General features: G+C 50.3%; 5 protein-coding genes across 17 annotated transcripts; 2 read left to right on the plus strand and 3 right to left on the minus strand.

Moving 5' to 3' along the window:
* Positions 1–9,182: 9,182 nt before the first annotated feature.
* RASL10A (RAS like family 10 member A) lies at positions 9,183–12,064 on the plus strand. Its single transcript, XM_081123550.1, has 3 exons — positions 9,183–10,008; positions 11,034–11,158; positions 11,437–12,064. The coding sequence occupies exons 1-3, from the start codon at positions 9,790–9,792 to the stop codon at positions 11,702–11,704; spliced, it is 612 nt and encodes a 203-aa protein (XP_080979676.1). The 5' UTR covers positions 9,183–9,789; the 3' UTR covers positions 11,705–12,064.
* A 167-nt stretch (positions 12,065–12,231) lies between these two features.
* Positions 12,232–18,018, minus strand: GAS2L1 (growth arrest specific 2 like 1). 3 transcript variants are annotated; one of them, XM_081122971.1, is made up of 6 exons: positions 17,539–18,018; positions 15,966–16,614; positions 14,556–14,663; positions 14,364–14,460; positions 14,105–14,276; positions 12,232–13,558 (listed from the first exon to the last, which is right to left on the minus strand). In XM_081122971.1, the coding sequence occupies exons 2-6, from the start codon at positions 16,593–16,595 to the stop codon at positions 12,523–12,525; spliced, it is 2,043 nt and encodes a 680-aa protein (XP_080979097.1). In that variant the 5' UTR covers positions 16,596–16,614; positions 17,539–18,018; the 3' UTR covers positions 12,232–12,522. The 3 variants fall into 3 exon arrangements, with proteins under 3 accessions (XP_080979097.1, XP_080979096.1, XP_080979095.1); XM_081122970.1 differs by having other exon boundaries at positions 14,105–14,460; positions 17,539–17,684; XM_081122969.1 differs by lacking the exon at positions 17,539–18,018 and having other exon boundaries at positions 14,105–14,460; positions 15,966–16,633.
* Positions 18,019–24,629: 6,611 nt separating this feature from the next.
* On the minus strand, positions 24,630–50,254 carry EWSR1 (EWS RNA binding protein 1). Of its 2 annotated transcripts, none has more exons than XM_081123552.1 (17): positions 50,098–50,254; positions 46,376–46,412; positions 46,193–46,244; positions 44,807–44,930; positions 39,975–40,161; positions 37,608–37,775; positions 35,747–35,958; positions 34,602–34,782; positions 31,789–31,823; positions 31,229–31,261; positions 30,828–30,946; positions 27,864–27,993; positions 27,136–27,258; positions 26,303–26,465; positions 25,769–25,866; positions 25,194–25,446; positions 24,630–25,033 (listed from the first exon to the last, which is right to left on the minus strand). In XM_081123552.1, the coding sequence occupies exons 1-17, from the start codon at positions 50,108–50,110 to the stop codon at positions 24,994–24,996; spliced, it is 1,968 nt and encodes a 655-aa protein (XP_080979678.1). In that variant the 5' UTR covers positions 50,111–50,254; the 3' UTR covers positions 24,630–24,993. The 2 variants fall into 2 exon arrangements, with proteins under 2 accessions (XP_080979678.1, XP_080979677.1); XM_081123551.1 differs by having other exon boundaries at positions 31,789–31,826.
* On the plus strand, positions 50,228–56,085 carry RHBDD3 (rhomboid domain containing 3). Of its 2 annotated transcripts, none has more exons than XM_081123554.1 (7): positions 50,228–50,356; positions 50,873–51,016; positions 52,931–53,120; positions 53,798–54,181; positions 55,139–55,298; positions 55,388–55,675; positions 55,761–56,085. In XM_081123554.1, the coding sequence occupies exons 3-7, from the start codon at positions 52,973–52,975 to the stop codon at positions 55,936–55,938; spliced, it is 1,158 nt and encodes a 385-aa protein (XP_080979680.1). In that variant the 5' UTR covers positions 50,228–50,356; positions 50,873–51,016; positions 52,931–52,972; the 3' UTR covers positions 55,939–56,085. The 2 variants fall into 2 exon arrangements, with proteins under 2 accessions (XP_080979680.1, XP_080979679.1); XM_081123553.1 differs by lacking the exon at positions 50,228–50,356 and adding an exon at positions 50,435–50,707.
* A 1,066-nt stretch (positions 56,086–57,151) lies between these two features.
* On the minus strand, positions 57,152–91,149 carry EMID1 (EMI domain containing 1). Of its 9 annotated transcripts, XR_013997855.1 has the most exons (18): positions 90,951–91,149; positions 85,177–85,290; positions 84,582–84,685; positions 77,031–77,159; positions 76,796–76,879; positions 75,668–75,729; positions 73,871–73,991; positions 73,572–73,622; positions 73,413–73,502; positions 72,452–72,598; positions 71,400–71,489; positions 71,068–71,120; positions 70,562–70,624; positions 70,412–70,456; positions 67,206–67,250; positions 62,349–62,433; positions 61,344–61,434; positions 57,152–57,947 (listed from the first exon to the last, which is right to left on the minus strand). XR_013997855.1 is itself a non-coding variant. In XM_081123659.1 (17 exons), exons 1-17 carry the CDS (start codon positions 91,049–91,051, stop codon positions 57,823–57,825), a joined length of 1,515 nt encoding a protein of 504 aa, XP_080979785.1. In that variant the 5' UTR covers positions 91,052–91,149; the 3' UTR covers positions 57,152–57,822. The 9 variants fall into 9 exon arrangements, 7 of the variants coding, with proteins under 7 accessions (XP_080979785.1, XP_080979786.1, XP_080979788.1 ...); XR_013997854.1 differs by lacking the exon at positions 77,031–77,159; XM_081123659.1 differs by lacking the exon at positions 62,349–62,433.
* Between the last annotated feature and the right edge of the window lie 19,812 nt (positions 91,150–110,961).

The raw sequence follows: 110,961 nt of genomic DNA on the forward strand, positions 1-110,961 counted from the left end.
GCCAAGAGGGCTGACATCCGTTTTGGTTTTCCTCAGCTTCCCACCACCAGGGCAGCTCCTGGGAGCCGCTTCAGGAGACAGCTCTGGCAGGCAGGCTGCACACCAGGCCTGTCTGGGCATGCTGTTCCCCACCTTGCAACTACAGCTGGCTGAGTGTAGGTACTAAGCTGCCACCAAGGACTCCCCATGTGGCCTTAGCCCTGGCATTGTCCTGGCTTTCAAGGGAGGGCATCCAGACCCTGGGCAGGGCTTTGACAGCAGAGCTGCCCATAGGTTCTCAGTACCTCGTGGCTGGTCGGCCTTCAGCCTGCTTCTGAGGGAACAGCAGCCTGGGTGCCCTTGCCTGTTTCAGCCTCAGCTACTCCCTGCACCCTGCCCTCCTCTGCCCCACCTCTGACCCCTGGATATTGCCATGCTGTCCTCCCTAGGCCCTTGATTGCACAACCCTAGCTCCCACTGCACCTGAAAGTCTCCAGGCTCAGAAGGCCCTGCACAAGCAGCTGTAGTCCCCTCTGGCTGTGGACTAGAGCAGGGTTTTGAGCCCTGGAGGGGAGAAAGAGAGACTCATCCTGGCCTGCTGTGTGGCCTGCTGCCCCTGATGCATTGGGGACCCCAATTTCCACTCAAACACCCTGTGAGTTCACTGCTGGCTCAGCCATCCAGGGACCTCACAGAGCTTTCTGTTCTCACCCCTCCTACACTGAGGTCAGAAGAGTTGAAGTGTAGGATAGCTGTCCTCAGTGGGGAATGATAGGTGACTTGAGACCCAGGACTAAGCACATGGGGTGAGGAGGAAAGTTGATGAGAAAAGCTGGCCTGGTTGGACAGAAGACCTTGGACTTTACTGGACATCTTGGATTTGCCCTCCTAATTCAAGCTGTGGCCAAGCCTAGGGCAGTTGTGAGCAGGACCTTGCCATGATCTTGCCCTCTCCCACCCACACAGCACCTGGCATGATTGGACCCAGCAGTCTTTATATACAAAGGGAGAAACTGAGGCAGATAGCATTCTCACTCCCAGTTTCCCAGGTCTGGGCTTTACCACATCACTACATCAGGAAAACATGCACCCAGGGCCATCATCATAGGCTCAGGGAATATACAACCTGTGCCTTCAGCTTCCTGTCCCTCCCTCCGTCACCTCAGTGAGAACCCATCACTGGCCTCCCTCCTCTCGTGGCACTCGCTGGTCCTGATATACTGAGCCTCCCCACTTTCAGGCCCTGGCACCTCTCAGGGACCTTGGCATCCTGCAGAAGATTCTCCAGCATCTTGCGCCTTCCCAGGCAGTTGGGGAATTCAACAGCCCCTGTGTGCCAACCACTTACTAAGGCCTGTGGCGTGACCTCCCTCATTTTACATTTTTTAATTTTTCACTAGTGGTTTGCTGTTTTTGTTATTTTATGGAGTGATCCTGGACCATGGTAAGATCAGCCACACAGAGGATTGAGGTCTCCCTCCCACTCTCCCCTAGTTCTTAGTCTCCCCCCCCCCCCGAAGTAAATTTCACTGCTAGATTTTGGGTTTCTCCCAGGAATTTTCTGTGCATAGATGTAAGCAAATCCATGGAGATACTTACTGAACAAGCAGTCACACTCTAGACACTACCAGCACTGCTTTTCTTACCTATCTGTACAAATGGACCCACTTCAGTATTCCTTGTGTGGACGGGCTGCCATTAGCCAGTGCCAGCTGATGGCATTCAGGCTGTTTCCATCTGCTGCCAGTCCAAGCAGCGGTGCAGTGAATATCTTCCCACATTCATCCTTGTTCGAGTGCACCCATGTCGCTGTAGGATCTAGCCCTGGAATTGCTGGACCAGGGGGTGTAAGCATTTCACATATTTTAGTTCTCATTTTGAAAAGGTAATGCATTCACATGGTTCAAAACCTTAAAAGATAGTGAAAATTTCTCATTTCCCCCCAAAGAAACCAATGTTACCTTCCAAAGAGACTCAGTGATATCTCATATGGTTTTTCCCCTTTTAATTCACAAATGGTAGCATGGAATACACCCCATTCTGCACCTTGTATCTTGGAGACGTTTCCATTATCAGTCCATCACAGAGTCCTAATGCCTTTTTATAACAGCTCCATGGTTTTCCAGTGAATGGAGGTACCATCATGAGCCAGTGCCCCCGAGGTGTCCATTAAGTTGTGTCTACACTGTTGCTAGTGATACTGCAAAAACTATTCACTTTCATACTTCAATAAGTTCCTGAGATGCATATTGCTGGGTCAGAGATAGTCTCATTTGTAATTTTGATACCTAAAAATTCTCCCACTTACATTCCCACCAGCCAGGAATGAGATGCCTGTTCCCCTGTGGCCTCACAAACTCAGCGTATTGATATGTGCCAAACTGACAGTGAAAAATTGTACCTTACTGTGTTTTAAGCATACCTCTGTTCACGTATTTTAAATTATTACTTTAGAGAGAGAAAGGAGAGAGAGAGAAACATGGATTTGTCGTTCCACTTATTTATGCATTCATTGGTTGATTCTTTTATGTGCCCTAGCTGGGGATCGAACCTGCAATACTTGGTATATTGGGACGATGTTCTAACCAACTGAGCTACCCGGCCAGGGCTTGTTCATGTGTTTTTGAACCATTTATATATTTTTTTTTGTGAGCTGTTTCCATATTTTTTCTCATTTTTTTCTCTCTTTTTTAAAGAATATGTTTTTGATTTTTTTAGAGAAAGGAAGGGAGGGGGGAGAGAGAGAAACAGCTATGAGAGAGAAATATCGATTGGCTGCCTCCTGCACACCTGCTAGTGAGGATCAAGCCTGCAACCCGGGCATGTGCCTTGACCGGGAATCAAATCAGCAACCTCTCCACGCATGGGACAGCGCTCAACCAACCGAGTCACACCTGCCAGGCTTGCTCCTTTTTCTATGATTGTCCTTTTCTTCCTGCTTTGTCATTATTTCTCCCTATTTTGTTACTGTTTTTTACTTTTGCTGAAATTGTTTCTCTATGTAGCCCTCTTTTAATTTCTTCTTTCTAGTACTTACCTGATCTTCGTTTTTGCATTTTGATACTATTCCATGTGGGCTTTATGTTAGGGACAAGGGAGGGATCCAACTTCCTCTTTTCCCAGATGGTTACCCAGTTGTCTTCACACCATTTACTGAATAATTCATCTTTCCCCCACAGATTTGAAATGTCATCTTATCATATACTAAATTTCCACATATATATGAGTGCTTTTGTGGATTCTGCTCTGTACCAGAGAATCTGCCTATCCATGGGCCGCTGCATTTTTATCTTTATATTTTCATAATTGATGTTATCCTCTTATTTGCCCTCTTTGTTCCATTTGAACTTTAGAACTAGTTTGTCTTTTTGGTTGTCATTAATCCTCACCCAAGGATATTTTTTCCATTGATTTTTTTAGAAAGGGGAAAGTAGAAGGGAGGGAGGGAGGGGAAGAGAAAGAAAAAAAGAGAGAAGAGGGGAAAGAGAGAAACATCAGTGTGAGAGAGACACATTGACTGGTTGCCCCTGCATGCCCCCGACCAGGGCCGGGGATCGAACCTGCAACCCTGTTTGTCTTTTAAAATTTGATGGTATTATTTTTATTTGGATCACATCAAATGTTTATATTAACTGATAGAGAATTGACATACTTATAATGATGTCAATAATAACTTTATATCTAAACACGGGAGTAGATGCCTTTCCATTGGTTCATGCTTTCTTTGATGTCTCTTTATAAGTTTTATTCATTGAAAGTTCCTGCGTGCATATTTATTCTTTTAAAAAATGTTTTTATTGATTTCAGAGAGAGGAAGGGAGAGGGAGAGATAGAAACATCAATGTTGAGAGTCATTGATCAGCTGCCTCCTGCACACCCCCTACTGGGGATTGAGCCCGCAACCTGGGCATGTGCCCTGACTGGGAACTGAACCGTGACTTCCTGGTTCATAGTTCGGCAAGGCTGCATATTTATTCTTTAAAAAAAATTTTATTGCCCAGCCGGCGTGGCTCAGCAGTTGAACATCAACCTATCCCATTTCAATTCAATTTCTGGTCAGGGTACATGGCCAGGTTGTGAGCTCAATCCCCAGTAGGGGATGTGTAGAAGGCAGCCAATCAGTGACTCTCATCATTGATGTTTCTATCTCTCTCCCTCTCCCTTCCTCTCTCTGAAATCAATAAAGACATATTAAAATATTTTTTTATTAAAGTGTAGTTGGCATACAATATTATCTTAGTTTCAGGTGTATAACATAGTGATTCAGCATTTATCTGATACCTTACGATGTGATCAGCACACTAAGCCTAGTAACCACAAAGTTATCACAATATTATTGACTATACTGATTTATTCTTGCATAGACTCGAGTGTTGTCTATTTTTTGCTTCTTTTTATAAATGGACCCTTTTTCATTCTTTTCCATATATAAAATATTTGTGACCTAAATCTATATTTATAAATATATAATATATAAATATAGGAATAATATATATTTTGAATGTAAAATAACGCAAATTATATAATACATAATTTCTGAACAAAACTATCGATTTTCTTCATATTTCACTAGTTTTCCCACTCACGTTCTCATCTGTTCCTGGATCCCACATTCCATGTGGTTGTCATGTCTCCTGAGTGTCCTCTGGTCTGACAGTTTCTCAGACTTGCTTTGTTTGTTTTAAATATGTTTTTATTGATTTTTTTTTTTTTTTTTTTAGAGAGGAAGAGAGAGGGAGAGAGAGACATCCATGTGAGAGAGAAACATTGATCGTTTGCCTCCCGTACGCCCCTTGACTGGGGATCGAACCTGCAACCTGGGGATGTGCCCTGACCCGGAATCAAACTGGCAACCTTTCTGTGCATGGGCTGATGGTCAACCAACTGAGCCGCACCAGCCAGGGCGACTTTCTTCATTTTTCATGACCTTAATAATGTTGAGGAGTACTGGTCAGGTATTTTGTAGACTAACCCTCCATTAGGTTTGTCTGATGTTTTTCTCAGGGTGAGACTGGGTTTATGAGTTTTTAAGACCAAAGTGGTGCCCTTCTCATCATATCACCTTAGGGGTACATGCCATCAACATGATTTGTCACTGTCACGTTAGCCTGGATCATTTGGCTAAGGTGGTGGTTGCAGCTTCCTCTACTGTGAAGTTACTTTCTCCCCCCCCCACCTCCCCCCCCACCCCCACCCCCCGTCTGTACTCTGCTCGTTGGAAGCAAGTCACTAAGTGCAGCCTACACTCAGGAAAGCGCGGGGGCAGGGAGTAGCATAAATTATTTGGAATTCCTTTGAAGGGAAGATTTGTTTCTTCTCCCATACTTGTTTATCAAATCATTTATATTAGTTTAGAGTCATAAATATGTATTTTGTAATTTGGGTTTAATCCAAAACCACATTATTTTGTTGCTTAAATTGTTCTAGCTTGGCCCTAGCCGGTTTGGCTCAATGGTTAGAGTGCTGACCCATGGACTGAAGGGTCCCGGGTTCGATTCCAACCTAGGGCATGTACCTCAGTTGAAGGCTCCATCCCAGCCCTGGTTGGGGTGCGTGCGGGAGGCAACCAATTGATGTATCTCTCTCACATCAATGTTTCTCTCTCTCTTCCCCTTCCACTCTCTCTCTGAAAAGTGATGGAAAAAAATATCCTCAGGTGAGGATTAAAAAAACAGAAACTGTTCCAGCTTCGGCCATCGGGAGCCCTTTCAGGTAGTCTCTGTTCCTTTAACATGCCACCATCCTTTTGTTCCTTCTGCAACTTCCTTACTTTCTGGCACTATGAGATGCTCCAGGCTCATCTTGCATTTGTACTGCCCCAAACCTAGAATCAGCCACTTGTCCAAGGAGTCTGGCTCATTTATTAGTGAGTGGAATTAGAAATCAAGGTCTGGGTAGCAGGTCTTGTTGCTCCTGGAATGGCACTTCCAGGCCCTCTCAGCTGACAGGCCAGGCAATGTCTGAGTGTATCCTTACCCAAGCATACAGACTTACACTTCCACTACGTTCTGTGACTAGTAATCAGTTGCATATAAATATAAAATTGTTTTATATGTACAAATTTTGCCCCAGCCTTACTAAGTTGTCTTGTTTTTCTCTTTGTATTACCTCGTTTCATCCCACAACAACTCTATGAAGTTAAGACCATTGTTATCCCCTTTATAGAGAAGAAATCTAAGGCTCAGAGAGTTTAAGTAACTTGCACAGATGATAACACCCTGGGAGGAGCTTTCAAACTTGGGAGGTCTCACCTCAGAGGCCTGGAAGCCCTGTCTGTACTGCTTCCTTGTGTCCTGATGGCTGTAAGACCCTGCTGGCCTTCACGAGGCTGACCAGCTATACTCAATGGGCAGCAGCAGCATTATGATGGTGACCAAGGACCCACTATGTGCCACACATCTGTGTAGTAAGGGTACCACCCCCCCCATTCAGGGCCCAGGGAGGTAAGTTACTGCTGGGACAAGTGGCATGGAGCTGTCATTCATGGTCAGGAGAGACCATAATTAATGGTTAGTGAAGTGGCCCAGATGGCTGTGAAGTGGCCTAATCCTCTGAGGCCCAGAGGATTCCAGAGCAAATGCCCCTGGGAGCTGGATGCAGTCAGGGAAGGGCTAGAATTAGGCCAGTTAGGAAGAAGCTGTGTGGCAAAGGCCAGGCAGTGAAGTGGGGGTGGCTGCCTTTGGGTGATTGTCAGCAATGAACTAGGGGATGCAGAATTCCCCACCTGGTGCCTGCCCTGGCTAGGCCCTGTCAACCGCCTCCCAGCCCACCCTACTTTCTGTGGCTAATCCTCCAGGGCTCAGCTTAGGTGTGTCATCAGGCCCTTCCTGAACCCCCCCCCTCAGCCAGGTTGGTGCATTCCCTGGGTCCCATCAGCCCCCTAGGCCTGAACCAGCCCAGTGCTCCTGTTTCTATCTGTGTGTGCCTGGCTGCATGTCTGTCTCCCTCACAAGCCACAGACGGAAGACCGTGTGCCCAGCACCAGGTCTCGAGTGCTGAAGGAGCACATGCACAGGTGCTTGGTGGGTGCTCCCTGGAACACCCTTCCCGCATGGGGTGGTGCCACAGCAGATAGCAGCCTGGCTGCCTCTCCTTAGGGAAGGCGGGAGCAGACCAATGAGAGAAATTTTGAAATGTACATCCCAGGCAGACAGGCAGTCCAAGGTCTCTGGTTTGCTAGTCTTTGGGAAGCCTGTAACCAGCTGTTCACTCCTGTCACAGCTCAGCTCAGCCCCCACGGCGAGACGAGCTTCCTCAAAGTCCCTCCTGACAAGACCACAGATGACCTGCTTCTGAAGCCCCCCTAGCTCCTGGGCCCAGACAAAATTGGGCTTCTCAGAAAATCAGGCTCAGTGGCCCAAGGTCCTGGGTTCCAGTGCCTGTGCTGCCACTTTCCTGCTGGACAATGTTGGGCAAATCATTGCACCCCTCTGAGCCTCAATGAGCACGCAGCTGTGGGTCAGGGCTTTGCACATCACAGGTCCTTCATAAATAGGAACTGCTGATGTAAGAGTTTCCTAGGGAATATGTCACCCCTGCAGAGTCTATAGGACTTCACGGGAACTTTAGGACATTTCCTTGGTTCAGAGTGTCCTCCATCATTCCAAAACCATGAACTGAGAAACTATACTGGGACCTACAGATGCTGCCCCTTTTTCCCCAGCCCTGTTGATGGTTCCTGAAGAAGTCCTGAGCCCTGCCCAAGAAAGCACTCGGTCGGAAAGTGAAGTAACACAGGTTTTCCAGGACTCCCAGAGCTGACTCCCAAGGGTAGGCAGGAGCAAGAAGAAAGGGTGATCCAAGCAGGGGAGCGGGCCCCACTGAGGGCCTTAAGGAAGACCAGCCCTATGTCCACTCCACACCCTGCTGAGTGCCAAAAGGGAAGGGGGACTTAATTTACTCCCCGCCTTGTTCCCCAAAGGAAATGAGATGGTTCACAAAACCCAGAAGCCTGAAAAGTTAGAGTGAGAGGAAAAATTGGGTGAAGGGGAAAATCGTCACAAGAAAGGAACATGAAGCCAGGAGTCCCCATTCACTGAACTTGAAGACCTGGGACAACTGCCCAAGGCAGCCACAAGTCTGGCTCTGAGCTCCCTAGTGGCTGAGGAGAAGAGTGAAAACAGACCCAGGTCCCTCATCCAACATGGGTCCAACATGGGAGGAGGAAAACACACCCATGCTCCGAAGAAACAGCCTCTGGTTTCGATCATCTGCTCCCCGGAGGGTGTAACCCTCCAAAGGACAGGGTTTAGCTCCTCCTCCTTCCTCCACTTTTCCCAACCTGAGGTGTGCACATTTGTATTCATAAAGCTCCTGGATCCCATGTGTTCTAGAACCTTCTCTCCTAAGGTAGGACTCCCCCCCCCCCCCCCTTTTTAAAATTCATCTCAGCATCCTGGCAAGCAGTAAGTGAAACCCTTGGTCAGCGCAGAAACAGAAAAGCCTGTGCTTTTCACAGAGTCCCTGGGCATCTGGTCAGAGATGTGGGAGCCCCCTCTGTAGGGAGGAGGCAGGCAGAGGTAGAGGAGAGGAGAGCTGGGCAAACCCAGCCTTTCCAAGCCTGAAGGGGAAGGAACTTCTCACCAGCTCCAGGCAGGGAGGATTTGGGCTTTGAGGGAGCTACAGGTGGAGATTCAGGCAGAAAACTTGGCCTTACCAGTGTCGGGAGGTGGTGGCAACCAATTTCTGAATCTTTCAGCCTTGCTTGGACAGGGATTTGGGGCTGAGCTGCTGTGACCTGGTGTGTGCTGGCTCAGCACCCTCTGTTCTGCCCTCCCTGATGATTGCCATTTGACATATTGTTTAGCACTGACCATTTACTCAGGTGGGCAGAAGAAGGTGGGAGGGCTCCTCAGAGGAAACCACAAGGCTGGTCAGGGGTCACCCACTGCCCTCCCAACTTTGGAGAGTCTTCTCAAAAGGAGATACCATGTTGAGGCTGTAGATTCAGGGAGCACTTACGTAATAGCTTAGGAAAGAGCCCGGCCCGTAGTAGGTTCTCAAGAATGATGTCCACTTTTGATGGATGCGAAGCCGCGAGCCAGCGCAGTGCGGTGACTCGCCCAAGGTCATACAGCTGGGGCGGGATCCGACCCAGGGCGGCCTGAGTCCAGCGGGCCGGGGTTTGTCTGGAGCCGGCTTCGGGGCGCGGTGTGTGGAGGAGCGGACGCGGATGTGGGCGGGAAGGGCTTCTATTTTGGGGCGGGTGAAAGGAGTGCGGCGCACGGAGGGGGCTGGGTCCCTCCCCGGGTTCGCTGCGCCCCAGTCACCTTCCCGCGACCCTTCCCGGGAGGGGCGTCCGGGGCGAGTAGGGGGAGGTGGGAGGGGCGGCGGGCGGTTACCTCATCAGCTCGCTCGCGCCGCCGGCTGGGGCGGCGACTCCGGGCGCCGGAGCGAGAGAAGGACAGAGGGACCCAGGCGCGAGAGGCAGCACGGTGCCCCGCGCCCGGCTCGGCGGCGGGACCCTCGCGGCCGGGAGGCCGGACCTCGGCGCTCCGCGCTGCCGGCGGCGCATCCAGTCGCTCCGCGGGGCGGAGGCGGTGTCTGCCTGCGGCGCGTCGGGTCTGTTCTCTCGGAGCTTCGGCGCTCGCCGGAGCTGCTCGTGCGTCCGCCGTCCGCCTGCTCGGCTGTCTGTCTGCCCTCCCGCCGCCCGCGCGGTCCTCCGACCTGGGCTCCCCCGGCCCCGTGTGCTCCGCGGGGCGATGAGGAGCGCGGTGGGGCCGGGACGCACCGGGCAGGGCGCGCGGGGCGCACAAAGCGGTGCCAGCCCATGAGGCTTCGCAGAGCGGGGCGCGGCAGCGCGCGCCGGCCATGGGGGGCAGCCTGCGGGTGGCCGTACTGGGAGCCCCAGGCGTGGGCAAGACGGCCATCATCCGCCAGTTCCTGTTTGGTGACTACCCAGAGCGCCACCAGCCCACGGACGGGCCGCGACTCTACCGGCCCGCTGTGCTGCTCGACGGCGCGGTCTACGACCTGAGCATCCGCGACGGTGACGGAGCTGCACCGGGTCAGAACCCCGGAGGTCTAGAGGTAGTGGCTGGAGGGGGAAAGAGGAGTGTGACGGTGTGTGGGGGGGAGGCGGGGAGGTGGTGGTGTCGGTGCACACGAGTGTGTCCGCGTGGACAGACCCAGGGTGCCCAACTGTGTCCCTGGGTTGAAGGATGAATGCGTGTCCTGTCGTTTGTGTGTCTCACCCCTTCTCTTTGGCCTGGAGGCGCCCAAGACCAGGCCCGAGGCCGGGCGATGTTGCAAAGTGGCTTTTTCTCGCCAGCGTAAGTGCCTCCATGTTTGCCTGCCTTGCTGGTGAGTGATCAGTGCGTGGTGGAGCATAGTCGTGCCTCCGCGGAGGCTGAGCTCTGTGTGTTTGGGGCCTTGAACAGAGCCGCAGTGGGAGAGTTGGGGCCAGACACGGGTGTACTTTGGGTGGGGGGGGGTGTGTGTCATTCTCTGCTCCCTCATTTCTGTGACCTGCAACAAAGACTCGTGTAGTAATTTGTGAAAAGTCCAGGACAGACTTTGAATCCTTGGAGCTGGGTGCCTCGGAGGGGTGAGGTGGCAAGAGCAGGCAGGATTAAGCAGGGTTTCCAGGTGTGGCATTTGGGCTGAACCTATAGGAGGAGTGAAATTTTGCCTAAAAGAAATGGCAGAAGCATTCCAGGTGGAAATAAGAGCACGTGTTTAGGCCCCGAGGCCTAAACTTTTACAGCTGCCCCCAACAAGCCAGGTGCTTTGGATTAGTCTTAGGGGCAATAGAAACGAGGCAGGGCGTGGGAGGGGAGGGGCCTGACACGAGTTAAAAGCTGCAAGAACGGGAAGAAAGTATCCCGTAGGCAGAGAGGAGACGTAGAATTAAGGTGGGGCTGGTGGCTAACCAGCTTCTGGCACGGTTTGGAAGTTTTTACCCTGGTGGCCATGAGGACAGTCGGGCCCAGGGAATTTGGGGGACAGGGCTCGCCGAGGAGGAACTATGGGTTTAGTGTCAGGACCCCTGCAGAAGGTCAGGGCGCAGGAGAGTGGGAAACGGGCTTGGGCAAACCCTGGCCTCCCGCCCCCAGGAGTGGCCGGAGCCTAAGGACTGGAGCTTGCAAGACACGGACGCCTTCGTGCTGGTCTACGACATCTGCAGCCCAGACAGCTTCGACTACGTGAAGGCTCTGCGGCAGCGAATTGCGGAGACCAGGTGAGGACGCGGCGGGAGGGGGAGGGGGAGGGGGAGGAGGCGAGCTTTTGCCAGTCTGGCCTGGCCTTTGCCCGAAGGGAGGGGGTGCGCTCTTTGGCCGTCTTCGTCGTCGGGTCTCTGGCCTGCTGGGCCAAGCCTTTGTCCTTGGAAGGGTCTTTGGCCCATACGAGTCTAGTGTTTGCTGGGGGACTCTGGCCACAGGAGAGGATGCTCCTGAGTGTATATCCCCAGCGTGGGGGTCCCTGGCACCGCCGCCCTCATTACTATCTGGCCCCCAGGCCGGCAGGCGCACCCGAGGCGCCCATCCTCGTGGTAGGCAACAAGCGGGACCGGCAACGGCTGCGCTTTGGGCCTCGGCGGGCACTAGCCACCCTAGTGCGCAGGGGCTGGCGCTGCGGCTACCTCGAGTGCTCAGCTAAGTACAATTGGCACGTGCTGCGTCTCTTCCGAGAACTGCTACATTGCGCTCTGGTGCGCGCGCGGCCTGCTCACCCAGCCCTGCGCCTGCAGGGGGCGTTGCATCCCGCTCGCTGCAGCCTCATGTGACTAAATTGGACCGGGCGGCTGATAAGGGAACAAGACAGTTTAACTGGAACCGGGGACCTGGATTGGACAAGCTTGCCCAACTCCTTTCGGATTGGACAGGACAGTCTCATCCCTGATTGGATGAGGAAAGCTCCCACCCAGCTCCTGGGCGACAGGCCTCTCTTTGAATCTCATTGGACCCAGACAGGCCCCAAGGCCCATGGACAAAATCCTTTCTGGGTCATCACGGAGTCACGATCCCGTTGGATGGAAGGGACTTGACCATGAATCTGATTGGAAGCTCTCACACTGCTCTTGGAGCCTCATTGGACAAAGACTTAAGTCACACCTTTCAGGAGCTAATAAAAGGGGAACAATTCAAGCGCACCTGGCATTTCTGGGATGGGAAGGGTAGTCTTATATCTATAAACTGGAGTTGCCAGGCTTTGCCCCTGAGTTAGCTCCAGAATCCCAACATGTAATGAGAGCTCCCAAAAGGGAGTGATGTCCCCAAGAATGAGTCCCCAAGAAGCAGACACAAGTGGCTGGAACAAAACTTTACTGTCAGGCTCTGCAGGGCCACAGGTCCTCAGGAAGGGTCCTTATTGGCCTGGCGCAGGATCCTCTAAGGCATTCAATAATATTAGTAATTAAATAGCAATGCTCATCCCCCAACTGGAATGTACAACAGAGGTTCCCATTGTGCCATGTAAGGGGTCTGGTCCCATGAGGTCTGGTACCCGAGAGGTGCAGGAGTGGGGGGTGTTCCCTGATGCGGAGGGGTTAAGGCCACAAAGGAAAAGGAGAAATGGGGGTCTGGAGGCAGCTGGGCTGGTCCATCACATCCAGGAATCTGGCTCCGCCCTTGGGCTGACTGAGTGCAGGGCATGCCAGGCTCCAGGCACTGTGGGTTCAGATGAGCGGCGGGGGCCCCTAGGTGTCGGAATTCGTGAGGGTTTTCGGTCTGGCTGTGTGTCCATCCGGCCCCGTGCCCAGGTCCTCGGGGGCTCAGGGCCTGCCAGGTGACTCCCAGATGCATCTGGCTGCCCTACCACACCAGGGCAGGGGCTGCCTTCATCGGAAGAGCTGGACAGAGCTAGACCTCGGCACCCGGGCAGCCCATTGGCCATCCGGCCAGAGTCTCCTGGTTGGCCACACTTGCCACCCAGTACACTGAGGGATGAAGAGGAGGAGCTGGAGGAACAGTAGGCTGAGTCAGGAGCTGGAGGGTCTGGGGCCCGAGCCAGGTCAGGGGCTGGTCCAGTGGGGGTTCCACCAGCAGTAGCCTCAAGGGCTCGGGCGTTGGCCAGGAACTCCTCTTCCAGGCGCTGGAACAATTGCTGCTCATGCTGTGGATCAAGCTGCAGGGGGGTGCGGAAGACACTGGCAGGTGTGGTGCCCAACTCTGGACTGGGGCTGGAGACCTGGGGAGGCCGGGGGGCTGCAGGGCTACAGGCACGGGGAGTATGTGGGCTGCTCCTGCCAGAGCCCCCACTGACCCTACCCCGTGGCACCCAAGAGTGTTGCCCGTCTCGGTCCCTACGCACAAGCAACACAGCCTGCTGCTCACGGCTCTGGCTCCGGGCCCGCCGGGCAGGGCTGGGGGTTGACAGCTGGGCTCCCCTACCTCCTGGGGCCTCCCGGGACCGCCCCCGATCTAGCTGGTCTCGGGACTGGCTTCGAGGGGCAGGGGGCCGTCTAGTAGAGGCTGGGGTGCCTGTGGTCAGCCGCCTGCTGGGCCGCTCCCTCTGGGGGCCAGTGCCTGAGTCATCACTTCGGGCACCAAGGGGGCCGCTCTGGGCTGAGGAGGCTGAAGAGTCGCTGTCCCCAGAGTATCGTCGAGATCGGGGATGAGGGGGCAGTTGATCCCGGGCCCTGGGGCAGGGGAACAAGAGAGATGGGGCATCATGGAAAGAGGATTGGCATGCAGAAAGGGCAGGGAGAGGAAGGAAGCAGCAGATTAGTGGTTGGTAGGGGGTGGGGAAGACACCTGTGGTGCTGTGGGGGGTTTTGGTGGGAGTTGTCAAGAGCTTGTGTCGGTCCTGGGGACTTCCAGGGAGAAGTGAGAGGCTCTGCAGCAGCTTCCTGTAGCCAGGGCCCCTACCCCCACCCCTACCCCAAGGCAGCGGAAGAAGCTAGGCCTCCGAGACCCTAAGCTCCAGCCCTCCTGTTTCCTGGGCAGGCCAGAGGGAAGCAGGGTTGGTTGAACTGGCTGCCACCCAGCCACGGCCCGCCCCAGCTGTGTTGTTAGTTTGGTTGGGTTGCCATGGAGATGGGAAGCTAGGCCTGCCCCCACCCACGGGAACTATTCCCAGGGTGTGAGTCACTCCAGAGCACAGGCTCCTTCATCATCCAGGCCAGGGCTCAGGCCCCCACCCCCACCTTCTAGACCTCTCACCTCCATGTCCTCCTGCCTCTCACCTGAGCGGGGTCTCAGGACCCTCTTTTGAGCTTCGTAAGCTAATGGGTGTCACCTCTGGCCGGGAGCCTCGACGCTCACCCCCTGGGGCTGGGCTGCCAGGTCGGGGGCTGGGGGTGGGTGACACCCTCTGAGGGGAGAATGTTCCCGTCTTCAGCTGGGGTGGGCGGTGAGCTACAGGGAGAGTAAACAGGTAGCATATGAGGGGTGGAGCCACAGAGATGAGCCCCCTGTCTGCCTGTCCTTGCAGAGGGCACTGACCTGTGGAAGAACAGCGGCAAGGGTCATGCTTGTCCAGGTAGTGCTCCAGGGTGTCCCAGCCACCACCCACACGAACCATCACGTGGCTCCTCAGCACCTGTGGAAGCCCCCAGAGGGCAGGTCACAGCCCGTCCCATGGGCCTCAAAGCCCATCCCATGGGCTGCGGCCTTCCGGTAGCCCCTCACTCTTACCCGCACAAAGATGAGCAGGCTGGAGTCTCCCACGCGATACTTCCCCTCCGAGACCTTGATCATGGGAAATTGGTCTGGGCAGGTGCAGTGGCCCAGGATCTCCCTCACCTGAGGCCAGAGAGGAAAGGCTGGAGGTCAGAGGTTAAGTCCCTCCTGGAGCCTGATGTCAGCCACTCCAGGGTCAGGAGGAAGTAAGTCCTTCTGGGGAACAGGAGCATGGACTGTGTTGCCCTGGACTTAGTACAGCCTCTACACTTGACCTTTCACCAGCTCTCCTTCCCCTTCGGCTATTAGGGGCCAAGGAGATAACCAGATGGTGGGGCTGTGGTCAGGCCAGAACCTTGGGCCCCAATGAGGCACATCTCCAAAGCCCCACAGCCTGGGGGAGTCCTGGAGCCATCCTCACTCCCCCTTTACCCACTTTACAGACTTGAAGACTGAGGCCCAGAGAAAGGCTAGGTCCTGGGAGGAGGCAGGTCATAGGACTTAAGTGCTGGGGACTCATACCACACTAAGGCAGGGGTGCCACAGACACACCAACATGCATATACAGGCCACCCACCCAGTGAGTGTACATCTGCCCACATATCCCTCCAGGCTTGGAGCTGCCAGGCTGGCTATGTGGGTGGCACCGCCTGCCTCCCTGCCCACTGCATAGCTGGAGGAAATGAGCAGGTGGAGCCTCGGGTGACCCTGGCCCAGGACGGGTGGGGTGGCAGCCTCTGCCCACGCCATCCGGCTATTGCCCTCCAGGAGTGGCACATCATAGCCCCAACCCCTTGATAAGAAGGAAACTTTTGGCCTGGCTGTGGGGGCGTCAGGGACACCCAGGGCCTGGGAGGAGGAGGGCGCTGGGGGCATGGTCTGGCACCTCCTATGCTCAAAGTAGAACTAATTCTGCAACTCCCAGCAGCAGCTCTGGGCTTGGTTTCCCAGATAAATGATGTGCACAGAGCCTTGAGGAGTGGAAGGGGCCTGTGGAGCCCCTGGGGGCTTATCTAGGCATCACTGAGTACCTACTGTGTGCCAGGCACCTTGTCCAGGGCCAAGTGTCACAGGCACACACTTAACCTTGAGCAACATGCATGCAACTGCCTAGCACTCGAGTGAGGGCACACAGGAGGGGCTCAAATCATGTGGCCCCTGGATGAAGGAATACACAGCACTTATCTGGTGAATGGGGCTCAGGTTTTATCCCAGGCCAGCTGGGTCTTGTGACCCCATCAACACCTCTCCCTCTGTAGGCCTGCTCATCTCCTTGGGGCCAGGTATACACTTGGTGCTCAACATATGCACCCTTTCCATGGGATAGGCTGTCCTACAGAGGTTCAGGGACCAGTTGTGGGCACTGACTCTGCTGTCTGGTCCCTGGTACAGTGCAGGGTAAGAGCATAGCAGGACCAGACTCACCAGCTCGTCAAGGTTGCGTAGGTCCATGGGCGTCATGCGGGGCCCGCGGGTGGGAACCCCTGGTACAGCAGCAGTTCCGGTTGTGTCCTCAGCAGCGGGGGCATTGGGGGCCGAGGGTGCAGCGCGCAGCTCCTGCTCAATCTCCTGTTCAAACTGCACAAGGCGAGGGGCGAGCAAGCCGAGGCGTGCCCCACGCCGCGCCACCTCCAGTAGGCAGAGCACCACGCTTTTCTCGTTCTTCCGAAGCACCAAGTCCTCAGTTTCAAACATGAGCACTTCGGGCACACCCAGTTCCATTCGGCACCAGCCGATGAAGGTGGCCACGTTGTCTCGGGCCATGAAGGAGCCGGGCACCACGCTGTGAGCCTGGAAGGCCACACCTCGGGCAGGACGGGCAGCAGCCAAAGTGCGGGCAGCCTCAGTGACAGCGTTGGCATGTTGGCACAGAGTGGTGCCTGTGGCCAGCCCCATCAGGAAGCCATCACCACCACCGGGCAGACCTAGGCCGTACAAGGCATTGAGCCACTCGGCCAGGTCCTCCTTCATGGCTTCCACATAGGCCTCACTCGAGCGGAACGGCCTCACACTCTTGGCTGCCGAGCCTGCAATGCTTGCCACTGGGTCTGCCATGCCCAGGCCAGCAGAGTCACTGTGGGCAGGGACACAGATCAGGATTGCTGTGAGGATCCAGCAAGCACTCAATATACATTAGGTCACTGACCACCTGTATCACCTGTCATTTCAGGCCAAATGCCTGAGTTTGAGCCCTGTGAGAAATTTCTCTGTACCTCAGTTTCCTCATCAGTGAAATGGGCAAAATACTACCTTCTTCCTTGGACCTAATAAATTATTTAGTGTCCATAAGTGTTTGCTGTTTGGCTATTTGGGGAAGAGTGGATTGGGGGACCTGGCTGAGTCTTCCCTCCCAGGCAGGGAAGCACCCGTCCTTACCGCCCTATGTGATAGGGTTAGAACTGAGCCCTACAAATGAAGCCCACAGCCTCAGACTCATACTGGGCAGGAGAAGAACCCAGGTCCTGACTCAGGGGTTAGCTCCATTGCTCAGGGGTGCTTTGGCCACCACCACCTGCTCTGGGAAGGTCCTGGGTCCTCCCTCAGCCCCTTTCCCTACGGACTGTGTTGTTATTACAAGGACATAGTAACAGTAACCGAACTGACCGTTGGCCGGCCATGGCTGAGAGGGCCATAAGAATTATCTCCACTTTACAGATAAGGAAACTGAGGCACAGAGAGGGTAACAACTCCATCAAGGTTGCAGACCAGTGGGTGTTGGAGCCCAGGCCCAGGGCACCTAGGTGCTTATCCCAAGCGTGACCGGGCAGCCCGCTGGCCCCGGCAAGGCCCCGCCTCTGAGGAGCCTCTCTAGCGCCCAGGCCGGTGGCTCAGGCCGGGACTCCGAATGGCCTCCTCCAGTCCGACCTGTCCTTCCGGACTTCGGCCCAGAGAGGGTGCGGGGCTGCCCAAGGTCACACAGCTCGGGGGAACTGAGGCTGCCCAGTTCCCCATCAATGCGCGGCGGAGGGCAGGGGTTGCTGGGGGTCCCCGCGCTCACCTGGCTCATCCCGCGGCCTCGGGAAGCATCGCCCCGGCAGGGTCCGGAGCCGGACCGGCCGGGCCGCCGCAAAGAGGCGCCGCCCGAGCCACCGCGATCCGGCCCGGCTGCTGCGCCGCTGTGGCCCGTCTCCGCCCCGCCTCCCTGGAATTCGGATCCGCCGAGGGGGCGGGTGGGGCTGCGCGCTCTTAAAGGAGCCGCGCAGTTCCCGTCCTGGCCGGGAGGCTGGAGGAGGAGCTGGAGTCTCCTGACTCTGGGCGGGCCTGGCCCTCCCGCCCTGGCAGAGGCGTCACCAGGGCCCCCAGGCGATCCTACCACCCCAGATGTCCCATCCTCACGCAGGCTAGTCCCCACAGTCCTTTCCACCCTCCTTGGTCTCCTGGGAAGGGGTTTGGGTGCTCCTAATTGCACCCCTCCCCCTTTCTGGTCTCCCTGGAGAAGGCAGCAGGGCCTGTTCCTGAGATGAACTCCGGAAGCGATAGAGGCTGGGGGACTGCAAAGTCACCTCCGGCTGGAATGACCTCCCTCTGTCAGATAAATGATGCCACCCCACCCAGGATTTCGAGCTTTCTATTCGCAGTGGCAGCCTGAGAAAGTGGGAGGATGGCCCCCATTGTGCCCACTCAGTGCCCTGTTCTACATTGAATGTTCGTTTTTAACCCTGAGTTTAGGGGAACCTGTTTCTTGGATTGGGACACTGAGGCTCAGAGGGTGGGGGGCGAAGGCCTGCGGATCTGACCCTGTGATTCCAGCCCTGCAGGCAGGGGAGAGGCCAGTCCCAGCCACTTCCGTCCACTTCTGTTTGCCTCGATGAGGCAGAGTATTAAGGCGAGGAGGAGGGTATGAAGTAGCCTGATCAGCCTAGCTCAGGAGGGTTAACTCCCCCCCCCCCCCCCAGTCTCTTTTCAAACTGCAGAGGAGGGGCCTGGCTTCCATCTTCGGGAAATCCTGCCCCCTGCTGCTGCTGCTGGCTGGGCGGGGACACCAGGCCTGGCTGGCTGAGCAGCAGCCTGGCTAGCCAGGCCGGGCCAGCTTGGGGGTTAGGGGGTGGGGGAAAGCACTGTCAACAATAGCCAAGACTTAGAGCTTTAATAAAGCTCTTACTGTGTGCCAGACCAGCTCTGTGCCCTTGACCTGAAGTCACCTCTATGAGGGATACTTTTATGCCCAAACTAGAGTTCAGTCAGGAGAGCAGTTGGAGCTGGGGGTTTGAACATTATTATTAGGGGAATACCCTCATTCTAGGATCAGGGGCAGTTTTTGAGTACCTACTGTGTGCCAGACTTCCTGGTGCCAGGCTGCTCACATGCATCATCTCATCAAGTTCTCATGACTTTCCAAAAAATGGGCTCTCATCCCAATGCCCTGGATACCTAGGTGGTGCAGGTCCCACTCTACCCTCTACCCCCCTCCCCCCACCACAGAATGAGAAAGGCTCATGCTAGTTATAGTAATGGCTGACACTTGTGTCACCTGCTGTGTTCTGAGTCTCTTAGTACTGGAGCAAAAAGCAGGGAACAAAACAGAGCTAATTCTCAGGCTGCTGGGGAGAAGAAAGAGGTGGAGCCAAGTGAAGGGGAACAGGAGTCCAGAGTGGATTGGGGGTCGGTGGGATGGGCCTGCAATTTTGAATCGGTGATCAGTTAAGGAGGTAAGGAAGGGAGCTTTGTGGATATGTGGACAGAGGGCTCTTCAGGAAGAGGGGATAGTAAGTGCAAAGTCCCCGAGGTGGGCATGCACCTGGTGTGTTCAAGAAAAAATGAGCCCCGCCAGCATGGCTCAGTGGTTGAGCATCGACCTAGGAACCAAGCAGTCTTGGTTCGATTCCCGGTCAGGGCACATGCCCGGGTTGCGGGCTCCATCCCCAGTGGGGGGCCTGCAGGAGGCAGCTGATCAACGACTTTCTCTCATCATTGATGTTCCTATGTCTTTCTCCCTCTCCCTTCCTCTCTCTCTGAAATTAATAAAAACATATTTAAAAAAATAAAAAGAAAAAACAAAAAGGCCTGTGAGGCTGGAGTGAAGGGAGGTGTAGGGAGGGATGAAGATAGAAAAATTGGAGGCAGACCAAGTAGATTCTGTGGGCCATGCCTCTTTGGAGGGACCTGGGAGCCATGGAGGGGTTTAGAGCAAGGGAGGGGTGTGACCTGACTTTGGTCTTAACAGGTTCCCTGTGGCTGCCGTGGTGGGCAGGGCAGGAGCTCCAGGGCAGGCTTGGATTCTGGCTGTATTTTGAGGGGAGAGCTGAAAGAATGTGCTGATAGACTGAGCAGGAATGTGAGGGAAGAGTCAAGAATACCTCCGAGGTTTGGGATTGCTAATACCTGAGGAAGACAGGACTGCTGGAGATGGGGCAGGGAACACAGGTTTCAGGGGGAAAATCAGGGTGTGGATACTAAGTAATTTAATCCTCAATAATCCTATGAGATATGTTTTTATATGTTCTCATTTCACAATTTAAGGAACCTGAGGCCTAGAGGGGACAAGGGGTGTGTGTGGTCAGCAGCTGTGCAGGCATTTGACTCCTGCGTGTATTTGCCTCGATGCTCTGCAGGGCTCGGGACATAGGTTCACTACTCTGAGGAGGAGGGGACAAAGCGGGGATTTGCTTCTCCCTATCTCCAGTCCCCTGAGTTGTGGCCTGAGATCACAGAGGCCTACTCCAGACTATAGACTTCAACATTCCGATTCTAGAGCATGTAGCAGGTGTGATGCTGACTGGTGTGGCCAGACTCCTGGCCCAGGTTCTTGACTTTGACCTCTTCTGTTGTGTAGCAACCTCGCCTGTTCTTTGCAGGACCAAGGAAAGCCACAGAAACTGCTGGGGGGACAAGAGGTTTAGGCTAAGGTTGTCCTGAGCTCGTCCCAACATATCCCAGAGGCCACCTTGGTGTACTGAATGCTGTGGCTCCAACGCAGGCTTGGTCTGGTGCTTGGCCAATGGGCACATGGCCAAATTTTTTGCTCCCCACTGCTGGATACTAGGGAGCAGCCTGCTCAGCCTTGGTTGCAGCCGGAGGTCAGATGGTGGCCATGCAATGTTCAAGCAAAGCCTTCGCTAACAGGCCCCGGACCTGGTGCTGGGCAGCTGGGGTGCTGGGCAGTTCTGGTGCTGGTTTGGCCCCCTCGAAGCTCCCCAGGCTAGACTGAGCTTGTGAGCACAGCCCAGGACTTATGAGTAACCCAGAGGGGGCTTCAGGCTGCTCTGTCCAGAAGTGGGTCCAACCATGACAACTGTTTCTGCCCTGGCTGTGGGACAAATGACCCCAAGGTTCCCTGAGCTGCCTCTTGTGCCCTCCATTAGAAGCAAAACCAGAAAGCCCTAGAGGACCTGTTTTCCAACCTGCCTCGTCACACTGTTACTGGAAAGGGGACCTGGCCCTGAACGGGTCTGCCTAGGGCCCGCTGGTAGTGTGTGGGTTCTTGACTTCATGCAGGAAAAATTTTAATGAGTCCAGGTGAATTTTAGAGGACGTTTATTAAAGCTGGAGACAGTGAAACAAGAAAGGGCTGGGGAAATGAGCCTAGGCTGGTCTGCTTTGGCTCACTAAGAAGTCAGAGAAAAGGGGGCCTTATGGACAGGTTCAGGGGGTTTGTCTGGGACAAACTGCTGCTGCCCATTGCCGCCCTGGTTGCAAGCCTTGTAGCGTCCCTCAGAGTTTAGGAGATGCCCTCCTATGGGGGAAGAAGGGGGGTGGAGGCTTGGGAATACTCCTGGGAAGCAGAGTGTGCACTGGGTCCTTTGTCTAGAGGGGTTTTAAAGGCTGGGAGTTTAGGGGAGGCCTTATGGGGAGCGTCAGTAGAATATTCATCAGTTTTATGCTGATGCACCAAAATGAGATTTATTCTCTTAACTTCATCTATCCTTGGGTGTGGTTGGAAAATGGCACTAGTTGCATTTCTGTTATCTCTCCCTGAGTTGGGTGATTTAAGTTATTTACCCTCTGGTTGGGGAGGAGAAATGCAAACCATTTACTCTTTTTTTTTTTTTTTAATATATCTTTATTGATTTCATAGAGAGGAAAGGAGAGGGGGAGAGAGAGATAGAAACATCAATGATGAGAGTCATTGATCGGCTGCCTCCTGCACGCCCCCGACTGGGGATCGAGCCCGCCACCCGGGCATGTGCCCTGACTGGGAGTCGAACCATGATTGCCTGGATCCTGGGTCGATGCTCAACCACTGAGCCACGCCCGGCTGGGCAACCATTTACTCTTGTGTCCTTGGTTTAGGGAAGATGGGATTTTCTAGATGGCTGTAAACTACTATCTGTTCCTGGCTTGCTGGCCTGTCTTAACACTGTTCACTGCTTGATCACCCAGTACCTGGCAGCTCTGTAAAGAGGGGGACAGGATTGGGACATCTTGAGAGCCAACTGTCACCCAGTGTCCTGGTGTCTGGGGGCTTGGCTCCCAGTTGCATTGGCCTCTGGCCCTGGTCACTGCTCTGTCCTTGGCCCCACAGCTGCTGCAGCTGCAGCCCTGGGGCCCCAAGTTCCTTCCGTGGAGCAGGTGAGCCACTTCCTTCGGGCCTCGGGCCTTTGTTCATGTGTGGAGCATAGATTAGTCACCCCACTGACTCCATAACCTTTGCGCAGGCCCTCTGGGTGTGGCTTAGTGGGACTGTGAGGCTGTGTTGGAAATTTTTATTTTCTGTGTGACTGACCGGGAGCTAAGAGCTTGGAGCTGGTTGTGGAAACTAGGCAAAACTTTTCCTCTGATCCCTCTCTCTCACCTCTCCTGCTTTCTCCCGCCCCTGCCCATTGCCCCCATCCTGGTCCCCAGGCACCAACCAGCTTTATATGGCCCTTTGAGACACAACTTGAGTGCTACCTGAGGGCAACTGAGGCCAGTGCAGTCCAGACGTTTCTTTTGGCTGAGAGAAACTGGCCTGGTTGACATAAACACTCTCCACCCTAGGCCTCGGCACCTAGGACATAAACACCTCTCTTACAGGGCCATTCATTTAGTGCTAGTGACAAACCCCTCTCTAGGCAGGGACATGAGGCTACTCCTGGGACAGCCTCAAGTTCTAGGTGGGGGACAGGCAATGCCTGTCACATGCCATCCAGGAAGGGCTGCTTGTCATCTCAGCACTGGCTGCAGGCCAAGAGGTGGCTGATCCATACCCATTGCTGCCAGAGCACCCAGCCTTTCAGAAACAAGAAGCCCATGTGGGGAGGCAAGAGGGTGAGAGAGCAGGCTCTGGAGGGAGACTGCCCTCAACTCTCACTCTGGCCCCTCGATGGCAAGCCAGCCCCATTCTGAACAGCGTACTTCCTTTCTCCAAGGGTTATTAGGAATTAAATGTGCTGAGGCGGTGCTTGCACGATGCAGGGGTTAAGTTTGGGCACTTTTAACCCCTGCCACAGCTGAGGTGGGAGCATCCTTGGGTTCTTGAAGGAACAGCACTGGCCCATGTGGCTAGACTGGAGTGGGCAAGGCAGAGTGGGGCAGCTGTCACAGGGGCCTGTGGGGCCCTGTGGGTCAAGGGTGGTGGGAGCCCCCAGGTTTCAACAATCACGGTGTCTTGTGGTGTTGAGAAGTCACTCTGGCCTCTATGGGGAAAGGGCTAGAGGGGAGAGAAGCAGGGAACCCAGCGAGAGGTGTGCAGCCTGGACTGTGCTGGGTGTGGGTGATTGGTGCTGTACTGTATTTTGAAGAGGACCTGATGGGTTGGGAGGGGCCTGGGGTGGTTTCGAGAGAAAAGGAATCAAGGACTCTTGAGGTTCCGAGCAAGGGGACAAGTGCTTATTTGCTGTGATGGGGTGGAGGGAGGGTGGAGGGAGGAGCGGAGCAGGATCCAGCCCTGCTTCAAGCCCAGCAGATAACCAGGAGCTAGCACTTGGGAGAAGGGTGCACCGTTAGTAGATGGTGGGAAGTCAGCCAGGCAGTGGGGGGGGGGGTGAAAGGAGCCTTAACACCAGCTTGGGGCCCCTCCTATGTTTGGAGGTCGGAAGAGGGGAGGCAGCAAGTGACGGGAGAACTGAGAAGGAACAAGCATTTGATTTGGCAACGCGTATGTGCAGGAGGGCTGGGGAAAGTGCACAGGACGGCGCCTGCCCACCTGAGCACAGGCGAGCAGTGCAAACCCAGTGGGCAGCAGCGAGTGGTGCGCCAGCCCCTCAGATGCTTCCCAAAGCCCTGCTCCCAATGGGGCAGGGATGGAAGGGAAGTAACTTGTTCCAAATTCTTGTTCCTTCCCCTGGCTAAAGGTGACACTCTCCCCTTGAACCTTTGGACACGAGTTGGTGTTTTTTCGACTCGATGTTAAGGCCTGCTAGTTTCTTGAACATGTGTCTAGTGATCGTCTTTATTAGACTTGGGAAAAACTTTTCCCAGGCAGGCATGCCAGGGCCTCAGTCTTGAATGATGAACTAACACATGCACAGGTGGTAAGGCTTCAATCTACTGGCCAGGACTTGCGTCAGGTCAAGACTGATCAAAAAGGCCATGAAGGAGGGTCTGGGGCTCTTCTCATCTTGTGCCCGATTTTAGAAACATGCCCATTGGAAAAAGCCGACATTTGACCCTGCACAAGGCAACTAGGGACTAGATCTTAAATGTGGCCTTTTAGTATCAGGCTGTTTACCAAATTTGAAAACTCCAACCCTGTAACATTAAGGAAGCACCAGTATCACGGAGCAGGAAGAGTGAGAATGACCCCTTCTTGACCTTTCCCTAGGTCTCCTGCAGTGCGCAGAGCCCGACTCACTGCCCATTAAGCTACACCACTGCCTGGGAGTGGCACCCGGAGGCCCCTGTGAAGTGAAAGGGCTTGGGAAGGCTTCAAGCCACAGCCACAGGTCGTCCAACACAGCAGCCCTCACTGCAAACGGCAAACCTGGGTGGTGACATTCCCTCAAGGTAAGGTCCAGGGTCAAAATGACCCAACAACCCCCCTCCCCCGTTCCTGGCTAGCAGTACTGTGACCAACATGCGGTCTCGCTTTTTCATGTCAGGACCATTGCAGATTTTCCCTTACATGACACTTTAGTGAGCCGTTTGTCTGGATGGCACCCCACTCCCTGGTGGGACAGGGGCCTGCTCCAAGTAGACACGTAGCAACTGCAGAACAGAGGCCGAGAAGGATGACTGTTTATAAACATTTGGAATTTTATTTAAAAAAAAAAAAAAAAAAGAAATCACAACCATGAACATTGTTACAGTTAGTTCGAGGCCCTCTTGGTTCTCCACAATGATACTGAGCATGCTCACAAGGGGTTCCCGTTTAGTCTAGTTAAACAGCCATCTTTAAAAGGAAAAGAAAAACTCGGCACACTACCATTGAACTTGTTTTAATGTTTCTTCACAAATGGTGAAAAATACTAAGTACAGACAAGGAATAATCATAATGTTGTGGCCAACATTATAAATATGGAATTATAAATTTAAAACATTTTCTGGTTTAAAAAATAAATCTGGTAGCCAACGCAGCTCTGTGGGGTCTCTGCATCTAGTAGGGCCGGTCTCTGCGTTCTTGACGGTGTTCGCCTCTGCAAAGAAAAAAAAGGGGTGTGTGTGCATGATGGGTTAAAATGGGGAAGGAAAGGAAGCCCTTCCACAGACCTGAGTCCTGGGGGAAGCTTCCCGCCTGCTCAGAGCCAGGCTGCACCTCGGCCCAGTAGCCCACAGCCAGTTTTCACCATCACATACTTATCCATCTTTCCAGGTCCTCCACGTCCACCTCTTCTTCCTCCCATCTGTTCCATCAAAGGTCCAGGAGGACCCCCAGGGCCACCTCGCCGTCCTCCACCAAAACCGCCTCGGTCCATGCCCCGGCCGCCCCGGAAGCCACCTCTGTCTCCGCCACGGCCACCTCTGAACATTCCACCAGGACCACCACGGTCCATGAGGCCGCCTCTTCCTCCTCGCATGCCACCAGGTCCACCTCTTCCACGGTCACCGCCTAAGGTAAGGGAAAGTACAGGAGAGAACAGATCAGCTGCAAGACAGAATGGGTGGATGCAAAGTTCTGTGAACACGCCTCAGAGGGTGCCTGGGATCTGCTCTCCTCCCAGAGCAGAAACAAAGTAGATCCTTTATTTGATCTGAACATCTGGGTTGGTCACCATTTAGAAGTGATGAACTTAAAGGGCCCCAGGGGTGCACTTACTGAAACCACTGACCTGGTTCTTAGCAGTGGGAAGCTGTAGTTTACCAAGCCCACCAAGTTAATAAAAGGTTTAGTACCAAGAAGCTGAGGGGATGCTCCCCAAACCTGTACCTACCCGGGGGTGGAAAGGGTGGCGGGAGGAAGCCTTCAGGCTTCGGGGCCTTACACTGGTTGCATTCTGTTCTCCAGGCGAAGTTCTGGTTTCCACACCCCCTATTATCAACAGAAATCACCAATTAATTGAACTAAGGAAGTTGAACGAGCAAAGGTGACATGTAAGCAGGCACACACTGCACTCCACTACCACAAACAATGGGTCCTGGGTCAAACACCAGTAAGAGGATGTGACCACAGAAAATGGCTTTAGATCTATAACCTCAGGCAGCACTGCACCCATAGGACCAGCGTTGGGTCCAGCAAAATGTCTGTACATCCACATACATGTGGACCCTAGAGTCCAGTGGAACTGACCTTCTTTAGAAGGTTCTGAAGCAGCTGGTAAATGACCGATTAGCCACCCTCCCTCAACAGGTCAGTGAGAATGATCATGCTCCTTTAGACACAGAACCCATTCCTCCTCTTCAGAATGGGAGTGGGGCAAGGTGTAGGTAGAGTGACTTCACTACCATTTGCCAAGAGAAGTACATACGGATTGGGGCACTGCCAGTCTCCAGCTCGGTGTTGGACGTTTCCTCCTCCGGAGGGGTTCCCTCGGGAACCCCGGGGCCCTCTTGGGGGAAAGCCTCCTCTGTCTCCTCCACGGCCTCCCATGCGACCCATGGGGCCCCCAGGACCTCCTGGGCCCCCAGGACCTGCAATAAGAAAGAGCAATCACTTCTTTATAGCACCAGATTTGGTACAGGGAAATGCATCACTAAGAGAATTCAAGGAGACGACAGCTGTCATTGCCCCACACTTTTCCACAAGCCCAAGGACCTAACTGCACTTTGCATGTATACAGCTGCCCCATGAACAACACGGATATGAACTGTGTGGTTGGGAATCCATGACAGTGCAGTCAGTATAACCCCTGCGTTGTTCAAGGGTCGACTGTACAGTATTTCAGTTAACTCTCAACAGTTGTAGGAGGGCAGGCAAGTTTTCATAGAGATGAGACCAAAGCAGCACAAATGGCAACAGCCCCAAGGTTGACACTCAGGCAGGCCAGGTAGTGTTCAAGGGGGAGTCCAGCCTCTGACCAACCAAGCCATGCTCTCTGCTTCCTTTCACTCCCATAAACTTTTTTTTAAGAAAGGAAATAAGCGAGTGAGAGAGAGATACATTGATGGGTTGCCTCCCACACATGCCCCAAAAAGGGATCAAACCCTCGACTTTTCAGTGTACAGGACGACAGACACTCCAACTGAGCTACACCGGCAAGGGCACTCCCATCTATTTTTACTGTCAGCATTCAGTAGTCTAATTTGATTCTACACGCCTTTTTAGTATTTCTAAATAACAAAGGTACTAAACTTTGAATACCTCCACGGAGCGGCGGCGGCATCCCCCTGCCCTCTCGGGGTGGCATCCCCCCACGCATGCTGTTCATTGGAGGCTTCTTCCGAGCAAGGGAAACTTTAAGTTTGCTCCCTTGAAAATCTTTTCCTGGAACAAGATAACAGAACATCAAATTACTTCCAACCTCCAACTCTTCCTTCCTTGGGGGACTAGGCAAGGCTATACCACCCCTTTTCACCTACACCACCCATCCCTGCTGCACCAGTGTGCCCCTGCCCACAATCTTCTCTAAGAGCTTACTGGAAGGGCCACAAAAAGCCTTTAAAACATACTTAAAAACCTTTCTACCCTAAGGAGGAAAGTAAGCTGGGGGGAAATGGAGTATACACTGCACCCTTATCTAGTGCAGAGTGAAAAGCAGGGACAGAAGAACATGAAGTGGCCGAAAGAGGAGTCTGACAGTTTCAAGTTGGTTTTGTCTGAAGTGAAATTCCTTCCAGGATCAATATCAAGGCCATATATAAATTCAAATGTATAGTAGCTAAAATGTTTGTGGGGCTTTCTGTACCTTCTGATATCTGTGTTTAGAGAACCACTTCATAGAATGTCTTAACAGTCAGAGTTAAATATGTTAGCAAACCCTCTTTACCTGTAAGCTGACACATGCAACATCTGCTACTAGGCCTTCCATGTGCCCTGCAACAGGCAGCTAAGAATGCCAGTGAGCACACCCTTGATGCTAGAGCACCTACCATCAAACCAGTCCACGGCAGCCTTGGCAGTCGGCGGGTCTTCGTAGGACACTGTAGCATCGCCTTTGGGCTTTCCTGTTTCCTTGTCCAAGTAGATATGGATCATGGGTTGTCCAGTTCTCTTGTTCATCTAGGCATAAAATAGCATAGATAGGCTGTGATCAGAATATACTAGGCTTTTTGGAAAAAAGACCACATGAAATTCAGAGAAGTCCTTCAAGCTGTTAAAAGCAACAATTTTTCACAGACACACAATCGGTAAGATGTTAATTTATCTGAGTAGTGGAATTATGGGTGACTTATTTCCTACATTGCTACAACAACTATATGCTTAAACGATTATTTTCCCTTAGAGACTCAAAAATCCCAAAGTGTGTAAGCAAATAGTATGGGCCCCATTCCTTCCCTAGCATCCATCCCAACATTTTCTACCCCCACACTATAGCCACCTAGTGAGAGCAGCCACCTCTTGGGAGGTGGTCTGGCATTGATACCACCACATAAGACATGACTCACACAAAGTTAAAAATAACCTTCAAATCATTAAGTACAGTATACAGGGCTGTGAGTGCGCTAAAAGTATTCTTAATTAAGTGCAACGCAGCTAGTTTTCCCTCCAGAGCTAGAACAGATCACTAGTTTTTCAGCTGAACACCAGATGCAGTTGGCTTGAATTCAGGACCCTCGTCGTTCAAGAATATGGCTTCATGTGTGTATTGCATCAAATGTGAACATGACCCGAGTCTAATCTATGCACTTGTTTATATACCTAATGATGTGTCAGAGTCTGAGTACCGGGCTTTAAAAAAAGGGGGTGGTACTTACATATATGTAACTTGACACCTATGTTTTAATAAGGGACATATAAAGACTGAGAGTGGTATGAATGATGGGATATACATTTCAAAAACTTCTTTATAAAAATATAAATAAATGGAGACAATGTTCATGAGAAAAAAAGACCATTCAGTATTATAAAAATGTCAATTCTCAAACTGTCTTACAGATTCAGTAAACACCCATCTGGGGTTTTTAAGGACCTTCATAAACTGATTCCAAAATGTATATAGGAGTAAACAGCAAAACAGAAGAATTTGCCTTACTAGATATCAAGATTTAGCATGAAGACATAGTAATTAACTGTGCTACTGACACAGGATCATACAAATTAACCAAAAGTATGTAAGACAGCTAAGAAATAGATCCAGGTATGGGTGGAACTTTCTATTCAGCATTCAAACAATATAAAGAACTATAATATAAATCAACAAATGACAACCCAATGAAAAATGAGTATAAGATATGCATTTCATAGAAGACGGTGTGCAGATATAATTAGAAATCAGGGAAAAAGCAAATTGAAAAACCACATTTCCATTTTCTTTTACCATGTCAGCAAAAGTTGAAAGACAGGATTTCTAGTAGTGGTGGGATGTGGAGAATGTATCAGTAATACTGTCGGGAGTCTAGGTGGTTGGCCATACCATCATCTTGTGAAGTTCAACATGACAAGATACCTTAAGCAATTTTATGCCTGGGTATAGCTGATCATCATTCGTGGGTTTAGTATCTACAAACCTGCCTACTCGCAAAAATTAGAATTTATAAACTCCAAAATCAATACTACTGGCACTTCTGTGGTTATTTACAGAGATGCACAGAGTGGCAAAAATTTTAAGTTGCCTGATACACATGCTCACTCAGCTGAAGTCACACAAGACAATATTCTATCTTCTCATTCTTGTTCTCTCTACAGATGACCAGAAGATGGAGACTACAGGGGATAGGCAGGCAGTGCAAGAAGCTCCAACTGAGCCCAGCTGGGTAAATCTGAATACCAACTAAGGCAATCAACGATGCTCAATCTCCTTTTCTCTTTGTAAAATAGAGACTCTACTGGGATGAATTGTTTTTAGGATTTGATTATAACTTAAGTGAGATATGTGTTCATTAACTCAGTATTCATAGCAACTTTTAGAACTTAACCGTGAATGGCAAAGAACTATATACACACTAGAGAAACTAGTGCACTGTGCAGCAGGAGATGTATATAAGAATGCTCACTGCAGCATGGCTCACATACTAAAAACCTAGGATCAACCCAACTGTTTTTAAGAGAACGTAAGCTATCAATAACTTGGGATATATTTATAAATGAAATACAGGATTCCCAAACTTTTGAGCTTCTGACCTAGGGACCCTACCTTCCTATCTCAAAATCCATTCTTTAGTCTTCCCCATCTAACAACCCAGCACTATTCCAGTAGCTTGGACCAAAACTTTCTAGTCATGCATTCTTCCTTGAGTTTGCCAGGCAAAGCCCTGCCTTGCTATTCCTTCCATTATTCTGAAATGCCTTCTTCACTTCCACTCTGAGCTTTATGGATGGCTCCATTCTTTTTAAAAGAAATCTCTGCCCTTCTTGCTATATTATTTTCCTCTATAACACTCATCATCTAACATACTATATTCCTTTTTAACTACGTTCCCTGCTATATGTAAACTCCAAGGATTCTTTTCTGGTTGTTCCTGGTATATTCTCAGAATATACTGAGTTATCAATATGCTTAAACCATGTTTAACATTTATTTTTAAAAAATGGCTTTTGCCCTGGCCGATGTGGCTCAGTTGGTTGGGTGTCATCCCGTGCACCAAGGGGTTGCAGGTTTGATTCCCAGTCAGGAAACATGCCCAGGTTGAGGGCTCAATCCCCTGTGGGGGGTGTGGAGGAGGTAGCCGTTTGATGTTGCACTCTCACATTGATGTTTCTCCCTCCCTCTAAAAATAAATATGTATATATGTAAAATGTATAAAACTTTCTTTTTGACATGTTGTGTAAACCATAATACATCCAGAAAAAAAAGTCAGCCAATTTCTGAAACTACTTTTAACAGCAATTCAGTCTCTTTAAAATGCTCTGTGGTTGGAGAACCTGCCAGATTGCATGGTTATGCTTTTACTTACCTTAACAACTCCACACTGCTTAAAGAAGTCTGCCAGATCATCTAGAGTAACATTGTCATTTAACCCTTGCACATAAATTGCACTGTTGTCAGAGTCTTCATCTGGATCAACAGGTGGGCCTTCCAGAAAAAAGAAGGCATAAGGGAGTTACTGTCATGTATGTATAGCGGGGCTTATTAACCAATTGGTCCCTACTGCCTACTACTATTCATCACAAAACTAAGAGAACTACCAATCATACTAACAAAAAACCATGGAATTTCTGGTTTACTTTGTTTAAAAACTGCCCTTGACAGCAAGAATATCACATTAATCTATCAGGCTGCTGAACTCTAACACACACTTACTTGTGTGCTATTCATGTGCAAAACACAATGTAAAAGACAAGAATTCAAAATTACCTAGATCAAGATCCGGTCCTTCGTCCATGGGTCCTGCCAACCAGGAAAGATCATATAAAATATTATTAGTGCACGTCTTGCAAGCTACAAACCTTACAAACACACATAACTATCTACTACACCACCATTTGATGGGGCTTCATTAAATTCAAAATGACCCGCACTGCTAAAATGGAGCAGTGCCCCTTTAACATTTGTGAAAGGTTTGCTAGGGTTTGTTTTTTTGCTGGTTTGCTTTTAAACCATTAACCAAATACACTCTCAATGCTTATGTGCCGAATTGTTAAATATAAGTCAAAAATTTTCCTCCAAATAAACCAAATTTAAAAAATGTATTCTCCCCCATATTACAGAAGCAGTTGATCAATACTTCAAGTTACCCTTCGTTTTGTAACCATAGGTTAACCTTATTACCCCTAAGACAATGCCGGCAGTACCCATTAGTCTCTTTTGTATAGATCATTTTTAAACCGCTTATGAAACTAATAAAAAATTATAGTTTTCTAAAAACTGACTGTATTTTTTTTAAACACTATCCATGGTAATACTCAAAAACTTACCACCAGGCTTATTGAAGCCACCTCGCTCTCCAGCGCTGCTGGGGGGATAAACGAAGAAATGAAGGCCTTTCCCTTTAAAAGCCAGTACCGCTCTGAGCCTTGGGGGGGCTCGTGGGGAAGAAGGGCACTGGCTAAACATCTCCAAACAACGCATCTCTCTCATCTTGTCACTATGCCTTTCTTCAGGGCAGCTCGCTCAAATTTCCTTTACATACAACCTTGCTTGTCTGATTGCACACCAGTGTGGCTGGTTCCTTTCATTTCGGGGGCTGGTATTAATAGTGCAATACTTGGCAAATGAGAGGGAAAAATAGATCCCAAACACCCACCCCACCAGCTGAGAAACAGAGAGAGCTTGGTGTAGAGAGAACAGCGAGCTGGGCACTGCTGCGATGGACCTTTTCATGTTCGTAAAGGTGCACCCTCAACCTCTCCCAAGGGAGAGCCAAGTGAGCCCCAGGCTTCCTAACAAGTAACAGTATAATAGAGCAGGAGACAACTACATTAAATGACTACAACACACACCAGAGGACGCATCCAGCCAATCTTCAGCATAAAGCCATACATTTCAGGGCACTAATGAATTTACAATAGCTGTGAAAAGAAGATTTACAACCAATTCCAAGGCTAAATGGACTGGGGGTGCAACTTTACAGACATATCAGTTGAGAATAACAATGGCAGTATAAGTTACTGCCTTACATACTTTAAAGGGGAAGGAAATATAAATTGGGCCTTTTTTTTTCTTCTTCTTTAAATTAAATAAAGGCAGCTCCTCAGTGGTAGGCCCTGAGCTTTTTCTAACCAGTATTGCACCTTTAATACCTCGATATACAATTTCAAGCTGTTGCATGCAGCTTTGTCTCCTCTTTAAATTACACACCATAAAATGTTCTCCCTCTTTAAACACAAAAGTTTACACTTTAATGTTACACAATTCTAGAGTAGTATTATACCTCCTCTGGTTTATTACCAAACAACAAGTATGCAGTTACCAAAGTTACAGAAGGATTCCATTTATACAATGAAAACATTTTGTTAAAAATATTCTATGTATATTTTTCCTCTCCATATGGACACCGTGTCTAGTCCCACTTTTCATTATGCTGCCGGCTGAGTACTGAGTACGGGTACTTTTTAAGTATTGAAGTGTATACAAGGCTCTCACTTTGTAACCTGTAGCATATAAATGCGACAAAGCATGTTAAAAAGTTTCCACGTTTAACAGCCAATGAAAATATCAAAATACTGAGGCAATGAAAAAGGGCACGTTAACAACATTGAGTGCCTTACCTGCAGAAGACACTGAAAACCATCACCACACCACAATAAAAAAGAGGGGAGGGGGGAATGCAACTATCCTGTCCCCAAAGGATCCAACTGACTGCTTCACAGTCTGTTGAAAAACCTACGGGGAAAGCCATGATTTTTTCTATGGCTCCAGGACAGACTTCTCATCCAGAAAGAGTGGACCCCTCTACTAGCAATGTCTAGCAAAATTAGAATTATTATTTCTGAAATATTAAAATGAATAAATTTGAAATTGTTTTTGCGATTGAAATATACTAAGACTTCTGGGTGATTGGAGACGTGATGATAGTAATTTCAAGTGTCTATGTCTATTTTAAAACATCCATAAAGAAGTGAAACCTTTATAATGGAACGACATTCTCCAAATCAGAAGATTGATTTTACTTTATACCAAATTATTCAGAAAACTTTGCATGTTGTAAAATGATTGTTTCTTCCAATAAAGATTTCACCAAAGATTTTTAAGTTATGCAGAATACGCAAAACAGTATTTTCAATCAGTATCTTTCAACAGTAAACAGATTTAATACAAAAATTAGATAAATTTTGAAAAAACACTCTAATTTTGAAGCCCACTTCTGTGAAAAAGAAATCCTATTCAATTTTTACTTGAACCAATAGTGGCATCAAATCCAATTTATACTTAATGTAACATTCTGCATAACTTTTTTACTAATTTATATCGGGACAGAACACACACACAACTAAGCCTTCTGGATTATGTTAACCACCAACATTATACCTCACCTTCATCAAGTACAGATACCAGAAAGGAAAGAGGGGATGGGAGAAGGGAGGGGAAGGGCAGGCACAGGTAGCAGGGTTATGTTATTGATCTAAACAAAGTTTTCTAAACCAGATTGTGCCATCAATCAAAATGGTCAAACCGATTTAGACTTCTCAAAATCTCCAATAAGGAGTAATCCTATAATTAATTATATACATTACTCTGCAAAAAGCTACTGGATTTTTCTGTGTACCAGGTGCACCTCAGGCTGTAGTTCAAGGGTTATGGGACCAAGATCTTCAGCATTATGTTCAACAGTTCCGAGTACAAACAGGAAGTTGGGGACAAACATTGTGGAAAACAGCTGCATTCCTTTTCTGCAGTATATATACACCAGGTATTTCAAGACAACCATTCAGAGACAATTAGTTAAAAACCTAAATTGTTAGAAGGGTTGTGTGTGTTCCATCCCAAGTCTATTACCCATAGAGGCTTTTGACCTCTGGAAACCATGAAGGGAACTGAAAGCTCTAATTTCAAAACCATTCTTTGTTCTCCCCAACCCAACCAAGTAGACTGGCAGGGAAAAAAAGCAAACTGCCACTTAATATATGCCATAAGATGACATTTCCATGTTTTAGAAGATGACTTGTGCTCAACAGATTGTCCATGGAAATGTAGAAATAAATTTCTTATGTCTTTCAGTCCCTTCTTTCCACTGAAAATCCTATGGATGAAACAAAATTAGGTAAAAGGAGAAAAGGTTTGCTCTTACCCCATTCCACCGCGTCCTCCTCCCCGCCCACCTCTGCTCATGCCTCCACGATCAAATCCCCCTCTTCCCCTGCCCCGGTTATCAGGGCCACTCATGCTCCGGTTCTCTCCTGGTCCGGAAAATCCTCCAGACTCCTGCCCATAAACACCCATGCTACTGGGGTGGTCCTGTCGGAATGAACCTGAGGAAAGAGTCACATCTGTAAGCCATGGACCAGCATTTACAACCACTGCCTGTTGTACTCTCTCCTGGAATGAGAGAATTCTCAACTGCAAGGCACTAACCAAGGCCTCTTTACACTTGATAACGCACCCCTAATCATAGGCTCTTTTAAGTTCAACAAAAACTGCTGGTTCATCAAGGCTGAAGTAACCTTATACAGTCAGCCTAGAATAAGCCACTTCCAAACAACCAAAAGCCCCCTGGCCAAAAGTTTGTAGGGTTCTGGATTCTAAGATGTCTCCAAAAGCTGCTTTTAAAAACTACACTCAATAAACAAAAATAGAGCCAGGTCTCTTAGGGTTTTAGCACGTTGCTAAGGGTTGGGCTTCATCAAGCAGCACCATTCATTTCATAGTCATAACAAGACATGCCCATGAATGGAATTAAAAAAAACCAAAAACCCCAACCAAACAACAATAATAATCCATGTAGAGATTAAAGTGTAAGGACAGTTTGAGTTTTTGATTACTTCTCCACATGAATAAAACTACTGTGGGAGAAGATCTTTTTTCTTTATGGATATAAACAAGACAAAATCAAAACACAGATAGCATTTACTTGACTATCAAAATTGCAGTAGTCTTCAATAACTACCTGCTCGCTGTCATTGAGTTGGGGTGGACAGGCCATAAGGAATGATGGCATAACTTCCCCAAAAAGGGCAGGGATGAGTGCAAACCATTTTTTCTAGTCAGTTATGAAATCTCTTACCTCTCTTTTTATTTTTTTTGGTAAGGTATACTAATAACAATTAAATTGAAGAAAAGCACTGAAGTCTTTATTGGGATATCCTAACTATCAGCCAGGATGTTATGCCTAAAGATGCATCCTGGAGTCCAAAAGTAAATGATGATAAAAAACATCTCCCCATGTTCAAAAACTCCAAACACAATCACTCTTGTTTTTCTCTCTTAGCAACTCACTCTGCTGCCCGTAGCTGCTGCTCTGTTGGCTATATTGACTTGGAGCCTGGCTGTAGGATCCAGTTTGGGGGGGGTAACTAGTGGGAGGCTGCTGCCCATAGCTGCTTTGTTGACCATAGCTACTCTGCTGTCCATAGCTGCTCGGCTGCCCATAGGTGTTCTGCTGAGAGTAACTGCTCTGATCATAACTAGTCGGCTGTGTAGAGGAATAGCTGAAAGAAAAAAAAAAAAGCTTTTTAGGAAGGAGAGGCTTATTTCTTCAAGCCCCCTAAACACAAAAGACATTCATAGCTTGCACCATAGAAACCCTTAAAAATGCAGTTACTTTCTACATACCAACAGTTTAAATTTAAAATAAGCAACTATTTTTATATTCAGAATAAAACTTTAAACAAGAGGGAGGAGATAATTTTTTAAAAACCCATCTGTACAACGTGCAACCCTCAGAGAGCCTCCCCTTTGACCCTCTAACCCATTAAAATAATTTATTCTCAACTAAATTTAAGGCAAATTTGGGAGTATTAATGGAAGAATATACACTCAGCAAAGGGTGCCCTAGTGAAAAAGGCACCGAGAAAAAGGAAGCAGAGTCAAGCGCAGCATTCATTCTAAGTCTGTCTTGAATGATGAGAGTGATTTTTCTGAAGGTACCAGGATGGTTGGTGTGTGTATGTACACATAAAAACAGCAATTTTCTCTTGAAGATTTATCTAAGTTTCAAATTGCTTTGCTCTATATATGTGTGTGTATATATATGTATATATATGTATTTTCAAGCTTTCAGACATGCCAATCATCTAGGAAATCTAGGCATTCATAAAAATGGATAAAGAAACTTCAGAATCAAGGCACTGTATGAAATATGAATGTTAGATTGATACTCATCTTTTTGATATGAAAGGGAATCTAACCAAAGATACATTCTTAAACAGAAATAAAGCTTTAAAGAACTGGTATTAAACTCCTGATGAACCGTGATAACGAAAAACAAAACAAAAGCATTTTTTAAAGTACAATTAAACTAAACCTTTATCACCATATCCTTCACCACAGCTATATGGATTTCAGAGCCTCTCTTCACCAAGTGTACCTATTCAACTCCCTAGATTAACTGCTCTCAGCATAACAGGTACAGGTGGGATCTGTGGAAGTCCTGCCCACTGTTATCCAAGCTGTAGGGACACTTACCCCGTCAACTGTATTTGCTCCTAAACATGTTTATGCCTGCCGCACTGTAATGTGTAAACCAATGAAATGAGTGTAAAAAAGGAGAGCTGTTTCTTCTAGCAAAACTAAGTTAACACTTTAGCCCACAATTCAGGAAATTCGTTTGAAAATTTGTTTCAAATTGTGAGAGAAACAACTTGCAGTTCTTCCTACACTTTAAAGAAACTAAACCTGGACATTGTAGATGCTGGCGTGGTTAACATAAGACAAAGAATGCACAATAAACCCGTAATCAAAATAAAAGGCCTCAGCTCAACCATTAAAAGACTAGTGCATGAATGGACCTCTGTGTTAAATATCAAATGCTAAAAGGTGAAGTTTTTTTAAAAATAATGCCCTGCACTTTATCTGCTTTCAAATACTTCTGTTTCTCAGCCATCTGAATTAATAGAGAGCAAACTTAAAAGAATCTAGAGCAGTAAAAATAGTTTGTACTTAGAAGAGTTACTGACTGCCAAGCACTGCTATAGGAAGCCAGGACTAAGGTTTTAAGGTTAACAATATGTGGTCAGGCTTATCACTGAGAGTCAAGATAACATATATCACCCGAGGAAGCAGAAGCAAGCTAGTCCATGGCCTGAAAAAAACTGTTGTTATTCTTCAAGCTCACCCAACACGAGAAGAAGAAACTGACCTGGTAGGAGGATAAGATGGTGGTGCCGTGACTGGCTGCATGGGGTAGCTCCCAGGTACCTGGGGATAACTGTAGTTACTCTGTCCATATCCCAGGCTGGGCTGGTTGTAACCTCCTGTGCTGGACTGAGGCTGACTAGTCTCAGCGGGTTTGTTACCATCCTGTGGTCTAAAAGAAATAAAAAAGTGAGAATTTTCATCCTTAACCACAAAACTCTTGGGTAAGAGCTCTAAATTTAAGAGCAACATGCAATGTTAGGAGAGAGTTTGGAAATAAGTTCAATTGTAAAGCAAACTACATCAAACCCAGTGTTGGCCCAACTATATTTGCTGGAAGAGAACACTAAGGAAGGGGATGAATTAATCGCATCCATAAAACTACATGCTCCTTTAGTTCCATATAAACAGCTATAAAAGGTAATTATAAGATTTTGTGTTGCCAATTTAACTGATCTGAGAGAGGAGGTAGTTTGTCAGGAAAGAAAATGCTATTTCTTAAAAAGGTCTAATGAAGACAAACAAGAAACTTGTAACAACGATGCAAGTTTTAGGTCAGAGTAATATTTATATAAGTCCATTGCATTTATAGATCTGGACTACCTGTAGATTTATGTTTCTCACTTATTAAGAACAGACTTGAAAAAACATTGAACTTGGACTGCCATAACTTGCCTCAAAACCTCTCTATGGAAATACCATAGTAGGACAAACACCCCTCCGGCCCTCCTGCTCAGATGAACTGGGAAACAGCCTTGGTAAGTGAGGAAAACCAATTCCAATCCCAAGGAAAAAACCACAGTGGTTTCTATTACCTCTTTGCCCTAACATTTTGCAATAGGGCTGTAGCAAAGTGAGCTTGAGCTATTTTAAGCAAAGCCCCAAGAATCGATAGGCAGACCAGAGAGGATGGGGAAGTACTGGTTTCTCCAAAGAGCTAAAATGGGTCACAAACTCCCCCTCTTCTTTCCAGTGAAAAAGGGAATAGTTGTCATTGATCACAAGACAGACAGTTGTTTTAAAATGGTAAAGAATGAAAATTAAGAAAAAGGAACCAAAACGGATCATTCATAAAAAGACCAATTAATATATATAAAACCCTCCAGCTAAGGCTCGGGTATCCTGTTGCAATGGAGCATCAAATGGGACTTCAAACATTTGATAACACTCTAATACGCATAGGTCAACTGAAACAGGGCCCTATAGGAATCAGTTTACTTAACTACTGCACAGGCTGTCTAGCATATTTAAACTACCAAGTAGCCCTGACTACTCACAGTGCATTTTACAAGTAATTTCATGAGTGTTTGCCAAAACTAATTTCTTACCTCTACAGCAGACAAAAAGTCTAGGTTACAAGTTGATTTCTTGTTTATTCCCTAAAAAATCTTTCAAATCAGAATTCAATGTTCCTTCAAGATTGTATGCAGAAACCACCTAAGTGCACTGCCTAAAGCAAAAACCTAAAATCTTCGATTAAGTAATAATTAATATTGTTTACCTGCTAACCAGTCATGGAGTATGAACTCTGCCTGAATATTAACCTCACAGCAAGATACCCAGTTAAGAATTTATACTCGCCTGTGATATTTAGGTTACCAAGCCACTACATAATACAGAGAAAAATCATGTCAACTCCTTAAGCTGACTTCCAGATGTGGGCATATCCTTTACTGAACACTGGATCACACGACAGTTTCTTAACTGTCACATTCCCAGCCCACCTTCAATTTTGAACTACCATGTTTTTCCCAAAGAGAAAGCTGTTATCCATTTATGGGGCCAATAAAATCAAAGGTAAGAAAGCATCAAAAATGCAATTCTATCAGTCGTTCTGTTGCGAAGGAAACCACACACTTGATTTTTTCCTGGGTTTAGAAAAGTTAATACAATAGCCGCCTCCTACCCTAGAAGGTCTCTTCTGAAACTACATCAACAATCCTTATTTTGGCCCCTGGATAGTACCACTTCTCTACTAGATGGAGAGTAACATGTGGTGTGTTCTAGCGCATCATTTTAACAACCGTAAGGACACAGTCAACACCTAAGAGCACCCTGGCTGGGTAGCACAGTTGGTCAGAGCATCATCCTGATATGCCAGGTTGTAGGTTTGATCCCTGGTCAGGGCACATACAGAAAGCAACCAATGAATGCATAAATAAGTAGACCAATAAATTGATGTTTCTCTCTTTTTAAAAAAATCAGTAAATAAAAACAAACAAACAAGGGAAAAAAACACCTAAGCATATATGAGAGCAACTATTAAAAAGAAACTAAGCCATGGATTCTCTAAGTGTGCGTAGTTGTCCTCTCTCCTGAAAACCCGAGGCTGATGCACTGTAGAGTTAGGAGAAGGTGAATGTGGCTTTACCTTGCAGGTGCAGTGGCTGCCGGCTGTTGCCCATAAGCTGGGTAAGCAGGCTGAGTGCCATACGCAGATTGAGCTGCATAGGATGCCTGGGTGGTAGTGACCGTAGCAGTGGTGGTATCATAAGCACCAGTGCCATACCCCTGGACAGGCTGACTGTATGCCTGGGGGGCAGTTGGAGTAGTATAACCTGGAAAAAAGAGAATAACGTCAGATTTCTGGCTCCTCAGAGATCTGCCTACACATCATTATCAGAACAATTTGTAAACCATCTACTTTCATTCATTACAATATTTAACCTCATTAAGTATTTCCCCTTCAGTAGGAGTAGCAACAAACTAATATTTAAAACATAAATTCTCTGAAAGTACAGTCTTCAGTAAAGCACTCTCATTTTGCTCTAAAATCTCACCTAACAAAAAGGAGAAGACATTGCACGATAAAAGTGTTGGTATAGAAAACAGGGTTCCCCTCTGCCCTCCTCTTCCCCAAGACTGCTTTTGCTAATTCTACACTGGTTTTGCTAACAGGCCTCTTAACAAGTTTCTCAGCTACCCCAAAAACCTCTCAAGCAGGAATAAAATGTCCTAGGAAGGGAAGTAAAAGGCAATGACGTAGCATCTTAAAATAGCTACAAATAAGGATCCAGGTACTAGTATTAAAACCTACAATTTGAAATTACTTGCTTTCAGTCCCAAGCACTGCATCATTAACAGTTCATGTTTAACTTAAGGAAACTGGAAATTCCAGCGAATGTTTGATTTTTAGTGGAAGATGTTAATGATTGAATATTTCTAAGAACTGCTAATTTTGTTTCAGGTAACAAACAACTAAAAAAAAAGCTTATCATGTTAAGATGTGAAATGGCACAAGAGTTATAAAGATATACTAAAAATTATATTTGCTTAAGTATAACAAAGGTAATCCTATATTTAACTTTTTTTGTGGGAAATTACTTAAAAATTAAACTTAACCCCTCCCTCAACCTTTAAAAAGTAAATGTTTTTCAGATGATAAAACCATGAGATTCTAGGCTGGTCATCAAATGACCCAAACCTCCATTCCTCTCTTATTTACCTAGCACAAGCAAAAAGGTATTTTTCTTGCTCATCAATACTGGAGTTAGACCCTAGAGCCCCCTATTTCCCTAACCAAGTGTCACAAGACCTGCTCTCACAAACCAAGACAGGTTCTCTGTCTTGTTCCTCCCTTTGTGGAACCAGGCAGGATCCATGTGACCTTTCACCTGGAACTTGGGCTTGAAGCCTGACACCTGCCCCCAATGTGCAACTCCTAACTTGATTCCCTTTCCTGTGAGAGGTGTTACAACCTTTTCTGGTGCTGGGCTCTCCTCCCTCCTCCTGGTCAGTAAGCACAAGCAAGCCATACAATAAAAAGTTAGGTCTAGCTGTCAGCATTTACACCCATGAAAGGAAAATCCAAATCTCACTAAAAAAGTTTGATCAGTGCTAAAAACAAATCCTGAATCAAGACTGCTGATTTTAGTTAAGATTTAGGACCTTAAGTTTCACAGGGTACAATAACTTTATTCTACATCCCAAACAGTTCTGGGAAATTCTGAAATTAACTATACACAAAGATAGTAATTTCGTTCTCAAAACAATACAGGAAACCTCATACAATGGAAGTTTTTTGAGTTGGCGTGTTGTTCAGTTGAATGTTTATTAAAAGTTCTGTGCATGCCCTAGCTGGTTTGGCTCAGTGACTAGAGCATCGGCCTGCGGACTGAAGGGTCCTGGGTTTGATTCCAGCCAAGGGCATGTACCTCGGTTGCAGGCTCGATCCCTGGACCCGGTGAGGGGGTATGTGGGAGGCAACCAATTGATGTGTCTCATATCGATGCCGTCCCCCCACTCTCCCTGAAAAGCAATGGAAAAAATATCCTCAGGTGATTAAAAAAAAAGAAAAAGATCCTGACCAAATAAAAAAGAGGGCTCCACATCAAAGTTGAGAGTGAGCAAATATGAGACTATGTATGGGGTTGGGGAAGGTGCATTTTAAAGTTAAAAAAAAAAAAAAAAAGTTCTGTGCAGAGTCCTCTTGTCAATCATATAAAGCACTCATTTATTTACATTTAACTGGAATCTAATACCACCTACACTATTACTCCTACACAGATTTTTTTCTCCCTACACGACAGGCCATCTATAACATTTACAAGAAGAGCAATTAAAAACAAAAATAACAAAAGAAACTGATCAGGGAAATAACTCATGTCATAAAACTACGCAGCAACAGAGCCTTGTAGTGCTAAGATTACAGTAAGAGACACCAGGTTAATTAATAATTTTTAAATTAATCTGTAGTACCAACACAAGCAGCCAAGCAAAATGAGCAAAAATGAATAGAGCAAAATAATTTAATAACAAAAAAAAGACCAACAGCAAAAGACAACATATCTATGTGCTGACAACTTTAAGGAAAAAGGTACTAAAAACAGTACACAAATCAACCAAAATTTTTGTCAGCCTGAATAGTAAAAGTTAAAAGATTTCTATTCCAATTAATGAATTGAGATTTATATAGCCCTTTTTCATGAAATAATTTTTAAAAATTCTAGAAGAGAAAAATATCTCTTTATATATTCCTTCCAGTAATTATCCAATGACTTTTACATGTGAAGCAGTACAAGGTTAAGGAAAATAGTAAGTGTGCTTGAACCCACTTACTACCTATAAGGGTCCTACTTAGTTTGGTTCAGCTTCAGTTTGCTCATCAGATTTAAATTTGGTTCCTACACACCAAAGGTTCATGAGAGGATTAAGGGAGGTATGATGGTTCCTCCATAAACTATAAAGTCTATATAAAATTCCTTATTATTATAAAGTACAATCTCTTGCTCATCGAAGCTACTGGTTTCTGTATTAGAATGTCTTATACATTTTGTGCCCACAGACTCTAATAAGACTTTTTAAATCAATGACAATGTAAATACATGAGCCTACAAGACCATTGCATTTCCTAGAAATGATTTTATCCCTAAAATGATCTAGGGACTCCAAAGGCTAGATCTAACCAGTATTATTTATTTTTAAATGATACTTGTTTTTAAAATGGCTGAAAGTGGTAAAAACTTCATTATAAGATAAATAAATTATGGTGATGTATACCGTGGTGATTAATAATACTGTACTGTATATAGCTGTCCCTCAATGTCCGTGGGGGATTGGTTTCGGATACCCTGTGATCTGAGGATGCTCAAGTCCCTTATATAAAATGGCATAGAACAATGCATATATATTTAAAAGTTGCTAAGAGCACAGACCTTAAAAGTTCTCATCACAAGAAAAAAAAATTATAACCATGTGTTGATGGATGTAACTAGATTTACTGTGGTGATCATTTCACAATACGGTATATACAAATATAAAATTCTTATGTTGTACACTTGAAACTGTATGTCAATTATATATCAATAAAAAAGTAACAGTTTAATACATGAAGTTCATCTCTCAATTTCAAAATTCTCAGCCAAAAATCCAACTGCATAGTGTTAGTTCTAACTTTTCCTAAAGTTGTAACTGTAACTAACAGAAAGTTTAAACATTATCCAATCTATTCAAGATACGTATTAGATAAGATTAGCAAGTACTTCCCATAAAATCCAGCACACTGTCAATAAGGTAAATTACACATAGGTTCCCCTCTACTAAAGACTGATAGGCTATATATAATGTACGGAACTGAACACAGTTTGAAAGAAAGTTTTTACATCTGTAAGACTTCTGCATTAAATATCCTTTAATAATAGTAGCAGTAGTAATAATAAAGATGTGAGTGGGTGGGAAGAAGGTAGGGAATCCTAAAACATTTACACAGTGCTAAACATAAAAATTACTGTAAAATTTTCATACTCCACTCTCAACTCCAGTATTAGGATATAGTTTATTCTAATTCTTAGAATAGTTTTTAGCTCCCTGGAATGCTGTTATATATATGACATACTATGAATTAAAATGATTCATTAACACTTAAGTAGAAAATAAAATGTGTCTGGACAGACAGACAGACATAATTAACATGCAGGGTGGCAGTCTTCACCTCTAAATAAATCTAATCATGCATCTATCTTTCAGGGAATATGGGGAAATCAGCTGGGGAATAGTCATCTGAAATACCTTTGGGAAGGCAAACTATTATTAAGGCTTGACACAGAAAAATGTAAAATAAAACAAAAGCAGAACCTCTCCCCAAATCACATAAAGAAAAAGACATGGATCTGTGAATGGCACCTGAAGCAGTTTTCCATTAGCACCTTGTTGTGTGTGATGTTAGAAAGTTTGAGGGTTAAACGAATGAAAACACCTAAAGGGTTAACATTACAGGGTTAAACAAGATGGAAAGCATTTCCCATGCAAGAATGAGCAGGATAGTCAAACCTGTACTGGTCCCTTCTACTGTGGAAAGCACAAAACAAAAAGTAGAGGGTACACTATCAGATGAAGTAAACAGCTATGAAAGTCAGTTTGATTTTTTAGCAGCTCAGTTTAAGAAGGCTCATTCTTACCCAGTATTAGCATTAGCACAAGCTTTTATATATTCTCCATTTTGTTGTGAGATTATTCAATACACTGTATAAAACAGTTAAAAGGAAAAGTTCTTTTTTCCCTTGGAATTTATTCCACCCACATTCTATTAGTGATCTCTCAAGGAGAATATATGGGAAAAGGGGGAAAAATAGCTCCTCCTAAGAATAAAGGATCCCCAGATGCCAAGATATGGACCAGAATATACACCAAAGAGCACAAGTAACAAGCTTCTTAGCAAACACTCTAGTTGATGTGACCCAAAAATATCTCCAAGGCAGGCTTTACCTGTGGGAGGCTGTCCATAAGAAGTTGCATAGGCTGTCTGCCCATAGGTAGCAGTGGTCTGAGCCTGGGTATAGCTTACATCAGTGGGCTGTCCATAGGTTCCATAACTTTGTTGCCCATATGCCTGCTCAAAGAAAACAAATGCAAAAACTTCAGATATATAAATGTTGTATTTTGGGGGGGGGGGGGGGGGGGAACACCACCACCCCACACCCGACTTACTTCTAAGTTTCTAAATTGGAGAACCAAAGTTGAAAATACTGCTTTCAAATAAAAAGATTTTTTTTTAAAAAAAGACAAGTGATCACAGTATGGTACCTGTTTTCCCTTATCTGATTCACTCATATTTTCGTTAAGTTTAACCACAAAAAAGTTCCTGAGATAATTAGGCAAAATTGCAGTTAACTATACAGGACACTCTCAAGGGATAAGCAATAAGGGAATAGGTGTATAATTGCCAGCACTAAGTGTAGCAGTTTTAGCAACTGGAAACAAATGTTAGGAAGACAAAATGAACAGAGGGAAAAGGAAATGAAAATGGAGCTAAAATCTGCAGACAATTTTGAAAACCAGATTTTCAGTAGGACAAAGATTTCACTTCCAAGAAAATGAACTAGAACACTGCATGTCTCCTTAAGGTTAGCACATCAACAGCACTGTCTTTTGAACTTGGACATCAATAATACAGAAAACCTGGCAAGGAATGAGGTATTCTTTCAGATACCATGATCACATTCTAGATCTGAATGACCAGTTATGTAATATCTGCCAGAGACATCACATTCTGCTTGTTCTAGAATGCTTCTATGGCAGAGTTATTAGTACTCATTTTTATGCCACAGATAATTTCAGAATTTGAGGTGATCTAGAGAACACTAGGAAGCTAATTTCTAGAATCTGCTGGCTAAGCTTTTTAAACACAGACTCATGTACTGAAGAGCTCAGAAGTTCCATAGCTAGGTAGCCATAAGAGCCGACCCCTCCACTTACTGTGTGACCACTGGAAAATGCCTTAATATCTATGCACTGCAATTTTTTCATTTGCGAAATGTCATATTGCCTTCCTCTACAGAACTTGTATATGATTAAGTTAAATAAATTTAAGCATAATAAACTACATAAAAGGACCAACCATGGAGCAAGGTACCTAACTTGAGAAATGATACTAGAAAGGTATGGAAAGCTAGCACTCCTGGTTTGGGGATGGTTTCATATATAATGGCATTCCCACTGTGAAAGTTTAAAATATCTAGTTATTTTAGGATTACAAGCACATTACACTTTCTTATTAATTTTTGAAAAAGATCTGTGCTGGCTATTGTTTTAATGGCTGATAGAAACATTTTACTTGGGGATGCAGCTACATATTTTTATCTTAAAGATTACCTGGGTGGTCTGTGCATATCCTTGAGTGGGCTGGGCGGTGTAAGCACTATAGCTGTAAGAGAAATTAAATGCAAAAACTGGTTATAGAACATTTGATTCCATTATTAAATCCTCCACATTTATAGCAGGCTCTGTATCATTAATCAATCAAACACAACATACTATTGTACAAGACTGACTTACCCCTGCTGGGCTGCAGCTTGGCTGTAGGTACTGTAATCTAGAGGAAACAAGGAGAGAAAATAGTGTGAAGTCAGCAAAGACAAGAAGGGAAAAAGGGGGGAAGGAATCCAGCTGGCAGAAAGATGAATTCTTTAAACTGCTTAGAGAGGACCTACAGGCTAGCAGAAGTCCAAATGAGTACCTCTTGTTTCTTAACACCAACCCAAAAAATAAGTCTAAGCCAGTTCAACTCATAAAGTTTGAATACAGTGTCAACTAATGAGGTCAAGATCAGCTGATTTGGCAGAGATGCTTTGCATGTTCCCATGACCACAACCCCCCCTTAACCACAGGCTGTCACTTCAAATACATAATCGTCATCCTAAGACTAACAGAGAACAAGACAATCCAATAGGATCAGAAGTTCTATCTTCATATAAAATGGATGAAAGTGACATTACAATGCTCAACACCAGACTAATTACATTAGTAGCTACATCTCCTCAAAGACTAGTTTCTCTATTGCTCCTTCACTTTATCAAATTCCTCACTTCACCAACCTTAATTCCCTAGTAGGACTGCGAAATGGAACGGCAGAAAACAGAACAGTCACCTCAATCCAAGGTTTTAAAGGGTTTGCTGACTGATTATACCAGGGCTACATCTGTACAATAACTCAAAAGCTAGAACACTATAAATCCCAACAAAGCAGAGTGAAGGCAGAATCCTGATAATTGGCAGAGAAAGCATTTACTCTTTTGGGGAAGAATTTGGTTTTAGGTAAAATCATCTTTTAAAACTCAAAATGATTTCGACTTTTTAAAAAACAATTTCTCTGCCTCTCTTTTTTTTCTAGGTAAAATTTCCTGTAATTTTTCTTTTCATATAAAATTTACAAAACGGGACTAAAAATTCTGGCCCAGTAAAGGTGTCTACAAGTAGTGAAAAAAAGGAGAAAACCTTTCCCTGCACAGGACGACGCTCAACCAACTGAGACACTCACTCCACTCCAGCTGGGCCTAAAATAGTTATTTATAAAAATTCTGCCCAATTCTTTGCTTTCCACAAGAAATACATATCTTATTCTATGTTAGAAGACAGTACTGCCATTAGGGCCAAACAAAAGGATCCTTTCTACTCCATTCAGAAAATAGCCTCTCATCTGAAAGCAAACAGTTTGACATTACAGCTCTACATAGAGGGGTTTCTACCCCTACTCCACCTAAAGCCTGCCTCAGTCCACCTGGCCTGAGAGCATTTTGATGAATCCATTTGTTTTAAGTTGGCTCATCTTTCTATCTCTACACTTTGACTACTTTCTTTCCTCGGTACAAACTCAACTCAGAACCGAGAATCATCAACATTATCAAATCAATTGCCTTAGGGCTATGAACTGATTTGCTCAAGAGAACCTTAAGACATCTGAAGGTTAACCGTTAAGGCATTTATTTTCAATAGCACTACAAGTGTGCTCTTGATGTAGCAAATAAAAAGTAAATGCAAATCACCCTCCCATGTGGTATTCACAAAATAAATACACCAACGAAGCATCAACAAATTGAATCAACCTACATTTTGCTGAGGTTTCTGTAAGAAATGATACTAAATCGCTGACATCTAAGTTCAATGTTTGCAAGGGGACTTTTATACAAGAACGGTTATATAAAACATGAAATTGGCAAAGCTGATATGTAACAACCAATGCTCTCAGATTAGTGTGAAACCAGAGCTTTAGCTCCACATTAGCAGTCCAAGGAAGGTAGCAAATTTGTTTCACGTTATCTACCTACAGCACACAAACACTAGATGGCCTCAAAAGTGCTAGTCACACACTGGTGAGATTATTTAGCAATCAGTTATGTTTTGTTTTTAACCCCCAAATAAGCAGCTGAGTATTTCACTAAAAATGGACGTGTAGAGGAGAGAGGGGGTTGTGTGATCCGAGTGGGCCTTTAGAGTGTGTGCAATGTTCTATTTCTTGGTCTGACTGGTAGTTAATTAGGAGTCTGCATTGTAGTTCTTTGTTAAAATGGACATATACTGAACTTTAGATACTTTTCTAATATATGATATAAATGAGGAGAAAAAACATCTAACATTACTCAAGGCAGTGGCTTTTAAATACTTTATTGTGGTCACTATCCAAACTGTAGAGATTTAGAGCTTCAGACTACATAATGAGTGAAAATCAGTATGGGGCAATTTTGTGGGAACCAAAATGCTTTGCTTAAAGGTCAGAAGGGCTCAAAAAGCTCTTAAAAGGCCTAACCTAACTCCTTTATTTAAAGGAAAGGAAGTCAAAGTCCAGGTAAGTTATGTGAACCCCCCACCCCCACCCCACAGTCCCCCAACCGGGTCCACACATAAACAGCAATTGAAATTCTAATATAGTACATGGTGGGTAGCAGTAACAGAGACTGAACGAAGTACACCAAAAAACTGGCATATCTAGCCACACAATCTTTTCTAGGGGCATCCTGTACCCTGGCACCAACAGCCAGCTGGGCAGAGTTCTTAAACTGCCATTAAGATGCTGGATTCTGGGCTCTTTGAAATTACAACTCTGAAAAACTAGAGCGTTTCCCCGTCTTTCTCTTGTCTTCCCCCACTGCCTTCAAAGCCTGGGGTTAGGCCGCCTAAGAATACCCCCCACCAACAACCTCAGGTTAGTGCAGGAACTGGCTGCAAACTGCAGGTCACGTTTAGGCTACATTCTTAGAAACACCCCTCGCATCGGGGACCACCTTAGACACCACATTCGGCTCCTATCCCGGAGCTTGCTTTCCACTACTCGCCTCCTTCCCTCTCCTGTATGAAGCCGAAAATTAACAAGCCTCTCAGCTTAATTTAGGCAAATAAATGTGTGAGACGCCTGCTCAAGCATAATTCAAACGCCGACTAGGGCCTTTTGTTTCTCCTAGGTCAAAGAAGCCAGAAATTTCTTTCGGTGGAGCCCGCGATTCGGGCGGGTCTTATACAACGGATCTCCCTCGGCGTTGGCTGAAATATTGCCATGGGCAGCTACTTAATTGCTTTTTGGGGCACGAAGGAGGTGGGATTAAAGATAAAAACGAAGAAGCCAGAGGGAACAGCTGATTGGGGCGGGGGGCTTTCAAAGGGGGCGCTCAACCCGTATAAAGCGCAGTAGGGCAGAAGTTCGGCCTAGGGCTGACGGGGCTCTCGCTCATAGGTCGGCGCCCCTCGGCTCACAAATCCGCTTGCCTTTTTTTGTTTATTTGTTTTCCCCCCGGGCTTCTAGGTGAAGCAAAACCACTCTCGGGTTTGGGCCGCCTCCCTGAAAATGGGCTGAGAGTGAGAGACAGCAAGCTCGAGGCTTCACGAGCCGCCGTCGGCCCCCCTGCAGTTTCGGGGTGCCGGGCCCTCGGCCTGACTGAACCCCCCCACCACGCGGGGCTCCCGAGGCCGCAGGCCCCGCCCACGTGGCGGGAGGCCCCGAGCGCGGGGCCGGCCAGCAGCCACACAATGGAGGCCAGCCGAGGCCCCGCGCGCCCCCGCCGCCGCGAGCCCCCCGCGCGGCGGGGGCGCTGGAAGGTTCCAGAACCGGCCTGCCAAGTGGGGGAGGGGAGGAAAAAGCGGGCCCTCGAGCTTGTTGGAGTGTGGCGGGTACCTCACACCCTTCTCAAAAACTCCACTCAGTCGTCCCGACCACCCCCAAGGACGAGCAGCCCCCGATTTGGGCGTCCTGACCGTCGACGGTGCGACCGCGTTTTCCCCACACTCACCCGTGGACGCCATTTTCTCTCCTTCCTTCTCGTTCTCTCAACGTCCGTCTCCCTCTCCCTTTCCCCCCTTAGGCGCCGCACTGCGCAGGCGCGAAACCCGCAACCTCGGGTGCTACCATCGGGCCAGGCCACGGGGGTGGGGGGAGAAGGGACGAACCATAGTTTCCTCTTCCTCCCGCCCGCAACTCTTGCCCTAATCCTCTCTAAAGAGCGCCGGCGGCGACGCGCGGGCTAAAGTAGCACCAAAGAAATAAGAGCGGTGGGTGAGCTGGTCTTGGTATCAAGGCGGAGTGATTCTACGCACGAGGCTAAATTGTTCGAAGTGGTCACGTCCGCTGGCTCTAGGGACCGTCTCTAAAGAGTGTGCCTTGAAGGGAAACGGAGGCCGGCGGGAGGGCTGGGGGGAAGGGACCTCGGCCTAGAACAACTGCTGACTAATTCGCGGGCGGAGAGGGTGGGGGTGGCACGCGGGCGGGTCGACCGGGGTCACGCGTCCGGGTGCAAGCAGAATGTGCTTAGGGTGCCCGGGCCTCGCGGGAATCGGGAGTCCCAACTCTCAGCCGGGGCCCTGCGCGGCTTTCGCGGGGCTGGGGGCGTGCTGCGCTCCGCAGTGAGTACCCCGGCCACGTGGCCGGGGCGGGGGTCGGGGCCGAGGCCGGTGGGTTGGATGGGAGGCCCCCCGAACGTAGCGCCCGGCTCCGAGAGCCCTCCCAGTAACGGTCGAGGTCGAGAAAGCTCCTTAATCATCCCTCATCTAATACCGTTGTTTTTACAGAAGGGGAAACTGAGGCCCAAGGACTTTGGGCACTTTTCCTAAAGTCACAAAGCTGAGTGCGACCCATACCTCCACTCTCCCTGTCGCCTGGAAGAATCTTCCTGGTCCTTGCCTTCCCATTCCGCTCTCCGGCTTCCCAATAAGGTAGGCCGGGCCTGATGGTGCACAGCCCCATTTTATAGATGAAGAGATTGCGGCCCTGAGGGTTCGAGTCCCAGTTCTGCTTGTCCTGGGGGACGTCCTCTGCCCTTGCTAAGGTCCCCGGTGAGGGTGGGAGGGGTTGTGAGGATGCAGGAGGGTGCCTGGCTCCTGGCAAAGGGAGCCCCTCTGGGTCTCCCTGGACTCAGCCTTCAGCCCAGTCTCACCCACCCCTCTCAGCCGGGTGTGGTGCCAAACCACTGCCTTTCTTCCAGTGAACACATACAAAGCACCCGCTATGTGCCAGGAGCATCGTGGGGAACTTGGGGATGAGTAAGAGGAGCACCCCCCCCCCATACACACACACACACACTCATTCACTCACTCACACTCTTCCAGCTCAGACTCCCCACCTCACTTGCCAGGGAGAAAGACAGGCTAAGATCCATGATGTAAGGGCCAGAAAAGGGGATGGGGACATTTGAGCTGGGCTTCGAAGGGTGCAAAGGAGTTTGCCTTTTGAATATGGAGGCAAAGGAGCTTTCTACATTTTCCTGCAGGAAAAGGTGGCTTTTGATGCCGAGGATCCCGCTGGCAAGGGAGCAGATGAGGCAGCCTTGTTGTCTCTCTGGGATTTTGCTTCCTGCCCTATGAAATCAGTTCAGTGGGACTCCTGAGACTGACAGGCCTGGCCAGGGGTGAGGGGGTTGCAGCAGGGCCTGGAGGTCAGGCTCGATGTGAGGGGAGAGAACAGGAGAAAAAGCCTTGCCGTATGGGCAGGGAATGGGCGTGTTTGAAAGAGTTTTAACCAGCAAGTTAGGAGCAGCTGCCTCCCTGTTGAGGCCTCCCCTTGTTGGGGAAGCTAAGTGGTTACATCTGCCTCCCACAATTAGCCCCGATGGCTACAGTTAAATGAGCAGAAGCTGTGGGCCGCCTTAGTCATTCATTTTTCTCATCCTTTGAGGAAAGGATTTTCTTTTCTTTTTTAAATAAGTTTTTATTGATTTCAGAGAGAGGAAGGGAGAGAGAGAGAAACATCAATGATGAGTCATTGATCTGCTGCCTCCTGCATGCCCCCTGCTGGGGGTCTATCCTGCAACCAGGGCTTGTACCCTGTCTGGGAATCGAACCTCTATCTCCTGGATCATAGGTCAATGCTCGACCGCTGAGCCATGCCAGCCGGGCAAAAAAAGGATTTTCTTAATCCCTATATTACAGAAGAGGAAGGAGAGGCTCAGAGGTTGGCAAGCTTGCCCAGGAATACACAACAGGAAGAAGGGAATACTAGAACGTTCCTATGAAAAGGGGGGCTAGGGCCAGAGGGGCTGTGCTTAGGACTTTGTGGAAGGGAATGTCTTAGTCTAGGGCACTTTGTATGTACTCAGGGTGCAGGGCTTCTGCTGCCCCTCATCAAATCCTTCTGCCCCACCCCCTAATCTGCCTGTTAATTGCTGGTCTCTACCCCTTGGTCTAGGGCAGCTGCGGCCATCTGGAGGTCTAAGGCTGGGCACAGTGGAGGGGAGGAGAAAGGAAGGTAGTTGGTCTGCAGCCAGAAGGAAGCTGAGGAAGGTTGGAGATGGCCCTGAATTTGTCCTGGGAGGCTGCATCCCTCTTTTTGAAAGTCCAGGACCCCAGTTCAACTTTCTTGCCCGCTACTTCCCACGCCAGGCTCTTCTTCAGGTCCCATCAGTGCTCAGGTCCCTTTCAGCCTTGCTTCTCCCCATCCTCACACACAGATCAGTGGACTAGCAAGATGGCTGAGCACATGGTTAGGATCTGAGCTCCTCTATGGCCAAGTTGTTGGGCCTTTCTCTCCAGCCTCTGTTCCTACTTCTGTAAAATGGAGATGTTGATAGGGTAGTTGAAAGGAAGTCAGATAAAAGTGCAGTAGTAACTGTTTTTTTTTTCCTTTACCCATAGCACACAGCTTCAAGACTGCCTTTGACCACCTTCAGCCAAGCTATGTATGACAAAGACCCCCCTGGCCTAGTGTCCCCAGCGCTGCCTCTTGCTTCCTCAGTGCTGATGCTGCTAATGAGCAGTCTGTGGTTGGTGGGAGCTGGTCCCAGCCTTGCCTTGGCCCCGGAGCTGCTGCTGGACCCCTGGCAGGGTGAGGGCTGGCTACATGGGCCTTGGAGGAGGCAGGAGACTTGCTGTAGGGCCTGAGACCAGTTGGCCAGAGCAGCATGCCTCTTGCAATGGTCAGGCAGGGATAGGACCCAGTGCCCTGGGGAGGGGCAGCCTTGAATGGGAGCATGCCCAGCTCATCCACAGCCAAGGAGGGCAGAAGAGCCAGCAAGAGGGATGGGAGCCTGTGAGTAGGAATTCTTTTCAGAAGGCTTCCCATTCTAATGGCTTTCCCTTGAAGTAGGAACTAAGGCTTTCACCTAAGCATGAGAGTGGGGGAGAGGTACTGGGAGTTTAAGGAGTGACCCCAGCTGAGTGCATGTTTCCCAGTAATAACAGTAGCTTCCATTTACTTTTGAGGAACCCAAATGATGCTCTCAGAGTTTAAGTGAGTCACCCATAGTTGTTTGCTTTTGAGAAGCCTGAGTGGTAGGTCTGGCTTGTTCTGTTTAATGTAGCAAGGGAGCAGCCATAGTGTGTGGAAGACCTTGGTTCCCTCTACAAGTGATTGCTGGTGGTGGGCAGACTTTGGCTTCTGGGGAGGGGAGGCTGGCTTAGGGGGTGGCCCTGGTAGAAGGTAATTCCCAACCTGGTACACATGGGACAGCCTTGGGGGTTTGGAGCCACTAACCTGGTACCAAAGCCCATTCTCTCTCCCAGCACACCGGTTGCTGACCCATGCTCTGGGCCACACAGCCCTATCCAGTCTGCTCCTGAGTCTGCTGCTCTTGCCCTTGCTGGGCTGGAGGCAGGAGTGCCACCTGGGCACGCTGCGGTTCCTACATACCTCCACCCTGCTAGCCCTGGCTGCTGGGCTAATAGCTGTACTGCTGGCAGGCCTCGGGGTGTCCACTGCAGCCGGTGGCTGTGGGTACATGCCTGTCCACCTGGCCATGCTCTCGGGACAAGGTTACTGCCCTAAGGAGCTCCATGGGGCACTGCCGCCGTGGCTGTTGCCATGGTTGCTGCTTGCCCTGACACCGCTGCTCACCTCTGAGCCACCCTTTCTGCAGCTTTTCTGCGGTCTCCTTGCTGGCCTGGCCTGTATCCTTTGCCTGGACCCTGGGCCTGTGTGGATATGTGGGTTGTGGCTGGGCCCCCAGGGTATGTGGGAACTGGCACAAGTGGGTCAGGCCCCACAGTGCCAGAAAGCTGTGCACACACATTCCAGGAGCATCTCCGAGTCCTCCTCTAACCAGGTTCTGGGCTGCGGCTTAGGGGCCTTGGCCAGGTGGAGGTGCCAATTACAATTTAAAGGGGAACTGGGAGGGCTGAGGTGGCCCAAGGAGGCAGCTAACCCGGACCTCCTCAGTGGAGGTGGCATCTAAGCTGAGACATGCAGGATGAGGGGTTTAGGTAAAGAGAAGTGAAAAAGGAGAGTGGCCCGGCAGAGGGCGCAGAAAGTCAAAGGCCGGGGTGAGAGTGAGCTGGGGCTCTGGACACCGCAAGGGCGAACCACCTGTGACTGGTGGTACATGTGCATTCAACACAGGCTTTGGCTTCAAAGATACTTAATGCCTATTGGGGAAAACAGTGGACACAGGCAGACACCCTATAGTTTAGGGTTGGGGATGCTAGCTGCTGAGGCCTTGCTGAATCCTGGAGTAGGGATCACACTGCCCTGGCTGAGGGTGATAGGGGATTGTGTCAACGGGCCCAAGGGTACGCCTTGAGTCATAGACCTGAGCAGGTAGATAGGGTTCTGGGAACGGTTCTGGGAACGGAGTGGGGCAGCAGTGACTGAAACAGGACGAGACAGGTTTTTGGGGTGAGGCACAGCCAGCTCCACCTCTTACTGGCTGAGTAGCTTCAGGCAGGTCCCTTTTCCTCTCTGAACTTCCACTGCTGACTGGAGTGATGTCACATCCCTTGCAGGGCTATAGTGAGGAGACATGAGGGAATGCCCATCATACACTTGGCACAGGGCCTGGCATGCAGTGTGGGCTCACTCCTGGCTGGTTTTGGTTTTCCTTGACCAGCCGCCCTGCCCTGGGCAGACAGACACAGCCGGGGCCTTCCGATGGCTGGAGCTCTCTGAGCGGCGGCTGCAGGAGCTGCAGGAGGGCTTCCTGTGCAGGGTTTTGGCTGGGTGCTGGCCGCTTAGGCTCCTTCCCACCCCGGGCAGTGTGGCTGAGCTGCCTCTCACCCATCCTGGAGTGAGGTGAGGGTGATGCCGAGGACACCTGCCCTGGTGGCGGAAGCTGTGGCAGTGGCTGGCAGTCAAACCCTCTTTTGCTTCTGTTCCTCCAGACTTGCCACCCCTGGACCTCCTTACATGGCCTCCTCTAGCCTATGGTCCCACAGTGAAGGCTCAGCCCCATTCCCACCAGGCCTGGGGCCTGCGCAGCCCACCTGGGAGGGCTCCTCAGAGGTTGGCCTGGCCTGGAGCGGGCCCAGCTTCCCTCCAGGGACCCAGCTGTGGGCAGCCCTAGATGAGCAGATGCTGCAGGAGGGGATCCAGGCCTCGCTCCTTGAGGGGCCAGCCCAGGTTCCCAAGAGCCCACTGTGGCTGCCCAAGTCCTCCGTCTCTTCTCTACGGTAGGGCAGGGTGAGCAGGGGTGGGGTCCCCCGGTGTGGGGGCTGAGGTGACCCTGACAATCTCCTTGTCCCCTCCATCTCACAGGCTTCAGCAGCTGGAGCGCATGGGCTTCCCCATGGAGCAGGCAGTGGTGGCACTAGCAGCCACAGGTCATGTGGAGGGTGCTGTGTCACTGCTGGTCAATGGGGAGGTGGGCGCTGAGGCCCTGGTGACTCAAGGGAGGGGTGGGCCTGCCTATCCCGAGGGTCCTGGGCCCCCCTAGCACAGGCAGGCTGTCCGGTGACAAGAGGCCTGGCCTATGAGCGGGTAGTCTGAGTCCCAGCCCTGTGGACTGACAGTGGGAGCAGGAGAGGCCCCTCCAGCACCCTGCAGTGGTACTGTTTAGAATAAAAATCAGTTTACTTTTCAACTTGGACCCCCTTGGGGGCAGCAGTTGTATCTGACTCTTCTGTGTTGGCATCAGGTGAGGGATGAATGAATGAACAGTGAACGAACAGCCAACTGCCGGAGAGCAGCTCCCTGATGTCCAGACGCAATGTTATTCCTGCACCATGCAGCCTCTTTCTCCAGGAAGCTATGGCCTCTACCTCTACTCTTGCTGGGCTGGACCCACTATAGAGGAGCATTCTTAATCACCTATTTCCCAGCTAATTTCTGCCCATCACAGAGACAGTCCTCCAGGAAGCATTCCCTGATTACCCAGGAATACCATCCCTTCACTCCCACAGCCCCCAGTGTGGACAGGGGCCAATTCAGTCGGTCTCCTAGGCCTGGCCCAGAGCAGGCTAGGAGGCTGGTGGCTGTGTGAGCAGGAAGCAGTGGGTGGGGGGGTTGTGGGGGAGAGGCTTCCTCAGCTTTGAAGCAGTAGCTCCTCCCTCCCAGTTCCCCTCAGTCCTTGGCCCTTCCCAGGGAGGGGAGGTGCAGACAGAGCTAAGAGGGCAGAGGGTTGGGTGTGAGTGTGTTTCCAATGGGCTGGGGGGAGGGGTAAGGCAGAGGGGCACCTGGGACGCTGGACTTTGAGGGGTGGTGCAGGAGGCTACGAGTCCTGGAGCAGACTACACTCTGCTTACCTGGAGACTGAACCTGCTGTTGATCACCAGCTGGGGGCCAGAAACAGACTGGGAACTCTGAGGGCCACGCCATCGGTTTCATTTTCTCAGTTGTGCAAACAGGCTCAGAAGAAGCTGCCCTCAGGTTTGGCAGCTCCTTGCTCCCCTGGCCTCTCAGAAGCCATAGCCATTGCTGGACACCTGGCCAGGGAATGGGGGTGGCCTGAGTCTCTGTTCTGCTTACTTACCCCCTTGCCCCAGCTGCCCAGGTAATGGCCAGGGGAACACTGGCCCCTCAGCTGTAGGCATGCCAGCCTCAAACCTGCTTTGCAGGTGGGCAGTGAAGGCCACTGAGAAGAGGAAAGAGGCCCCTGGCCTTGCCCTTCTCCCCCCCCCCCCCCATCAAAGCACACACTGAGACCAGGCTCGGTGGGGAATCAGGCGGGGGGCCTTTATTGGCCAGTAGATACCTATCTCCTGGTGTCTGCCACAAGTTTTATGGGAGCAGGTGGCTCCTCCCTTTCCATACCCCTCACCTGGGACATGGGAGTAGCTTGGGGCTCCAGGGACAGAATTGAGTCAAGGAGTCCACAACACGGTCAGCTCAGGCAGCTTGACCTCAGGGTTGGGAACCCAGCACCGGAAAACAAGAGGAGGGGTGGGGGTGCTCCTCTGAGGTTTGATGGGGAGAAAGGGAGGTACCCCTCCCTCACCCTCCCTGCATGTGCTGAGGGCTGGGCAGAGCTCCAGCTCCCGCAGTGCCTGCAGCCTGCAGGCCTGGGCAGCTGATGGGAAAACAGAAACCCCGAACCTACTACCCCCTCCCTGCAGGCCTGCATCACTCCATTTCATGAGGGGAACAGGCCCTGGGCAAGGCCCCACCTGCTGCCTGGGCCACCTCTCCCTCTCCGGCCCCAGCTCCTGCTCAGCCTCATGTTGCAGCGTGCCTGGGGTGCCTGCTTACCCCAAAGGCCTAGGTGGCAGAGGGACCCTGAGGACATTAATAAATATGGTCCGGCGGTCCCTGGAGGCAGCTGGCAGAGTCCAGGCTGGGAAGGGAAGCCTGGCTGGCCCACCCCAAGGGGCCGCCACCGCCCTCAGCCTCTCTCGTTTCGGCTCCTGGGGGCCACGATCTGGTAGTTGGTTGTGTGTCCTCCCCTCTTGCCCCGAAGGAGGTTGGGGGTGCCCATGCCGGCAGGGCCTGCCCCTGACCCCTCTGGTTCTGCCGAAGGGAAGGAGAAAGGCTGGGTTAGTGAGGTCTATGTGAGGAACCCACCTCCCCTTGGCCCTCTGGGGGTGAGGGGACTGGGCACTCGGCCAGATGCACTCTGCCCTGGCATCCAGGAGGCAGAGCTGTAGGGAAAAAGGGGGTCTGTAAACTGGTTAGTGCCCCCCTCTCCAAGGAGTTTTTGGCTCCCAACTCAATGAAATTTTGATTTTCTGTCAAGTGGGGATGAATGAACCCATCATGTTCCTGAAATGCTTAATGTGTGGTGAGTGCTCCATAAAAAATACAGAACTTTTTTCTATATTTTGGGGTGAAGGTGTGCCCTGAATCACCCCCATTTCACATCTGGGAAAACTAAGGCCAAGGAACAGACTCACTTTTCCTTTCTCCTCTGATTAGGCCACTTATATTGGGGAAGGGTTTAGGGAGGCCAGGCTCTGCCATGGACCTACTCTGTGGGTCTGGACTTCTGTCACAGCCTCAATTGTCTCCTCTCTAAAATCAGGGGGACAGTTCCAGATGTACTCTGAGGGCCTGGCCAGCTCCCATAATTATTGAAGTCAGTTCTAACCTGGCTATGGTGAGATATGCCTCAACTTGGAAATAAGCTGGACCCCAAGAGTGAAACGAGTAACTGGCATTCTTGCTATCTAAAAACCTACTCATCCTTCAAAACCCAGAGCATGACCTACCTCCTCTAGGAAGCCTTCTGTGACTATCACTTCAATCCCTCGCAAAGCTAAATGAACAGGTCAGGCAGGTCGGGAGGATGGGCTGTTCTAGGGGGAGAACAGCACTCAGGGAAAAGCCCCAGGATGGAGGACTTGACTAAACCTCCAAAATCCTCTTCACAGGAGAGACACTTGGCCTGTGGTGAGCACCAGCTTCCCCCTGAGGGCATTGCCAGGACAGTGGGCTAGACCCTCATAATCATAACTGTTAAAGGCCCTGGCACTGTGTGCCCCAGCCTCCCATGTACCTCTGGGCTGAGATTTGGGGACCCTGGGCAAATAAGCATGTGCCATCACAGTCAAGGGGACATTTCATGCCCTAATCGGAGCATAGGTAGGAGGGAAGCAGAGCTCAGGCTCCAACATCAGCTAAGACCAAGTCCTGGCCCCATGTCCCAGTCATGTAGCCTTGGGCAAGTCACAGACCTTTGAGCCTCATCTGGAATTCGGCCTCCGTGGTGGTAGTGGTGTTCTGTTAACACTCCTGTTGTCACACCCTTGCTGTGTTTTAAGGACCGGGAGTGGAAAGTGGTTTTCACAGTACATGCTGGATTATTATGGTCACTGGGATGGTGAGCTTTTGGCCCAGGTCTCCTGCAGGCCTGGTCACTGAGTTGGTCACAGACGCTGTTCTGACATAATCAAATTCAGGGCCTTGGTTTCCTCTGGGCCCCACTCAGTGCCTAATGGAGTGGAGGTGTCAGTGAACCTTTGCCGGTGGAGCCAAAAGAGCCAGGGCTTTAGAGGAGACACCTGGAGTGGACTTTACCACTATGTTCCTATGACCCTGAGGGAGTCATATGAGCCCTCTGAACCTCTTTCCTCATCTGTGAAATGGGCATCGCATTTATCGCCCACCTGGCAAGCTTGTAAGGACTGGACATGACTGTAAACCCTCCAGCCCAGGTGGGCTGGATGTGTGACAGCTGTAACTGTTGTCATTATGGATTATATCCTAAACATGAGTCCCATCTCGGCTTTTAGTTAGCACCTGCTGTGCATGATGGGCCAATGGGGATGGTTCCATCTCCTCTGCTCCCCTCCTGCCACACCACCTCTCCCAGGCCCACAACCAGAGCTAGCCCGTGGGATCTCTCTTCTAGGCTCATGGCCAGCGTGGGCGTGAGCCTTCCTAAGTGACCAGCACTTCCTCCCTGGGCTGCTAGAGACAGAGCTGGCTGAGGCCCTCCCTCAGGCCACAATGTGTCCCTTCTGGCTCCTGCTGCGATCTTCCTGAGAGGAGCTGGGGGGGGGGGGCACCTGAAAAGGTTCTGAGAGCCTGGGATTGGGTCCTTGGTGCCTCCTCTGTGAGAGATGGCCAGTTATGTTTCTAGAAGTTAGGAAAGCCATGTGGTACGGTAAGAGGAGCTTGAAGCAGACCAGCCTCCAGGCCTTTGCCTGTAGGACTCTGTGAGGGCTGCCCTTCCCACCTCCTCCTGGCACACTTGTTCGGATCTTCTGTGACCTAACGCAAGTGTCCCATCTTCCAGAAAGCCTTCCCCACCCCTAGTGAGAAGTGACTGTTCCTCACCCACGTCCCTTGGTGCTCCTGTACCCCATGGCCCTCATCTCCATAGATACTAAGGATGCCCTGCCACTCGACAGGCAGCTCCCCAAGGCAGATACCCTTGGGATCTGCTAAGTACCTGCTCATACCTGGCATTCAGTAGGTGCACCCTAGAGTTTTGCTGAATGAAGGAGGCTTGGCTCTACCCTTGGCCCTTTTTGCTTGAGGGGCCTCAGTTCCCCCATTTTTAAAATAGATGGGAGGTTGGGCATGATGTCCGAGACCTGTGTGCATTGATAAGTTAGGACTGGGCTGTGAGATGGGGTGGAAAAGGGCAGCTGTTGAGGCCTCCTTAGCAGTAGGTGAGGAATGAAGCTCAGCCCTGAGGGCAGCTAATTCCTGTGTCTCTCCAGGGCCAGCCACAGACTCCAGTTTAATGGGGACAAACCTCCTTGGCCCCACCTGGACGAACCAGGCATGGGGAGAGATAATATCCACTTGGTGTCTAACCTCCTTCCCTGCCTCCCTGACTTGCCTTTTGAGGACCTTCTCAAATTGGGCCCTGCCAGATCCTGTAGCCAAAGCATTCACCTCACTAGTCTAGGCGGAACAATCCCTCTAGGCTCTCTTGGGCTTCTTGGCTTTTGCTTATGCTATTCTGCTGTTTGTTCACTTGCCCCTGATCCTTGCCCTTCAGGGCTCCTCTTAGCCAACACCTCCTCCAGGAAGCCCTCCCTGAGATGCCCTCCTCCCCTCGACCCCACCCCAGCCTGTGTCAGGGGCACTTCTGTGCTTTCACAGCTGCCTGTACTCACTCCACTGTGGTATTCCTCACCTTGGGTTTAATGGCCAGGTTCAGGGCTCCCTGTGCACCCCCATAACCTAAACTCCATGGGAGCAGGAGTATGTCTGTCTTATCTCTTGGAGCCTGTGCCAGCAAGATGCCAGGAACAAAGGAGGTGCTCATTCACACAAGAAACTAGTTACCAGAGTCTTCTCTGTGCCAGGCACTGTCTGCTAGCTGGTTGGAAGGACTAAAGAATGAGTGTCCACTGGCCTGGGTCCAGTATTGGGAGTTGCCTTCTGTGACCCCAGGCCCTTCCCAGGCCCTTCCTGGAAGGGGCTGCCCCTGCCTGCCCACCCTGCCGTTACCTGGCCAGATGATGGCTTCCAGCAGGGTGACCCGTCTGGCCAGGAGCTCCAGCTGAGCCTGCTGCTGCAGGAAGCTCTGTAAGCTAGGAGCCTGATGGGAGATCGAGAAGAGCAGACGGTGCGAGTCCGGCCTCCGAGGGCTGGGCCGGGGAGCCAAGGGTGGGGTGTACTGGCCAGGCACCAGCCGGCTTCAAGGCAGGAGCCCAGGTGTGAGTCTCTAGGGGACAGGGCTTGCCTGGCTCCTCAAGTGACCACATGGATGACGGGTAGAGAATTGGTGGGTGAATTCCTGAAGTGAGGGTCTGGCTCTCTCAGGCCCCTAAAGGGACCCTCAGGGCATGTTAGGAGGACCAGAGGGGAAACAAACTGTCATGGGGATGCCTGAGGCCAGGAAGGCCTGCTGTGAGAGCCTCTGGGGGGTCATGGGTGAGGGAGGATCAGAATTGGTGGGTAGTATATTACCCAGAGTCCCCTCGGGCCTGAGCCTGGTTCTGTCACTCACTGTCCCCTGCATTTCTGGAGTCCAGCTCGATAACCTATTGTCCCTGTGGGCCTGGAGACTGGCTCTGTTACCGACGCTTTCTCTAAAGCTGAAGCCTGATTGAAGTCTGGATCGATCACCCACAATCCTCCTGTGGGTCTGGGCTCTAACTTTGTACCTACAATCCCTTGCACTTTTGTAGTCTGGCTATATTACCCCAATCCCATGCTGGTCTGGAGTTTGGCTTCACTGCGTATAATTTCTTCCAAACTCGAAATCTGTCACCTCTGGTTTCCCCTGCCGGCCTGGAAACCACATTACCCACAATGCCTGGAGGCCCAGGTCTGACCACAGAGGTGGGGGCCCCTTCACCTGTGTAGGAGGGACCAGTCATTGAGGGGTAGGTGGTCTTAGCCTCTCCAGCCTCATGACTGGGCCCAGGCAGCTCCACCCTGGAGGGCCTGGGGAAGGCTGGTGGGCAGGGGCTGGGCTGTCTGTCCGTCTGTCTGTCTGTCTCTACTCACCATAGAGCCCAATCATTGTTTCCAAGATTAAAACCCTTTCAGCTAAAATCTTCAAAGCCTCGCGTAGTTGGTGCAACCCCTCCCCCTGCGGAGGAAAGAGACAGATGCAGCCGTGAAGGGGGCAGGGGAGGGGGCCCTGCAAAGCCTGTTGGTGGCCCATGCCCCACCCTGGTCATGCACCTGCAGCCTGCACCACCTACCACAGCCCAGGGTCCATGGACAGCCGGGACAAGACCAGGAGAGGACAGGAGGGGGACAAAGCAGGCAGAAGCAGCCCCTCAATAAATCCTGATGGATCCCAGCTAGCTGCTTTCTCCCTATACCCTTGCAAATCCTGCTGCCCTGGGGGTGAGGGGATGCCAATCCCCAGGGCAGCGGTGTGGTCCCAGAGCCTGCCATGGAACCTGTCCCCTTGGGGGTTGCCACAGAGCCCCGCCACCTATCTCTAATATTCTTTAAACTGATATACTTATTGTCCACATCCATCAGTGGGATCAGACTACTTACCCATATTCTTTCCATTCACGTCAAAATGAATATATACAAGTAAAATGAGAAAATGTTTGAGTGACAGTGCTGTTGGAAAGCTGTGTTTAAGATGCTGGCAAAGCTGAGTTTCTGGCCCTGGGTCCCTCTCCCCAGCCCTTCTCATTTTGGGCTCACCCCTCCCAGGCTCCGACTGCTCCATGCCCATATTCTGCAGGTTCTGGATCCAGGCCCTCAGACCCACCCTCTCTTTTAAGCAGCTTCTCTATTTCCCAGGCCCAGGGATATGGCAGCAGGCCCACAAAGCCACCCTTGTCCCAGGCCTCCCTGATCTGGGGCTCCCCACTCGCAAGCAGTACCAGCTTGAGCCCAGGGCTCATGTCACAGCCCACCAGCTGGCACTCACTTTCACTTGTTCCCAAACTGTCTGTCCTTTCCTTCCCCAGCATAGGGTCCGTGGTCTTGCCCAAACTCATACTCCCTTACTCCCTTCCTAGTCCAGACTTAAGCTAGTTCTGGGATGTAGATAACTTAATTCCAACAGGGCACCAGGACAGCAAACAGAACTATTTCACAACTACACATTGGGGGTCTCTGTCCTTTCCCCAGTATGAAGTGAAGGGGTGATGTATACTATGCACACTGTTGTAATTACAATCCAGCCCTTTAAAGCAGCTGCTACTCCCCAAATATCTAACAACCAAGAGGCCTCCCAACATATTCGTGAACCCACTGTGGTCTTGCTGTGACTGTCTGTTATGATCTAGGTGTCCCTGTCCACATCACATGGATTGAGCTTCCCTCAAGCCACTGACTGGCCATTGTAGCCTGGGGAGTCACAGGGTCACCACAGGCTGTACACCAAAGTAATCCCTCTTCACGTATTATAGGACGAGGGTCTAAAAATGGATGACCTTCCAAAATTAGGACTTCACTCCTGGCATGGACAATGGAGCAAGCTGACATCATGAGCCTCCTGATGAGATGTAGTAAGAGGGCACCACATCCCCTGTAGGTGCCCCTGACAAGAGTATTGAACCTGTATCCCATCACCAGGAAACAATCAGACAAATCTAGATGGTGGGACATTCACAAAAAGACAAAGCTGAGAAAGAAAAAAAAGGCAGGGGGCCCGTTCTAGATTAAAAGAGACTAATGCATGAATCTTGATTAGAACTTTTTTTAAAAAAAAACAGCTATAAAAGGATTTTTGAGGACCATTGATAAAATTTGTATGTGTTATGTATTAAATGGCATCATTTCACTGAATTAATGTCAGCTTTCTTAGGTGATGTGGCTCTATGGGAGACTTGTAGTTTTCTGAGATACACACTGATTTGGTAGGGGAGATGTGGATGAAGTTTGAAACTTACTTTCAAATGGATTAGAAAAAAAAGATCTGTGAATATGTAAAGAAAGAGCAAATGTGGCAAAGTACTAATTGGTCAGTCTAGAGGAATGAGAGAATATTCATTGTACCAACATTTCTGCATATTCGAAAATTTTCAAAATAAAAGTCTTAAGGAAAAATGTAAAAAAGGATTCTGCTATTTGGATCCCTCCCTAGATGGGGGACCTGCTGTTTGCACTGATGACGCGCGCCCCCCCGCCCCAGTGGCCAGGGTCTGTTGGACACCTCCACTCGGCCATAATACAGACACCTCCCATTTTCCATGGACAGAACTCAGCGGGCCTGCTTCTTCCGGCTCTCCTTTGCTACTGTGTGTCTCCCCATCGCAGCCAAACTAGCACCCAAGTGCTCTTAGCTCCACTGACATCTGCCCATCCTCACTGTCCCCACTCTCAGTTCCAGCCCCACAGCCTAGTCTGTTTCTGCTTTTCCCATCCATTCCCACACAGCAATAGAGGGTTCTTCTGCAAACAAAAATCTGACATCATCACTTCCCTGCTCATAATTATTACCTGACTCCCCACTGCCCATAGAACGAAGTTCAAGTCCTCAGTAGGTCCTGAAAGCCTTTGACCGCTGTCCTGTCACACTCTGCCCCTCCAAGGGTTTGCACACGATGCTCTGCTCCTCTGCCTGAACGCCCGTGGCTTGGCGAATGTATCTTTCAGGCCTTAGCCCGGGTCTCCATCGGGAGGGGGCTAAGTCCTCCCCCATCCCAGCTGAGCTACCCAGGTCCTGTCGCTGCTGGTTATTAGTCTGTTTCTCCCACCCCACTGTGACCACCCTAAGGGCGGGGACTGTGTCCCAATTGCATCTGTGTCCTGGGGCCCCACACCCACCGAGGAGGTGCTTGGGGGATGTTAGCTGGCTCCCTCAGTCCTGGGAGCCGAGAAGCCTGGGCTTCAGTTCCAGCTTTGCCAACAATTCGCTCTGCAGAGTCGGGCCTCAGTTTTTCGTGTCTAAATAAGGGGTAGAGCTTTGTTCCAGATAAGCTGGCTCAGCTGTCATTCCCTAGCAGTGCCTGCAGTGCATGCACATGGCCACTGGGTGGCACTGCTGAGCCACAGGAGGGCCAGCGGCTGGGGAAGCTGCATTAAGTGGGGTTGGTAGGTAGGGTGCCTGTAGGAGTCCTCAGGGCCATTCCTCACCCTGGACCCCATTCCCTCCTGCTCCCTACAGAACTGCTCCCCCAGCCTGCAAAGCCTCATGCAGCCCCCAGCCCCTCAGGCCCCTCCCCCAGGCAGGCAGCAAGCAGGGGCAGAAGTGCAGGTGGGTGAGGAGGAGGCAGGTGGATGGGCAGGGGCCCTGCTACCTCTTGGGCGCCCCTCCCACAGGTGGTCCTGAGTTTGAGGCCTGATCTGGGATAGTTCAGGCATCTGCTCTGCTGGGATGGGGCTGCTTAGCCTAATTCAGACTTCACCTCGCTCTCCCAACCTTTCCTGGGCGGGGTGGAAAATGTGCTGGGAGAGGCCAGTGAAGGGGCTGAGGGGAGGCAGAGGGCTGGGCTCACACAGGTCTACTTGACCCCCAGCCCAGCTCATGCCCACACTGCCAGTATGCTCTGGAGCCACCCGGGAGGGTGTCGGGGAGGGTGGCGGAGTGGCAGCAAGGAGCTGGGAGAGGCTCGCCGGAAAGGTAGCAGGACCCCAGAAGTCAAGGAAAGACATGGGGTTGGACTCGTGCAGGGTGGGGGACTCCCACGGCTGTATCCATCACTGACCCCACAATCAGGAGCAGAGAGGGCAAGGCAGGCGCTGGGTGCTTCCTGTGTCCTCACTAACTAGTGCCTGCCAGGAAGTAGGACATCCCAGCCAGACTGCACCAGGGAGAGGGGCCAGGGGTGGAGCAGGAAGGCACAATACCAGCCTCCAAAAGAGCTTCCCTGTAGGGGTGTCTCTCCTTAGGGGTGTCTGCCCCTACCCCGCCCATCTGCCGAATGTCTCCTATGTCAGTGAGGGCTTCCAGGTCCCTGCATTTTGGGTTTTTTGTTGGGGTTTTTGGTCCTCCCCCAAAGTGCCTCTTGGGTGGTTAGATTTCTAGGCCCTGAATTTCATTCACTGCAACTATCTCCAATGATTGTGATGGTTTCTAGGACCCCACATGTGGTTTCTAGGTCCCCTTTCCCATTTACTCTGACTTCTGTGCATGTGACCTCCCTTCCCTTTCTTCATGGGCTTCCTTTGTGTATAGTGCTTTCTAGACCCCCTCAGCTCATTTTTCTTGGTTCTCCTGTGCCTATAACAGTTTCTAGGTGTCTCCGCCCACTCCTCCTGGGTCTCCTATGTATGTGATGGCATCTAGGACTTCATGTTAATTACAGATATTTTGGGCATAGTGGAGTCTAGGTCCTCTGACCTCATTTACCATGAACATTATGTACATGACAGTTTCTCGACCTCTCTTTTCATGCTTCATGGACTTCCTATGTGTATGATGGTGTCTAGGTCCCCTGCATCTTTTACCACGGGCTCCTGTGTACCTCAGCATTTCCATGCCTCCTATGTTCCTATGTTTCATGGCTTCCCTAAGGCCCCCATGCCATTTTTCTGTGTGGATACTGTTTTCATGCTTCCCTTTCTTCTGCAGACAGGGGAGCAGAAGCCAAAGCCCTTGCTTGGAGAGGGCTATGGAGGCAGGGGATGCAGTCTGGACTGGGTCAGCCCACACTGCCCAGGAGGGACAGGCAGGGTCACCCTGGCCTGGAAAGGCCACAGAGGGAAGGGGGAGACAGGGATGTGAAGACAGAGACAGAGAGCGCGGGGTCTGCTGATAAGGCTGGCCCTGCCCAGTGGGGAGGGACAGGGTAAGGGAGGGGGCTAGGGCTGAGAACTGTCCAAGCTCCTCCCTGGGAGACCAGGTGGCAATGGGGATTTGGCTGGGGTGCCCCCACTCCAAAATAGTCTCCTGAGTGCCCAGGGCAGGAGGGGATAGTGGAAGATCAATGCTAGGCTGGAGCTTACCCAGTGGCTCTTCTCGCCAGGGTCTCCTTTGGGGCCAGGTTCTCCCTACAAGGAGAAATAGAGGTAGAAGCAATGAGAGAGGAAAGGAGAGAGGGAGGGAGGGAAGGAGGAAAGGAGGGAAAGAGAGAGACATATTGAGGGAGGTGGGGAGATTGAGAGGCAGAGACAGAGAGTAGCTTGTATTGGACTAACACTAGATAAAACGCAGACAACAACTGTTGGAAGGCAATAGAAAGTGATAAAGAGCAGCCAGGAACTGGAGGATATGTGTCCTTTGAAGGAGGAAACTGTACTGGGTAAAATCCATACACTTACAGCTTTTCCTCTGAAGGATCTATGTACCCCAGCCCCCTCAGTCCAGCAAACAGCTCAAGCAGAAAGCTTTAGTTTTACTGGCCTGAGGAGTCAGAGGTCAAAACTGATAGAACTGCAAGGAGACATAGATAAACCCACTATTATAGTTGGAGGCTTTAACCCTCTCTGTCAGGAATGGACAGATCCAGCAGGCAGAAAATCAGTAAGGACAGAGCTGAACTCAACAGTACCCATCAATCAACTGGATATAATTGACATCTATAGACAACTTCATCCAAAAAAAAACAGATTACACTGTTCTCAAGCTCACATGGAACATTCATCAAGACAGATCACATTCAGGGCCACGAAATATACCTCAACACACTTAAAAGCATAGAAATCATACAGTGTTTGTTCTCAGACCACAATGGAATTAAACTAGAAATCAATAACAGAAATATTGGAAAATACAAAAATACTTGGAGATTAAACAATATACTTCTAAATAACACATGGGTCAAAGAAGAAATCTTAAAAAAGTATTGTGCACTAAATGAAAATAAAAATACAACATATCAAAAATTTTGGAAAGCAGTGAAAGCGGTGCTTAGAGGGAAATGTATCACATTGAATATATGTTAGAAGGAAGAAAGATCTAAAATTAATCACCTAAGCTTCCACCTTAGGAAAGCAGAAAAAGAAGAGCTAATTAAATCCAAAGTAAGCAAAAGAAAAGAAATAATAGAAATTAGAGAAGAAATCAATGAAAAGGAAAACAGGAAATCAATAGAGAAAATCAACAAAACTAAAAGCTAGTTCTTTAAAAAGATCAATAAAATTGAGAAGCCCCGAGGCAGGATAACTTCTTTAAGAGAAAGACACAAATTACTAATATCAGAAATAAAAGAGGGAGCCCCGGCTAGAGCATCATCCTGATACGCCAAGGTTGTGGGTTCAATCCCCAGTCAGGGCAACTCATATAAGAGTCAACCAATGATGCATAAATAAGTGGAACAACAAATAGAGATCTCTTGCTCTCTCTCTCAAATCAATAAATTAAAATTTAAAAAAAGAATGAAAGAAGGCACATCATTAAAGATCCCCTGGACATTAAAAGAGTAATAAAGGAATATTATGAACAACTCTGTGTCTACAAATTTGACAACCTAGATGAAACAGACCAATTCCTTGAAAGACAATCTGTCAAAACTCACACAAAAAGAACTAGAAAAGGCCTATACATATTAAAGAAATTGGATCAATAATTAATAACCTTTCAAAACAGGGAGCACCAGGCCCAGATAGGTTCACTGCTCAATTCTAACCAAACATTTAAGAAATAAATTATGCCAATTCTCTAAAATCTCTTCCAGAGGATAAAACTTATTAAGTTTAGAGAGAGGAAAGGGGTGGGGAAGGAGGGGGGAGAGAGAGAGAGGTGGATTTGATGTTCCACTTATTTATGCATTCATTGGTTGATTCTTGCATGTGCCTGACTAGGGGTTGGCATATTGCAACGATGCTCTAACCAACTGAGCTACTGGTCAGGGTGCTTTTTTCTTTTTTTAAAAAAAATTATTTTTCAATTACAGTTGAAATTCAATATTATTCTATATTAGTTTCAGGTGTACAGCATAGTTGTTAGACGATTATATAATTTATGAAGTGATCTCTCCTCTAAGTCTGGTACCACACGTAGTTATTACAATATTGTTGACTATAGTCCCTGTGCTGTACTTTACATCCGTGTGACTATTTCGTAACTGCCAATTTGTAGTTCTTAATCCCTTTACCTTTTTCACCCAGCCCTCCAACCCCCTCCCACCTGGCAACCCTCAGTTTGTTTTCTGCATCTATATAAGTCTTTTTCTGTTTGTTCGTTTATTTTGTTCTTTAGATTCCACATATAAGTGAAATCATATGGTATTTGTCTTTATTTGACTTATTTCACTCAGGATGATACCCTCGAGGTCCATCCATGTTGTCACAAATAGTAAGATTTCATTCTTTTTTGGTGGCCGAGTAATATTCCATTGTATATATGTGCCACATATATACAATGGAATATTACCCACTCATCTGTTTTTATCCACTCATCTACTGATGGGCACTTGGGTTGCTTCCTATCTTGGCCATTGTAAACCGCGCTACAGTGAACATAGGGGCGGCACACAGGATTTTTAGGGCAGTGAAACTATTCCATATGATACTACGATGGTGGGCACATGTCATTATACATCTGTCAACAGCCACAGGATGTACAACACCAAGGATGAACCCCAAGGTAAACTATGGACTTTGGGTGATGAATGACATGTCAGTGTGGGTTCATCAATTGTACCAAATGTGCCTCTGTGGTGCAAGATGTCAACAGTGGGGGCCGATGTGCATGTGTGGGGACAGGGAATAGATGGGAATTCTCTGTACTTTTTGCTTAATTTTGCTTAATAATGCTCTAAAAAAAAAATTTAATTAAACAAAACAAACAGGAAAAACAAAAAGCAAACCTTACAGATCCAGGAATCTCAGTGAACCCAAAGCAGGTTAAACATAAAGAAAATCACACTCAACCACATCATGATCAATCAGCTGAAAACCAAGAGTGAAGAGAAAATCTTAAAAGCCAAAGAAAACATATACAGGGGAACAACAATAAGAATGACAGCCAATTTCTCATGAGAAATTGTAATGGTCTATGTAAGCCAGAAGACCATGGGACAATATCAAAGAGGGGAGAAAACTGCCAACCTATCGTTTTATAGCCAGTGAAAATTTCTTTCAAAAGTTAAGATAAAGACAGCTTTAGATACACAAAAAGCAGTGAGGATTTGGCCACGGAATGGAGCCAGAGCAGGGATCTGCGCCTGTGGGGTCCTGGAGGGGGCTCCAGCGTGGGCAGCATCACTCACCTGCTGTCCCGTGGAGCCTTGCGGGCCTGGCTCTCCACGCAGTCCCTGTGCGGGAGGGAGGAGAGGTACGGAGTCAGCTGTTGGGGTGTCTGACTCAGGGCCCCCAAACCTTCCCAGAATCCTCCACCCAGGGGCCAATTCAGTACTCACTCTCTCGCCCTTTTCTCCTGGTTGGCCAGAGATTCCTTTGGGTCCAGTGGGGCCTGGGGGTCCCTGAGCAACAAGACAGGGCCTCAGCCTTGTGCTGGGGCAGGGTAGAGTGGGCAGGGGCTTGGGGGGCAGAGGGGTCGGGAAGGAACTCCAACTTGGCCTGGGCCTCTGGGTCCTTCACACATCCAACGACAGGCACACAGTGGGAAGTTCATACGGCTGTTTCCCAACTACGGCCCTGGAATCAGTCCCCGCCTTAATCTGGAAGTTGCCATGTGCTGGCCACAGCCCTAGGGCAAGTGTCTCCATCTTTCTTGACCTTAGGTGATAATAACACTGCTCCTTGTTACAGGGACTGAATGAGAAGCTTTATGGAAAGTATTTTGCATATTCAGTGCTCCATAAATACTTGAATAAATGAAGAAAGGATGGATGGATGGATGGATGGATGGATGGATGGATGGATGGATGGACAGATAAGTGAGAGTACTTGGAGAGATACTCACTATATGTCCAGGATTCCCAGGGATGCCCATGGGACCAGGAGGTCCAGGGGGACCTGGAATAAGACAGAATATCCTAGGAGACTTGACTTGAGGTGGTGAACACGTAATACAATATACAGATGATGTATTATAGAATTGTACACTTGAAACTTACATAATTTTATTAAGCAATGTCGCCCTAATAAAAAATAAAAAAAAGGACAGGATATCCTCAGGACCAAAACAGAGTACAATGGCAGGAAGTCTACCATCAGTTCCCTCCTGATAGCCACAGTTCTAGTCTCTGCCATCCCTCAACTCCACCCCTTACCCCAGACCAGGACTCAACTTACCCATAGGCCCTGGGGGTCCGGGGAGCCCAGTTGGTCCCTGGGGCCAGCGGCTGCTGGTCTCAGTGAAGGTGTTAGACAGAAATGGGTCCCCTGCAGGAGGAAAGATGATGAGTGGGCGGGGGGGGGGGTTGGGCAGAGAGGGGCCAAGCCAGCTATGACTGCCCTGTGGGACAGCCTGCAGAGTGGCTGGGGCCACCCCGCATCTGCTCCAAGGGTGGGGTGTGGGAAGAGTGTTGGCCACACAGGCCCAGGAGGCAGAGAGGCCTGGGTTCTAACCCTGCCACAGTCTAGCTGGTGATACCCAGTAAGACTCTCCACCTTGCTGAGCCTGTACTGTCACATGTCGAACAGGAATAATAATAAAAGCTACCATTTATTGATCACCTACTTTGGGCCAGGCTTCTGTGCATGAGTGTCACAGAGCTCTGTCATTATCTCCATTGTACAGATGAGGAAACTGAGGCTCGCAGAGGGAGAACGAATGGTGAGATGGAATGAATGGGAAAATAAATGGATGGTGCCCGGTCATGCACTGATGTGACCCATATGGGGCTAAAGCTGGCACTCCAAGCTCTGCCCTCTGGCATCACACATGTAGGTTAGCCTGGGAAGAGGTGAAGGTTGTACCTCAGGGCCTAGCTGGGTGGAGGGGGCTGAGGCCTCTGTTAACACAGGGGCAGGCCTGCAGCCCTGGGAGCTCAGGGCTCACTTCCTGCTGCTGGGCCGTGAGCTTCCCTGTGCTCTGAGGGCTGGATCCTGGCCAGCTCCAAAGCTTGGCGGGAGGGCCTGACGCCCTCTGGTTCCAAGAACAGGCTCAGAGGCCTCCTAGGTTTGAAGCCAGCCCCCCATGCCCTGGCTGTGTGTTCTCTCCTCTCTGGCCCTCATCAGTGAACAGAGAAGGACAACAGTGCTCATCTGAGGACTAGGTGACGTGGCTGACCAAGGGCAAGCTATGTAGAAGGTGCCTGGTAGATAGCAGTGACATTGGGGTGATGGTTATGCCAGCCTCATCCCACCCCTACCTGGACCTGCTGTGCCCCTGAGGGACTCACCATGCTCAGAGATCCGGGAGTGGGGTGGTCCAACGGGGGCTGGGGGGCCAGGGGGGCCAGGAGGCCCTGGGGGGCCCGGAGGTCCCCTTTCTCCAGGGATACCCACAGCTCCGTCCTGGCCAGGGCTCCCTGGGGGGCCCTGGGGGCCTGCAACAGAAGCAGGGGGATGGGAGGGTACGCAGGAAGCAGAGAGCCCCAAGGTGGCTGCAAGGGGCAGGAAGAGGCAGCCCGGTGCAGCAGGTCCGAGGGAGCTCTGGAGGCCACAAGTCAGGGCAATTCCTGGCTCTGACTTCCTGGGCCATCTATTTAGGAGAAAAAAAAAGAGCCTTCCCTAGGGGCTTTAGGACAATGGACACTTGGTGCTTAGTAAATGTTGTCTCCCAGAATGTTTCCAGAATGTTCTCTCCTCTCCCTTCCAGGCTTTTGCATGAGCTGTTTCCTCTATCAGCCTTCCCTTCACTCTGCTCTGCGTGGTGTACACTTCAGGCCATCCTTTAGGCTTCACCTAAGATGTCACCCCCACTGGGGAGCGCTCTCCATCCCCCACCCTATCCAGGCTGGGTCTGAGATTCCTTCCTTGGGGCTCCCATACCTGCAACGGCCCCTATAAGAAGCCTGGTCACATGGGTGGGCGCTGCTGTTTCCCTTCTGCCTAGGCCTACCCTTCCACCCATCTGGGAGCTCCAGGAGGGCAGGGACTGGTCTGACCCCACCCCAGAGCCCAGCTCAGCCTGTTGGGAGGAGGTTCCCAGAGAACATGGGCCAAGTGAATACAAAAGAGGGGTTTTGAGGGGCCCAGGCTTGAGTGGGGCACCCTTGGATGGGTGGTGGTGAGATAAGCGAGTGGAAGGGGCCCAGGCCACCTCTGGCTATGTCAGGGTCGGGGAAGGAAGATTCCAGCCTGGGTCCACCTGGGGGTCCTGGCCAAGAAAGTTGGGGGGGCAGTGCCGTGGACACTCACCTGGAGGGCCTGTCATTCCTGTTGGGCCCCGGCTGCCAGTGTCTCCCTTGGGGCCAATGGGCCCAGGAAGCCCCCGGGCACCAACTCGGTCTAGGGGAGAAATCTCATCAGCTCTGGCCTTCCTCCTGCCCCGACCCTGGCCCCCCAGCCAGCACCTACCATCTCGAGGGAGCAGCGGGGCCCTTGTGTTTTCTCTGGCTCCTGGCAGCCCTGAAGTTGGGGGTGGGTGGGAGGCAGGGGTCTGTGTCATCCAGAGTCCCTGCCCCCAGCTCCACTGGAGGAGATGGGAGGCAAGGTCTGCTGGGCCTCCCAGGACTTCAGTGCTCAGGGGCCCCTGAGATCTGGGAAGACCCAGGCCCACAAGGGGGTAAGCAGGGACTCAACAGCAGAGTGGAGACTGGTATTCCATTCCCCCAACTCATTCCCACGGGGAGTGTGCTCCCCACTGACCAACTCACCTCGGAGGTCTCCATTGCCAGGGCTGCCCTGAGCAGCTGGGGAGCCCCAGAGAGGGGCCGGGTCCTTGGGGGCAGCTAGGGTTGGGGGCACTGCCTGCTCGGTGACAGTCAGCACTGCCACCTGTGGAGGAAAAAGAAGAGAGATGGGGTGGGTGCCAGGGCCTCACCAGGGACAGGCCGGCCGATGGGCCCCAGTGTGGGGGGCAGGAGCCCAAGGAGACAGCAGAGCCCAGTTCGGCCCAGAACCTCATCAGAAGTAACTGTGGTTTTCAAACTGCACAGTTCACGCCATTTGTTGTAGAAAAGTCATTACACACCACCACTGCCACCCGAGTTGAGTTCTGTGACTGTCGCCATGTTTGCCGGGCTGTGTGGTTTTTTCTCATGCCTGCCTCCATAAACCACGTGAAACTTCTCTTGGTCTGTTAAAGCACCACGGGCTGGAAGGATTTCTACTGAATTTGGAGGGTAGTTTGGGAAGGTCTGACGTGAAATACCACGGGGTGTTTGGATGTCGTGTGTGTTGGAGGGGCCCTCTCACAGGTCGGCAGTGCCTCCTGAGCCACAGGCTGGGGATTAAAGAAAGGCCCGGATGTCCGCTGACGGGGGGGCGGGGGGTTGTGTGGGTCCGTCCAGGGAAAAGCTGAAACTCTGGGGCAGACCTGAGAACCACACCTCAGATGTGGGCCTGAGCTGCTCTCCTGGCGGCTTCTCCTGGGGGGAGCATGGGCAGTGTGTGGGGTTCCTGAGGCTCCCACAGCTCATAACTGGGGTGATAGTATATGCTGTTCAGAAGTTTGGCTTTTCCACCTGATACATCAGGGGCATCTTTTCAAGTTAGAAAATGGAGGTGTTGCCTGGCCGGTGTGGCTCAGCGGTGGAGCATCGACCTAGGACCCAGGAGATCGTGGTTTGATTCCTGGTCAAGGCACATGCCCGGGTTGTGGGCTCGATCCCCAGCAGGGGGCGTGCAGGAGGCAGCCGGTCAATGACTCTCTCACCAGTAATGTTTCTCTCTCTCTCTCTCCCTCTCTCTGAAATCAATAAAAATATATAAAAAATAAAAGAAAGAAAGAAAAGAAAATGGAGGTATTGTTCACAGCCGTCTGATATTCCACTGTGCCTCGCTCCCTCAATATGCGACCACCCATTCTGTTCTCTGGTTTCAAATTTCCCTGTGAATAGTTAACACTTTGGTAAACATCTTGACATCTAACCTCCTTAAGATAAATTCCCAGAGGAAGGAACAATGGAGGGAAGGATATGCAGGCAACGGGTATATGCCAGACAATCTGGAAGGAAAGGTGCTTAAACGTTGACAGTCGCTCTCTCTGGGAGCACAGGTGACTGCTGCGAAAGGTTTTTTGGTAGGTTTTTCACAGTTCTGAGTTTTTCATGTTTCTGAAAACACAAGTGTCTTACTTTTTAATTGTCAAAACTGTTTTATCTTCAAATAATTTGAGACGTGCCATAGATGATTTGCTTTTGAAACTGGGAGACGGGAATAAAGGGTGAAGGTGACAGGGCAAGGAAGGGCCTAGCCACGAGCTCTAGGAGTGTCTACAAATATCTGACTGGGATGAAAATGGGGGTGCAAGTCGGGGGAACTTCATGGGACTCCTAGAGGAAGAGCAGGCTTCCCAGGAAGGGGCACTGGGGAGCAGTCCAAAGAGCTGGATGGGAACAGATGGGAGGGTGGTGTATGCCTGGCAGGGACACTGCCCGCCCACAGATGTGGGCATGGTGTGCAGAGAGGGGGTGGGGAAGCTGGGTGCGAGGGGACAGCTGCTCACCCACCTTGGCCTCTAGCACCTTGAGCCGCTCTGCCAGGTCCAACACTTTGCTGCAGTTGACACAACCTGCGGGAGGGAGGAGGCTGGGGCTGGGGCCAGGGGTCACCAGGGTCCCCTTGGAGCCCCTCAGTCCCTGGAGGCAGGATGGAGGAAGCAAACAGGTACCTGATGACTCAAACCCACAAGATGGCCCAGCACAGGGAAGATGCTGCAGAGAACAGCCTGTCCAGGGGGGACCATGCCCTGCAGGTTTCTCCCAGAGCAGGACCTGGGAGCCAACCCCGCAGCCTCGGGATCCAAAACGACTCCTTTCCGGGAAGTCAGGGCAGGAAACCCTGTTGCTTCCCACTGGGCAGGGCTGCCTGGGCTTGCTGGCTTTGGGGACTGGCACATTATAGTCTGGAATGGGCTGGCTTCAGAGGTGCCACCCCCTGACCCTTCCTCTGGCCTCAGCAATACCCTTTAGTTATTCTTAACAACTGGCCAATTGTGGAGCCTCCTGGCTGCCCGGCACTGCTGAGCACTTTACAAGCCTGTCTCTCCAGTCCTCTCTGTGATCCCGTGTTTTAGGACAAGTGTCACCCCCCTTCACACCTGAGGACACGGAGCTCAGAGCAAGGGTGGACAAGTGCATAACAGGCATAAAGCCTGGGGTCGAGTCCCAGTGCTGCCTCTTCCTGGCTGTGAGGCCTCAGGCAGGAAGCATCCTCTCTCTGACCCTCAACTTCTTTCTCTTTAAAATGGGGACAGTGATGCCTTCCTGGGGGATAGGGACACAGCTGTGAGGTTTAAACAAGTTGACGATGAAAGCACCTGGCACAGTGCCTCCCATACTGCAGATGCTCAGAGAAAGGTAATTTAAATAAAAAGAGAAAATGGGGGGGTTTTGACCTGTGTGGGCAAGAGTCTGGGGATCATGGGTCTCGGGGTGCCTGGGCCCAGGTCAGACTCTCCTCTGGGGCTCTTCCTCTCCCCCTCGAGGTTTTCTTTCCACCTGGGGTAGGCAAGGGCAGGGCTCTTCCTGACCCTCCACTGCTGGACTCACATGGCTTTTAGGGCAGTCACATTGCCCGTGCCCCCTCCAGGCCCCTCCTAGCCTAGGGGCACCCCAAGCAGCTGCTCCAGGACCGACCTGAGAAGGCTGTGGGCCGAAGAGTCATCCGCCGCATGGTATTTCCTGACCACCTGGGCTCCACGAAGCCAGAGGAGCCTGCAACTGAGGGACAATGGGAATGAGAGCCCTGCTGACCTGCGTCATCCTTGTTTGGTCAGACCCCCTTGCCCCACCTGCCACTCTAGTCCCAGCAGGGATCTCTACTCCCTTAGTGTAGAGGAAGACAGAGGCCCAGAGAGGTGGGGCAGTTTACCTGGGTCACACAGCCTGAACTGTGTTGAGCTGGAACAAGGCTGCCAGCCTGATGGGGCTGGGGAGAGGGAGCTGGCAACGGGTAGGAGCCATGGGTGAGGCTGGGGGCTTCCCCAATGATGCCAGCAAGCTGCATGTGTTAAAAACTTAGAGGTAACAGATGCAAGGTTGGGTCCCAGCCCTGTCACTTGCTGACCTGTGTGACTTGTCCTCTTTGGACCTATTTTCCCATATGTAAAATGGGGTAATAATGCCACTACATCTTCCAGGCTGGTGTGAGGGCTGAGGCCTGTGATGTGTGCAAAGGGCTCACTGTGCACACACAGGGCCTGGCATACAGCAGGCAGTCAATAAATGGCATCTGTGACATTGCTGTCCACCCTCTCCCTGCCACACTTGGTAAGAAGACACTGAAGTGGATCCAGACCTGGTTTTAAATGAAAAACAGAGGGAGGCTGGCTGCCTGGGAGGGCAAGGGAGGCCTGTTCCAGGAGCCCACCCCTGTCACCACCCCTATGAGGAGTAGGCTGCCTGGCTGGTCTGGTTTTGGGGGCCTGGTTTTCTCCACAGCTGGAGGGATGGGCTGGCCAAGCCAGGGGCGGGGGTGCAGCTGGTGAGGCTCTGGAGCCAGCAGGGCAACTGCTCCCCTCTGCCCCCCAGACCTGCCTTTTAAGGCCACGAAGTATTGTCGGGGTGGGGGAGACAAGATCCAAATAAGGCGCAGGCCTGGCAGCTCGGAGCCAGGCTGTGGGTTCGTGTAGGGAGTGAGAGGCGCCAGGAACTCAAACCAGACTGGTCCCTCTGGCCAGCCCCCAGCAGGGAGGCTGCCAGACCCCGCTCTAGGTCTCACAATAGGGCCTGCACTCAGGCTCGACCTGTGTCGCCAGCATCCCCTCCCCAGGGGCCTGTAACTTGACTCGGTGCAGGGGGTAAATCTCACCCAGGATGGAGGAAGGTGGGTTGGCAGCCCAGCACTGAGGCAGGGGTTGGGGGCTCTGTGGACAAGATGGGGGGATGCCACTGTGAGCCACGGCCAGCGCTAAGTGTTTTACGTAGCCCAGCTCGATCCTACAAGGTAGGTAATACTAATAACAGCTAACACTTGTTTGGCACTCACTCCGGGCCTGGCACAGTCTAAGCACTTCACATGCACAGCCTGAACTCATTACCCTCAAAACCCTGTGTGTGGGCGCTAGTATCGCCTCCACTTTACAGATGGGGAAACTGAGGCCCAGAGCAGATGGGCATTACCACTCCTCTGTCCCCCACACTCAGATAAATGGATGAGAAAAATGTAAATATTTCCCCTTGGGGGAAAGTGAGGCAGAGAAGTGAGGTGACTGGCCCTTGGTTGTCCGTCTGAAGGCTGGAGTCTGGATTCGAACCCACATTAGTCTAACTCCAGGGCCCAACCTCCTCTTTCCTGGGCCACCTGGCACCTCGAGTCAGCCCCCAAGTCCCACTGGACGGAAGCCAGGAAGCCCAGCGGCAGCAGGAAAGCTGGTTTCTGAGGAGACCGGCTCCACCAAGCCCTCCTTTCTCTTTGCTCCCGGGTGAAGATGTCAAAGGCCATTTTCTTACTCTTTCCAGGAAGTTGAGCAAAAGAGTGGCCAACCCTCCAAGCCGGTGGAAGTTTGGATTTTCTCTGGAGGAAGCTTTGGCGCAGCCTGGCCTCCCCACTACCCTGCCATGGCTTTCCTTTTTTCTCTATGGCACTTTCCACTCCCTATTAATGTCACTCACTGTGCCAGTTCCCCAGTCTCCTGCCCCTTGTCTGCCCCGCTGGCTGGAGCCTGCACCCCACCAGGGCAGGGACTCCTCTGTCTTGTGCCTGGCCTGGAAAAGGGCCCAGCACACAGTAGGGCCACAGCAGCTTGAATAAACCTTCTGTTGATGGATGCATGAGTCACTGGCGGAAAATGAATTTAAAGCAAGCAAACAAAATAAAGGGCAAAATAATGGGACAGCAGACACTGTCCTGAAAATGAACATAAATGTTCTCATGTCCCATTAGGGTGCCCTTGAATTATTAATCTGTGAACTTGTGGTTGAAAATTCTTTTTCAACCAATTTGCTTTCGGACATTTCACGGGGAGCCGGAGAGAACTCGAAAACCTAATGGAAATATGGCCTGACCAGCAGCGCAGACATAACTGGCTCAAAGTAATTGTGAGTTAAAATTAAAAGGAAAATACGAAGAAATAACAAAACTGTCAAAAAACCTAGGAAATGTTGGCTTTGGATTCAGGATTCACAAAAAATCATCCCCCAACTCCCTCAAATTCTGATAAATGGATAGAAATACTTTAAGGGACAAACCAGGTTGTGAAAGGGTCCTATAGCTCACAAAATTCCAGTAGGGAAAAGCCACGGGTTAGGGGGAGGTCTCTCGTAGGACAAAAATGTCACATCCCTCCCACTGGTGTTGGGCCAGGGCCCCTGGAGCAGGCCCCCCTCATCCCAGCCTGGTGGTCCATCCTGAAGAGCCTCTTCCCAGCCCCAATCTCACCCTCCCAAGAGCTCCAAGCTGGTCCCAGCACCACAAACCCCAGCTCCACTCTGGGAGCCTGACTGCAGGCCACTTCCCACCACCTGGGAGGTCCCTACTGTCCACACACACACACACACACACACACTGCCTCCCCACCTTCATCCCCACAGCTGCTGCTCCCATGTCATCTCCTCCAGGAAGCCTTCCTGAACAGACCAGGGCACCCATCCCCCGAAGCTCTCACCACTCACTGTCTTGATCTCTGTAAGGTCAGTGCCATCTGCGGTTTCTAGCCCTGTGGCCCCATAAACAGCTGCCTTTCCTCTGCCTAGTGCAGGGCCCGAGCTAAGAAGCCTTTGTGCCTCTTTTCATTGGGTCCTCATGAGAACACTGAGGTCCAGAGAGGCTGCCCATCCACAGAGCAGGACTAGGGGAGCTGGGATTCAAACCCTGCCCTAAGCTGGGAATGGGTATGAGACGTTGAGTGCTTGTGGGCTCCACTTCTGACTTTCTCTCCCAGACGAGGAGCCAAGAGAGGGGCTTCCTTGTTTGCAGGCCACCCTCCAGGGCAGCTGGGTCCAGTAACCACAGGCCACAGGGGTACAGCCTCCCCAGCCCCAGTACAGGTCTCCTCCAGGGAATTTACTTTGCAAATGTAAATATTTGCTGCTGTTGGCCAGAGCCAGGGATTAGGGTCAGGGCTGGGGCCGGGAGTTCCAAGAACCCTCCAGCAGGCCTCTGGGAAGCTCTAGTCTGTAACTAGCCAGGCCCCTTCTTTGGGGTAAAATGAGGTTCCTATTCATTTCCTGTGCGCCCACTTTACGCCAGGCCCATGCCAGGCACTGGAGATGCAAGCATAGTGATGGCAGGGTGGGGTCCATCATAGCCAACGAGGAGCTCTAAGGTCACAGGCAGAGGGGACAGCCATTGCCGATGCCATGTGTTGGGGAAAAAGGCCAGTGTGGGCTGGGAGTTAAATGAAGAGAAGGTGAGGCTGGGGTCGCTGGGATGGCAAGAGGGGACTGGCCTGGCTGGGGGTGGAGAATGCACTGGCCAGAAGTTGGCAGGTGGGGCTGCCAGGCCTCCCAGACAGGAGTGTGTGGTAGCACACACGGGCACATTCGTGCAGGGTTTAGCCCCAGGAACTCTGAATCGGCAGAGTAAAGCACAGCTGTGGCATCTGGTGAGTGTGTGAAAGATGTGTGTGGGACGGGCCCAGCCTTGGATGGCGCAGAGACAGAGGGTCAAGGCTGGAACCTCCAATCTGCTCTTAAGCTTTTTTGCTATGTGACCTTGGGAAACTTCTTCCCTCTCTGGTTCCCCATCATGGAAGACAAGGGCTGTGGTGGTGCACAGATGGGGAAGGTACATGTGCACTGAAGACAGTGGGACAGTGCGGGAGAAACAGAGGCAGCCTGGCTCCAGGGGGGCCCATGGGAGAGGAGGGCAAGGGAGCCCCCAATTCCTCTTTCTATCTGGGAGGGGCTGGGGCTGAGACTGGCTTCTTCCAGCCTCATGGTGCCCCAGAACACACTCCCCCTGGAAGTCCTCAGCCAGCGCTGCTGCAGAAGATAGATCTTGGCTCTGGGTCAGACTGACGGGACTTTGAATCCCGCTGTGACCATGAGCAAGGCATTCCCCTCTCCCAGCCTCAGTTTTCACATCTGGACCTTCTGCACGGTGACACCATGACATGATGCAGGTGAGTACAAGTCAGGCTGTTTAGCATGGAGGGTGGGGGCCACTTTCCTTCCCCTCGTCATTACTACAGCAGGGTCTGAGGCAGGGGGATACTGCAGACCTCAGGAGAGAGCCCTGCGGAGAATCCTGGCCACGATGCTAACTTGCTGTGTGACTTTGTGTGAGACCCACACCCTCTCTGAGCCTCACTTTCATTGTCTGAACAATGGGGCTGGTGGGCAAGAGATCTGTCTGCAGAGAGCTCCTAGAGGCAGGGTGAAGCTACAGCAGAGCTCACTAGCCAGGCCACTCAGCAGGTCAGGACCAGCCCACATAGTACATTAGGCCTTTGCTCTTCTTTGCTCATTGTTTTTGGAGGAATAGGCAGCCAGGTGAGAGCCTCGGCCAGGCTCCCTCTCTGCCATCCAGCCCCACCTTCCAAGGCCTGGAGGCACTGACTGATGCTTGGTCAGGCAGGTCCCAGTCCTGGCTTTCATGTGCTGAGTGGCCCCAAGCAGCCCCTTCACCTCTCTGTGCCTGCTTCCCCATCTATAAAATGAGGCCCATTCTAGTCCCTTCCTCAAGGGTTATCATGAACATCAAAGAGACCATCCTCCCACATCACAGTGAACATTCCCATCATGTAGATGGGAAAACCAGGGCTAAGAGCCGTGAAGTCCATGGTCTCATGGTCAAGTCTGGAGACTCGAGGCCTGTTTGCCGAGCAGCTGAGAAGTGGGATCTCAGGGGTGGGAGGCAGGGCAGTCCCTGAGAGCCACCACAGAAGCCCCAGCACAGGTGCCGAAGAGGAGAGGAAGAGATTTATGGAGCACCTACTATGGACAAGGTGTGAGTCTCTGGTCCTCATAATAAAGTACAAGGTGGGTATTTTTCAATCTCAGGTGACTTCCAGATAGAGACGAAGTTCAGAGAGGTGAAGTGACTTGCCCCAGCTCACACATCAGAGTGCAGCTGATCCAGGGCTAGATTCTGGAATGGTGGCTGTTCCCTCTCCTTCAGCTCACCATAGGCTGCTCTGAGCCCTGTCACCCCTGGTGACGCAGCTCTATGGCTCCAAGGTCATGCCACAGCACTGTGCAGACCACGAGAGCAGTCACCAGCAGGGGAAACAGCTGGGGGAACCTGGCCTGAACCTCCTGTCAGAGGAAGGGCAGGGCTAGGATGGGCCAGCAATGTCCCCATGCTTCCCCACCCCATTCCCAGGGCCCCAGCAGAGCAGTTTTCCAGAACATCCAGGCCTGGGCATCCCCTTACTCAGCTCCCACCCTATGGGAGGGGAGAGGCTGACCCTTCCTATCCCATCAGATATCACCTAGTGTCCACCATGGGTGCCTACACCATCTGCAGGGGCTTTACAGCTTCATTTCACCCTCACAACATCCCTGGGAGGCAGACTCTACTATCCTGACCATTTCATAGGTGAGGACACTGAAACTCAGTGCAGGTGTGCCCTGGGCTGCTGCAAGAGCAGCTTGGTGCTCATTAGAGGAGGCGCCCTTCCCTCTGAGTGGGCATGAGCCAAGTGCTGCTTGAACTGCAGCCTCCCTGCCCCCCTAGACGGGGCCCTTGCACAACGACTTGCACAATGCATGGGGAGTCCCCGGCCCAAGGCCACACAGCTGGTGTGTGGTAGAGCTGGCCTGGCCCATGAAGCCTGGGATAACCCCTCCCCAGGCTGGGGCCTGAAGGCCCTGCAGAGGGAGCTGGCAGACATCAGGGCTGGCCTGGCCCATCCCGTCTTGTACCCCTGCCTCACCATTGGCAGAGCTCCCAGCCCTCAGCCTGGTGCCTGGATGCAGGGCCTCCAGCTGCTGGACTCAAGGGCATGGGTGCTGTCCCCACCTGTCCTCTGCCCTCACCCCCTCCATGATGGCCCACAGCCCCAGGAAGGTCTGCCCTTGAGACCAGAGCCAGGAACAGAATGGCCTTTGTCTGGGCAGGCCCTGCCTGGGCTCAGGCTCTCTAGGCCCAGGTGGCCCCCACACCCTGGGGATTTGCCTCCTCCCCACCACCAGCTCCTCTGTGGCCTCCTTGGCAGCAGCCCCTCCTGGCTAGCTCTCCTCCTGGCCTCCAGGGTCCTGCCTTCCCCTCTTCCTCCCAGCAGGGAGGGGAGGGTGCTGCTCCTGGCTCCCCTTAACACCTGCCCCTTCTACCCTCCCAACACTGGCCTTGGTGGCTGCCTCTCTGTACAGGACCCCTGCTGGGCTTGGGGCTGCTTCCTTCTCCTTGGCCACCCCGCTCCTTCCCATTTCCACTGGGGACTCCTCCACCCCCATCAAAATCTATGAGGCCCTCTCCCTCTCCACTTTGTGGAAAGCCCTGCCCTCCACCCCATGGGACGGGATTCCACTCCACATGTCTGGGCCTCTGTTGACCCCTCTGTGAACCGGCGCTGTCGTGGGGTTCCAGGGAGGTGAAGCATGTAAATCTTTCAAGAAGCACCTATGAATAGTGACTCCGGTTAGCATCACGGTCCCTTGATTTGGAGTCTGTGTTTCACACGTTCATGTTTCTGGCATCAGAATACGTCTTGGAGCTGACGCTCACATTAACATGCTGCTTTGGGGCCCTCAATGTCTTTCTATTGAGGTGCTTACAGGCCTGGTTCTCAGGCTGGTTCTAGGCCAGCCCATCCTCTTTAAGGCCATTCTTGAAAACACAGCCCCCGGTGCCCCCAACCTTCCTCTCACTGGGTTCAGCCAGGCAGCAAGGGTGGGAGTGGCCTGGACCACTTACCACAGAGGCAGGTGCCCTCCAGGAGAGGTCTCGCCGGGTAACCGTGTGGCCAGGCTCCAGGGAGGCTCAGGCTGCCTCCTCTGTGCCCCTGCTGGGTGCTCAGCCCCGAGCCACCCTCATGGCACAAAGAGAAGTAGGGTGGAGTGAGCAGGGACCCTCTGCCTGGGACACACCCCACACACTGGGTGACCATCTGAGTCCTCACATCCCTGAGGCTCTCGGGAGCCAGTAAGACCAGGGTTCCAGTCCTCACTGCCACTTAGGAGCTATGTGCCCATTGCCTTCCTGAGCCTCAGTTTCCTCCCCTGCAGGAAGGGTATAACTATCTCAAGCTTGCTGACCCACTGACCTCAGTGGCCCTTTGCTTCTCATGCACATGCCCGGGTTTTCCAGCATGCATTAAATCTCTCAGGAGTCTTGAGAGTCTCCCACGAGGCAGGTGGTCAACACTGTGGGACAGCAGGCACCAAATGTATCTGAGCCATGCCTCACTGGCAGCTCTGTGCAGGGCACCACAGGGTGCACAGCACCTTACACTGCAGTGTTCACTGACTTAGCCACGTTTACTGCTCCCTCCCATGCACCCTCCAGGAAGCACATGGCCCAAACCTGGGGCAGTCCTACCTTCCTCGCAGCTAGCCCCTGAGTGCCCGGGGCAGCACCTCCACTCCCGGGCGGTCACTGTCTTGTACATCACCTTGTATGTGGGTCTCACCACGGTTCTGTAGCTGAAAGAGTGCCCAGGTGGCCCAGCTGAGACAGGGTCCTCTGCTGTTTCTCCCACTGTCTGTGGGGACAAACCCAGAGCCCCCAGGGTCTTCTGCCCCCTCCAGGCCCCTTTGGAGCCTCTTTCCTTCTGCATATTAGGATTCAGCCCTTCTTTTCCTTCCTAACCTTCCCGCCGTGGGGATCTGGATACCAACTGGACAGGCAGCCCCTGCAAGCTGAGCCAGCCTATCCCTAGCAGTGAATGCTCACTGGGTGAAGGCATGTGGGTGAATGGTGGAACCCCCTCCCCCAGGAAGCCCTCCAGGGTGTCCCAAGAGCACAAGGGAAGGGGCTGAGAACGGGCACAGGGCCAATGGTCCCTTTGCTCCACCCACCCTGGGGTCCCAGTCTTCCCCTGCACACCCAGTGCACTCCCACCACTAGGCTTTCCCCCCTGCTGTGCCTCCACCTGGAATGCCATCAGCTCCTTCCCTACCACGGCCTCACTCACCTGTTCCCGGGGCAGCTCATGGGCCAGGGGCAATTCTGCAGCACTCGCTGAAGGTACGTGCCATTTTGCACATGGCATGAGATGGTGCGGGTCACTACATAAGAGCACCAGTTCCTGAAACAGACCCAGAGAGGAAGCTCAGGCGCCATGCGCAGCTCCCCGCCCCGGACCCCCGGAGAATGAGCGAGGGGGTCAGTGTTCTCTCCAGGATCCCCGGCTCTCCAGGCAGACAGACCTCTGAGCTCTGAGTCCTTTGGGCCCCAGTGGGAGTCTCTGTGCTGCTGTGGCTGAGGAGTGAATTGCACAGCCCTAGAGGGGGTGGCCATGCTGGGGGCTCTCGGGAGGTCTTGGGGAATGGGCTTCGGGGGACAAGATGGGAACAGGGCATTTTTGAAGCGACTCTCTCTTCTCAACATCTCTTTTCTCCGACCCTGACCAGTCCAGGCTGCCATTGCCTCCTGCCTCCCAGCTGGATAATAGCAGTGGCCTCTCCATCCTGCCCTTCAGTCTCCCCCCAGTAGGAGTATCATGAAATGGAAACCTGGGCCTGCCGACCCCCACCCTCAGCCCTCTAGATCTCCTGTGTCCATGTGTCCTTAGATCCCTCCCTGCCATGCCTTTGCTCATGCTGGGCCCACTGCCTGGAGCACCCCTCCTCCACTTCTCCATTTGGCACCTCCTACCTTCAAAGCTCTACTGCGCTTGTCCTTTCCCACCTCCACTTCCATCTGAGCAGAACTGATGGTTCCCTGTCCCGGATCCTGCAGCACTTGGTATAGTTGTCACGCTGAATTAAGCTGGTGATTCATGTCTGCCCCCTCCCTCCCCTGGCATGTGAGAGGAGAGGCCCTCTCTCACTTATCCTTGCGTCCCCTCTGCGTGACAACCAGGATGTACAATGTCCCAAGCACGGAGGCCTGACTTCTCCAAATGCTAATAATCATATTGTGCTGCATATATTGAGCACCTACTGTATACTAAGGGTATTTACATCATCTTCCCACAGTGATCCAGGAAGGCACCCCCCCATTTTTCAGAGGGGTAAACTGAAGCTCCAGGAGGGAAAAACACTGCTCATGTCCCAGAGCTGGTGCATGGTAGAGCCGCATTTGAACCCAGGAATACAGATGGCCCAGCTAGGCTCCCAACTCCATCTTGAAAGCCTCAGCTCCTGTCTCCTCTTCATCTCCTGAGCCACGGTATGTGGCTCTGTGAAGCCTCCAGCCTGGGAACCTGCTGACCCCGGGCTCCAGGCCACAAAGGAAAGTCGGGTGGGGTGGGGTGGGGGCTCAGGCTGGGAAGGGTCACCTGAAACGGTCCCTCCTTTCCCAGCCCCAACAAAAAACGCAGGGTCCATGACCCCGTGCAGGGCTGAGGGCCACTGAGCACCTGGAATGTCCCAGCCAACACAGAGGTGCCTGCCACCACTGAAATCCAGCCCCCTATCTACTGCCCCGCCCCCAGCCAGGCCCACCTGAAGGAGAAAGTCCTTGGCCAGGACCACTCTACTACCTCCATGTGGGACCCTGGGGAAGTCCCTTCACTGTTCTGTGCCACGCTGGAATCAGTCCAGCAGGAGGAAACAGCTTAGCCAAAGGCATGGAGGTGGGAAAGCAGGGAGAATGGATGGCAGAAGCTCAACAGAGCCGTGGGCCACACACTCCATGGAAGGGGTGACAGGTGCTTGCTGCAGTGCCATCGGGAATGGTACAAAGCAGAGAACAGCTTAAATAGGACCACTAGACACAGATGCTGTGAAAGTCTATCACAGTAAGAAAGGAAGAGAAAGCCAAATGACTATTTATACATGTGTGCACATATATAGCTTTGTGTGCATAAAGTTAGGGGGAAAAATCACACGCTCACATCAAATGGCCACCTCTGGGGGCACGGAAGGGCTTTCCATAGGTTCCATCTCCTGTGCTCATGGCAGCCTCTGGTTGTGCTTGCCGTATGCCAAGAGCTGGGCCAGGTGGGGTTCAAGGTCATCCCCAGGGAGAGGGGGAGTCACCAGTAACCATGCCTCAGCCCTCCCTGGCCTTGAAACCCTACCTCCGCTGCCCCCAGGATGAGCCTGAGCTCCCCCACAGCGTCCCAGCCTGGCCCCACTGCCCTTCCCACCCCTTGGTCCACTTTCCAGAGGCAGCAGGGGCTCTTTGTAAAGCACAGACCTAACATTGCCACTTCCCACCAAGAAGTCCGCAGCCCACCGTGGCTCCCCATCGCCCTGTGAGCCCTGACTGCTCAGTCCCACATGCTGCTCCCCTCTCCACACGCTCCTGCAGCCCCCCTTTGACATCCCTGCCCTCCCTCCCACCTGCTGCATTCTCCGGCACCTCAGATCTTTGTACACTGGATTCTCTCTGCCTGGAGAGCCCTCCCGCTGCTCCAGAAAACTCCTAGTTATCATTGGGGTCTCAGTCCTGAGGACCCCGACAGAGTTGGACACCTCGCAGCAACCCTGAGTGTTTGGGGGAAGGACATGAAGCCAGGAGGGGTTCAAGTGAGGGAGCTCAAAGAGAGGTTTGCTGAATGACTGAGAGTCGTGGACCTGGACAGAGGGGCCAGGACTCAGGTTCCCAGAGATGTTTGTAGCCCCTGGAAACCCTGCCTCAATCCTGCAGCCCCGGGGGGCTTCCTTCCTGGGGTGTGGTACGTGATAAGCTGCCCAAGAACCTGGTGAGGCTGGGCCACCTCCTATGGGATGGGGCAAGAGCAGGGGCTGGGAGGAGGCATCCCTTTTCTCCTGGGCCTGCCACTTCTGCCCACTCAGCACCTTCTGGGCCCCCAGCATGTGGGACTCAGCACCTTTCTCTCCCACTGGGGGAGAGAAAACAGGCCAGACCAGCTCAGCCTGGCACCAGCTGCCCCCACTAGTCCCCCCACCAACCTGCCCTCCACCCCCTGCCATGAGGGGCCCAGGGGACTTCGTCTCTGCGGGGCCCAGGGCTGTGATCCGGAACAGTGATAGGGGCTAATTGCAGGAGGCAGCCAAGCGGGCTGGGGGCCAAGGGCAGTTATGAAAAGGAGAGGAAAGAAAGGAGATGTACCGAGTGGGGGTGGGGTGACTAGGGCTAGAACCCTACACTAGAGGCGAAGTTCCAGTCCTAGCTCTGCTGCCTAATTCGGTGACCTTGGACAAGGCCCTGAACCTCTCTGGGCCTTACTTTGTCCATTTGGAAATAGGGACAGAGGATTCTCCTCTGGTAGGGGAGGTTTCACGCAAAGTGCTTAGCATGGTGCTAAGAGCTATTGGTAATTCTTGTTCCTGGACTATGACAGGGGCCCCACAGCCCACAACTGTGGTTCAGGGCCTTCCCTGGGGCTTGGGGACACCAGCACAGTATCTTCCACATGAAGTCCTTCCCTTGACTACAGGATAGGGACTGTCAGGCTCTGTATTTACAGAGGGGAAAACTGAGGCTCTGAGAGAAGTCACCTATCTAGGTCACCTATGTGCGGGTGGAGCTGGGATTTGAGTTCTCTGGAGAGGGGCTGGGAAGAGAATTCTCCACTCTCCTTGATCCTAGGAATTGCCCACAGGAAGCTGGTATTGCAGGGGGAAGAAGCCTGGGCCAGGAGACTGGTGGTGGCTTTGAGTCTAGACAAGGGTTCAGGCTGGAAGGGACCTCAGAGGCAGGAAGCAGCCCCAGCAGGGATTGGGGGACAGACAGGGGTAGGGGTGAGCCAAGTCAGCTCTGCACAGCCCCGGGGCACCCTGGTTCTGGGGGGGGGGTCTCAAAATCTCACCACATTCCTGGGGCTGGGGGCGGCCCCTTGGATGCCTTCCCGGGCCTCCCCCTCCCCAGGCACAAAGCCTCTTTTCTGCCTCTTGTCCCTTGGCTGCCAAGGGGCGCCTGGGGCGCCGGGCTGGGGGTGGAGGGAGGGCTGATGGGGCGAGACATCCCCATGCTGTCTCCAACGATGCTGGGATGGGGCCACAAGGGGAAGTCCTGGCAGCCGAGGACTACAGATTCCTCCAGCTAGGGTCCCTTCCCCCACCTAATGCTGGTGATAGCAGGAACCACTATATGTCAGGGCCCGAGCTGGTCCTTTGTCCATCCTGACAGCAGGCCTGTGAGCAGGGGGGGATGAGGGAGGAAAGAGGGAAACAGTGAGGAAACTGAGCAGGAAAGTGAGACCCAGGGCTGTAAAGTGACCTGCCTGAGGTCACACACTCACTGAGTGGGTGAGAGAGTCAGGGCCAGAACCCTTAACTTCTAACCATGACCTGCAAACCTTTACCAAACCTGCAAGCTGACAACCTCTGCTGGGGTGCAAAGGACGCTGGATTTGAAACTGGCTGGCCTGGATTGAGGTGCTTCTACTCCTTTTTAGGCCTCAGTCTGTATCATAGAAGCAACAGCAGTGTCCTGGGGCTTTTGTGATGCTCAGGCCACTGTGAGCCTTCTGTGAACAGGTAGGTTGACAGTCCTCAGTGACCACCAGATACCTACCCACAGCCACCATCCTGCTCCCATTCAGGAAGCCCTGAGGGTGAGGAACCCTGGTTGGGAGGCCCTGTCCTGGACTGGCTGGCTGGAGGGCAGTCTGGACCTTAAGTCCTCTCAACCATCATCCTGATCCTGATAATGAGAATTCCCACTTTAGAGTCTTGGTCACCTTAGCATCTGAGATTCTAGGGGTTCACATCCATGTCCCAGGCAGGTTATATCCCCTCTCTGAGCCTCAGTTTTCTTCTCTAAGAAACAGGGACCATAAAAATGCATGCTTCCTAAGGTAGTTGGGAAGATTCTGAAAGCGATGGATGCAGGTGAAATACCCAGCCCAGGCCTGTGGTGGTCAGCATGCAGTAGATGGTGGCTGTGACAGCTGCTACCTGTTGATGAAAAGGCCTGGATACTCCATACTGTCTGCTGGGTGGGCCCTTAAGAGGGGACCCCAGCATGGGTAGGGGCTGCAGCCAGGATAGGGGCCAGGCAGGTTCAAACAGTGTCATCAAGGTCAGAAAGACACAGATCTGGTTCCTAGCTCTTCTATTAATGGCCCATAGACCTAGAAGATTATGTTTATATTCTGGGGCCTCAGTTTGCTCATCTACTAAATGGGAATAAGTGCTCCCAAACCTCATTTAGTCTTTGCAGGATTAATGAGGACACTGCATATAACCTTACTGGTACTGCAAGATGCTCCACAAACACCGGCAGAAAGAATGTTCCCAGCTCCTGAGAGAGCGGCAGGAAGACAGAGTTCTCCCTCCTATCTCTGTCCGAAATGCCATGTCCCTGGGGGCCGACACTGACCCAGGGGCATTGAAACTCCACCCCAGTCTTTTTCCTCCCAGTGAAATAAATAGCCAGTACTAAAAAAAGCCAGCCAGGAGCAAGGAAAAGGGAGGAGAGTCCCCAAGTGTCAGCTAGGGGATGTCCTGGGTTTTCCTATGTGCAGGGCTGGGGAAGGAAGAATAAGGGGGGGCTTGGGTTAGGGGGAGGGAAGTCCTGGGGGTTCTCCCCGTTGTTCTCCTTCCCCCTCCTCTGGGGCTCTGAGGGTGAAATGGGAGTGTGTAGAGGAGGCTGCTGGTTCCAGACACATGGAATAGGGGACCCCTGCACTTCTGGGAGCCTCTGCCAAATAGTGGGGCGGCCCCGGGTCCCTATCCCGCCCTGGGCTGGCACTGCGGTGGGGGACCAGGTCCCTTTCCCAATCCCTGGCTTGCGTGAAGGTTGCGAGGGGTGGGGGGACAGGGAGTGCCTGGCGTCCTGGCCCCCAGCCCCGGGCTGGCAGGGCGCAGAGGTGGCGGGGCCAGTCCTTACCTGCGTCCCGAGAACTGGGCTCCCCCGACGCTCCACGCGGCGCTGCCTCCCGGGAGCAGGAGCCCGAGGCAGAGCAGCGCCCAGGCCCGTGGGCCGCCCATGCTGCGCCCGGCGCCCTCCGCGGCGGCCCCTCTGTCGCCGCCCCCAGCCTGTCGCCCGCGCCGCCAGCCGCCCTGGACGCGCGGATCGCGGTTCCCAGCGCCGCGGCGCGAGGGCGGGAGGGAGGCGGGCGCGGGGCGGGGGCGCGCGTCCCGGCCTCGGCCGGCCCCTCGGCACGGCCCCCCGCCCCCTGCGCCTCCACTGCCAACCCGGAAGGAGCCCCGAGGGGCCGGGCGCCCCCGCCAGGAGGCCCGCCAGGTGCCCACCTGATCCGGGCGCCCTGCGCCGCGTGGTCCTTTTGGGGGCGGGGTACCGGTTCCCAGATGCCCTCCCACGGGCTGGAGGCTGGAGGACCGAGTCCCAGACGCATCCGGGCCGAGGCCGCCAACCCTGAACTAATGGTGCGGGAGCCTCAGCCCCTCTTTTTTTCTTTTAATCCTCACCCGAGGATATTTTTCCCATTGATTTTTAGAGAGAATGAAGGGAGGGAAAGAGGGAGGGAGGGAGAGAGAGATATCGATTGGTTGCCTCCACTGAGCCAGGTCCAATCTGCAACCCAGGTAGTGCCCTTGACGGGGAATGGACCCTGGACCCTTCAGTGAACCAGGGCCAGGGCTCACCCCTTCTTTTTTGAGGGATCCAGTTCCTGAGGCATGCGGGAGGTGGGTCCGTCCATCCATGCAACAAAGGCTTCCTGAGCAGTAAGTGCCCCTGCATGCAGGACACCTCACCTCTGCTTCACATCCCATTTCGGTTTAATTTTCAAACCACGCTGAGAGAGGTGGGCACAATTATCCCCATTTTACAGAGAAGAAAACTGAGGCCCGGACACTCATAGTCTCCCCAGGAGGGGAAGACCTGGGTTGATCCCATAAGGTCAGTGTCCACTCATCACCATATTACAGATGGAGAAACTGAGGCACAGAGGGGAGACATCATTTGCCTAAAGCCCTCCATCAGTGGTTGGAAGAGCTAGGTTTTGAACAGAGATCTCCTGACTTTAGAGGGGGTCAGCTCTTAAGCCAATTAGGAAAGTGTGCAGAGAGCACAGTGGTCTAGGGCTCAGTTTTCCCATCTGTAACAAGGTATGGAGAGGCTTAGAGTGGGGTTCCTTCATCTGGGGTACATAGGTGAGCAAGCCATGTACCTTGAATACCAGAAAGGTGTATGCAAATATGTTTTTGTGATGCACATGTGTGCGCGCGCATGTTTTTGTGTGTGTGCATGTGCATGTGTGCAGGTATGATGGGTGTGTGTATTTATGGAGAGAGACCACAGCTCTCATCAGAGGGGCCCAGAGCCCTCCAAAACTCCCGGACAGGCTCTAACCCCTTTCTGCCTGGATTGACGTGTATCGGGCAGTCCTGAGCTGGGGATTCCCTGTCCAGCTGAATGGTGCACTGGGGGCCTGTCCCTCAGAATCCTGCCATGGGTTTGTCCAGATCCAAGATCTCTGCTGGGATACGCCAGTAGGAAGGATCTGCCAGCCCCACCTCTGCCTTCTGAGGACTGCCTCTCCTGGACTCACCGGGGCTGACAGCACCAGGTCCCCGGGCTGAGTCTGGATGAGGGAGGGTGTGCTGATACAGAGGGACCTGACCCCTGTGCCCCTGAGAGGGTGGGTAGGTAGTGAGAGCTGGGTACAGACCCTGCTTCTGCCACCTCAGCCCGTTAGCTTGGGTAAGTCCTGCCCTTCTCTGAGCTTCATTTTCTCTTTGTAAGGAGGACATTGCACAGTCCTTATGGGTGTGTGGGCAGGAATGAGAAAATGCAGTGCTGCCCTGACACCCACTCTCCCCTGCTTCATATGGTCCCCCAAGGGAAACCCGCTTGCTCCAACAACATCATCACAGTGCCAACTTTGCCCCCTTGGGAAGTTCCCTCCCTCCTTCCATGTGAGAGTTTTGGGCATCTACTTTGTGCCACCTACCTGAACCCCAAGAAATGCAGCTTTGTGCCTGTCCAGTTAGCCCTTGTTTTTGATACAACTAGATCAGTGACTTAATCCCTTGGATGACTTGTTATTCTCAAAAGGCCATCTCCTAAGAGGCTCCCAGGCCCACCTTCAGCCTGGTCAAGTGGCTGGGATCAAAACCCATCTTTCCAAAGGGCACGTTGAGGGGCATGCAGCTCTTTAGGAAAGAGAAGAGCTGGACAGTCTCTTGGCAGGCCTGTGAGGTAACTGGGACTCCTGATGGGTACTACAGACTGAGGAAGCACTGCCAGGTCTGTTTGCAACATGTTTGAGATGCCCCTGTAATTAAAGGCATACACATTTCTTTACTACCAAACTCATGGGAGCTTCAGGCTACTAAGGGATTTCTCCATCAAGGGACCATCTCGGTAAAAGCTGTTACCAACATTTTGATATCAGAGGGGATCCTGTCCTTGCTGAGGCTGGGATCTCTTTGTCCAGGGTATTTATTTATGACTACAGTCACATCCTGTGACATAGCCTGGTGGTTACTGCATAGGCTCAACACCCCATAGGCCTAGATGTCAATTCCTGTGTGACCTGGGATAAGACACCTCCCCTCTCTAAGCCTCATTTCCTTGCTGGAAAAAAATAAGTCATAGGACCTTTTTAAGATCCCTTTGGCTCAAGGGCCCATGCTTCTGGGAAAGACTGAAGGCTTTGGGTCTCCCTATGGGCACAGCCCAAAGCCCCCTTTTAGGGGCGCACTTTCCTGATGGATGTCAGCCTGTTTTCTGGTCTTCTTTCCTCCCTGAGCAAGAAGGGCAGGAAATGCCTCAGGGACCTGGGTCTTGGTCATTTGAGGTTTCAGTATTTGCTGAGACAGGGAGGAGAGGGGCCCGCTGGCTTGAGGTCTCAGGCCTGTCCCTGTGGGCGGGGCCTCCTCCCTGGGGGCTGGTCCTCTCAGCTGCCAAGACCAGACCACAACCGCCAGTAAGGACAGCAGCTTCCGCTCCTGAGCTCTGCCTGTGCCAGGCGCTGTGCTAAGCAGTTTGCTTGCATTGTCTCCTGCGCTCCTCTCCACCGCCCAGGGGGTTGAGGGGGCCTTATTATCCCCAGGTGTGGGGCTCGCCACAGGTCCACAGCTGGTGACTGATGGTTACCCACTAGGCCACACTGCCGCCCTCTGGCTGAGCCCCTCAGGAGAACTTCTTTAGGGGAAAAAAATGAGAACTCAGTTCAGATTTAGACTACCGTCTGGGAGCTGATGAGGTGAGAGAGAACACATGGACCACACAGGGACACGAATTGGACATGCAAACTACACACACACACACACACACACACACACCCTCCCCCAGCAGGCCTTCTGTTGAGGACTCACTGACACATCCACCCTGGCCTAGTCCAAACAGGAAATGCTGTTCTCCCCATAGCAAACAAACCTGGGTCACAGCCTCCTTCCCCTGTCACCTCCAACTGGGCCCGCACCAAGTGCCTCTTTCCTCTGCCTGTGTCCCCCAGGACAGCCTCCCCAGCTCAGGGTGCCCAAGTCAGCCCTCTTCACACACCAGTTTGTGTGAGCTCAGGCATTCCACCTGATCTGTACCCACATCATGCCCATTCTATAGGTGAGGAAGAAGCCCAAGAGGGCAGAGTGTTGCCCAGAGCCCTTGGTGGCAGCCCCCAGGGACCCAGAGCCTGTGGCAGCAGCCCCGGATGTCATGAAAACGAAGGGGCCATGTAAATGTCAGTGGCCTTCAAAGCCTCTGCCCAGACAAAGGGCCGGCCGGAGGGCGGGGCCTTCTAGGTTTCAGAACAATGCCCGCTTTCTGTGCCTTTGATCTGGAGGCCTGGCCCTGCTGCCCCTCAGTCCCAGAGCAGGGGCCACCCCGTTGGGCCACAGCAGGAGCACTGGGGGTCCCAGAGAGCCTGCAGCTGCCGGGCCAAGTTATTTATGCTCCATGGAGCTGCCCTTCTCACCCAGCTCATTCCTTCCTCACGGAACTGGGACTGGGGCTGGAAGGGAGTGATGGGAGGAAGGAAGCTGCCGGAAAATCATTAATTAGGGCTGTGAGAGGGCCTTCCTGCCCTCCCCAGGAATCCTCAGGCGGAGAAACTACACCGTTGGGGTTGGGGGAGGACAACAGTGGACAGGGCAGGGCACAGCAAGTGTGGCAGGACAGGGTGCCTGTACTTGGAGTCAGGAGACCTAGATGTTCAGTGTGATCTAGAGGGAGTCCCTTCTTTCCAGGCCTCAGTCCCCTATCTGGAAAATGGGATGATACAAGACTTGGGGACTTTCCTGTGACTGCTTTGCTGACTGTAAAGGAATGGACAATGAGAGGCCTTCTCCTTAAAGTTTGTCCCGCTTCCCTTCCTCTGGTCCCTTCCCCCAAATCCCCTGCTTTCTGCCCCACTTACCTTTGTCGGGTCCCTTATTCTGCTTCTCTTTCCACGCCTCTCCTCCTGCAAAAATGGACTAATGAAGTCTCCGTAGGCAGCATCCGCCTAGCTGGGGGATAGAGGGAGGAGCTGTTGGCTCGTTCATACTAAAGTGTTCAAAACTGATATGTTAAATGTTGGGAGGCAGTTAACAGGGATTCTTCTTCATTTAAGCCCTAAATCACTGATAGTGGAACTTCTGGGTTGGTAAAGGGGATGCTTGGGGAGCAAGGGTCTAGAAACAAGGTCTGAGAGGAACTTCTGGGTGGGAAGGTGTCCATCTCCCAGCCCCAGTGAGGTGAAACCCACCAGCTGCTGGACGCATCTGAAGTGGCAGCCAAAAGTCCCTCTGGGTTAGATGGCTCTGGCAGGTGTAAAGGACAGGCAAGAGGAGCCACTCAGAGCAGATACCTTGGAGCAGCCCACCAGCCCTGCCCATGTCAGGAGGCACCTGCTGGACCAGGAGCACATGGGCCTATCCCTCCTGCCACCCCCAAATGAATGGGTTTCCACCTCTGAGGAAGTGATTCTGAGGGGGAAGAGGGGAATGAGAGGAGTAGAAGATGGAAAGAGTCAGGAAGAGAGAGAGAGAGATACTCAGAAAGAGAAAGAGAGCCAGCAAGTCAGAGATAGAGCGAGATAAGTGGGCCAGAGAGATGTAAGAGAGACAGATGGAAAGACACAGAGAGAAGGGCACTTCGGGAAGAGGACCCCAGGTTGTTGTTCTCTGCCCCTGTGGGAGCTGGGCAGGGGGGCAGGAAGGACCAGGTGTCAGCCCAGCACCACACCAGGGGCCTCATCCATCCCTCTGCCTCCCTCAGACCTGCTCCCCGACAGCCCCAAGGATGGGAAGCTGTCCTTCCTCCATCTCCGGCCCATGCCTGGCACTCGCTGACCAATGGGTTCTGAACTGCCGCAGGTATAAATTATGAATGGGCAGCCCTGTGAAGCAGATGGAGCCACTGGAGAAATGGATTCCTAGCCTGGAGGTTGGCCCGAGGACACTTAAGTGGATGGACAGCCTTATGGGGGGATGTGCATTCCTCAAGCACCTGGACCCCAGGCTCTCCCTGCCCTGCCCTCCTGTCCAGCCCCGCAGGGCTAAGCCTGAATCCTCTCCATCTGCTCATTCCTTGGCTCCATCCCATCCAGCCTCCACCCCTTCCTGGGATGTGGCCTTGGTGGTCTCAGTGGCCTCTCACCTCCTCTCTGATCCTTCCAGTCCTTCAGGATCTTCCCAAAGGAAAATAGAGCCAAGTAACCCTATGAGGTAAAGCTTCAGCCCTTGCTGCTCACAGGTTGAGAACTGAAAGTGGCCTGGCCTGTTCATCAGCCCTCTGTCCCAGACCCTGGACATCAAACATCTCTCAGTTCCCCAGCTCACCCTGAGTTCTCCAATCGGTCTCAGGGCTTTCCCATCCTATCCCCTCTGCCTGCCAATACCCACTTACTCTTCAGTCTCAACTCACACATCACCTGCCCCCCACCTCTAGGAAGGTGCCCCACATCCCCAAGACTGGGTCACGTGTCTACTGGGCTTCCCCACTCACAGCACTCTATGCTGGAGCCCTCTGTTGATTTGTCTGGTTTGCCTGATGGACCATAAATAGGTATAGATGCCGGGCCCTTTTTGGAATTTTCCTAGGAGTTTTAGGAAAGATACATACACCAGGAGCCATAAAAGATAGATTTGGGTACATAAAAATTTCTTCACCAAGAAGGAGTAATATGATTAACTGGAACATTTTGCAACATATCAATCAGATAAAAAGGCTAATTTCCTCCTCATATAAAAGAGCTCTTACAAATCAGTAACATCAATCAGTGGCCTAACATAATAATAGACAACAGTTATGAGTAAATAGCTTGCATTATCACAGCCACCCATGCAGATGTATTTTGCCCAGGAAAGAGAGGCCGGGGAGACTAATAAATTGCACAGCTAGCAATAGCAGAGTGGGACTCAAAGTCTGGCTGCAGAACCCTGGAGCAGGAGGCCAGGATAGTCCAGGTCCAGAATTGGCCCTGGAACCCTGCATTGTGCCCATCTCCCTTCTGACAGGGGCGTGTTGGCCCCTGGGCTGCTTGTGCCCAGCCCTGGTGGGACATTCCTAGGAGCACAGCTTGGACTGCTCCAGCAAAAATAAATAAGCCCAACGTGGGGCTAACATTGGGGGGTCTGTAGCCCCAGCTTGGCCAGCAGGAGGTTTCAATCCTACTTATGTCCTCACTGTGTGACCTTGGCCAAGTTGCTTTCCCTCTCTGAGCCTCAGTGTTTTCACTTGGAAAATGGGGATAGCAGCACTTGTTAGGCAGGTTGCTATGAGGAACATTTAAATGAGCTCCTTGCTCAGGAACACATACTGCTCAGAGAAACGTACCCATGTTGAATCCAAAGAATGTTACATACAGTTGGCAGAATGAGAAATCTTGGCAGCCTCGGGATCTGAGGCCTGGGACAGACAAAAGGCTTGGTGTTTGGTGAGTAGAATATTAGGTAAGGATCGGGGGGTTCCTAAAGGCCCTTCACTACTACTAATTGTTGCCTGAAATGCTTCTGTTGGCCAATCACTTCACATAAAGCAAGGAAAATCCATGTTGAAATTCAAAACTCTTTTCTAGGAGGGTTATTGTATTTATGCAAGGCTAGACAGGATCGTTCAGTTACTGTCATTTTTGGCTTTGCTGGCTCAGGGAAATGTCTTCTTTCTAGGTACTCTGCCTGCAATTAGGAAGCTTCGCCACTAGGTGGCGCCTTGGGCTTGTATCGCAAAGATGAGATTTTTGTTGTTTTTTGGCCTCTGATCCACTCCTAGAAGCTGCCTTTTGAGAAGAACAAAGGGGAATACAGGGAAAGTCTTCAGATTGGTGGAAAAGAGTGCTGTGATCAGTTAGAAATGTCTGCCCAGGGTGAATGAGTAGAAAATAGCAGCTTCTGAGCCAGGCATCCAGCCACCTCTAGACTGTGCTTTTGAGCATATAAGTATGTGTTTCAATTTAATGGTACTTTTTAGAATAAGTAGGACTCTTTTAAAAACACTTGAGCATTGCCCTAGCCAGGTGACATATAAGAATCAACCACTGAAAGCATAAATAAGGGGAACATCAAGATTGATGTTTGTCTCTCTCTCTTTCCCTTCCTCTCTCTCTCTGAAATCAATAAATAAAACAAATAAACACTTGAGCATAAATGTTAGAATTACTAATTACTGTTTAAGAAGCGATGCTTATAAGAATTATTTTTGTAAAAAAGAACATGTAATTTGGGAACGAATAGGCAGCAAAATACTTAAGAAAGCAAACAGCCTTTCTCACTAGTCATGAGTGGTTAAGAATTTCTCTTTTTCTCACAACAGTTTTAAAAAGAGGAACCTGTAATACCTTTTTTTTGGCCGGCTTTCCCCCACGTGCGTTCATAAGCAACTCTCGTTCTCGCAGTTGAGACTCACAGCTTTGCTCGGGTCTGTGGCTGGCTGCTCGCTCGGCCTCTGTCTCAGTGAGACAGTTCTTGGGATAAACTATAAAGGAGCAAGAGAGCCTTTGGGCTGCATTCTTCCCAAGAATTGCTGAGTTTTATAAAACATTCCTTTTCATCAGTAAACCCTCAAAGGCTTCTTAGACTCTTTTTAGTGGTAAAACATTATAATAATATACTATCATTAAAATTTTTCTGAAAGAAATCACTTGTAATCCATTAACCTTGATATAATGATTCCCCAGGTTTTTGTTTGGGGTTTTTGCCTCCTTTCTTTTTAGTGCTGTTTTTTGTTGTTGCCAAAAAAAAAAAGAGAGGTTCCACCCCCTCAAAAATCTTTCCCCTACCTCCAGGCACCTGAAAATCCTCCTTTCTCTTACTCTTGGCTGTTCATCCTTTGAAGTCAAAGCTGCCTTCATTTCTAATCTGCACTGAATGGTTCTTTATTGATAGTCACACGAGGGATCAGAGGGAGCCAGACACAGGCTGCCTTCCGCAAGGGTAGGGAGCTGTCACAGTTTCCGCACACACGCTCCATGCAAGTGAACGTGGCTACAGGGCCAGATACCAGGTATCTTCGTTGGTGGGAATTATGGGTGTGTCAATATTTTCTCGTTTTTAACTTGTCGCTTTGGTGATCTGTACTGTATCAGGTGTGTAACTTAAAATATAACATATTTTTAATTTAAAAAACACATTCACCACTCTGAGGCTTATACCCAAGAGCAGTGAAAACATATATTCACACAAAAACTTGCAAGTGACTGTTCGCAGCAGCATTACTCATCATAGCCAAGAAGTGGAAACACCCAAATGTCTGTCAGCTGATTAATGGATAAATGGTCTATCCATACAATGGGATATTACTCAGCCATACAGAGGAATGAAGTGCTACTGCATGCTACAATGTGGATGAATCTCAAAAACATTACGCTAAGGGAAAGAGGCTGATCACAAAAGGCCCCTTGCTGTGTGAATCCGTTGATATGAAATGTCCAGAACAGGGAAATCTGTAGAGATGATGGAAAGCAGAATAGTGGTTGCCGAGGGCTGGGGAGGGGGCATAGGTGGAGGGAAATGGGAAGCCACTGCTAATATGTATAGGATTTCTTTTCCGAATGGTGAAAATGTTTTAAAGTGGATTGTAGTGATGGGTGCACCACTCTGAGTTCACTAAAAACTATTGGCTTGTGCACTTTAAGTGGGTGAATTGTATGATAGGTGAATTACATCTCAATAAAGCTGTTGTATATAAAACACACACATACATTCAAACAGAACTTAAGATTTTAAAGGTGAGAAAAAGTGTTCCCCAAGACTCTGAGGAAGGAAGGTGGGCAGAGGGGGAAGGAAAGGTTCAGCCACGTTTGACCTTCATGCACCCTGTGGTGTGTGTCACCATTTGGTGGTAAACAAGATGGATTTGGAGACATGGGCCCTGCCCTGGCTGAGCTGCCAGTCCAGACAGCAAAAACAGGTGAACCCACATTATAATCCACTTGGAAAATTCATGGCAGTGACAGCCCAGGGGCTGAGGAGCCCTGGCCCCTAACTCAGCCTGGGCTGTCAAGGAATGGGGGGAAAAGGGGCATCTAAACTGTGGCGTCGCAGATGAGCAAGTCATCCAGGGGAAGCCCAGGGGAAGAGTCCCAGGTAGAGGGAACAGCACGGGGGAGGCCTGAAGGCAAGAGGAAGCTTGGACTCCTGCAGGAACCAAGGGGGAGAAGAACAGAGAGACCAACAGAGCCAGGCCGTGGGAGCTTCGGAGGCCAAGTCTGGGCTGCTTCCTGAGGCCCTACGGATCACTGTGAGACCTTGAGGGAGGGACATGGGTCTGGTCTTTGCTTTTGAAAAATCCCTCTGGCTGCAAGGACTGGAGACCGGGAGACAGGGGTAGTTGCAGGGGCCCAGCTTGGACTATGGTGGCTGGGACTATAAGGAGGGGTTGAATGGTGGTTCCCCAAAAGATATGTCCATGTCCTGGAATCCATGAATGTGTCCTTATTTGGAAAAAGTCTTTGCAGATGTAATTAAGGATCTTGAGATGCGATCATCCTGGGTTACCTGGATGACAAACGTCTCTATTAAGGACACCCAGAGGAGAGACCTAGAAGGCCATGTGCAGACGGAGTCAGAGATTAGGGTGATGAGGGCCACAAAGCAAGGAACACCTGGAGCCACCAGAAACTGCAATAGGCAAGGAAGGACCCTCCCCTGGAGCCTTCAGAGGGAGCTCAGTCCTGCTAACATCTTGACTTCAGATTTCTGGCCTCCAGAAGTGTGGGAGATGAAATTTCTGCTGTTTTAAGCCACCAAGTTTGTGGTAATTTGTTATGCCAGCCCCAGAACACTAATACGGGAAGTCACCATGGGGATGGAGAGAAGTCACCAGATTCTAGAGATTTTTAGGTGGTAAAAATAAACTTCCTCCCACACATCTCCTCTCCTGCTGGAACTCCCAAGCATTGCCTTTTGCTCCAACTGCAATCATCTGAGCTTCATTCCTCCAACTGAGAGCTATGTCAGTCACCTGTAAGATGGGATGTTAACGGCTGCCTGGCAGCTAAGGGCTGGGGGAGTATATCCCTAGTGCCTGGCACACAGCACACATTCAGTCCATGACGGCAGCAGTTATAAATCCACAAAACCTTAGAGAGTATGTGAAAAACCATCTCACTTTGCAAACATCCCTGACACTCAGAGCCTTCCCCACTGGCCTCCCAGGAGGCTGAGAGGAGTAGCAGCATCATGGAACTGAGTTATGGGATGAATTGTGTCCCCCCAAAATGCTGAAGTCCTAATCCTGGTGGCCTCTTATTTAGATATAGTCTTTGCAGATGCTCAAGTTAACGTCATCCGGTCCTGTGGGCCCTAACCCAAAATGATTGTGTCTTTATAAGAGGGGAAATTTGGACACTGAGAGAGATGCAGGCCAAGGAATAGGTGAGGCCGCCGGAGCTAGGAGGCAGCTGTGGGACCAATTTGCCCTCACCGCCCTTAGCCGGACCAATCCAGCCAATACCTTGATTTCAGACTCCAGCCTCCTGAACTGTGAGACAATGCATTCCTGTTGTTTAAGCCACCCAGTGTGTGTTCCATTGTTATGGCAACCCCATAGCACTAACATGGGCAGCAATAAGATGAGTCTCACCATGTGAGGAAACTGGGCATTCCAGGGCCTGCTGGTGCCACCCTCCCCTGCCCCCCACAATGATCATTGTCAAGGCCTGTGGTCAGGCTTGGCTGCCTCTCTGCCCCCCACTGCTCCAGCAGGAGGGCACCAGACACTTCCAGGACAGAAGTCTGGGATGCATTTGGAAATCCTGGCAGAGGGGTTTCAAGTTTAGCTCCATCTTGGTCAGCGGGGGAACCGCCATCTGGATCCTGTTTGCTGTCCCTTGGCAGGAAAATCTGAGCAGAATTGTGGAAAATGGTCTGGGAGGGGATGGCTCCCTCTGTGGCCTGGGCCCTGAGTGGGGAGACAGAAGGCCCTGCAGTCAGGCCCGGAGTTGGACCCTGACCCTGCCACTTACTTGCTGGGTGACATCAGGTTGCTCATGTCACCTCCCTCATCTTGGTTTTCTCACCTATAAAAGAAGACAATAGTAGAATTTATCTCCAAATGTTGCTGCCAGGATTCAATGAGATAATGCAAATAGGAGGATGCTTGATGAAGGGAAACTTTACATAATTTTTATTCTTTTTTAAAAAACTTGATTTTAGAGAGAGAGAGGAAAAGCGAGAGAGAAACACTGATTTGTTGTTTCACTTATTTATGCATTCATTGGTTGATTCCTACATGTGCCCTGACCCGGGATTGAACCCACAACGTTGGCATATGGGGATGATACTCTAACCAACTGCACTACATGGCCAGGGCCTAATTTTTATTATTCTTTTAAAAAATTGTGGTAAAATATACATAACATTAAATTTACCATTTTTACCATTTTAAAATGTGCAGTTCAGCGGCAGTAAGTACATTCACATTGTGAAATATCACTTCCATCCATCTCCAGAACGCTTTTCCTCTTGCAAAACTGAAACTCTGTCCCCACTTAGCACTAACTCCCGCTCCTCCTTCCCCCAGCCCCTGGCAACCACCACAGCACTTTCTGTCTCTATGAATATGACTACTCTAGTCTCTCATATAAGTGGGATCATGCAATGTTTGTTCTTGTTTCCTTAGCATAATGTCCTCAAGGCTCGTCCATGTTGTATCGTGTGTCAGAACTTCCTTTAGATTTTTAAAAAAATGAGAAACATATTATTAGCTGCTTTGTGCTGTGGAGAGCTCCCAGTCACCCTGGGTGGAGGTGCTCAATACCCCTCTGTTTATACTGCTGAGGGACAGCAGGTGACGTGGGCCTGGAGGAAGGAGGTCCCGTCACAGTGTCTACTCTTGGGGTGCCTGCTTCCCTGTCTGGGGAGCTGAAGGGAACTTTTTCATAAAGGTGCCAGACTCCTGACTGATTTCCCTTTGAGTTTCTAAAGTTTCTAGAAGGAGATCCCAGGGTCCTAGGGACCCACACTGGGCTGTGGGCACAAAAGTTATGAGTATAAACCTGTGTGAACTAAAAAGGAGGAGTGGCTAAAATGCTGGGGGGACCCAGGCTAATTTGGTTACATCTGATTTCAGGTTCTGCCCTAAGTGCAGCCAGGCTGGAGCCTATCTGAGAAAACCCTGAGGTTCCCAGATATACGATGGAGCCCCTGGCCCCTGAGTCACCCCCTGCCTCACACATGGCTGGGCTTTCACTGCTCCCTCCAACCTCCTGGCCTCCAGGGCCCAGTGGAGCCTCGTTCCCTGGATACTGCCCCAAGATGGAATGGTTCTTGGACGGATGGTGGACTCAAAGGCCTTGGGGTCATCCTTCCGCACAGCAATCTTTGCTGCCCGGGGAGAAAGAGATGCAGTGGAAGGTGGGGCCAAGCATGGGGCCTGGAGGTCAGGTAGGTGTGGGCCACCCACTGGCCTGAGCAGGGCCATTCACCTCCCTCTACCAGCTGCAGGGTTCTCACCTGTCAACTAGAGATAATAACTGTGGCCGCCTGATGGCAGGGCGAGGATTCAGCGGGGCCATGTACCATGTCCAGCCTGTGCCCGGTGGGTTATGAGTAAATGGTTCTGTTACCATTAGGAGGGAGGAGAGCTGCCCGGACTGAATGTGTGTCAGGACACTCCCTGGAATTTTTTTTTTTTTTTTTTAGCCACTGGCCTCTTCTAGAAGTTGCACACAGATAAAAGGTCCCAGTTAATGAGGATCCTGGTTAAAGTTTTAAAATTCACAGCAAGCCCACTCCGCATAATAATGTATCAGAAACACAACAATCCTTTAATCTAGAAGGAATTAATTGCTGGGCCCAGAAATTCAGGGCACGCTAACAGAATCCTTAATTTCTTGAGCTGATGGTTTCAAAAAGGGACTGATTTTAGACTGCTTCTCTCTACGAATAAGTGAGACTCCCACAGTTCTGACAAAGGGTGAGATTGTCTTGATGGCTTACTCAGTAAGAATCGTGTATGTGGGGTCTGAATTAATGTCAGCTTTGAATTTCGCCTGCTGGGTGGAACGTGGCAGACTTCAATCCCCAGGAGATTCAATGCCGGCTCTGTAGCCCGAGCATACTGGGCACTGTGCGGATAATGTCCTCACTCGTCCCACATGACTTTGCTGAGCCCGATTGGAGCCCAAGCTCAGGTTCGGTGTTGGCGATGCAGAAACAGGCACAGCCAGCCTCGAAGACAGACCAGAGGTAAACCCACGGTCAGATAACTGTAATGGCGCACTGTGATAAGGAAATGATGGGGAAGAATGAGGCAGGGTATATGAAAGAGAATGTGGGCCTAATTTAGATGTCAGGGCTTGGTGGGGGTTGGGAGGTAGAGATCAAAGAGTCTTTGTAAGCTGAAAGCTGAAGGATGAGGGGCATTAACTGGTGAAGAGTGAAGACATTGGTCACTCTGGGTGGTGAAACACCCTGTGCAAAGGCCCTGAGGTAGGAATATTCTGTTATAGGAGCTAGGAGCTGTTCTCCTAGCTTACAGTGATTGAGGCACATGGGACAAGAAAAGAAAAATGATCGTTCTCATCATAGTCAGATGAAGGTGAAGCACCATAACTGCTTCATATGGGCTCATGTGCTCTGGGCGCTGTGCTATGCCTAGGGGAATCTGAGCTCTGTTAAGACTCCAAAAAGGACCATCCTTGGTGCACACTGGAGTAGGAGAAGTTAAGGACACAGGCTCTGGGTCACATGACCTGGTTTTGTCTCCTAACTCTCCTTTTAAGGCAGGAGAGAAGGCCTCCAACTCTGATCACAGCATCTTCTTTATTTTAAAATTTATTTTATATTGTTATATATCACTCGGCATTATTATCTTAAACAGTTTTAATGAGATATAATTGACATACAATACACCGTACACACTTAGAGTGTCCAATTTGATATTTGACATATGTCTACACCTGGGAAACCACCTTCACAATCAAGATAATGAATCTATCCACCTCCCCACCCCTGAAGTTTCCCTGTGTCCTTTACAATCCCTTCTTCCCACCCTTCCTACGCCCCCAGGCAACCACTGATCTGCTTTCTGTCACTACAGATTATTTGCATTTTCTAGAATTTTATATAAATGAAATCATACCATCTGTGTTCTTTTTTTGTTCTGGCTTCTTTCACTGTACATAATTATTTTTAAGATTCATCCATTGTTGTATATACCAATAGTTCATTACCTTAAAAAAAAGACACACAACTCGGATCTTTCTTTCCTTCTTAAAATTAATTAATTAATTTTTAAATTTCACTCATTCCCCCACTTCTCCCCCCCCTTTGGCAGGCATCAGCTTGTTCTCTGTATCCGTGGGTCTGTTTCTGCTTTGTTTTGTTTTTTCATTTGTTTTGTTTTTTTAGATACCCCATATTAGTGAAACATGTGGTATTTGTCTTTCTCTGCTTTATTTCACTCAGCATAATACTCTCTAGGTCCATCCATATTGTTGCAAATGGCAAGATTCATTCTTTTTTTTATTGCTGAGTAATATTCCATTGTGTATATATATACCACATCTCCTTTACTCATTCAGCTATCGATGGACACTTAGGTTGCTTCCATATCTTGGCTATTGTAAATAATGCTGCAGTGAACATAGGGTGCATATGTCCTTTTGAATTAGTGTTTTGGATTTCTTCAGATAAATACCCTGAAATGGGATTTCTGGATCATATGACAGCTATATTTTTAATTTTTTGAGGCATCTCCATACTGTTTTCCATAGTGGCCACACCAATTTACAATCCCACCAACAGTAGACAAAGGTTCCCTTTTCTCTATATCCTTACCTTCTCATTTCAAAATCCTTATCTTAATTATACCTACAAAGAACATTTTCCCAAATAAGCTAACATTCACAAGTTCCAGGAATTAGGATATGGACATATCTTTTTGGGGGGGGGGGGGCACACACTATTCAGCATATTATAATTGTCTCAGCACCATTTGTTGCAAATCAATTGACCATATACTTATGGTTCTATTTCTGGACTCTGTTCTGTTTCATTAACTAGTTGTCTATTTTATACCAATGCCACACTGTCTTAATTGCTGTAGCTTTATAATAAGTCTTAAAATCAGGTATTTAAATCCTCCATTCTTAAATACCTATTTAAGTCCTCTGCATTTACATATACATTTTAGAATAAATTATCAATTTCTACAAAAAGGCCTGCTGGAACTTTGACTAGAATTATGTTGAATCTATAGCTTGATATAGGAAGAACTGACATCTTGACAATATGGAGTCCTTCAATCCATGAACATGGTATACCTCTTCACTTATTTAGATTTCTAAAATTTCTCACAATAATGTTTCGTACAATATTTCACACTATCTGTTGTAATTATCCCTAAGTTTTAAAATATTTTTTGTTATTGTAAATAGTATTTAAATTTTTTTTAACCCTCACCCAAGGATATTTTTTCTATTGCTTTTCAGAGAGAGTGGAAGCGAGAGAGAGAGAGAGAAACATCGATGTGAGAGAGACACATTGATTGGTTGCCTCCCACACATGCCCCAACTGGGGCTGGGGATCAAGCCTGCAACTGAGGTATGTGCCCTTGACTGGAATCAAACCCAGGACCCTTTAGTCCACAGGCCGATGCTCTAACCACTGAGCCAAACCAGCCAGAGCTAAAATTTTTTTAATTTTCAATTTTTGTTGCTAGTAATACTATTGATTTTTGTATAGTGACCTTGTATTTGCATCCTTATTATAGTTACCTATCATTCCAGTAGCTTTTTTAGTACATTTAATCAGAGTTTCAACATAGAAATGTTATTTGCAAATAAAGGCAGTTTTTATTCTTTCTCTCAAATATGGATGCCTTTTATTTCCTTTTCTTGCCTGGTTATATTTGCTAGAACTACCAGTACAAATATAAATAGAAGTGGTGAGAATAAACAAGCTTGTCTTGCTCATGATCTTAGGGGAAAAGCATTCAGCCTATCCCCATTAAAGATGATGTTAGCTGTATAGCTTAAAAATTTTTTTTGATAGATGTCCTTTATTAGGTAAGGTAGTTCTCTTCTATTTCTGGTTTGCTTAAAGTTGTTGTTGTTGTTTTAATCAGAAATGAATATTTTCCTGAATTTATTGAGATGATCTTATAGTTCTTTTTAAGTTGGTTAATATGTTGAATCCCACTGATTGATATTCTAATGTTAAAGCAACTTTGTATTCTTCAGAGAAAAATCTCACTTGGTTGTGATACATTACTTTTATTATATATTATATATTCAGAGATGGCTTCTGGAATAGTGCTGTGAGGAGCTCTATGGTCCCTCTTCCCAGAGAAACAACTATAATTGGTAAAAAATTATTTGGAAAAAACCCCCCAACATTTAAAGTCCCAGGAAATTTCCCTAAGGGTATACAACAAAGAAACATTAAATTAAGAAAATCTACTAAATCTTAGCACAGAAAGGGTTGGTGCATTAGAGCCATTCCTCCCCTCCCCCACTCACTTCAGCTCAGAAATCATCATCAAACTTGAGGCTAGACTGATAGAGATTATGCAATCTGAAGAACAGAGAGAGAAAAGAATGCAGAAAAATGAACACAGCCTTAGAGAAATGTGAGACACCATTAAGCGCATCAACACATGCATAAGGGAGCCCCAGAGGAGAGGAGAAAAAGGAGAAGGAAAACCATTTGAAGAAATATTGGCAAAACACTCCTCAAATTTGATGAAAACATTAATCTACATATCCAAGAAGCTTCATAGGCTCCAAGTAGAAAAAATGCAAACAAATCCACACTCAAATATATCATGGTAAAAATGTTCAGATAAGAGAAACTATTGAAAACAGCAAGAGAAAAACGAGTTATCACATACAAGAGATTTTAGACTAACAGCTGACTTCTCATCAGAAACAATGGAGGTGAGAGGGCAAAATGCTGAAAGAGAAAATAAGTTAACCAAGCATAGTATGTTAAGCAAAAACTATCTTTCAAAACTGAAGGTGAAATAAAGACATTTCCAGATAAACAAAAAACAAGAGAGTTTGTTATGTTAGTGATTTTGATTTGCCAAAATTCTGTTAAGAATTTTTGTTTGTGGATGGAAAAGGTGAAGGGGTCAAGAACAAATTGGTGGTTACGAAAGAGTCACAGGGGTATAAACTACAGCATAAGGAATAGAGTCAATAATTTGTAATAACTGTGTATGGTGCCAGGTGGATACTTGAAATTTTGGGGGGATCACTTTGTAAATTATATAATTATTTAACCACTATGCTGTACACCTGAAACTATAATATTGAGTGTCAACTGTAATTGAAAAATAAAATTTTAGAGAAAAAACAAGATGGCGGCATAGGTAACAGCTGCACCCGCCACCTCCCGCAACCACATCAAAATTACAACTAAAATACAGAACCACCATCACTCAGAGCCTCCTGAAATCTGGCTGAAAAGAAACCCTACAAGCAGGGAACTGAAGAAGCACTGAGACCGGTAGGAGGGGCACAGACGCGGTTGGATCAGGGCTGAATCCTGGAGACGCGGCCGAGGGCCCACACCCAGTGCTGTGGTTTAAACCCTGGAGGACATCTCCATGGGGGGGATTTCCCAGAGGAGGGAAGGGTCCCAGCCCCACATCAGGCCCACAGCCCAGGGCTCCAGGGCCAGGAAGGGACATCCCCAGAACTTCGGGCTGTGAAAACCAGCGGGGACTGTCGCTGAGGGTTGCAGAGGCTTCGGGAACCCCAGGCAGCTCCAGGCAACTCCTCTTAAGGGGCCCGTGCACGGACTCACTAGGACGCGCTCCCTCTGAGCCCAGCGCCGGGCAGCAGCCTGAAAGGACCTGGGACATTGGGGAGGGACTAACCTGCCTGAAATCCAGGTGAGAGTTGGAGGGGCGGCTTTCTCCAGGCAGAGAAGCTGGCGGAGGCCGTGGCTCCTTTGGCGAGTCCTCCGCGTACACAGCCGGCAGGCAGGCGCCATATTTGAATCGTCAGCACCTGACTCACACCTTTGGCCCCGCCCCGTGATTCCCCGAGGCCCCGCCCCTCCCCACCCTCAGGCTCATCCAGGCCATTTCCAGTGGCTTTTCTGTGCAAGTGGCCTCTCCAGCCTTATGCTTATGACTTTCCTAAAATCTCTCAAACAAGCAGCAGTGGGCCCCATACGGCTTGATAAGTGGCCCAGGCCTGGCACTAGCGGCAGCCTGCATTGGTTCATAGCTTGGCCTCTCCTGGACATCACCAAGCCCAGCACAAGTAGCAGCCAATTACAGTTTGCAGTGTAGCTCATGCTGGGTGGTCCTGGACAAGGCACTGGCATAGGCTGACTTTGCACCTCCTGGGAGGCCCCAGAGACAGTGCACCTGGTGGTCAGACTCGACCACACTGGATTACAACCCTACCACATCCATGAGTGACACTCAAGGGGCGCACTTGGTGAACACCAAAGCCCCACTGAAGTAAATCCTGCTCCATAGGGGTGTCTCCAGCACAGCAGCTCTTTGGCTGTAGTTGCAGCTGGTCCTCCCAGCTGACTGGCCGGGAGGTCAATTCCTCCCAGTGAAGCCAACAGCAACCAAGGCTCAGCTACAACAGGACAGTGCACACAGCCCACACAGGGGAGCACCTAGAAGGCCCAGCTCAGGTGACTAGGGAGGCTGAGCCACTGGACCCTACAGGACATCTACTACACCAAGCCACTCTGCAAATTCCAGGAGACATAGCAGCTCTACCTAATACATAGAAACAAACACCAGGAAGCAGCCAAAATGTGGAGGCAAAGAAACATGTCACAAAGGAAAGAACAGAAGAAATCTCTAAAAGAGGAACTAAATGAAATAGATCCAAGCAAGCTAACAGATACAGAGTTCAGAATTTTGTTTATAAGGGATGTTTAAGCATATTATTAGGGAAATAACTGAGAAAATCGATAACATAATAAAGTACCAATTTGAAATGAAGGCTACATGAACTGAAATGAAGAATAATTTACAGGGAATCAACAGCAGAGCAGAAGACGCTGAGAATCAAATCAGCAATTTGGAACATGAGGAAACAAAAAATACCCAACCAGAAGAGCAAAAAGAAAAAAGAATCCAGAAATATGAAGATAGCATCAGGAGCCTCTGGGACAACTTCAAGAGGCCCAACATTCATATTATTAGGGTGCCAGAAGGGGAAGAAAGAGACCAAGAAATTGAAAACCTATTTGAAAAAATAATTACAGAAAACTTCCCCTATTTGGGGAAAGAAATAGACTTACAAGTCCAGGAAGCACAGAGAGTCCCAAACAAGAGGAACCCAAAGAGACCCACAGCAAGACACATCATAACTAAATGCCAAAGGTTAAAGACAAAGAATCTTAAAAGCAGCAAGAGAAAAGCAGTTGGTTACCTACAAGGGAGCCCCCATATGACTGTCAGCTGATTTCTCAACAGAAACTTTGCAGGCCAGAAGGGAGTGGCAAGAAATATTCAAAGTGATGAAAAACATGAAACTACAACCAAGATTGCTCTACCCAGCGAAGCTATCATTTAGAATAGAAGG

This window comes from Miniopterus schreibersii (genome assembly GCF_964146895.1).
Source record: "Miniopterus schreibersii genome assembly, chromosome: 20".
NCBI classification, from domain to species: Eukaryota; Metazoa; Chordata; class Mammalia; order Chiroptera; family Miniopteridae; genus Miniopterus; species Miniopterus schreibersii.

Bases quoted from the DNA above. Each gene is read 5' to 3' on its own strand.
- RASL10A (XM_081123550.1), top strand. From the start codon at position 9,790: ATGGGGGGCAGCCTGCGGGTGGCCGTACTGGGAGCCCCAGGCGTGGGC. The intron at 10,009-11,033 runs GTAGTGGCTGGA...TCCCGCCCCCAG, and splicing joins AGAACCCCGGAGGTCTAGAG to GAGTGGCCGGAGCCTAAGGA. The intron at 11,159-11,436 runs GTGAGGACGCGG...TCTGGCCCCCAG, and splicing joins CAGCGAATTGCGGAGACCAG to GCCGGCAGGCGCACCCGAGG.
- GAS2L1 (XM_081122970.1), bottom strand. From the start codon at position 16,595: ATGGCAGACCCAGTGGCAAGCATTGCAGGCTCGGCAGCCAAGAGTGTG. The intron at 14,664-15,965 runs GTGAGTCTGGTC...CTCTGGCCTCAG, and splicing joins TACGCAACCTTGACGAGCTG to GTGAGGGAGATCCTGGGCCA. The intron at 14,461-14,555 runs GTAAGAGTGAGG...GGGCTTCCACAG, and splicing joins GCCTGCTCATCTTTGTGCGG to GTGCTGAGGAGCCACGTGAT.
- EWSR1 (XM_081123551.1), bottom strand. The intron at 35,959-37,607 runs GTCAGTTTCTTC...TTTTTCTTTCAG, and splicing joins CCATCTTATCCTCCTACCAG to CTATTCCTCTACACAGCCGA. The intron at 31,262-31,788 runs GTAAGTTTTTGA...CCTGGTTGGCAG, and splicing joins TGGCTTCAATAAGCCTGGTG to GACCCATGGACGAAGGACCG.
- RHBDD3 (XM_081123554.1), top strand. From the start codon at position 52,973: ATGTATGACAAAGACCCCCCTGGCCTAGTGTCCCCAGCGCTGCCTCTT. The intron at 55,299-55,387 runs GTGAGGGTGATG...CTGTTCCTCCAG, and splicing joins CTCACCCATCCTGGAGTGAG to ACTTGCCACCCCTGGACCTC. The intron at 55,676-55,760 runs GTAGGGCAGGGT...TCCATCTCACAG, and splicing joins TCCTCCGTCTCTTCTCTACG to GCTTCAGCAGCTGGAGCGCA.
- EMID1 (XM_081123658.1), bottom strand. From the start codon at position 91,051: ATGGGCGGCCCACGGGCCTGGGCGCTGCTCTGCCTCGGGCTCCTGCTC. The intron at 77,160-84,581 runs GTAGGACTGCCC...TAACACATGCAG, and splicing joins AGGGGCTAGCTGCGAGGAAG to CTTGCTGGCATCATTGGGGA. The intron at 71,490-72,451 runs GTGAGTCCCTCA...TTCCTCCTGCAG, and splicing joins CTCCCGGATCTCTGAGCATG to GGGACCCATTTCTGTCTAAC.